This window comes from Kryptolebias marmoratus, linkage group LG11, assembly GCF_001649575.2.
Source record: "Kryptolebias marmoratus isolate JLee-2015 linkage group LG11, ASM164957v2, whole genome shotgun sequence".
NCBI lineage: Eukaryota > Metazoa > Chordata > Actinopteri > Cyprinodontiformes > Rivulidae > Kryptolebias > Kryptolebias marmoratus.
This window is the reverse complement of record NC_051440.1, coordinates 19193919-19338097: the sequence shown is the minus strand read 5'-3', so window position 1 is coordinate 19338097 and position 144179 is coordinate 19193919. Positions and strand designations below refer to the sequence as shown.

General features: G+C 34.9%; 1 protein-coding gene across 2 annotated transcripts; it reads left to right on the top strand.

The window, feature by feature from the left end:
- The first annotated feature begins 52226 nt into the window (after positions 1-52226).
- Positions 52227-106905, top strand: lrrc4ca (leucine rich repeat containing 4C, genome duplicate a). 2 transcript variants are annotated; one of them, XM_017423069.3, is made up of 4 exons: positions 52227-53849; positions 90130-90200; positions 91593-91643; positions 101522-106905. In XM_017423069.3, exon 4 carries the CDS (start codon positions 101571-101573, stop codon positions 103503-103505), a length of 1935 nt encoding a protein of 644 aa, XP_017278558.1. In that variant the 5' UTR covers positions 52227-53849; positions 90130-90200; positions 91593-91643; positions 101522-101570; the 3' UTR covers positions 103506-106905. The 2 variants fall into 2 exon arrangements, with proteins under 2 accessions (XP_017278558.1, XP_017278555.1); XM_017423066.3 differs by lacking the exon at positions 91593-91643.
- The last annotated feature ends 37274 nt before the right edge of the window (positions 106906-144179 follow it).

Here is a 144179-nt window from a genome sequence, read left to right as displayed (position 1 = left end):
ATTTGTAAGAGTGTTACCTCACTCTGATTAAAAATGTCATCTTCTGTATACATTAATCAGACATACATAGTAGTGAAGATGTTGCACAAGGCATTACAAGGTACTGTGTCATATTTTTAGTTGCTCATTTAAGACCTTAAACTACTTTCTGGCTTTTGAACTGCTGATGTTTATCAAACCTTTAGCTCTGTTTAATATAACAGTTTACTGGATTTTATTTTGGATGTTTATTTATTTATTTCTGTTTGACTGTTCCCGTTTTTCAAACTCGCACAAACGATTTGGCAGTGTTTGCCCTTCTTGATGCAATCTGGGTTCAAACCGGTAGACTCAGGATCACGAGACCTTGGCACAATTTTTTTTTTTATTTAAGATAAATATGAATAAATAAAATCAAGATTTTAAACTTTAAATCTGCTAACATGCAGAAATGTGAGTGCTCCACTTAACTTGTGTTGCAGAACTAGACAGCTCTGTGCTTTTTCTCTAGGCATAATGAGTCATTCTAGAAATACCTACAGCATTTTTCAAATGTAATAGTACAGAATTTTTGTTGCTTTTTTTTTTGTTATTTCCATCTGCTGTACTATATTTAGTCCTTCATTATATAAGACATTAGGTATTGCTAGAGGTTTATGCCCTTGTGCCATGGACATATTTGTCAGAATTCATTTGCTGGGAATTTTTACCCATTTATATTCCTTTTTTGAATTTATGAAGAAAAACAACTTGATGTCACCAATATAAAATGCAAACTAAAAGTTTGGATAAAGAAAGAAAAAAATGGAGTTATTACTTCATTTAATTGTAATTCAGTCCTGTCATTTTATGTTGCATTGTTTCTCTTTTTTAATAAAGTGAAAAAGAGAACCAAAACTACATTATACAAATAAAATAAAATGAAATAAATAAAATGCTAATTTTGGTACCCGCCTTTAAAACCCACAGTTAACAGAATAAGAAGGGTTTACAGTTTTTATATCTCTCTGTTTTTCCATATTGACCTGTGTTTGTTATAGCATTTGGTATACCAGCTTTAGTCATATTTAAAAAGTAATATTTGTTTTCTCTGCTACAATCTATGAAAAACACTTCCAGTTGTAAAAATTGGTTCATTGTGACAATAGCACAGATAGGTAAAACTGCTGAAGTTAACACAGGAATGTAAGTTACACAACAAAAATAACATTAGCCGTCATTTGCAGGCCTTTTGAAACCCATAGCAGGTTTGAAGTACCATGACCCAGAAGTGTAACCTAGTTATTCTCAATCAGACAGTGGCATGTGTTGCTTTAAAAGCTCCTCCTGGCTTAAAAATAAACAAGCTAACCTTTTAATAACACTAATTAGACAAGGTTAAACAATATATTTCAGCATCATTGTATGACATGTTACATTTGTGCTATGAAGCAGATTATTGAAAATCAGCTTTTCTTCTTATTCTAACAATCTTAGCTCTAGCACTCAACAAGTAATTCTGGTACATAAACCCAACCTAGAAAGTATGTTGAAGTGAATGAGTATTTATGATACCTATACCTAACAAAACAGAAAATTAAACTCAAATAAGAGAGAGAGAGTATGAAAATAAAATGGGAGAAAGAAAAAAAAAATAGTTGCAAACACAGTTTCAGTGTGAAATTTTACAGTGGTCAGTGCGTCAGTGCTCTGATGCCAGTCAATAGATTGTGAGTTTTTCAGAGATGCCAGGACTTTTACAGAGTGAGTGTTTTTAAGTCATGGGTCTGAGAAGAAGTTAAGTGTACTTAGCTGAGCACAAGGCCATGTTATATCTTGAGTATACTTCTTAGGGTTAGCATCAAACAGATAGCCATTACCTTCTTCATATTAACACATGACTTTTCAAATCAGAAGCAAGACATGATGCCCCCACCCTGAGAGTCCTGTCTCCTCTTATCTGATCAGCTTCACTGACTCAATCAGCCATCGCTGGTTGAAATTCAAAATTTAATAATGTGTTGAACTAAATTTATTATGGCTATGTTCCTAAATGTATACTTTAAGCCATTAAGATGTTTATAGCAATGGGTTGTTTTAAATTACTTCAAGTTTAATTTGTCAGCATGTGACAGAAATTTATTAACCTTTATTTAATCAGGCAAAGCCCATGGAGATCCCAGATCTCTTTTTCAAGGGAGGCCTGGGCCTGACATGCATGTTTTTAGACTGAGGGAGGAAACCGGAGTGCCCCGGAGAAATCCCACGCAAACTCCACTCCACTCCACTCCACAACCCAGGGTTTGAACCCAGGACCTTCTTGCTGTTAGACAACAGTGCTATCCACTAATCCATCATGCTGCAATGATTAGATACAGTAGGTGACATAAGACAGACATTACAAGTTTGCATCTGTGAAGCAGAATGATGCTCAAATGACATCACATGTGCTCTTTAGAAATGATCAAATATATTTTGAAAAAATTCAAATAAAGTAAAATTTGTGTTTTTTTAAATAAATTATTTATTTATTTATTCATTCACCAGTAGTGTCTATTTTCAGTCTATAGCTACAGCTCTCTGTTTGTTGTTTTATGACAACTGCAAGTCACTCAACTTATTATTATCATGCTGACACTGACCTTGTGGTGGTAGTGAGTTATGTTTAATTACCTATGCTTGATAAAAATGGTAATAACTATTTAAATTTTCTTAAATCTCAACTTCATAATAACACTAACAATGTTGCCCCTGTTGTCACCAAAATGATGTTATTCTGTTTATCTGCTTATAATCATAATGTTTAACTGAGTCTGGCTTGTAGTTACTTGAAAAGAAGAGCTCATTTGTGGTTACAGAATGCTATGCAGGTACACTTCTGTCAGACTAGCTTTAGGTATTTTAGCTATTTGTTATTACACTCTTTTTCTACTTATACTTGCATTTCTAGGAGAAAGCAACTGGAACATTTCTATAACATGTCAATGATATTAATCATGATAGCATGATAAATATCTGCACCAAGATGTGGAAAAGGACGTAAGATGTGATTTTCATCTGGGCATCCAGCTAAGGCAGGAAGTAATACAGCAGAGCCAATAAAGACCAAGATAACTAGGATAGGCACCTGGTGAATATGACTCAAAACTACACCAGGCCTTGTCCAAGCACAAAGCAGTCATCTGGCTTTGACAAAATAAAATACATCAAGAAAGCTCTGGGAATAGCTTTATCATTTTTGTATTGTTCTCATGACAAGAGAGACCTTCAGCAACTCTAAACCTATCCACAGAATCATCTTCCCTGGCTATTTTTCCCCAGGGAAGACTTAAGCCATTAGACAAGAAATAGAATGGGAAAAAATACAGACAGCTACGGAGAGGAGGAGGTTATAAAGTGAAAGAAGCCAGTACTTCTGATGAATATTTCCAGAGGGAAAGTGCAAGCAGAACATATTTCTCTCACAAAAACAAGCCTTAGGGGAGGTAGACGGGACATTGCTATATACACCAAACTTCATCGTAGTTTCTTTACTTTTTATGTACAGTAATAGTAAAAATTAACATTAAGTTACCTGGTGCAATAACACAAAGGAACCTGATTCAAAAGCGCATACTTTCTGGCACACAGCTAAAATTGTAAAACAGTATTTCAGGGGTTCTTTAATCAGTCAGATTTTCTAAGCAGTCAACAAACTGGTTAATCAACAAAATTTGCTCCTGAACTTTCTAAACAGCTAGCCAGCCAACTCTTTGATTAGCATTTTGTTTTTTGTTATTTATAGCTACTTTTCTTTGTTTAAAGTTTGCTGTAATAAATAGCTGTCTTTTTACATCCTTTCTATTTTTTTCCTTATTTTTTGTTAAGAAGTTTATTGTGACTTCACTGGTGTACTAAACTAGTAATTGTGAAGAAAAAAAAAGTTACATGTGAAAAAAATTCAAATAAGATTGCATCAAATAAATTTATTAAATTGAATAACAAGAGTTTTCATTTGACAACCTCTGGTGCTGGGATTTAGGTGAAACTCTCCTTGCAATGTGATGAACTTTCCTATCTTGATATCTGCTTTGAGGATATTAATTGTCCAGAGCCATATCTCATAATTGGTGGGCATATGTGCTGATGGCTCTGAGTTATTTCTTACCATTCACTTAGCTCTTCAGTACCTGCTTTACTGTTGTAAGTCTGTTTGTCAATGACTTCTGTGCAGCCTTCTTGTGGCTGTTATAATTTTGTGGGAGCTCAAAGTAGCTTTAACTGTTCTTAACATCAAGTGTGTTGCTTTTCAGGTAGTGCCTGAAATTGTGGTCTCTTTTAAGTACCACTTGACCAAATATACACTTATTCTGATTGATATTCCAGTGTGTTTATGTATTGTGATGAGGTGGATTATTGAGTCAATGTCTTTCTGTCATTCTTGGAATAAAGCTTGATGACATCTTTGTAAGAAATGTGATTGATGTGACTCCTTTTCAAAATGGGTATTTGTTACCACCCTCTTTGATGATATGGCTGAGAGGTCCAGGCCTATGCAGAACTGCACCAGAAATCTGTTTCTACCGTAGATTTAACAGCATCTCTCCATTTCAAAAGGCTTTCTTTGTTTTCAAGATGGTCATACAGTCACCCATTGAATTTGATATATTTTGCCTCTCAGTCAGCACTACCTGAGTACCAAGATATCTCGGATGACACGTGTGCATGTTCCCTCCATAGTCATTCACTTTAATAATCTATCTGTGGTATTTTCAAATGCGTAGACCTCTCCTAAGGAGGATAGTTTCTGTGTGAGAAATTGGGCCACCGTTCATCAGGCCTTACTGTGACCCTGTTGTGCTCTCTCAGCAAGATTCAGGTAGTCCACAACTTTTCTGTTTCACCATTTTCAGCTTGCATCTGTAGAACATAAACAATGCAGTATTTGTAATGAGAAATGGCAAGCAAGGAGAGAGGCGAGGGATGAGACCTCATAGACTGTAACCTCTATGCTCCCTCTCTATTTCTGTGTGCAAGTGAAAACAAGTGGACTGCCAAGGGGAGAGAGGTACCAAAAATTGCTTCTGTTGAATGCAGTTCTACGCCTTTATTGCTTCCTGTAATTGCTTCTCTGACAGGTAACTGGCCTTCTCTTGTCCGTGTTTTTCACTGTTGAAGAATTGTACCCTACAAAACATGTAGCAAACCACACCTGAGTCATAAATTCTACTTTAAAGCAAGGATCGAAAGTGCACATATTAATGATATATTAGTCTGAAGTGCATACAGAATTAGATAATTTAAAAAATATACTTTTCTGACAGGTATTTTTCCTAAACCTATTAAACCCATTACAGCTAATGTCAAAGTAGTTTTCAATGCTGGTGACTACACCCTAGCCTACTCTTATTATATTTTTTTGCTAGCATATTTTAAAAGAGTACTGCTTTGTACATCTACTTTATTACACTGGAATATTGGTAACATCTTTGAAAATGCACAAGGTCATGTACCCACTCTCATCTTGTACTCTTTCTTACTAATTTGTGTGTTTTGGATATGCATATGGTGTGTTGATGAAAATAAGCACCAATATTGTGAAGGTTATAGGTTTAATCCCTAGTGAGGGCAACAATGCTAATGGTGCATACAGTCACTGCATGATGAATGCAGTGGCTCTAAAACACAGACACTGTGCAATGGCATATGTTAAATAGTGAATTTAAGCAGAAAACAGAGGTAAGCTCCCAAGAATGGCTTCATATCTGTCTCTGTTCAGTGAAATATAAAGCACACTGATTTCCAAATATTAGACAGAATGGTCTTTACAACTAGAACAACTAGAGAGGTAGCTTTCTCAGTTCTTGCTAAGCAAAGCCACTGGCCAAAGCCCTCACAATTATTAATCCGAAAAAAAATAGACATTTCCCACTTGATTGTGACATGTGTAACTGATCTACGCCAAAAGCAAGCCAAAATCTACTATATTTGTTTAATATCATATTGAATATCTTTTAGTGACAGTTATGGCCTACTAGAGCTAGTAGTTGCAGCATCTAACCGTAGGAACAGCAGACAAGTTTTAGACACACTTCATGTCTAGGTTGAGAAATATTGGTCCTCTTACATAAACAAAATAACAAAATTAAATAAATAAAACATAACTGTACAATAGTTTTCACATGTGACCCAGTGTGGAAAATCATGGGATCACATGAACATGAACATGCTGACAATATTTGTAGCAGTTTGTTTCTCATGTCAAATTCATGTGGATTTCCTGAACACATTGTTTGGCAACCAATAATCCTGTGCTTGCTACTATTTATTAACTTTACTAAGTGGAAAAAAAATATTTTCAGTTTATCTTTAAATAATGCCTTGGCATTGTAGTGCATTGTTCTAACCTTGCAAGAACAAAACTTTGTGGGGAAAAAAAGTCCACACCTTTATGCTTTTACAATCCCCTAACAACGTCCCTTTTTGATGAAATTGTTCTGTCACAATAAACTGGAAATAAAAAAACAAACAAACCAAAAAACACTAAACCAATTAGTATTAGAAGGAGGTTATATATGCTAGTTTAAGTAGCTGACTTGCTACTTACAACAAAGATCCATGAAGCATAAATGTTAAACAGAAAGCATGACTTGACAGGCTGATTACCAACAAACTATACTGACAGGCTGGTATGATGGACAGACAAGGGCCAAGCAGGTAAAGCAGGCATGACAAGATGACAGTGGCAACTGACCTGTGAGACACAGAGAACAAGGAAAAAAACAGGTAAGTATTTCCGACCGATTGAGCACAGAGACCTCTTGAGTTTCAGAATGCAGCTTGAGTATTACCAGACTGCCGGAAACAATGGTTTTGCGATGAGTTGAGAAAAAGCTGAAGAAGACAAACTGCTTCGTGATAAGTTGATGGGACACAGCTGTGCTGGGAAACACCCCAGGATTTAGACCACCATGTCTACCAAACACACACACACACAGATTCTCAGAAACCAGGGAAGACATCTGCACTCAAAGGAAAAAAAGAGAGAGGCAAACAAAGGAGGACAAAAAGACACCCCACAGAATATTGTAGATCATAATATAACACTGCTTACAAGCGAAAACAAATCTTCAATGGATCATAAGTAAAAAAAAAAAAAAAAAATTTTAAATCATTGTTGAGGCAAAGTTCACAGAAAAGGTTTATTGAGTTTTGAGGAAAAATGTACTTTTATTTTTCAAACTGTTTCACTTGAATAGCTGGAAGTGGATCTGGAGTTTTCATCATTAAAAAAAAAAATCTGTTGTCCACATTTCCAACCGACAAATCAAACTGTGTGAAGACCTCTTCACATAGGAAGTGATGGACGCTACTCCAAAACCTATTTGTGTGTGTGTGGTGCATGACAGCAGAGCTGCACTGAGCTGAGTGGTGTGCTGAGTGCAGACTGCTGCCACGTGTGCCGCTCAGCACAACTTCAAATAATTTAAATTTGACAACAGTTTTACAGTTGACTACAGTTCAAGACTACAGTTTCTAAGTCTCAAACTCCCCAGTAGAGCTATGAAACCTATAGAATTAGAAGTGAAGGGCAATTGCCTTCTACTCTGGTTCCATTTTCAAGAAAAAAATAATATTAAAAAGAAATTGATTTAGTTTGTGGCAAATTATGAGTAGCAAAGGTGTAAATAAAAATATACATCATTGTTTTAAATACTTTTTATTTCCCAGAGCTTGTCATCTGAAAGGGCATTATCCTTTACCATGAAATTCTCATATAGTTCAGCACTTTAGTATATTGTTCATGGACATTCATTTAAAAATCCCCAGTGATGCTTCTTAGTACATCAGTGTTTCATGCATATTGTATATATAATGATTATCAGTAGATAATGTACCATAGTCTTTAGATATTTTTAGACAATTCCAAACCCCTTTAGGTGGTTTATGTCTAAAATGTCACACAGAAGTATGAGGAAATGAATTTGTTGGATATGTTCGAAATGCTAGTTTTGTGTTTAACCTGAAATGCTACAGAAGGTGTTTTCCCTTGATAATTATTAATGTAAACACAAATGACTGATTATACAAACGCGTCACTGCAGTGTGTTTATCCTGTCTCTACAACACTAATGTAATTTTCTGTTCTCATATTTATCCTTGAAAAAAAAAACTAAAAAAGAGAGAAAAGTGCAGTAAGGGCTGCTTTGGTGAAAAAGCATGAACCATAAAGTGTGAAAGCATTTTATATAATACAGGGGTACATGACTGGAAATGAATTAACAAAAGAAAAAAAACTTATATGCATGATTTACTGACATTTTAATGTGTTACTTTGTAAAAAAAAAAAAAAAAAGTCTAAAATAAATACTTTTTAAAAATAACAGTCATTATCTGGTTGAAGTAAGTGTCATTAACAAGTAATGCCACTTCATTATTCAGTGTAGGAACATACACATTTTTTCACACATAGAAGTGTTTATCACATCACTGCACACTTCAAGCCCATTTTTCACTTGATGCAGTATGTCGGCAGTTGGTATAAGGGCAGTGGGTCAGACCTCTCAGCTCTGTGTACTGATGTGCACTAAAAAAAAAAAAAAAAAAAGTTGACAAATGGCTTTTGAAGCAGTGAATGGCAGACTATATTCCCTTGTTGCTTCCTAGAGTGGCCGAAAGAGCATAGCTTTAAGTGAGATGTGTACACACTGTGAACGCTGTTGGTTGAATGCTTAATTACTAAACTTTTACAAGTGAAATTCCTTCATCCAATGTAATCAAAAAGAGTCAATCTTATTTAGATGTAAATAAAGCATTGCTCTTTTAATTTTCAACAGACAGTGGAATACACTACAACTTCCTCCAAAGGTTTGAAAGCTATAGTCCCTAGAGTTGTGCACTCTGCTGGTGAGCAAGACCAAATCTACATCTACAAAATGTGCAAGCTTGTGAAAAAAACAAAACAAACACAAAAAAAGGCCAATCCTAAAGGACATGTTTCATTGCCCTGATGCAAGTCTTCACCTCAAAGCTCCCACCAATATTTCACATTCACTAAAGATGAATCAGAAGAACACTGGAAACACTACAGTTCCTGTTGTGTTCTTAGGTTTTCACAGTGAATGCATTTATGTTCTGTTCTGTTGCTGTTATTACTTCTTGATATGAGAGGGCGATGCTGTGGCAGCATACAGCAGAAAAGACTGTTGGTAGAAAGAACAGAGTAAGACACAAAAGATACGGAACAACATTGCAATCTGTATTGGCATCTTTACAGTCATGAGTTCAATTCGTTGCCTCCCATATTCATTACAACTGCCACACCAGTTCTTTTGGATATAAGTCCCTCAACAGGTTGAGTTTTTTTCAGTAGTGTGAGGAACCAAAGTAATTACACGCTGGGTAGTGTTCACATTTTAAAATGTATTTAATTTAATTTTGTTGTGTTGTATTTTAATAAATAAAACACCAATATGAAAAAAAACAATCTATAGATTAGTTAGGTTGATGAATGCACAGAATTGTTTCATATTCATAATATCCTCATCATATTTTCACTGTTGTTCTTTTATTTGATAGAAAAACTATCAACATTAAATTTAATTCCACCAGCACTGATTCTACCACATCTTTACACAAACAGTGAAAAAGATTACAGAAAGAGAAAAAAAAAGAAAAGAGGATTTAATATTTTTTTACTTATAAAGCAGACATATTTGAGCAGGTGCTTGGAAACAAATATATCATGTGTTAGAGATAGGTTATCCCAATAATCTATGGTAGAAAAAGTTGGATATATATATTTTTAGAAATAATGTTTCCAGTTGTCTGAAAACATTCCACTCAGACAAATAGTTTTCATGATCATCTGCTTATGCTTTTCCTGAAATGTCAAAAAATTGTTTCATATTGTGTCTTAGGAATGACTTGTTCTGACAACATAAATTCATCTTACACAGACTGTGGGCGCTCAAATTTATTATTAGTGTGTGTGAGATTTCCAATTGTGGCTGAAGTAAAATGGGGAAAGTAAATCTCATTTCCATTGATACCCTTAAACTGATTCCTTTGATCAGCCGTGACACATGGGTTACAAAGAACCATAGCAGTGCCTCAAGTGATGCTTCCAAAATAAAGACAACTCAAACTTCTCATACCTGCTGTAGGATTTTCTTTTTTGAAAATCTGCTCCCTTTGATTTCATGTTTCACGCTCACTGACTTAGACATAAATGCTGATATTGTCATTATGACTGTCAGTTCTGTGCTTTTTTTCTTCTCCTACCTCACTCTGGCTTGTCATCGTAGCTCTGAGGTGATTATAGTAACAGTGATGAATGTAGGTTTAATATATCAGCAGGTTTAGATTTGCTATTGCTCAGTGCTTGTGATATGTGTCATATCAGACTCCCTCTGTGTAATCCTCTGCATGTCCCTTAATTTTTTTATGATTACAAAAGTGTAATCTTTCAATACCATCTTGTGTTAAATCAAAAAAATAGGCATACAGCAAAGAAACAAAAGAAAAGTGCACTTTTGCAGATGCAAACAAATGCAAATGCGGTTGTTCTTGTGCCTCATTCCAAAAAGCAAGACAGGAGGTTAAAAAACAAAAAACAAGAGAAACTTCAGTTTGTGACTTGCTGTCCTAACCAGTCTGTAAACTTGACAATTTAAGATCAGTAGATACTTAGTATATGGTGCTCAGCATGTAGAAAAGTGGTCTCTGCAAACACTTAGACGTTAAGTGAATCATCACCAAAACTATGACTAACACCCGTGTCCTTTAATTCTGTACACATCCTTCCCAAAGAATGTTGTCTTTTCAAGAATGTCCAGCTTGTGCATTGCACCACCAACTGAGCCCCAGGAGATTTACCAGAAGCAGATTGCACACAATACCTCAGCAAGGCATGTGCAGCATTGAGAAGCATGCAATGCAATGACTTTTATTCACATTGACGTACGGGGTTTTGTTTGCCAACCCTGCTCTGTGAATTGCGATAAGCGTACATAGCTAAAAACAGCAGGATTAGATGTGGCTTTGTTCCACACGGATGCTAGGCATCTCACCTGTTTCTGTGTTTGCTTGTTTAGGCATCTTTGTCTAGGCAACATCGCAAAGAAAAGCACAGAAAGTGAAGGACAAATGTTTTCTCTATGAAATATTTTATAAAGCACACAAAAGCTTTAAAGCATACAGCACCATGAGCAACACAATGTCTATAAAAGGTATTTGCACAGCTGTTTTTTTTAAGAGTTGGAAACTATTATTTTTTTAGATAAAAGCTCAGAAATAAAAACATTTCATCTCCCCTGACTGTAATAACTTTAATATAAAAAATACACATATGTGCTGCACTTATTTCTTTACTTGCTATAAGCTTAAGATCAGTGCACCTGCCACAGACACAGGTGTAGTGTTACTGTAGTGTAGTGCTACTGTAGGATATTTCAGTAGCTATTTATTTCTGTTAGCACGGTTTATCACAGTGTAATTATTGGTTTCCATCACATTAATTGTTCTTTTTTATAGTCCCAACACTATCTGTAACATGTAAAGTACAATAAATACTTTAAATATCTTATTATGTTTTTCTTACTTATCTTCAATCTGTCATACCAATATTATATCAATATTGTTTGCAATGTTTTAATGGTAATAAAACTTCTAAAAATTTCTATAGGAATGTGAATATAAGTGTGCAAAGCTATATCTGAGTACAGTGATTATGATTTCTATAAACCACTTATTTCCTGTTACACAGATGTAGAAAAACTCAATTTTCTTTTGAATTTGTGTCTTCATTAAATCTAGTCAAGTCTACAGTATTATTATTGATAATAATAATATTAATAATATTAATAATAATAATAATAATAATAATGATAATAATAATAATAATAATAATACACCACAAAATATATGACAGTGGAAATACTATAGTTGCTCTTAAATCAGCCATTTATTACCGTGTATTATTCTTTTTGTGCGTCAGTTACTTTATAGTTCCATTTTTTTCTCTTTCCCTCAGTTTGTAGAATTGCAAGTCACCCTTGTGCTGCCTCTATTATTTCAATTACATATTTTTCATTTCATTGCCATTTCATTCATGTTTACATATGTCGTACACTTACTGTTTGCATTTTTCCAGAAAAGGTGAACAAGATTTTGTGCTGCGTCATTAGAGAGAATATCTGAACAAACAAAAGCAGACAAACAATTGTGATTTAGCTTTAGCTTCTAATGAAAACCATTTATTTAATTTGGGTGGAATTTAAAAAAATAAATAAAAGTATGTAACTAACAATAATGAAAGGTGTACTACTTTTATGTTAAAAACAATGCTGCTTTTAAATTTTTCATTAGTCTGGTCATTTTAGTGCGACTCCCTTTACATAATCATGTGTTAGTGTGCTTATTGACTTGTCAACAAGTGTAAACGTGTGTGTGTATGTGCAAGAAGGGGAGAGAAAGACAGAGACAGATGGGTATGGAGGCTAGAGACAATAATATAATTTAATATAATTGTAAACTAAATTCAAATTGTTAATGTCAAAGCTTTCTTTACCACCCCTTTTTGTATTATTTTTATTACATGCAAAAGATCTGAGACTAGAAACAAACTTTTTAAAATCCCTTGCTCTCTGGCAGTGACAGAACTCAAGCTTTTAAATGGGACAGTCTTACACTCTGTAGATTTTGTCAGTTAGAGAGATTATCAACTCTTAAGAAGTCCTGCTGTGGGTGTGCTAACATGTCTGAAAGTAGTCTTTGGTCTTTCCTCAGCCCGCAGGCGCTTTCTTATGAGTTAGTCGCTGCTCTCCATCTGACTGTTCCTCTTTCGAGCTATAACACTTTTTGTGTTTTTTAAAGTCACTGAGATGCGGTGGCCCCTTTAAATCAGATTGACTCTAAAGGTTAATCAGTTATAAATGTAGATCCAATAATTACCTTCTGAGAGTTTTGTTAAAATTCTTTCAAGTGGTTAATGCACATATAAATACAGACAAAAACACTATCCACATTTTTCATGAGCAGTAATCTGCTTTCTGAGTCCTGCTATGATTATTCGAACCTGTAGCAGTTCACTTTTGGCTGATGATCCTGAACCCTTATGTGCGTACATACTGCACATCCTGGGTGCAATAATACCTAAAGAAAATTAGGAATATATAAACATAGAACATGCAATCAGCTACACGTAAACAGACACAGACACTGTTTTCTAAGCTTATCCAAAAGTAATCTGCAAATGACTGATGTCAGATAGATTTATATAAATCCCTATGTAAAAATGTCTTCATTTTAACGATTTGAGTTTATTTTCTCCTTTGTAAATTCTGTACCTAATTTTATCTCAATGATTTTCAGAAGTAGTTTTTATTATTTTAGTGTTGAGTGCTGGATGCCATGTTTTGAATGTTTTTTGAGGGTAAATGTCATTTGGAATTGCACTTTTGTGGAAAATATTGTTTTACATTAGTTTACCTGGTCTTTGTTAGTCCAATAGAAGGTAGAAAGGTGTTCTTTACTTGTTTTTTTGTTTGTTTGTTTGTTTGTTTGTTTATTTAACAAAATCTGATTTGAATCAAGTAATTTGTGTCATACAGAATATCTGTGTTGGTATTTATTTTATTTTTTTTTCAATTTTGCTGAAAATGTCCATCGCCCTGCACATTCATCTTTATGATTTGTGTGCAACTTCCTCCTCTCTTTCTAAATTTCACAAAACATTATAGAACCTTATAATTCTAAGGACTTAAACTGCACCAACATTTGAGCTGTACTGAATGAAGCACACTGCATGATGTTGAAATACAGTGTGTTATATAAAACTTTTCTGTTGGCAAGAGATAACATACCCTTTGTGGTTGTTTTGCCTTGGTGTTATAAACCTTTTACATAATCTGGTTTTGCAGCAACTTAAATTTTCGTTCTCAGTCCATTGGTATGCAAAGAAGCTACTTTACAAACTCTGTGACATAATAGAAGTACATGAAGTAAATTTATACAAGACGTGGACATAATATACTTTAGTTGTTATTCAAAGTAAATTATTCCTTCTTGTGTATTGCTGCCAAAATTTAATTCTAATATCTGAGTTTGGTCAGTGAGGAAACAGACACACACATGCGGACACCAACAACTTAGTAATGCCTAAATAGTGAAACACTAAGTGGCTGCATTTCAAACTTGAGTGTAGAATATGCTTTGCATCCAAGAAAACCACAGTTTTACTCATAGTTTCAAAAAGACACTCTTGTTTAAGGATCAAACACTTAATTTTATGATCCAAAAACTTTCTGCTGTGCAAAGTTAGAGTAATAACGGCACATTTAAAGAATAAGGGGTCCATCATTTTGTGTTTTATAAACCAAGTCTTTCTCTTTTGTTTAATGACAAGCTTATAGATGCAGATGAAGGTGCTCCACTTTAGTTTTTTAGCAGGGTCATCAGAAGGTTCTAGTGAAAGGTGTAGAAGAAATACTTTAAGAGGTCAAAAGGAATTTGGATTTGTTTTTTTAATTAGAAAAACCTAATGATTTGTCATATTTATCTGTACTAGATGTTCATAATGTCCGTTTTTTAATTTATTCTAAATATAACATAAATGCAAAGAGGTTTCCAAAAAAATGTGAAAAAAGTGTTTTCTTGCCTTTAAGTCAGTAGAAGTTTGAAAAGCCTTGAGGCGTCCCATCACCCTGCATACTCACAAGCTATAGAATTTATGTATAGGCATTTAATGGATGTACTTTTAGATGGATTGTGATAAGTTCTTTGGCAAGACTTCAATATTGGGCTAGATCAAGTCTAAGAATAGCATTTGACAATCTGAAACCAGTTCTTACATAAGATGCCATCTTTAAAATTTGACACATTGCCTGGCAGGACCTACATTATGTGTTTAACTGAGTTGGACTGTACTTTCTGTGAATCTACCATGCTTGCAAAAAATTATGGCAAAGTGTGATTCAGTATACATAAAAAGGTGTTGTTAAGAACTTGATGGACTAAGGGGCCTGTGCTCATTCTAGAAATATAACAGTTTTTATTTGACTGTTTCATCCTTACAAGTCTTTTAGAATAAAAATATTACAGGATGCTGATGTGCTAATGTGTGGTGCAAATCATTTGCTTGTCTGTTGTTTACAATGTAAAGATTAACAAAAAAAGAAAAAAAACTGATATCTTTGGATGTCTTTCTTTCTTTCTTTCTTTCTTTCTTTCTTTCTTTCTTTCTTTCTTTCTTTCTTTCTTTCTTTCTTTCTTTCTTTCTTTCTATTTTGTTGTTGTTATTATTATTGTTAACATACCTAAAGTCAAAAGCAAAAGCTGATCACCAAGTTATATTCACAATTGCATGTTGTTGATATGTTGAGGTTTTTTGTTTGTTTGTTTTTTGGCAAATATATCAACTCTTTCCTATTTTTGACTCCTATTCTATGATAAGTTTTATTTTTGAATTGACAGAAACTGCATTTAGTGTCTGTCTTAATCAGACTTTTCTCTCAGCGTCAGATGTTCAGGTGTTATGGTGTCCCATCGGTGTGTGGCGCTTCCAATCTCCTCTGCTCTTCCCTCTTTAATTCTTCTCATAAAAAGGATGCAATAATAATTTAATCAAAATTTAACATAGTATCAGATGATTAGGCTTGAAAATCATGATGTTAATAATTTATTAATTTATTTATTTACTTCAACAAATGTTTGAATATAGTCCTTATTACCAACTTTAGTTTATGTTTGAAAACTACTTCGTTACTAATGCCCATTATTTCTAAGCTTCTTTAAATTATTTATCTAAACCTAATAATGTTGACAAAAGTTTGCTTCTTTTAAAAACAAAGCTGTTGTTTTTTGTTTTGTTTTTATTTTTCCTTTTTCAAAATTATTCACTTGAATTTGATGTAAAATGTTTACTGCCATAATTACATTTTTATGATTTGTGCTATTCAAACTTTGAACAGGACCATTAACATCTACTTTCTATGTGACATAAGGATTTTGTCAAATACAGATTGATGATTGCCAATTGTTCAGCAATGAACTTAAATAAGATAAAATCTTGGACTCGGTTGAACCTGTCTCTCCTGCTCCTAATCTAACTTTAGAAATTGTTACACTTGAACCTGACACAGGTCCTCAGAGGTGACTTTGACAGAGATATCTCAGAGCTTGGGAAGAATAGAGGCTGCCGAGAATGAGATGCCAGCTGCAGATTTACACGCCTCCACTGGCTCACTGCACATCATTAAAGCCAGAGGCTGCTAGCAGTGGCTTCATTTCTGTCCTAGCCCACACAGGCGACATCAGGACCCTGCACATTGATTTATCTCAGCTGTCTTTCTGAACGGCTTTTCCCGCCAAGAGAGAGATGGGGGCTGACGAGATTTACGCGTGTATATGAGATGAAATTAATTTTAGGAACAGTGCATGATCCCTCTGACAGAAAAGAACATTTTTTCTCTTTTTTGCTCCTGTTGCCATTCTCTCTACCATCATCTCTTCTGCCACAGACACAACCGTCTTTTCGAGCAACAGTGATAGACATTTATATACACTGTGTCCTTTAAAATACCTTCAGGATGTCTTTTCTCTTTGCTTTTGTTCTAAGAACTAATGGGTTTCTTTAATCTTTTAAGCCTATTTTTTCTTTCTTTTTTAGGAATTCTTTGATAATGAATATAGAGAAGCAGACTGAGAGATGGAAATAGAATGCAAAGGGTCCTGGTTTGGACATGAACTTAAACCTGCTGAAACAAGAATGCCCAATGGCTATGCTTGTTAGCTTGATTAATGCAATGTTCTACTAGGTTTTGAATATTATTTGCACTAATAATTAAAGATAACATATACAGTTTGTTTTGTAACCAAAGTTTTATAAGTAAAAACATGCATTTAGAGTTACAAAAGATACTGGGAGAAATAGTGGTTCTCATACCAGTAAATCCAGACAATTGACTGTAAAAGTATCACAATTGTGAATCATTTTACAATAAGTTGATTAACTGGGGTCAAGTGAAAAGTAGCATCCACCATAAGCTTTCTTAATTGTATTCCTTTTTTGTTGACTACATAACCAAAAGGAGTAAAAGAAACAAGACCCTCATTAGTGCTGAATGGTTTAACCTATACCGAATATTACCCTAACTTGTGTTTGCTTGACTTAACAAGCCTACTGTGCAATCATTTACATGTCTGTATAAAGCTGAAGTTGATTTAGTCAATAAGGCAATAAACTGTGTCTAGTGTATTGTGGAAAATATATATGTATGTATTTTCTGTAACTTAGTAAAAACAATGAGCCCTAAAAATTCCTATAGGTTTGGCATGTTTCCTATAAACATTTGTTTCATTCAGTGAGTGAATATTCAAGAGTCACACTGGCCAACAAAATTTGTTGACACATTTGTTGACACATTTTAATATAATTGTTTCATAAGTGCATAAAGTTATGGTAACTTATCAGGCTGTCGGTTCTCCCAGACCCAGATTTATGTCTATTGCACACACTTGGACATTTCCTGTCTTGTACTTGTTCAGCAAGTTAACCACAACAGGTCTGTTTTTACATTAATTACTCTTAGAGTCTCGATAAAGCTGACAAATGACTTCTTACCTCTTCCTGCTGGTGACATTCTGTATTCATGGTGGATGATTCTACTCTCAGAGAAGTGTCCCATGCAGTCTATTCTCTCTTCCCAGCCACTTTTTCTCCAACCCTCAATTTCTCTTTATCAACTCCAAGGAAAAATTAGGCCTTAGTGCCTTGATGGTAAATTGTAATTCACCGAAGCATTTACATGACATTTAACAATGGATGCATAATACAAGAATAATAAAACATGTGTCAAATTGAATGGATATGCTCTCTGCCTTGTGCTATCTCATCATTAAGCCTATGCATACAACAGTTGGAAAATATTTTGACACACAGTGACTTTGTGCATGTGTTTGCTTATGTGTATTCCTGCGCTGTACAGGAAATGTGTAGGTGGAGTTGTGCTTGGGAAAATGTTAGTGCCTCTGTATTCTAATACATGCATATATAGAATGATTTTAAAATATGGATAGTTGACATTTGTTAAAGTTCAAGATTGCACAAAGGTTTGGAAACAGATGAGTTCACTGTAATAACTAGCATTGCTTGTTAGTTTGTATTTGTTGTGCTTGACTGTATTCTACAGCCTTGATGATAATTGCAAATTGGAAACTTTAACTAGTAATAAGTGAAAGAGAACACTTTTTTACATCTAAAAAAAACTATTTTTACATTGCTTACACTTACATTGCCAAAAAAACCTCAAAAAAACAAAAAAAAGCACAGTTCTCACCAGCAATAAGTGCAGTTTGAAACTGCTTTACAGAGATCTGTCTTTGAAGTTTTCGCATTGTCCTTGTACATGTGTCTTTTTTTAAATAGGCCCTGCTGTGGGTTTCTTTTACTGTTCAAAACATGCACGTTTGATCAAATAGTGTCTCGAAACTGATCTAAGCTGTCAGTGTGAGTGTGCATGTTTGTTGGTCTTTGTGGTAAGCTGGAAACCTGTCTGGACTGTTCTCTTTCTCTCACCTGATGACTTCTGGATAAAGCTCCTGCTCCCCTGCAACCCTGAACTGCAGACAAAAAAAACAGATTTGAAGAATATACAAAAAGATTTTGCACATATTCAGAGTAATGTCATTTTATAATGTTATAAATAACGTTATAGTGGTTTGCAATGTGTGAAGAACATCCCAAAACGGTGTGACAAGTAATGACTTCAGGTTTGATTTAAATGACCCAACAACATAACATAATTGACATCATATTTTGCACACCACAAAACATAATTGAGAAAAAAAGTTCACTGCACTGGTCAATGTTTGCATCAACGACAATGCTAAAGGAGATAAAAGACAAATTTTTCCCTGCTGCTCCCACAACAGACCAAAAACACAAGTTCTGTGACTCATCCACAACCTCATCTACAATCTAGCAGTTCCTCACGTCACTCTTGGAAAGCATTACAACAAATGAAAATACAAAAAAACAACAAAAAGAACTAAAAATGTCAGATAAATACATTAGATTACAAAAAAGAACATGTACTAAAAATAAAGTGAGTTCAAAATAATGTCTAGATTTTTTTTTTTTTAAATAACACCTGTACTACAAAAAATAGCTCTTCTTGTTTACTGACGCAGTACAGTTCTTGTGCTCTTAAAAAATGAACACATCATGGAGTCCAGCTGGAGAATACATAGTGGCCCAACACTAAAACAACTCTTTGCAGTCATATACAACACAATTTAAAATAGGATATTCAAAAATGATGGACATGTAAGACGCAAATTTATCTATTGAATTTAATAGTGCAAAACAAACAGCACAGCCAACAAAAAGACATTTTGGGTGACAGTGTTATCCTATGCTGTACTTTTGTATTATTCAGAAACACAGAGAAAGTATAAGCTCATTGTACTGTTTGCCATGTTGCTAAACATGGTGCATCTTTAACCTTACAAAAGTAGCAAGTTCCTGCAAAATGGAAATATAATTTTATGGTTCTGGTTCCGACTATCTCCCTAATATGACAATGTATGTGAAATGTGGAGAGGACAATACTGTACCACCATGTCTAACCACCAACTAGCACTGAACTGAACCACTTTCACTTCCCTTATAATCCATGCATTGATGTGAATGGTGCAGTCATCCACCTGGAACAGAGAATACTCTCTCAATTGAAACACTCTGGGAGCACTGGGAGCTTCATGTCTTTTTCAAGTTTATAAATCAGTTCAATCATCAATGCACAAGGGATGCTGGAAGAAGACGGAGTAGATCATCACATGACTGCTCGGACTATCAACCACCTCACAACAGACAGCTTTGAGACTGTATGTCTATTGTGGCTATCCCTATTCCTCTTCACCTGCTCATCAAACTGAAGGCCTGAGATGAACTACTCTTACCTCGTAAAGTCCTCTTAGGATACAACTAATATATAACATGTCTCAGCAAACTGTAATACAGGAAAGTCATAATCGACTTCTGTTTCTGCTGTATAGTGAATCACATAAACATCCGTGCCATCAAGGGATATGGTAATAGACTTCCATTGTAGGGCCATCCAGTTTAAACCAGTAACCTTCCATGGTTACACTGAGGAGCTTGAGGAGTACACATACCTGCGTGTTCATCGTGATAACAGACTAGTGGCATAGATTCTACTCCCACTCAGTGGTTTGTCCTTCTACACAGATGCCATATAAAGAGAGCCAAAGTCGCCTCCATCTGCTGAGAAAACTGAGGTGTTCTTCAGTAAGCAAGACACTGTTACAGCCCATCTGACTGTGTGGTGTTTTTTTTTTTTTTTTTTGTACAGTCTGCCGGGGCAGTGAAAAGTCTTAAAGACATAGGAAATAAATCCATGGAGAAAGTGGGTGAGTAGAGGATGTTTACAAAGCTAAAAAAATCCCTCATGGACAACACCTCTCATCCCCTTCATGACACTGTGGGGGCTCTTTCAGCAGCAGACTGCTTCACAAAAGCAGCAAACTGCTATCACAAGTTCTTCATCTCAGCTGCCATGACACTTTCAACACCAGCATGGCCTACAGCTCTTGCTGTCTTCTATTCTTTAATGTACATTGCCTACCTTGCTCTTTTTTCTCTCTCTTTTTAGCACATTGCTGCTTATGCATATGGAGATTCTCTTTCAGTATTTTCTTTGCATAGTATTTTTTTAATCTCATATCCCCTGTTTTAGCTTATAATGTATAATTTTCATTCAATAACCATCCATTTACCATATAGATTTCATCAGGCCCTAAATAGCCAGTAGTTTGTTGTGCATAATTTAATTTGTGCAATGTATAAAACATGACTTATCATTTTAAATCAAAAAAATTAATTATTTGTTACACAAAATGTATTTACTTACTCAGCTTTTCAAGTCTTTGTCCATGTCCATGTTTACCTAGCTATCTACTAGTGTGTTCACCTTTCTAAAAAAGTACAAGATTTTAAATGACAAATAAACATTTTTTTCTTAAATTCAGAATACATTTAAGACATTGGGTAGTCATTTTCTATGAAAAACAATTTACTTGTTAATGTATTTTCATCTCCGTTTCAAACAGCCATTGAAAACACTTTGGACTGAGGATTTGCATTTCAGGAGTTGATTGCACTGATCAGTGCACTGATCAAAACATTTTAGTCTTTTGGTATCAAATTTAGAAGAAAGTGTAACACAAGCATGCTCGTAATACTGCATAAAAAACTGAAAAATATTTGGGGAAAAACATGGAACAAACTTCAAAGCAATTTTGAAGTGAACTGAGTTTTTATAGTCCTTCAGAAAGTTAAAACAGATCAATGTGAGCAAGGATTTGGGATTAAAAACAGAGATTTGACATTATACTTTAATAAGGCAATTCAAAGTCAATGGAAAAGGCTCTCCAGCAGCACAGCTGTAGAACAAGCAGGTGGTTGTGTTTTTGTCAGGGTGGAGTCATACTCTATCAAACATACCCTTTGAAATTTGAGATAGTGCTACATGAAAAAAACAAAAAACATTTGATGTTAAAATAAACTGATATACACTCTTAGTGAGGCAAAGGAAGAACCTTGAAACTTGCATGTTGCATTCTAGAGATTAGATTTAGGTCCTATCGCCATTAATAATAATGCTGTGTTGAAAATGCTGAATACTGCAATCTCTAAAATCATATGCTGTCATTAGGCTGCTTTATGAATTATTTTTATTGGTGTACTTCAGGTATACATTATAGCATTTTAGTTTGGTAAGATTTTAGATGGAAATTTTTGTTTATCCTAGTTGTACATTTTATACAGTTATGAATGAGTGAAAAAGTGTCAAAACTTGAGATGTAGTCAAATTAGAAAGCACTAATTATAGTCCAGTACTGCAGCTGATATTCCACTCCAGTTTTAGTCCTTCACTCAGCATGGCTTGCCTGCATTGCCCCGCACTGAAGATGTGTTTTAATAGATGTACCCTAAACAAAGTAAAAAGCTAAATATTTGGGTATGAAAAAAAAGGTTTACATAGCAAATGACTACAAAAACACTTGATTTTAAACCACTACTCTTTCAAATGTATAGTACTTCCATTTCTTGTCTTTAGGTCTCAAGTTAGAATAGAAAAGGAAATATTTAAACAGGTCACAAAATGGCTTTAAAAAAGATTAGCACAGCTTTGAGTGGATGTCAGGTATGCAAATGGCATTTCTTTGCACATTTTACCTTGATGTTTACATGGTGGCCTCTGAACTTCACATTTAAACCATGTGTTATGCAACACAAGAACAAACCTGTTCTATACCTAGTTGAGTACAGATCATTTCATGTGCACTTTTTGGAAGTTAAAATAAGTTCAAATTGAACCCAGCTTTATGTGATGACACAACTCATCCAACTGGAGAATTTCAGGCATATTTTAACAAAAAAGGATAGAATGGGAGAACAGCTTATCTTGGCAGTGACCTGTCTTCTAAGGATAATATGAATTCTCATCCTCTTGGCTGCTGCTTGTCTCCTCGTCTTCCTCCTTCTCATTGGTAAAAGTAATGAGAGAGCTTTCCTCTGACATTGTGACAGCTACATCCTGTATCCAAGGCTACAGCAGGAAAAGCTACCATATTCCTGGCTATATTTTTGGTAGCCTAAAATCTCCTTTCGTATTCATGAGACAAGTGCAACAATCACTGCCACTATATAACAATACAAAGGCAAAGAATGTTAAAAAATAAAATACAAGTAAAATCTGATTATTCATTTTGCAAATACACAAAAGAGCAGATTATCTGGGTCCAACTCTAACACATCCCATCATTCATCAAATTTAATATAGATTTTTTAATTTTATTTTTTAGAACCAGGCTCAAGACAAGCAACTATCTTCTTTGTCCGGCTGGGGTTTGAGAGGACAGGAAAGAGACGCAGACAAATATAGAATGACTGGTCCAGATGTAGTTTCTACTCAAAGAAAGACAAAGAAAATCATGTTAATCAAATAAATAATTACAGTAAATCAAGTAAAGACAATAGAAGAGTGAGGAAATGTGGTCAATTTGTCCTCCAGCAGTCTAAGCCTATAGCAGCATAACTGAAAGTTAGCTCGGGAAACCAAAGCCAAGCCTAACTATAGAATTGATCAAAAAGGAAAGTCTTAAGCCTAGTCTTAAAATTACACAGGGCGTCAGCTTCACGGACAGAAACTGGAAGTTGGTTCCACCAGAGAGGAGCCTGAGAACTGAAAGCTCTGCCTCTCATTCTACTTTTAGAAACTCTAGGAACCATAAGTAAACCTCCAGTTTCAGAGCAAAGTGCACCATTAGGAAAATATGAAACAATAACATCTTTAATATAAGATGGAGCTTGGTTGTTGAGAGCTTTGTATGTTAGGAGTCACATACAAAGCTTGTTGTTGTTTGTTTTCTGCTGATGTGTCATGTTTCTCTTTGCAGCAGTTTGTGTCATGGTCCAACTTTTACTAAACATTTCCACGTGGGACTTTGTATCACACCTTTGTTTTTGCTAAAGCTTTATTTCTTACTCATATGTATGAGGCTCTTCTAATAAAGCCTTATTGTTGGCAACATATGCATGCAAGAGAGGATCCAGGTGTTTGGTGTGTGTGAGTAGAAGCTCTGTTCGCTGCAGCTGGCTCACTGCTGTATGCTCCTCTACACTCAGGCACTTGGACAGACCCCTTCAGCATTAATTACTGTGGCCATTAATCAGACCAGCACAGATAGCTGTGTAATCCCTCTATAATGCAGTTTTCTGGATGGGGCCACCAGTGTTAATTGGATTTGATTGGATACTGGTATGATGCGGCGCACAGAACATCTTAAGGTAATAATTAGAAGATAGATCAATTGGTCCTTTGTGACATTCATCCTATAGTATAGGCTGCACCGCAGTTCTAAGGACTGTTTAAATGAAGAGAATAATGTTGGCCTCAAGTATGTAGCACAGGCACCACAGATGTCATTATAATAAAATGTAATAAACTAATGTGCACTTGGAAGTTATATTTAATAAATAAATCACTCAGCGAGAATAAAAGTATAATATAGTGTGATGGATTTTTTTGAAATAATGGTGGACTCTAGAACTTAGACAAGCGAATTGTGTTCTGTGGTGGTTTATTATATGCTATAGCAGGTCGCAAGTTCTACAGAGTACAAAATGTTTGGAGAAGTTGTGGTGGAAGTAAAATGAAAAACAGGATTTTTATATCTACATGGGGGCTCGTGATCCTTGCATATTTGGACCAACTCACAAGCCTCCAGGAAGCACCCTTGATTTGAGCTTGCACAAAACCCAAAACCAGTCAGCTGAAGAAGGGTGTAATGACCTGTGCTTGCTCAATTCCTGAGTTCAGAAATCAAAATATTAAGAAATGATTATATTGTAGTCAAAATAAAATGTCCTTTTTTGCAGGTTGTTGTAATACCCTTTTTAAATATAAGATTTTGCAAACTGTCATAACCTGATATAATTTTGCATCCACAATAGTGAAATTACAAAAGAAAAATTCCCATAGTCATAGAGATTAAGGGTTTATTATTTTAGTCTATTTTGTTGGTTTACAGTATGTTAAAAGAAAAAAAAATAGACACTTTCAGCATGTCGTAGAATTTTTATTGTATGGCTTTTTTGTTGTTCCTTGGCATTTTTCTCCATCCTTTTTTACAGATCTAGATATGGGGGCAGACGTGAGAAGCATTCCACCCACACTAGGTATGTTGGAAAAAAAATATGTATGTCGTTCAAGTCAGACAAACCTAAAAGTATTTGCCTTCTGGAGCAGCACTAGACAGTATGTTCAGATGAATCGAGGTAAAAGTTTTTGTTTGGAAAAAAACAACATCAGAGATGCAGTGTTAATAATTTATAAAATAAAGTAGTTAATAACTGAAGTTATTATTATTTTTTGTTGTTGATATTATATAAATATAGATAAAATCAGAAAAAAATAATATTTTACCATTAGAGAACATCATAATATTATTTATCTTTACAAGGCAACTATCTGTGCAATATATCAAACACACATTATTAATCAAAAATTCATTGTTCCCAAAGCCATATAAATTCCTAAATTATTCCAGTTCTATATGATCAACAAATTTAATCTTCTAAAATACAAAATAGAGTTTGCTTTCTTGTGGGAGAACCTGCACCATTAAGTCCCCAGCAGCATCAATCAATGTGCAACATTTTCTCTAACAAACAGTGTCATTAATGTGTATAACCTAGAGTAAGTACACTGTGCACTGAAACAAACACAGCCCGACACAGAGAGCATTAACCTGGTATTTGTCTCTATCTTCCTTTATTACTTGTATTGATTACTTTTGCTGTTTTTTTTTTCAATCTTATGTTTGAAACTAATAAAACATCAGCACAACACAAAACATACACTATCATTTCAAACTTTGAGTCAATTTTCTGACATAAATGTTCTCAAATTCAAACTGAAAACTATGTATTCATAAAAGACAAGTTTATGGTCAGTAGGAACAAATACATGTCAGGCCCTAAAATCAAGCTGCTTTTATGTATAACAAACCTGAATATCACATTACTGATTCTAGTGATGTGTCAAATCAAGATCAACACAACATCAACCAGCACTAAACTAATGCTTCTTCTTTGATAGTGTTAAGTATCTGGCATCTTACAGTGCTTAAATGATGCTACTGTAAACTAGTTCGTTTTAGTAAATCAACTTATCTGCAATGACAAAAACAAACGGTGTCATTGTTTAACATCTGAGTCTTTCTTTCCACTTCTGAACACTGAACACAGTTCAACAAATTGCAAATTATTTTTTTAAAAGCATATGGTGAACTAAATTAAATTATGTTTGGTATATACCAGATTCATACAGTCTGTATTCAGCTAAGAAATTCAATTTTATCATTTTTAGGCAGATCAGTACATCATCCAGAATATATTCTCTTTAGGCATTTCAGTTTTTTCATGCAACGCAGAGAGTATGAAAAAACTGTAAGTATTACAGATTATTATCTCATCATTTACTGTACATAGTCATTAAGCATGAAGATATTTACAAAATAATATGCACATGCTGCAATTCAAGTAAACCACATTAAGACTCTGTAATAAACATCTCCAGTTACATGCAGAAGATATGATTACATGTCATGCAGAGACTGCACTCCAGTTGCACATTTATATGGAAATTCATAGAGTTTTAGATGCTTTATCGTTGCTGGGGTACAGTTGGCTTCTTTTTTTGTAGCTGTCTTTCCTAGCACTTTTTAGCATTTCCATGGCATAAAGACTGTATGGAGACTATGGTGTGTGTGTGTGTGTGTGTGTTGGTTGGGAAAGGGGGGGATCTGTAGTGAATCTTCCTAGTGTTTGAAATTCACTGCAGTGATGGGAGGACTGTTCCAGTGATGAACTGTGCAGTATTTAATCACATCTTAAGGGTGTGGGCTCCGGTTCTATCTGACTGGTGACTTTCTAAATAAAAGGCTATTTAATAAAATAAAAAAAATACTTTGAAGGTAAGCTGTCACAAGTACAGAGGCCTGAGCAAGGGACAGATTAAGGATGTCTGTAAACATGTTGATGAGCAAACCCTGAGCACCGGCCCGGCGGTGTTATCTGGCTACCTGCTTTCCATGGGTCAGTTCAACACAGAGCTGTTCACATGGCTGTAGATAACACAGACAGGGGTGCGTCAAGCCTGGCGTGAGCATGAAATTTCTTCATCTCCTTCAGATGAATAATTTGGTTAGTTTTGACCCCTTAGCTGATCAGCTGGTGACCTGTTTCCCACTTTCAACCTAAGGGGTTCCAGTACTGGTTGAAGGCTGGTGTGACAGAAAGTTTTAAACCTCCTGAGACCATAAAAAGAGAGGGAGACGAAGAGAGTTAGAGAAGCCCTTGTCACTTTGGGTCAATCTGACTCAAAAGCTACCGGAAAGTGAAGTAAGTGCTTTGAAGAACCAATAAAAAAAGATTTGATTTTGAACAGCGTGAACCTGCTTTTAATCTATTAAGCATTCTTTTTGGAAACTACAGTGAGGCCAAGGGTGAGCTGTGAGTCAGTGGTAGGGTGGTAACTTCATATTCAAAGATTACATGTTGCATTCCTAACCCTGCACTCCTTGGACAAAATGCATATCCACCTTTACTCCCAATATGCCTATGTGATTTAGAGTATTGTTCACAAATTGTTTGTAAATTTAGCCAATTAGAGTGGCAGCAGTTCTAAACATGTTTTAGCTTGAAGTTTTACAGTAGGCCTGAGACACCATTTTAAGGTTGTCAATTAAAACTTTGTACTTACTGTAGGAGCTTGAGGCTGTGGTAGTTTGGTGGTCAGTGTTGTGGTCTCATAATCCTCAGGCTGTGCAATACCTGCAAAAGAGAGTAGCTGAAAGAGAGTGGTTTGATGATTTGTCTGTAAACTGCCCATATTTTGTTTTCCAGTCTCAGTCCCTTAGACCTACTGTCCTTTGTGTTTTTGGTGTGTTTCTGCCCCAACACTCTTGATTCAAATGAACCAAATACCTCATCTGTTTAGCATGATCTCCAGCAGATACTTGTTAATGAGCCATTAAATTAAATTAGATGTGTTGCAGGGAAACACCTAAAACGGTCAGGACTACAGGTTGCAGGGACCAGGATTTTCACATAAGAAAAGTAATATGTTGTCTGATTGAGATATGGCCAACCAACAGCATTGTGGGTGACCTTCATGTTGCTGCACATCTGGTATGAAAAGTAGACTATTTTTCTCATCTAAAAACTCATAGGTTGATGGTTGCTTAGAAAAATGGTTCAGCTGCAAAGATCACAGCATTTGAGTGTGCAATCTCCTGATTGCAGATAACATTATAATGTTGTTCCAGGGTTACAACGTGAAGGCAAGCAATGGAAGAAAGCAGACAGCATGAACAAAATGGTGAAGTTCTTTGATGAATAAAAGCAATCTGTCTTTTAAAATAAACAGCTTAATAACAGTACTTTTCAATCACATATATCTCAACACCATCAGTACTTTATTGACATATAGACACCGAACCCTGTGCTTTTCCCCAAGGCTAATGTGTGGTCTAAACAGAAGATGTATGAAGCCAGAAAGCTGACATAGAAATGGTATTAGTTCTTCTATTGCCAGGGCTTACATTGATTATATGCAATATGTTATACATGAAAAACACTGTCTATTGTCTTTCAGTGGAGTTATTTTTCTTTTTTTTATATTTAAAACAAAGATGTGATATTTTTGAGCTCATATTGACAATAAGTTAAAAAAACGTTTTTGTTTTGTTTTGATTTGTGTTTCTTTGTTTTACTGTCTTAAAGCCTTTGGTCAGTTTAATTTGTATCAACTTGAACTTTTTTGATAAGAACAATAAAATAAAGTGTCTGTCCACTTATATTTTGTGGCTCCTCTACGAAGAAGGATAAAATAAAGCTTTAGGAAAACAGGTTGTACATGAAATAAAAAAATAAGCTATCAAGATACATCCAGATGACAGGCTTGTTGCGTAAATCAAAAAACTAGTAGCTTTAGCTTTCTATTTTGACTTTTTGCAGAACTATTTGAATTTCTAAAAGCTGTCTGAGAATTAGTTTTTTTTTATCTTGTTTGAACTGTATTTGCCTACACTTCTCTTACTTATTCATGTTGCTTTGAAGTGCAGTCCTATAATATATCTATTTCATATTTGTGATGAGGTTCATTACAGCAGATTAAATTTGTAGAAGTAAATAAAAGCATGCAAGAAACAGACTGCCCTGGTCCACCACCCAACAGGCTGGATAGATATTTAAGGTTTATCAGGTGAACAAATCAAACCCCAATAACCATGCCAACCCTGTAAAAGCTGTAATTTGTAAGAGATTACAATAACAGTATTTCTCCACAAAGAGAAAGCCTGGGTCGAATTTGTGCCAGGTAGATTTAGGATGTATTTAAGTTTTTTTTGATCTTTAAGAGACCAAGGTTAATTGTGTTTCTAAATCAGTCAATAATGTATTGTGTTACTGTATGTGCTTAATGGAATACTGTTGGTAAAACTGATCTCAGCTCTTAGATTAGTGGGCAGAATGGATATAGGATACAGTACACTCCTCTGGGAAAATTGCAAACTGCTACTCTAATACAATCTGTCATTATATGTATGTGTATGTAATATATGTTTGTTAAAATTATTGTCTTTCTAGTGTGATCAATTTTTTTTTTTTTTTAGTTTTATGTCAACAAACAAACACAACATCCAAACAACTGAATCATATTGTACATATGAGTCCCATATGTACAGTAATAACATAATTTTGAGTTTTTGTCAACATTTAATAAAAAAAAAATCATTTCACTATAATAAAAAACAATGAATGCAAGTTTTGGATATGTTATAAGTAGCAGTATCAAGATATTTCATGAAGTAGTTTTGATTTTTATTACAAAATATTGTAACAGGTGGTGGTGGTGGGGGGGGGGTGCTTTCCTTGCTATGCTCTATTTTCTGTCATACTATTTTAAAATTTGCAGCAATGGATATACAAAATGCAGTTATAGCTGCAGTACTGCTAGTATAAAACATTCAATTGTGCATGGTCGTATCATACTATAGTAGCGCTGCTAATAAATACTAGAGTAATGTAAAATCAGGATGTAATTTTACACAGTATAAATTGATGAAATGTTCTGCAGGTCATGCTGCAGGGTTTTCCTGTTTTTAATTCAGCCTCTGATGACGTTTATTCATAGTTGTCTAGGCTGTTTATTGATTAAGATAAATTTAGGTCTTGAAAGAAGTGAATAGTTGGCATACATCCTTATTATGTGTGACAGATTTATAGTCTTGATACAAATCAAAAGTGATCCAATAATAGAAACAGAGATCTTTAAATTCAAATCAAATTCAAATCATATATTAAATACAGACTCTATGCTGCAGTGCCCTGAACAGCAGATCAGTTGTCCAAATTTTGATCAGGGCAATCTTTTGCAACCTCAGTATTTAATGTGTGAGAGAGATATTGAAGCTATGGAGTCTTGGATGCCATTCAAATGAACTAATTTAAGGCATCTTTTAGGAGAAGGTAATGTTGTTGAAGAACCAAATCAAAAAAATAAATAAAATAAAATAAAAAACAAATGCAGTATAAACATAATTTTCCTGCTATGCAAAAAATAGAAATATGAATATTTTTTATGCAAACATTTGCACTAAAAATGTTGACATTGGGTTTCCACTTTTTGAATGCCACTGCGCTGTGATGGCATGCCAAAATAAAACTGTAAATAAATAACCATAAAATAGAAACATGCAGTAGCTTGTCAGTCAAGTTTTTAACCAATAACAAAAACCCCAGAGAGGTAGAAAAGCAATGCTTTTAAATGAATAACTATGGTCATAAAGTTGTAATGGTAAAGGGCTCAGAAGGCATACAGAAGATACAAAAGCCATACTCTACAGCTGCTCACTCAGGGAGTCATTATCCACAAACATTCTAGTTGCAGTATTTCTGGAACAGATTTATAGGAGCCACATACTTACCTGTCTGCCAAGTAGCCTATTTTGTTCTCCAATATGTGTTTTATGTAAAATATAGAGAATGAAGAAAACTGTCTGGTGGTTTGTAGAAATGTTGGAAAAGTTTCTGCCCTAATCAGCATCTCATGACTTTACAAAAAGCAACGTTGTTCTACAAAAACCAAAAGAATGCTGCAAAGGTACTGAACATACTGGTGTTTAAAACGTGTCTTTGCTGTTGTAAGTAAACCCTCTAAATGTATGACTTAGAACTTGCAAAAATGGCTGTGCAGAGTAGTAGACGCCAAGGCAAATCATCTGGATTGCACTAAAAAGCATTTTTATTTATTTACTGATTGATTGATTTAGATTTTGTTAAATCTGATTTGCAAATTGCATTGTTATATAGATTGTTATGTGGTTTCATGCTGTAAATGCTTGACTAACAAAAATTGCAACTCTAACACATTTGTTCATGATGCAGACATCATCCAGATACATGTGTTCAGACAGCAAAATTGGACAACTTTCTTGCACTTCTAGGCTGTGTGTACCTAAATTAAAATTGCCACACTTCAAATATGGTAGCTGTCAAAATACAAGAAGTGAACCAACCATGTTTGGACATGACAGTAAATAAATTATTACATCAAAGATTGTGGTCAGCAAAAGTGCCTGCTACCGCTTATGTTACCTCTTCTTATATTTTTAAAAAAGGAGTAATACTTGCACAGACTCAGCAATGCCAGGCTTAACATTTTAGATCAAGTCAAAGTGTAAATTAGCTTTTTTTCAGTGATTTTATGCAAGAAGGCAACTGTGGAACGGTCCAGTACCCTTATCGTTAAGAAAGTGTGGCCATGCTGTTAAATTATTTTATCGAAAGTAATTATTTTAGAAAATTCATGTTGTCTTAAGAAGAGAGAAAAATAAATAAATTATGAATCATGAATGCAAAGTAACAAAACTACTGCAATATAGATCAAAGCCATCTGAATGATGACCTGTATGTAGAATTTAATTATATTTATTTAAAACATTTGTTTAAAAAAGAAGAAAAAAAATGCTACAGCCAGTACTGTATCACTTAGAAATGCATTTTTAAGATATAGGTCCCTTACCCTTTTTAATTTTTTTTTTATAAATGTGAAAAAAATAAATACTCTGTTTCATTTCTGACTTTCTTAATGCATTTTCAGCTTTGAGCAATAGTCAGTTTTCTGCTAGAATAAAAGGTGTGTTATGACCTGTAGCCACATACACTTAAGCCTTTAAAAACACTGTGTAATCTGAAACGTGCAGGATTCTTTTCTGAGGTGTAAAATCAATGAAGCAAAGAGATTTAATAAAAAGGGAGGTTATATTATCACATTCTGAGTTTGCTTGGTTCTGAGAGTTTTTTGTTTGTTTGTTTGTTTTGTAAATGGATGAATGGAATAAATGGATGAATGCTCTGAAAAACCCAGGCAGGTTTAAAAAGCACTATATATTACAGCATGTAATCATCCTTTTTTCTTTTTGAAAGATCTCTTTTTTATCTCTGTGCCTTATTTAAAAATAAATAAATAAAAATTGCAAAAGTGTTGGCTACTGCTACATACTTTACAAAATTTAAATTAAAAAGAAAAGGTCATCAAAGCAGCCTGCAAAGGCTTAGATCATGGGAACGTTCACTGTGATATTTAGAGAATTCAGACATAAGCAATTTACGTTCCTTGTGGGTTCCATGCTCCCATTTTTGATGCAAAATTGATCACTACACAGATTTAAAATTTTAAATTGTTGTCCAGCAGTTGCTTAAAATAAACTAAATCACTGGTGTACGGCTTCCTTCAGGAGTGCCCTAGATACTGTATATTTTTTTAAAGCCAGAGGTAAAAGGGTTATGAATATAGACCTATATGTACTCACAAAGATAGATCTTTATACATTTTGTTCCCATAAAACAAATCTAAAAACTGATTTTTCTACTTTATTTTAAAAAGTTTGGTTTATTGAAGACCTTTCTTAAATCTACCATTTTATAAGTTAAAGCTCCAATCTACAGAGGAAACAACTCCAAATTATATTGCCATATCCATGCATCTTACTTCATAGTTGGACTATATATATATATTTGCATCCTTGTCACTTTTGTTCAATTGCTTTAATCTCAAAAATTGCTAGACATGTGACAAATATGGCAGTTAAAGTTGTGAAGTCTATATTTACCTCACTAGACCCTGATCTGCTAGGACCAACGTCTCCAACCATCTGACCTCAGATAGCCTGAGGTTTGTTGTTGTTGTGCCTTGGCTGTTGTGTAAAGAAAAAAAAAATGAGTCAAAGTCAGCTACAAGGGCTTGACAAGAGCGCTTCCCTCTAGGAGTTCCCAGGGCATAAAACTTACATCACGTTTCCAAAGAGCTGTTAGTTGTGGAGAAGACACAAGTGCAGAGATCAGTTGGTTTGGATTTCATGTGCAACTTACATGGGTTGAATTAGAACACTTTATCTTTTTACAGTACAATTTCTAAAAAGGTCTTCTTTATAAAGTAGGATATGAAAGACTATCATCAGTCAGTGAGGACTAGCAAAGGCATTGTGATACAAAGAGGATAATTATGTAGCATTTTATCTAACAAATCTTATATTGCCACATAATAATTGCAACATTTGTACTGTGATTTTGACTAAGTCTGCATGGGCATTGTGAATTCAAAGAAAAATTCACAATTTTATTTATTTTAATTGAATATTTAGGTGTCAACAATGAGCAAGTTGCTCTTTTACTTGAAATTGAAAATATTTGTTATCTTGTCATCCATCCTGTTGTTTTATTTGACCTGCTAAAACCGAAACATAATCAGCTCTGTTCAGAAATCTTCAGAGAAATAAACTGTTATCAAAAACCTATGACGTTTCAAAAATGTTTGAATTCTCACCACTGAAAAGGACTTGCTTTAATAACTACTTAAAGCTTCAGCAAACTTTGTGCATTTGTTGGCATTTGTTATTCAGGAAGCCAACTTAACTTGCTCCAAGGGATACAGGGAATGTGAAGCAGATAGTAATTGGAGCAGACAAGCGTCTTCTCATTTTGACACATCAGTCAAGGTGGATGTCAGGCCATGTAGCTGCCAGGTAGAAATAGGTAGACAAAAGGTCACTATGTTCCCCTGGAAAAGTTAAACAGCACATTCAAACACATATGGAAAAACCTTGAAGCTAGAAGCAAAGTTGTAGTTGCAAACTTCCAAACATTATTTAAATTTAAAGAAGGAAAATAAATTCCTTGTGTTGGATTAGAATTTTAAAGACCAACAAATAAACAACAACCTCTCAAATAAAAAAATAAAGACAGTTTTTTGGTTTGTTAGTTTGTTTTTGCTTATTTAGGCTGTTATGAAATTGATACTATTAATACTAATGCTAATAATAATACTAATGCTAATAATAATATTAAGAAGAAGAATAGCCTATAATAGGCCATTAAAATAATATTTTAAAAATAAAATATGAGTAGCAATGCAACAAATGGACTCTTTCCTTCCAAAATATATGTATGTATGTGAAAGGTGAGTAAAACACATTAGTGTTTACAGATAGACTGACTCTGATGTGGCACTCTCTGATATTAAGAGAGACTGTCTTTTCTTTCCCTATTACATCCTTTTATTCCTGTCTGTCACATAGCAGTCTGGACAGAAGGTCAGAGAGTTGATAGGTGCCAAAACTCTGAGGATCCCCCCCCCCCACCCCCTCCCTGTTTCTTTCATTTTTCCCTTTCATATATGCAAATACTGGACCTCCTAATGAGAGCATGTTACTCCCAGATACCATCTGTTCCACTTGCAGTGTGTATGAGAAAAAAAGAAGAAGAAAAAAAGAAAAAACACGTGACATCGTTCCAATGAGTCTAATCTATCAAAGTCATGGAGTAGTTACCCTTTGAAGAGGTGTATCACAGACTCTCTGCGATTAATTTCCTGTGGTTAGTTTAAAAAAAGTGATTTGTTTCTAAAAACTGTGCTAAAATTGTTCATAAACAGACCCAGTTTTGTCAGGCTTGAGCAGATTTCACAGAATCTGATTGCATTCAAATACAAAGACATACTGATCAATCGTACCACCTGAATTTATAAAGATACGAATTTTACAAAGCACTAATAAGTTTTTTTTTTTTTACAGTAGTAAAGATATTTATTCTTTCTGACATATTTTTGAGGAAGTCAGAATGCAGTTAGGGTTCAGCTGCTGACCATCTTTAGAACCTGGTAATACTTTGGCAGCATTACTTTAAGTTTGAGTGAAGAAGGGAAGGCTCTTCAAGAAACCTGACTAAAAGTCAGTAGAGGCTCATTTCTTTCCATGTGTTTGCTGAGAACTAAAATAGAAAACAAACATTTTTCTCTGTCACTGTCAAGATAGACATATCTGCAAGCTCGGTGCACACCAGTGTTATTCCAATCAAATCTAGTCTTGTCTGTTGCATGAGCATCTTCTTTTTACCAAATAAGAAATGACAGCATTGAGTGCTGCTCTGGTAGGCCCATCAAAGAACAGCTCCCGGATCTCTCATAGTGATTACCGGGACAATCTATGCTGGACCAGAACAAGGCCAGAAGCTTCCAAAAGAGAAAGGTAACTTATTAACACAGGAAGAGCCAGCGGTAATGAAGCCGTGTGCTCAGCGCACTCAACTGGCATGACAATTATAGTTACAGTGAAGGTTCCACGGAAACAGCTGGTAAACTGCAAAGGAAAGCTGCAGACGTCAATTTATTCAGAGATCTACAACACTGGTTAAAGAAAGATTATAATTTATCTACTCATTTAGTTAGTTAGTTTGTTTATTTTATCTACCTTTTGTAGAATCTGTTTTGGGGCAAATGCCTTAATTGAACTAAAATTTATTTTGTGAATTCAAAAAGTAAAAAAAAAAAGAAAATACATGCATTATAGGCTGAATAAAGCTATTTTACCATTATCAAAAACCTACTAGCACCTTCTAAAACTGGCAGTAACAGCTTGCAAAAAAAAAAAAAAAAAGGCACCAGTAACCATAGAGAAAATGTCACTTTGAAATTGGACTTGGATATAGTCAAAAGAGAGAGGAGAAAAAAAAAAAAAAAAAAAAAAGAATGATTAATTTTACCTGTCTGCAAGACAGGTGGCAGCTTATTTTCGGTTCTGCTGTTTTTGTTGAAATATGTAGTCCAGTAAAACATAATATTGAGAACTAAATATTTAAAATAAGGGTATGATAATTGAAAACTGTGTTCTAACACAGCCGATGGGATGCAGTGGAATCATATCCCTTTGTTCTATGAGATAGTGGTAACTCTATGTAGCCCTCAGAGCATGAAGGAAACTCACTTTTCTTTGTACCAGGAAATGATTTGACCTGCTTTTTTAAGTCTGTCTTTTGATGTAATATTGCCCGTGCTCTCATGGTCACTTTTAACATACTACTTGGGTTAAGCCAAATGTTCAGTTTTTTATGTATTTTTTATTATTATTTATATTATTTCACCTATTTTGGCTTCTTGTATTTGTAAAAGCTTAACAATGTATGTTTTACATCCATTTTTTAAAACAGAATTTAGCCAATGGCAATATTTAGATGTCTAAGTCTAAGTCTTTCACTATTCTTTATATTTTAAAACTTTAACATTACCATACATTTTTCAATTATACCACCGTATATATTTCAGATCCCCTTATGCAATTCTGATACTTGTTAGAAAGCATTTTGCAACATGTTTTGACACACCGAATTAGCATATGTTTGTTTCTATTGAACAAGTTGCTAATGAGTTGATACATGGTTCAATCATGCCTAAAATGGGAGGAAAATGCCTTCAGAATGTTTTCCTAGAGATTAATATTTGAATGTTCATATGATGAATTCTCCAATAGTAACAACAGTATGCCTCAGGCTGTCTCTTGTACAAAAAAAAAAAAAAAAAAAAAAAAATCAGGTTGTGGTCTTCACAGTGACAAAAATAACAGCTGTTGTTGCACATCTGCCTTTGTGTCATAGCACTATCATAACTTTGTATAAATGTTTATGAATGAGATGTAAGTAGACAATCAAATAAATTAAGCAGTACATCTGCAGTGGTGATTCTTTTATATAAAATGGGTTGAAAAATGTCCTAATATTCACATGTTCAGCTGCTACAACAACTTTACTGAACCCCCCTCAAAAAAATAATAATGATAGTACTGTTAGATGCCTGATCTTGTTTTTTCAGCAATCTTTATTTACATTTTTCTTTAATATGCCATAAATGTTGTTAAATTTATGACGATTGGTCACAAAAACAAATGAAGTAATAGGATTTGTCTGATTTTCTTGTCTCTGCTGTCATTTGTGTTATACCAAGAACATGATTGTCTCTGTGGCTGGAGCACCTGCAGAGTGCTACCAAACCCCCTCAGCACAGGCGTAACGCTGTTCTTTTCTTTTAGGTTAGGTTTAGACATAAGCTGCCAGTTATTATAATACGAGTTACAGCTTGCAACATTTGACTCAATGCCCCCAAATATAGGAAAACCTACACAGATGTATAGGTGTGTTAATTGTGTGTGTGTGTGTAACAGTCTTATTGTACAGTGCACACAGCAGACAGACTGGATTCTTGAGAGGAAATGCTGGTGAGATTCTTCTGCATAGAGTAGCTAAGAACTGTCCTGAGCATCTTTTAGTTTGCAGCTGCTGTTAAATCTAAAAAAAATAATGCTGTTTATTGCTGCCACCATTATAGGAGCTGACTTAAAGCGCTCCACACTCAACATCCACATACTTGACACATTCTGCCATATGTTCTCTCCAGTGACTTCTGTTCCTAATCTTTTGTCCAGAGGGCACAGTAACTCTTGCCTGTTTGATTGGCACTCAAAAGTTGTGTTTGGTCAGGGACATCTAGTACAACACATTACATAAAATATAATCATACAACTAGCCCTTTAAATCCATCAATAAAACATTCAGCAAGCATCCCTTAGTGTAAAGAAAACATAAATCACCACCAAGTTTGATCTTGTGGTAGATGCCTTTCCTATTATTTAAAATAATGAGAAAACAACTGTCAGCAAAAGTTAAAGAGTATAATGTTAATGTATTTGTTGGACACCTTTGTGTCTCATTTAAAGAGGGTCATTTACTCAAAAGTGCATGATCATAATGGCAGATGAAAATGTTATATATATATACATATACGTTTGTCCAGCTTATTCTTGGTGTACGTTTGTAGAGTGAGATATTAGCCTTTCACTTACTCTGTAGTTTCGCAACAAATCTTTTTTGGTCAAATGTTCCTTTATATTGTCAAATTCATTCAAACATTGTTTAAAAACTACAACATTTTGTGTTTGGGGGCTCTATAAAACATATGTTCTTGTTTGGTTTTGTTTGAATTGTTTTGTTGTTCTCTGATTTGTTGCTGATTCAAATGTTCAGACATAATTAGCTAAGTTTCTCATTTTGACTTGCATTGTTTAAATGTTACATTTGATCTTTCCACAAATCACAAAAAGCTGTCAAAAGCTTCCACAACAATTGCAACAACCATGTGATAGAACAAACAAGAGCAACTTGTTAAAGTTCCAAAGTATTTGGAAATATTGAAACCAGCATAAGGCTGTTGGCAGCTTTTCTCTTGTTTGTAGCCTAACAAAAAAAATGAATGTAGCTTATATTATAAACCTAGGCATAAAACTCGAACCCAAATCCCAGATGGTTATGTTTTGTGGTGGTTTGTTTTTCCTCAGTTTTTAGGTCTCAGTGACAGATTTGAATTGACTGCAAATGCAGCAATTCTCAATGGTGGGAATGTTAACAAAAGAAGGCTGTTTGAAGCCGCAGCAGCTGCGTGTACATGCAGCATAAATAGTGCAGTGGAAAAGCCGTAGTTCCAGATAAATGTGTTCTGCATCATACATATCAGAGGCATAGCAGTTTGAAAAGTTCTCTTTCCATTCCTCTTTCCATATTTGTCAAAAAACTGTTTGTAGTTTTTCATGTTTAAATAATGTGGGATATCTTGCATGTCATTTTTTTTATCGAGGGTGGCATCAAAATTTGGTTATCTTCACTGTTTTCTAGACACAATAACCCTTTGACAAAAAAAATCAACACATGACATCTTGTATTAATTCAGATTTTACATATCAGAGCATCTCCTGCTGTTTTTGCTCTCAGTTGATGGGTGTCTTCAGAGTGTATGGAAAGTGCTCTGATCATCTGAAACTTGAGATTAGACATAAAACAGAACAAATCTCTATCAGTTGTACAGATTTGTCTGCAAAAGCCCATTCATTTAAACATTAGCGTATTCCTAGTTCTAAAAATGAAAGAAAAGAATAGAAAAAAAATCTCTGAGTCTCTGTTATTATGGGGAAATTTAGATTATTAGTTTAGTCACCAACTCTAGTAGGACTTTAGAAAATAGAATATGGGGACTGGACTGGATTTGTAAATGATCAGATTCTTTCAGTTTACCACATCAGCCTAAAAAAAGCAACTGATGATGATTCAAAATTGTGTTTGTATTTATTATTCATCGATCCATACATTTTCCATTCATCCCCATGATCTGCTTTTTTCTTTGAGGGTCGTGGGACAAAGGATTAAACTGCAGTTCCAAAGGCAAGATGCAACTATTGCACATAGTTTTATTTCCTAAAACATTTTACTTTCCAAAGATAATGTTTTGATTCTTAAGCATTGACAGAAAGTGAATATATTATATTGTATATATGTTTTATGTTTTGTAAAAATAACAACAAAAATAAACTGGCTCATTCTCACCAACAGTTCTCATGTAAGATCACAGATTTGCAGTGAGTGGGAGGCAAAGAAGAGAAAGAGGCATATACAACAGAGTAGTTGCTAAGTATACCCTTTATAATATGCAGGTCAATAAAGGGCATCAAGAGGACAGATGATTAAACTTTAATGTTTTTTTGTTTGTTTTTTTTCCCCTTCAAGTGCAGCAGATAAGCAGGCAGAAAAAAACCATGGGAAAATGTATGCTTGGTTTAATACGTCCATGTGTGCTATTCAAAGAAATATACTTTTATTGGATAAAGAAGAAAATAAAGATGAAATCATATTTTCTTTCAATTTTGTTTTTATCCACTATGTGGACAAAATATTTTGTTGTGAACAAATTTCCCTTTTTTATTAATTTTTATTGTGCATTTTTTGTTTGTTCATTTGTGTGTGTGTGTGTGTGTGCACATATGCATGCACTTGTGTAAGTGTTGGTTAAAAGAAAAACAACCGTATGATGATATGTTAGTCCCTGATGGACTTTAAAATATACATATATTTATTTTTTTAATAAAAAGCAGGTGTTGAAATAGATAATTACATTTATTTGTGTTTCTGTCTATGTCTGCATTGTTTGCTGTCTTTCAAATCCTTTGTTTATATTTATTCTGGATATCCTCCAGATACCAGTCAATCCACACTTCAAGTAGCTTCCCCAGTCAATAGGAAGACAATGAATGTTGGTGAGACATGGTGAGGGTGAAAATGTTTGTTTAATGTTCATCTGTGTGAGCCAGCAGTGCTTTTTCCTTGTGTCTCTTTCTAATTATGTGAGATCTGCAACCTGTCATTTGCTGGTATTGATTTGTGCTACCAGTTACACACAAGGCTCTGGCCCCTCAGGATGATGTCTGTGGAGAGTTTGCCCACACCGTGTAGTAATTATTGGCTCGGCAACTTTGTTGTTCAGGTTATAAATAAGTGTGTACACTATAGGTAAGCCATTATCATCCATGATCTGTCTCTCATGAGGTTTTGTGTCTGAACAAAGGAGCAGTAGAGAGCAGAAGAAAGAAGAAAAGAAACATGGCAATCCCATGAGTATTTTCAAAGTGTTACGTGTTAAGACAAGATGAAAGATGCACAGACGGAGACTTCAAGATGTAATGCAGCATATAATTCAGCAATATGTTGATGCTCACCTTTGAAACAGAAGAAAAACCTGAAGACCATATGTAATATGTATCTGGATGTTAAAACACACAGGACATAAAATCACTGATGCTTTTCAAACAAATATATTTTAAATAAATTAGAAATGACAAAGTAATAATATCAACAAAGTCATAAATATCATGATTTTTTTCTGTATCATTTGTAAGTTTTAGCATTGTGATCTGTTAAATAAGGCTTAAATAAAAAAAAGTAGATTTTAGATATACAAAGACATAAATAAGTAAAAAAAAAACACCACAGGTTACTTTTCTAGGTTCAAACTTTTGACAGTTTTCAACAATTTTTCAAAACTTTATTTCAACACAAACAATCGATTCTCTTTCTAACCATCGTTCAGCTCAAAAAGCCTTTTATGTCATTGTTTACCTTTGTTTCTGATTTCTTGTAAAATAATTGTCTGCATTCATGACAATATCCAACAGCTTTGCCAAAACAGAGCAAAGTAAAATGAAGAAAGTCACTTTCTACTAAACAACAAAAACTGGCAGAGGAGGTACACAAATAGATTTTGAATACTTCTAAAAATTGTAAAGGAAAATCTAATTATTTTCAGGAGTTGGAATTGTTTTATTTATAAATTTTTCTTCATATCCCCAGTCATTTGGTGGATTAACCATAATTCCTGGATGGGTTTATTTCTGTAAATCTGTAATTAAATTTGTTGATTGATGTGTAAAGTGCAAAAAAGCATAAGTCCTTGTTAAAGGCGCTTTCATTGATCAGTAAACAAGAAACAGGATGCACGTATGGATTACATGTAAATGGCTCTGGCCTTCACCAAGTCGCTGCATGGCTGCATTCTACATGTTGGTGTGTTTTTCTGTGCTTCATTTTCCTCTGTACTCGGTTCAGTCAACAGCGCTCAAATAAATTCAACTAGATATTTCTTCTTTTTTGAGCTAAAATTCTGTGCTCTCTTGGTCTTTTTGATTTGGACAATCAAAAATATTTTATTCTTTTTTTTTTTCAGAGACTTCTCCTGCGGTTAAGGCTTCTTCAATTATGGATTTTAGATCTTGTGTAAAGTGGAAGTCCTATATTACTGAGAGTTTTTAAAGGTTTGTTAAGGTCTACATTTTGCTGTGCTAATTCTTATTGAGACATGACAAATATTCACCTGTCTTACAGCCAGTTCTGATTTAAATTAAAACTTCAAGGGTGAATTAAAGTCTAATAAGTAAAGTAGTGCTGAACTTTTGCACTTACACTATTTATTTATTTATTTTTAACAAATCCAGTTTTACAAAATGTCATGGCTTATTTGTTACATCAGTATCTACTTTTAACTGCTCATAAACATTTTTCAAATGAATGTTTATAATATACTAAATTAAAGAGGTTGATCAGTGCTTTGCATCAACTGTCACACCAGAAATACAAAATCAAGGTTTGCTTGTTTCGTCAGAAAAAAAATTGCTTTGCAGCCAAATGAACACAAAAATGCACAGTCACAAACTTCATAATAAACTAAGCAATAAAAAATGTCTGACATCAACATCAAAATGAAAATTTCATAGTGTTACTTCTTTTAAAATTTTGCTGAATAATAGCCTGCCTGAAGAAAGAGTTTGTCATCAGCTTTTGGCATTCTGAAACTCCAGCTTGACAGAAAGAGCACAAATCCACCAGGCAGATAGTTCTCAGGACAGTAATTAATGTCTTGAGTCCCAAATGTGACTCGTCTATCAAAGGTTTTGAGAAAAAAATCAGGTAACTGTAAAACAACACTTTTACTGGCAACTTTAACCATGTGTTCTAACATATTTTGTCTCCTCATGAAAGGCTACTGAACCAATTAATTAAAGCAAATGTGAGAACTGAATAAATCGTAACATTTTAAACAATGGTCAGTAATTTCCTGCATACCCCAAACTGGTTAAGCTTCTGAAGGAAGTGTAGTTCCTGCTGTGAATTTTTACAGACTTCAATATTTTCACTGGATGATAGCTTGTTGTCAGTGACAACGCCCAGGTATATAACTTTAAACATGCTTTACGTCTCCCCTCTGGTAACTGATAAAAAGCAAATATCACATCTTCCTAAAATCTAAACACGTCCTCGGTTTTGGTGATGTTTCATTTTAAAAAGGAATTCTCACATCATTCAAAAATCATCCACCAGCTGACCAGGTGTGATGCCCCTGTAGCAAACTACTATCATACCATTCGTAAATTTTAGAATCTGCCATCTTGTATGGGAGCATCTGCAGTTGTCAGAGTATAAAATACAAAGAATGAAGAGATGACACAGCCCTGTGGGGAACCATTAGAGGAAAAGAACCCATCAGACAGAGAGCCATTGATCTGAGCATGCTGTGATCTAACCACATGAAAGTCTAAAACCCAAGCAATAATATCAGTACACAAGTTAAAATTTGTCAATAATTCATGGCCTAAATATGGAGCTGAATTGTGTTAAAAACAGAACAAAAAATTACAAACACTAGGTGTTTAAAGAGAAAGTTAAGTGCTGAAATGTTAGCCACATTGGTATTCAGCACATGAAAGGAGATTAAGCCACCAATTCTTCAACAAGCGAGCAACCAGCTCCACCATCTGAAGTCCTACATTTAATATTTCACTTCCAAAAACCACAGTAATGGTGTGTTTTATTTAAAACGTTTTGGTTTTTTTTGTATGTGTGTAAATCAAATACACATAATTAAATAAAAAGGGCTAATGTGTTTTTGTACTTGCTTTGTTTTCTTAAAAACCAAACATACTAAAAACTTTCCCCACATATTTTATTAAGCCACAGCCTCTATGTTCTATCTGCTACATGAAGGGATGTTTTCCATCAAAAGTAACTGCAGGAATAGCAATCATTTAGGATACAATAATTTCTAATTGTGCATGCATTTTTTTGTTATGGATCACAGCATGGGTCAGTACTCGGCATTGACAAAATATAAAAGATGGATGCAATTTTCAATGTTTAATTTATTTTCTGACAGTTCTTGACTGTTTTTGATCCACAAAGCACTTTGCTTTTAGATTGAACAATGTGAAGTAAAATATAACAAATGTGGAATGGCTAAAAAAAAATTGCTTTTAACAAAATGATCACTATTATTTACAGTCAATTACTATCAGTAACGATGAATGTTATGGCTGATTTGTATTCAGTTGCACATATGACATTATGACATCTGTTTTAAAATAAATTGCAAGCACAAAATTTTCAGTTTGATAATTAGATTTTTTTTTAATAATTTAACAATTTTCATTTTAATTAAAATGAAAATTGTTAAAATTCTAAAACAGCTGTAACACCAATTCATTTGGTGGCTGCTTAGCTGACAATTGGCTTCCAGCAGGGTCTTTCCAACTGGGAAAAAAAATGCTAACTTGAGTTAAGGGTAGACACTCTTCTGCATGTCAGCCAGTAGTGAGTCTAGGAGGGATTATGGCAAAAGGGCAAGGCTTAAATTGCTGGCAGAGTTTGGAGAACAGCTTATCACTGGTGTCAGTGGGCTTTTGCACAATGATATTCACACAAGGTCAGACTAAGTTTCTCCACTTAGATTAAATATAGAGCAGAAATTTGCATAAGCAAAACATAAGCCATGGGGAACAATATACTTTCTTTTAATGTGGGTTTCTTTTGGGTCCGTTTAGCTCAGTCTGTGCCTGCAGTTGTCCTTTTTTTCATTTTTGTAATCCCCTTTGCAACCACAAAAGTAAAATTGATTTGCATGCCATATGATGTGCATTCACTGGCCTGTAATACAATACAGGTCCTAAACTAAATCTCACTGAAGTCAAACATAAGCTGCACGCTGTTGCTTTTGACCAATGACCCTCAAGATGTTTATTTAATACTTGTTTAATTATTAAAGAGTTACTTCCTCTTATAAGAAGTTTGTAAATGCCACAAGAATGGTAAAGTGTTAAGAGTGACATAAATCAGCCTGAAATTCCAAATTTTCCCGTCACCTTTGAAGATCTGGTACACATCCCAGATTCTTACTTTTTTTTTCTTAATTATTTGAACTTTTGTTAAGATTATGATTATTACTGCACATTAACAGAGATATAGTGTATTGCTCTCCAACTGGTTCTTTGTTTCCCCTCTGGTACTGTGAGGTCTTTCAAACTCAAGCCATTAAAGAAATACCTAAAAGCATGCGTTAGCTTTTCCATGAAGCATGTTGCAAATGTCCATCACTTTTCTGGCTGTAGTTGGGAAGTATTTCCTCCAGTGTATCATTTTGATCATCCCTCAGAAGTACCGTATACTCAAAATGAGAGACACATTCATCTGATACAGTGGGTTTTATGTGTTTTGTTTCAGTGCAGATATGTGCTATTGTTATCTTTGAATATATTAGACTGTGAAAAAGATACAGCCTAAATATTTCCCTCACACTTTGCCTTGCCTAGAAATGACAAATTGTTTGGATGACACAACAGAAACAGATTGCAGCTGCTGAACTTTACTGCTGTGTGAAAAACAAATAAATTGTACAATGATTTTGTGTGTGTGGCTGTATGTGTGCAAAAAATAGACAGAATGTTATGTCTTAACTTGTTCTCAGATAAAACAATCCAAAAAAATTCCTTTCAGTGAGTAACCCATTATATAATAATCATTAAACCATATATGGTTATACCTTACTAAAAATACAAAAACAATATGAACTGATTGTCTAGAGTTGTCATTGTTAAAAAGGTTTTAAAGTAATTATTAAATTACTAATAAAAATAAAAATAAATAAAGCAAAAGCAGAGGTGGTGAATTATTTTCTTGTCATCCACTGTTTCATGCCCCTGGATTTTCATGAAGCGTCACATCTGCCTTCATATTCTATATCTCATCCTGCTAATCTCTTTAGAATAGTGTTAGCTTGGTCATTTAGCTATGCAGTCAAGTCTTTTCAATGCCATCATTTACCAGTCACTGATTCTCATTGTCTTTTGTTAACCAGACTTCAAAATGACCTTTCTAGAAGAGAGAGTTTTTTAAGGTAATCAAGAGTGAATCCTGCACTCCTCGGTTATTTCTAAAGCTTTCAAGGTGATATTGAAAAAGCTCATCCTGGATTCTTTATTGCCTTTTATGTTGCATATTTATGATCGCTATTGCTAATTTTTAGATCCCTTAAGACCAGATACTCATTATGGCAATACAGTGATGTTAAGTGTTACACAGCTAAGGGTGTGGGTATGGTTTTAACATCTAATGGCATGTAGTTTGACATATGTGCACAGTTTTTTATGCATTGTATAGCTCTTGGCTTTTATATTGATACATGAGTAAACATGCATATTAACTATAACCAAATTGCCTCTATAAATGATACAGTACTCCTTATAAATAACCATACCATCCAGTGATGTAGCAGGAATAATTTAACAGTGCAGCTGCAAATAATCAGAAAGGTACCTCAACATTTTATAACTCAGCTGGTCAACTCATTGTGAGAAATTCCACTAAGTTTCTTTTCTTTGTACAATGTCTGAACATTTTAATTTCTTTAAATACTGGCAATAAGTATTGTGATGATTAGTGCTTAGGTAGTGCCTTAGATTTGTGAGCCATCCCTGAATCATATACCAACTTATCTATGGTTGTCCTCTTTCAGTGTTATGATTTCTGACAAATGAAAGGGTTGTTTTTTAAACAAAGCCGACTCAAACATGGACATAATAATTCAAAACCTTCCATTTTGTATTCACATCTTCTTTAGTTTATTACCTTACTTTTTTGTTGTTTGTTTGTTTCACTCTGGCATCATATTAGCAACTTTTTATATAAACCATAAGACCTTTTGAGGTCATTAAGTTAAGGGAAAAAAACTGCACCAAGTAAGACCTTGTTACCAGCTGCAATATGTCCTAACAACCATAATTATATATGTTGATGTGTGAGTACATCTATAAATCATATTGCAAGCCAAAGTAAAAACACTGGAATACAAAATATAAACTTTAGTTTATAAAAAAATCTTTAAGTCAATATGCTTCCATGGTTAGGTGAACATTTATTGTTCTTTTTTCCTGTCTGTTTATCTGTCCATAGGCAGGTAGGAAGTGAATGGATGGCCCACTTGATCCTCTATGTGTCTGAGCAGAAACACAGCAACCCGGTGGATTAGAGCAAGAGAGGATCGGCAGTAGCATCCAGATGCTGCAAATCTCCTTCCTGCCTCAAATGCGAATAGGTACGCCATTGTCTGGAGCACTGCTTGTTTTTGCATCAACAGAGACATAGCCAAGGAGATAAACAAGCTGAAACCGAGGTTACATCAAGTCTAAATCTGCTATGATAAAGGATTACAAGGTTTATGTCGTGCTTAGAGCTTTATCCTCTGATTGTCAGTCAAGATTTTCCAAGTAGCAAACTAAGTAAGCCTTTAATGGTTGTGCATTAATCAAAAATTCTGGCAGAATTATGAGGGTTGTTAAAGATGTACAGAATACTGATGATTACTTGTGAGATGCTGAACTGTGTGTAGTTGCAGGGCTGAAAGTCAGATTTCTCTGATGGCTTCGTTACAGGCATTCAAAATTAGTTTACAACATAAAATGGTTGTAAGAGCTTCACATCCAGATCTGTTTTCATTTTCCTTGGAGGTTTGTAATGCCGAGCCTAATTCTATGGGGTTCTTATCACTTGTGGAAGAAACACCTGATGTTACTTGTACAGAAAATGCTCTAGAGATAGATTAATACCAAGTTCACCTTTTGAGATAACTCTTTATCTTTAAAAGGTATTCATTAAGGGGGTGTAAAAAGTGTAATTACTGACTGAGGAAACTGCTAATGATTAGCAAATTCAAATTTAATTCCTCTATTGCCTAACTTTTCAAATAAATGTTTTGGGAGACAGTCTCTATGCATTGTTATGCCTAGAATTGAGAAGTCTCCGAGGTAAATTATACCTAACTTTCTCATCTTATGGTTTGTGGCCAAACGATTAAATTCTCTTTTTTTGTGCAGAATGATCCCTCTGTTCCTTTAAATGAATCGTCTCAGAGATACCCAGCCCTACAAAAGTCAGACTTAATGGGATGTCTTCAAATGGCTCTTGAACTTTTCTTTGTACTTACACATAACTTTTCTTTAAATGGGCATGTGATCTTAAGGGATTTGAATAAACTCGTTGGACAATGGTGCAGAAGTAAGACAAAACTTCCAAATCTGCTAGAGCAATCCATTTTCAGATACAAAATTTGTATGATCCTTAAATTGTAAGAAACCACATTTCATCATGCTCCACAGCACAAATACTATCTTTCCTTCCCTTTGGTCTACCTCTCTATCAAAGTCTACCCAGCATATTTCAACTGCCTTCATCATCTTTGCATCATCAAATTCTGATACTTAACCATGACCCCCAGAAAGGACTTGCACACAAGGCTAAAAGAAATATATAATTTCCTAATGCCCACACATTCTGCCAACCAAAACTTGCATAACTGTGCAAAAACCTGAAAGTTTATCAAACCAGCTGTAGTTTACTCAAGAGCCAAAGAAGTCCTCTAAGATATTTTTACTTAGATGGAATTTTGCCTGTAATAGGTAGTGAAAACCTTTGTCATGTTCTTTATTCATGGGTATGTAGTCAGTCAGGTTAGTAGTCATGTTTTGCTAAAAATTGTTGGCATTACTGGCCATCATTGGTATCCACATATGTGTCCAAAAACTTCTAATATATTTTACTAGTTTCTACTGATTATCTAAGATGATTCATTAAAAATGACACTTCATGATCTGATGAGCAACATATTGATTTTATAAAGATTCATGTGTGAGCCTTTTTGTCTTTCAGTACTCCTCTGAACTGTTGTCAGTATCCAGTCACTAAGCTTGCCATGCAGCCTATTCCACTAGTTAATTGTCTAATTGAATCATCTTAGAAATTGCTATTGTGGTTTTTTGATTTGAATAATTTTAATTCATGAATCAACACACCAAACAAAAAGTAGGCTTAACTGAAAATGTGTTGTTGTTGTTTTTTTGTTCTTGTTTTTTATTTTTTATTTGGATGTTTGTTTGTTTGTTTGTTTGTTTGTTTGTTTATTTATTTTAAATGTCTAATCATGCCAGAAGCTCAGGATAAGAAGTGCAGTTACAGATTAGTGTAGATCAAAGTCAAGATTAAATGGGGTAGCATTGATGTGCCTAATTATCGAGTCTGGTAAAATTATTTAATTATTTTGGATCTTAAAGATTTCATGACTGAGGTGTTATTAGAATATCCACTTATACATGTTCAACTGATTTGGTGTTTTGGTATGATTTTGTATAGCAAAATGAAGAAGTTGTGGGGAATATCAATAAGAAATATAAAAAAGGCATCAGGGAAACACAAATGATTGACAAGGGAACCATTCAAAGGCCTTTGGACAGACTTGTCTTTTTCTGTCTTACCTCTGCTTACCTCACTGCATTGTTTTAATGCCACTGAGCCCAGCAGGATATCAGTAGTGATGTCTCATAGCCTCCAAAAACATCATACATAATGAATGGGGGATCTTAAAATAAAGAACACACATTATTAATGTATTCAGAACCTCTTTTTTGAAGTGGGACAGCTGTGGGTGTCACAGCACAACCTTCTTACCTAAAATCTGAGCAGGTAGAATTGTAACAAAAGTTCTGAATTGTTCAGCTGTTTGTAGCTGATGCATGTTGCTTTGTGCCACAACAATATGGGGTGCTTTCTGCTTATGTTTTGTGTATCTTTACTTGGGTAATCAATAGGTATTTTCTTGTTTGGTTGTCTCTCACCTAAGTTTAGAAGTTTGAGTTTTACCATGCTTTGTATATTGCTTTTGACTGCCTGTAGCCCACCTATACAGCATGCTCAACACGACTGCATCCCTTCACATTTATTATGCCGGTCATGACAAGATAACACTCTCACAGAAAAGAAGAGATCTGAGTGTGTTATGCTGTCTCTGAATGGCAACTCACAGCTTTTCCGTCTTCACTGTCAAAACAAAAACTTTGAGGGGGAAAAAAAAGGGAAACAATTCATCAAAATAAAAAATATAGACATTTTAAAACATATACTACAGCTGCATCTGTAATTTACATTAGTGCCAAGCAATTGTCATTTTTAAAGCAACACCTAAAGCACAACTGATGAAATTCTAGATATTCTCCTAAGTAAGATTTTTATTTACCCTTGCTGCTCTAAGAATAACTGCCCCACGAGTCTGGTATTTGTCTTGGCCTTTCAGGGAACAAGGTCATAGTTGTAACAATGGCAGTCCAAGATTTTTCAATCACTCTCCAAGGACAGAGCAATCTTTACAGAGGTGATTCAATGGTGTTCAAGAGTTTTGCAGAAACAAGTTATACCGAAATAGAAAATAAATAATAAATAACTCGTCATTTGGAATTTTTAGCACCAAATGTTGTTTCTTCTTTAGACTTTGTGTCACAGTTTCAAAATAAAACAGTGGATAATCAATAAAGCTGAAAATCTCTTCATTATTTTAATTGGTATTTTCATGAGTTTGGGCAAAATTCTTCTAGAGATAGAAAGCAACTGAACAGAACATTAAAACAAACACATAACTTTCTATGCTTGTTTAGAAAAAAATATTTAAACTTTTTTAGTAAGGATTGTTAGGTTTTAACTGAAGACACCTTTATTTTGGAACAGGCTTTTACTGCCCTCATTCTGAGCCTCACAGCAAGGAAAATGCACCTCAGTCAGATGGACTACAGGTGACAGACTCAGACACTGAAGGGTATTACACATTCACCATAAGTACTGTTGTCTTGCTGACTGATGTAATGTTTTCCAAAGTATTTTTTTAGTTTTGTGTTTCTGCGCCAAATGTAAGCACACAGAATTCTTTTCGGTAACTCTAGTCGTTGCTTCCAGCTGTGAAATTTTTAACAAATGCCAGCGAGCCTGTTCCTTTAACACTTGTCAAACAGAACCAGCACCACATTTGACAGATGAGTTTGTATGATGTTGAACTATTCCTGACAAAACTGTGTTTCACAACTTCAGTCGTTGTTTCTTTAAGCTTCTCTTTATTTTTAACTAAAAGCTGACCTTTCTGCTTTTAAGTCTTATCAGGCATTTGCATTTCACAGTGTCTTCAGAAGTTACCGAATGCCCAAGAAGCCTTCTCTTAATTGTTGACATGGTAACATATACCCCTTCATTTTGGATGGTATTCTTGACTTGTTCTGCAGACATATAAGGTTTCTATTTAATTCAGTATGCTAACATTTTTTCTCTCTCATCCATTTCAGCAGTCTCTTAGATGATGAACAATTTGTTTCATGTGTGCACCTGCTTTTGTCTGTCTGTTCAAGTTTACAGAAAACCTTCACAACTTGCATTCACCTTTAATCTATACATGACCTCTTGAGAGTGACACACAGCTGCTTTGGAAATGTATAATGACCATTAGTAGGAATTAGCTGATTCAGCAGAATTTGTTTGTGTTGAATATAATAATTTATATTATTTTCATTGCATAGTAAATAGGCTGTAAAACCAAAAATGATATGAGTTTCTTAGTATTTATGCATTTTAAAATGCACATACACAAGATCTAAAATGCAACAAACTTATACAAACAACTGAGTATTCCAAAGTAGTGGTTCAAAAGCTACAAAACAAACAGAAATGTTATGGCTCTTATATAGCAATAAGTCCACCGATGAGCAAACACCTTGCTGGTGGAGTGATAAAAGCTTTCAATTAAGCAAGGTGGTCAAACAGCAGCTTGACACAATTTATAGAAAAAAAACTCTTAAGTGACCTCAAAGTTTACGTATGACACTTCTCCAGAGAACTTAAAAGCAAGATGAGGACATATGTTCTTGGCTTCATTCAATCACAGGATTAAAGTTTAGAAAAAAATGTAAGCTAAGAACAATAAAACAAGAAAGAAATATCTCCTCCAACTGCACAGCAAGAGGGTGGTACTCTTTACTACCATATGCCAGACGCACAGACAGGCAGGTCGACAGTTATGAAGACAGATGAATGATGCAACGCCTTCAGCACTGAGGGAAATGAGATCAGATGTTGACAGCTAGATGGACACATCCCTGGTCTGGCATTCAAATGTTTTCTCACATCTGCTATCACATGGCCTGTGAATGTGCACACTCTCTTCAAACTGGCCTATCTGCAATTTCATACTCGCTCTTATAGGCTCTACTATACATGTTGAATATTACTGAGTTTAGCATAATATTTGCAGTGCAGCAGGCCGCCTAAGATAAACGCTTCACAAGCAATAATCTTTCTGAAGACCTGAAGTCTCCAGTGTCAGCCACCATGCGAAAAATCTGCAGGCCCATTTCATAATTCATAACCCTCAGCCAGCATTTATAAATAGGGTGTAAAGTGCTGAAGCCTGGGAGAGATTATAACACATATTATTAATCTGTTTTCTGGATTGTCACACTTCTGTCTGTACTCCTGTTCCATCCATTCTGGGTTTGCATACATGCATATCCCCATGAAAATATTCAAGCTCGGGTTTCCTGTTGTGGCTCACGGTGTTTTAAAATATAAACAGAGAACTTATATAAACAAAACCTATATCCTGTCATGGGAGAGCGGCCCAATGCGACAATCAGCCTGAGGACATCACATTATCGCCCATGAGAGGGAAACCAGTAGGTGGCAGTCGTGTCCCATTTGCAAGATACACATGGGAGGAAACTCTGTCTGTCTCCCCTTTCGGAGCTTTATCTCCTTCTTTCTGTCTGTCTATTTCTCTGTCGTTTGCTTGGTGGCTTTTATTCCCTCATGCCCGCAAGTGCACATAGATAACATTAACCAAAAACGCAACCATAAATGAGTAGAAAGCCAAAAGATCAATTAGTAAATGTCAGAGCACTGAGCGAGGTGTGTGCATAGGTTACCAGCAGGGGAAAAAAAAACTGTAGCAGCTCTACAAGTTCAGAGCAGCATGAAGATTATTTCCTGCCTTCAGTGCCTCAGTCCTGCGGCTGACGGCACAGTCGATCCACCAGCAGTCACCGGCGGAACAGCCTCAGCTGGGAAGAGCAGCTTGTCAGTGGGAGGTAACCTACATGATGCCCCCTTCTGAACTTATCAATCCATTGTCTGCCCATGCTGGTGGTTTTATTTGAATATAAAATGCTGAACGCAAAGGGACATTTCGCAGAGGACCGACGGACGGAGACTGGGTGCGCGTAGTGGGAAAAAAAGGGGCGCATTTGTCATCGCATTTGAAGCAGCCAGAAACGCTCCGCAGTCCAGATTAGGAGGACCCGGACTGGACAGTCAGCACCTTGTGGATGGGAAAATGTTCTGACACTTCATGACGACGCTCGAGAAGAAATGCGTGGATGGAGCGAGGGGCGTCGGGAGTCATGAATGCATTCAGTGAACTGTGACTCCTCTCTGGTAAAATCAAGGCTGCGGAGCGGAAAACGTGTTTGAACCTGAGCTTTTTTTGTGTTCAGAGAGGGCTCATTTACTCTTGAAGCCGCCGTCTGAATCCCACCAGAAGGCACTAAATGAAGACAGCTCCTGGATTTCTATTTGATTTAGTCGATGTTTTGTCATAAATAGAAGCGTTTTTTATCTCCGACATAGAGAGCAACGCAACCTGGAGCTTTTATCAAGCCACCTCTATCACCTATTTTATTTTATAGGATAACCATTCACTCAGAATTTTGCGGACTGCTTCTCTTGACGAGGAAAAACAGAAATGAGCGTCTCTTAATTCGACTTGATGACCAGCAGCCTGATAGGGACTTGGTGAAAGTTACATTTAAAACGTGAGCAAGCAGGACGTTAAAACAACCCCACCTCTGTACTGCTCAGTGTATGGATAAAGGTCTGCCTTAGAGTCTAAATGACGAGCTTTCCAGGATGGAGCTCGTGTGCCTGGACACTGGCCACATGAAGGTTCTCCGCGCTGTGCGTGCTTTGGAAAGGTCACTTTTTAAACTCCCACTTTGAATCGGAAAGAAAATAAAAGCAAGAACACTTTTCCCATCTTCCCCATTCATTCGAAAGGGAAGAAAGAACATATAAAATCTGGGACCACACGGGGGATCGGTGCCCATCGGAAGAGTACTTTCAATAATTGCACTTGTGGGTGCCTCCGTGTTGCGTGAAAGAAGAGGAAATATGCACTGCGTTATAGGCTGTCATCACTATGAGAGTTAATACCATCCCATCTGGACTAATGTGTGGATTACATATCATCTTAAGAGTGAGGACACAGTGTGTCTGAGGAAAAGGTGACTCGAAGGATTTTGTTTTTAAAAAAATCGCCTGAAAATTCCGGATTTTTTTTGTCGATGCAGTTTTTTGGGGGAGGGAGTGGAAGAGGGACCGTTCATCTCTGTCTTAAGCAGAACCCCCCCCCCAGACTTCGCATTTTCGTGAATAAGTAAGTTACTGTTCGTCCACAGAACACACAATGTATGTCTTATACTCATCTATCCCATTTGGCATTCTTTTCATGTTCTAAAGGAGGAGGGTTTCAACCTTCTTCATTTGATCAGTGATAAGAGCCCGTGATTCCTAAGGTTTTACCCTCACTAATACTGGAGTAAAGAAAATATGTCTAATCGTGCGCTGGTTTGAAAGATACAGGAAAGATGCGCGCGATCACGTAGGTCTGCTTGCTTTCTCAGCACGCCCTTGAGTTGAGCGTGCGTGTACAAAGCTACACCAGATGTCATGAACAGTCAAAATTAGTTCTACAATGTAGCACGGGATGAATGTGTGTTTGGTGAAGTATGATTCATGTTTGGCTGAATACCCTTCCTATCCTTCACCCGCTGTTATCAATCCATCTATACCTGGATGTGCTTAACCTACATTCAGTATCTGAAAATCTGCCATATTTAGCACGTGTGTGCTACAGTAACCTCGGAGGGAAAAGAACAGATGTATGTGGTGATGAATAGGAAATATTTATCACAAGTACTGAAAAGTCAAGCATTGCACCTCGGACTCGTGGACTGGGTTATAAGACTTTTAGCGAAGTGAATAACCAGACCCCCCCCCCCCCCCACACACACACACACACACACACACACAAGCACACTCACCCCACCCTTTCGTTTTACTTCATGTGACTTATACAAAAAGGCGCTTGTTCATAGTCTCTGTGGTTGGCTGGAAGGGAGCTGTCCCTTCTCGTGGTGCTGAAATTAAAACTCTGCTGTCTTCACTGCCTTCTCCAAGAAGGACATGTATTGTAGTTTCTGGCTTGTAAATCTGATTGGAGGCTCGGGATTGTTGTATTTGAATTGTGTACCACAAAGCAACAGTTGCTACTTTTAACTTTATGTGTGTGTGTAGGTGGGGTGGGGGCCAAAGTGGCTTTGACATATCAGGCTGCAAAATATAATTTACATCCTTTCACTTGTTTGTCTGAAATGAAGATAATTATTTTAATAAGGTAGAAAACCTTTTTTTATTTTGTTTGTTTGTTTGTTTGTTTTTGATTTTACAACCAGGTGTCAATCCCTTAAGCTATGATTTCTACATTTAGGTTTAAGCATTGTGCATGTTAATCAGTCCTGTTGCTCAAAGCCTAAAAAAAGAGGTGGCTGTGGGTCTTCAGATAAAAAAAAATATGAATTGCATCTCTCACCTGTGAAAGTGAGAAACATGACAGACATCATTCAGCCACTGAAAGAAAAGCCTCCATATGATGGAGTGACATCACCTTGAGGAGACAAATTAGACTGCTGATTTTATGTTTTTGCCCTGTCAGAGGCTTTAGTATGATAAATCCTCCTCACATATTCCCAAGATTGCAGTTGTTTATTGGCAACTGGTGCAGAGTGATTCATGGTAATAGGCAGAGAGATGATTCCTCCTCCCCAAACCTTTTCATCCCCATGGACATTTTCTTTAAGATGGATGTGGGCTGTGGTTTTGAGATGCCACATTGTTTTAAATGGTTATGGATTTGTAAAACAAATCTAGCTATTATCAAAAGCATGATGATTTTAAGGGTGAATGATATTGGTTAACTTTTGCATTACAGTTTGTTTATTCCACAATGTTAAACTGATAATAGTTGTCCCTTGTGTTCCCTGTTAGTCCTTCTAAACAGTGGTGATAGCCTTAGAGCAGGTGCAGCGGAGGGATCAAGTGGGACTTCCCACTGATCACACAAAGCCTGTCTTCAGCTAATAATGTTGCTTCTATAGACATCTGTTTTATGTCTAATTTCTTCAGCTATTGTTGTTTGACTTATCTATTGAAAATCATTCTGGGCAGCCATGTCAGAAAATTAATGAACTTGTCAGCTGGAAAAGGGCACTACTGCAATGAGGTGCCAGGATCTTGCAAAGCGACAAGCTGTATACCCATGTTCCCTTCCCACAATCCCTTTGTAATTTTTTTCTCCTCCTCTGCCTGTGATTCACTTCAGATCAAGGCCAGCACTGTGAGTCTTATAATAAAATGTTCATTTCTCAAATCGGATTAATCTTTGTAAAGCCCAGCTTAGGACACCATTAGCATTCATTTCTTTCACTGCCGGAGACTTGTATCAATAATGGAGCTACCCCGACATTTTTCATCTTCGCTGGGTATAAAATCTCTTGGGGGTTTCATTTAGTGAGAAAGGAAATAGTTACAGTGATCTGTTATCGTCTCCTTTGCCTTTTATAATAAAGGCTAGTATTGTGATGTTGGAGGTTTAAAGGCGATAGAAGCTCAAAGTCCTAATGCTGGAGCTGAAAGGACTCTTTATATAAAGATGCTATTTCTAAAAACTGTGTAATTAATTAAATTAATACTTAACCTTAAAATAACACTATGGGAATAATATAACTAGGTTATTCAGTAACTCAGCTGTAAAGTTTTGGTGTTTTGCATCAAATATTCCACTAGAGTTTAGAAAATATAGTTCTCTTGCCATTACCAATGGCTAAAGAGCACAGGAGTATGTGTTTATTACCAGGGTATTTGTTCCACCATGTGGGTCTGTTTTGCAGTGCCATGAGGATTTAGCTCCATGCCAAATCAAATCTAGTTAACTGTACCTTTTTTATTTTTCCTAATATAATTTTACAAATGAGTTCTTGTGATATCTGAGATGAGAATGTTTGAGAATCCCTGAGTGACAAGATCAAGACTAAAGGTGTAATAATTCAGGTTGAAGCTGTAAAGTCAATCAAATTCAGTGACTGCTGATTTTATAGATGGGAGAATTAAATGTTAATTATGCATGGGTATCTGCAAGAAGAGGGCACATCAAATGAGCCAATGATTGCTTTTGTAAGACAACAAGTGAGGTTTTTGAAACAGATTACGTAGTTACTGACATCATGTTGCAAAATTGCATCATATGCCTTTTTTCACCATGTAAAACAAAACTCACCAAATTCCTAAAACTACACCCCTGAAGACAGTATGGGATTATTTTTGTAGAATAATGTGTTAAATGTGGCATGGTTTTTACATTTTGTGTAAATATTGCTTCTTTCATAATTCTTAATCAAAATAAAAGGAAAAATAATAGTAGATGGCTTCACTTTGAGTGACCAGTTGAGAAAGAGGCTTATACTTTTAAAGCAAAATCTATTCTCCCTATCACACACAAGCAAATATATATATATATAGACAGTACACACATGAACAGACAGACAAGCATGACATCCTGCAGCAGGCTTACTCATTAGTCATCTTTTCCTGCATGTCTGAATATTCTGTCTGAGAAACTAACAGCTGAGCCGGGGAACGACCACAGTGCATTCAACCAGTCGATGGATTAATCAATTGGTGTTCCAGCTCAGCCCATCCATCTCAGGGAATAATCTGGGAGACATCATAAAAGTGCCATTCTATCTTTCCAGAGGCCAGGGAGCATTCCCCCTGTCTCTTATGACTGGAACAGAAGTGCATTTATTGAAATGTGGTGTTTTGTGTGGCAGCCCTGAGAGCTATTTGATTGTGCTTATGTTGTTTTAAATATACAGCTCTTTACAGCTCAAAATATTTTGCTGTGACTCAGATGTTCAAAGAATTTTTTTTCCCAAATTCATCACTATCTCCCTGTTTCCTTGCTTCCTGCGTTAGAAGCAGCTAAGAGCACTGACCTGAATTCAGGATGCATCATTACTCACCACTTGCTTTCCATCATCCACCTTGCCTCAGCGATGGTGTCTTTTCAACTTAGTTATCTTCACGTTTTTCTCTTGTGTCAGTATCTCTTTTCTCTACCTCACTGGAATGTTGCATGCTACTAAAATAAGAGTGGCAGCAGCTGAGAAAGAACTGATGTAATGGCTCAGCTTACTTAAGAACAAGACAAATACACACTTATTCTCTCTACATCTTGATACTGTGTGTGCAAATATGCATGCACACACATACGCATGTACATTTACAACAGCACATGTGCACTGAAGCGTCATTCTTTCTGCCTCACAGGCAACTGGGCACTGTCTGTTTGAAGTGATACTGGCCCCAGCTAACACGTTAATTCATGCTGCTAAATTAAAAGGTTAAATGAGGTGGGAAAGGGCGGAGGGCTATCTCTGACTGCCTCATTTTATTTATTTTTTCCAGAATGTGCCTCATGAAGGTGCAAATACTTAAGTAATCCTTGGGAAAGAAAGCAGATGATAAAACAGAAATCAAATTGAAGGGGGAGTGAGAAAGGAGAAGTTCCTCAGAAGCACGGCCTTCTCAATCTTATGCTGTTGACAATGGCATTTGAAGGGAGCTGTGAGTGCTCGGTGGTCTGTGCTCTAAACACTCCAAGTTAAAAACATTTGAACTGGAGAGACACCCTCCAAACATGTTTTTTAGTGGTCGCATAGCAACAGAGCCATGACTGGCGCATCCCTAGGCAGCTTATGAGCTGCTAGCTAAAATAGAAGTTGTCGATGGACAGAAGGCTTCAGTGGCAAAAAAAAAAAAACATTTCTCTGGGCCATTTTAAATAACACATCAAAGTGCTGTGAGAATAAGTGCTGATTGTCTAAACCCTGAACCCTATCAACTAACATACATTGATTGATCAATCTTAAAAAAATAAAATCTAAAATACATAGGGCCATGTACAACTACATAAGTGCAAAAACCGCATATCTATTAAACAGCTGTATTGTCTGATTTTTTTTTTTTTTACTTTGTTTTTTGCTTTTAAAAAAGAAGCGGTGCAGCTGTATTGGCTATTTGACCTGTAAGAGAGGCTGGGTTTTCCCTGTGGACAAAGTTGTTCTTTCATTCTGTGTTTTGTCCATAACAAATTGCACACTTTATCTGCAGGGGTTGTTGCAAATATCTTGTGTCTCTTGCTTTCCAACAAAGCAAGTAAAACGTTTCTTTTTTTTTTCCTAAGATTCACTTAATTTACAAGAAAGCTTCATCTGGTAAAAGCATGTGCAAAACCTGGGAGCAGATTTGCATGAATTTCATTAGGAAATCTTGAGGTACCATTTTAAATACTTTATAATTTTGGGGGGGAAAAATCAGTGCATTTCAGTAGCCTTCATCAGTCACAACAGGGAATCTTTTCATGCTGACCTTAAGAGGCTACTTATTCTCTCATGAGGGAAAAAATGTATGCTTACAGTGACAGTATTTTTTTAAATATTCACTTTAAACATCTATAAATAATTAGCTTTGATAAGAGTAGTGTATTTGCACACATTCACAGTATTCAGACTATTTTATGGCAGGTTTGACCTCAATTGTTATACTGTTTAAGTGAATGAATTTTGACTGTCAAACATATTTTTGAAAACATACCTAAACCTGCCCCATAATTAGATGTGTTAGGAGAGTCAGGAGCACAAGCATGCAATTTTCAAAAACACAGTGCTACAATATTGTGCACAATGACTATAAAAGCTCATGTGTTTGCCCTCCTATACTGGTGTGTTCTGCAGACCCAGGGGGATTGGGGGGGTTGCAGAATGACTGTATGCGATTTGGACATGTGGGTTGAGCTTTTGCCGTCTGTCTCCCAGATCTGCTCTTCTTTTTAACTCCTGAGCCCAGTTGCACTAGCAATCAGATGGTCACGCAACTTCGCTTCGCAGCAGGAGTGTGGTCATAAGTCAAAGCCCCACAATGCTCGGCAGCATGTTCAAACTGCATCTAGCAGACATATAGCAGCGTGTTGAGCTGTACAACCAAAGCATCTTTGATCATTCTGGGCAAAAGCACCCCTTGTGTCCATAACCACAGAGTCATGCAATTTTAAAGACATGCCTCCTTGCCCTTATATACTATATATCTTACATCAAAACCAAACATTTGGACTTTATCATTCTGTGCATCTGTGTGAGTGTATCTTTCTGTAGTTTTCTCACCACTCGCTCTTTATGTTTGTCTCTGACCCTAATGTGTCACTCATTCGGGCACCTGCATGTAAGCACTGTGCCCTACTATGATATTTTTGATCTGACAAGGATTGTCTTACACTTCATTTAATCTATGTTGTCCCTATATAGTCTGGTGAGGTACCAGTCTGTTTCACTGCTCAGGTCACGGCCTCATGACAGGAATTGTCAGTCAATTCCTGCCTTGCATGTGAGAGGAAGAAAATACTGCAAAAAGCACAGCAAAATTTGAGAGATATGCATACGTCTGGCTAATAGTTAAACCAAACAATGCTTAATTCTAACAAGATGTCATCTAATCAAATGAAAGCCTTTTCAAACAAGCAGCTTGTCAGGAAATAATAATAATAAAAGAAACTTTCATATTGGCAGCATTTGTTTCAAAAGCTCAAAATGCACAGTTCTCGGTTCTTAGATCTTACTTAGCCAGCAATAAAATTCACAAAAAAAATTAACACACACACAGTTTTACACTACCAGCAACTGTTTGTGATCAATGATAAGCTTTAATCTATCTGTCATAATGCAAAATTTCTCACTGTCATAATGCAACATTTCTTACTGATGAAAATACTAAATTTAATTGACAAATTTAGGCTGTCTGGAAATGCTGTAGAGAGGTAGCTAATCATTCTTGATAGAAAGTGTGTCTATGTGCATGTGTCTGCATATAGCCCAATAGCCTCCTGCAGCCTGTGCCAGACTCCTCAGCATTTGGCACCATACTGCCTGTCACTGATGTGGAAAAAAAAGCACAACATTCAAGACCTTGTCATATTTCATTTCACTTTAGAGAGTAAATTAACAGAATTTAAACCTTTTGCATTCAAGTCACAATGAAAACTAAGTAGGCATCCTATGTCAGACACGTGCAAAGACCATTCAAGATAGTATCTCAGTAAAGTAAAATTGAAAATTCAGTTAGACTTTTGATGTATATAAGACAATTTTCAAATGATAGCAACAGATAATATCTGACTAAAATCATTTGGATTCACCTTTTTATGCCTTGAACCTTTCCAACTGTTCTTAGAAAGGGGTTGGTTATTAAGATGCTTTTGGAAATCGTTTAATACATAAAGTATCTTTCTCAACCTGTGGTTTTGAATGTTTTGCACTTCTTTAAAACACTTTTTTAACAAAGACCAGTTCTTTTTTTCAGACATCTCTTGTTATCTGGCATATTTTCACTATAGCATCAAGAAGAAAAGAAAAGAAAATGCATGAACTGATGAATTAAACAGAGGCATACTAGCAGATTCTCCCTGCGCAAGTAAGAAAGATAATGGTTTAACGGCACTGATACTGAACAATCTGATATCGGTCCATTATGCAACATCTTTTAATATTGTTTTTTATTAGTAGCAGGAATGTTTGTGCTGTGTCGAATTCAGATGTGACATTTCAAACTGTTGTTTTTGTATGAACATCATCAACCAGCTGTGACCTCCTCATCTAGTTTGGATCTGCCAGAAGTCCTTGGTCTTCCTTGGATGTGACTGTGTGGTTTGATTCCTCCCTGCTCTGGAGTCTGTCGCAGTGATCTAGTGATTATGTATAGTAACGGGAACGTTCCAGGCTCTATGTTGACTGCTAATTGGGCTCCAGAGTAACAACTGTGTCATATTAATGACCCAGATCCAGCTCATTGTTATATTCATGAGGTGTGTAGATTGCCTATTCTCTCTGGGGCTGCATGGAGCGGTGGTTTATGATTGTGAATGTGAACGACAGAGGCTCTATGTTGATTTGAATGCATTGGCAGGTGTTGGGAACAAAGTTTGATCTCTGTATAGAGCCCATCATCTGCTTACCCTTTTGTGTTCCTGTAATGCTGACTGTCTTTTTTTTTACATGGATTTCTTCTTTTTCTGTTAACATTGGCATTAAAACTTGATTGTCAATCTAAATGTTAAACTGATCTTCACTCAAAGGTTGTAGCCTAATTGCCTCTCTTTGTGTGATATATTGTTGACAAAGAGGCATGTTAAATGTGGAACCAGGTGGTCTATCTTAAATCATATGTTGCCTCACTTTGTTTCAGACCTCTGGGAGATGTCATTTTTTAGAGCAGTATGGACAGGTTACAAGGTTTCTTTTTTGGTGCTTGAAACAGGTGGGACTCATACAGCAGCCACAGAGATGCAGTCCTCTGTCTCCCTACACTCCAGTGCTGTCTGCATTTGCATAACATTAATCAGAACATAAAAGAGAGTCAGGTTCTTTCTGTTTTCATTAGCCTCGTGTCTGGGTCTGTTTTTATTTTATAAAGGTCCTATCATGTCCAAGCCATCATACTGCATTATTTATTTCTTTTTGCTTAGAGGCATAGTCCTGCTGTGTTATTTCCTTTTTATAATGCCTCAATTGGAATGTCGTGTTTTGTAGTTAGAAGAGGTCAAATGAATGTGAGGTGTTCCTTACGGCTAAACTGGTTAAAACCACTTCACTAAGGTGGCAGAACAGAACAAAGCACCTCCTTTTGCAATCTGGACAAGACAAAGGACATGCCTAGCTGACTGATTAGACAGGACAAGGTCTTTTGAAGGAAAGATAAGTGTCACACTCTGATTGTTGGAATTATAAGTCGTGAACCACTGCTTCACTATTACTTTATCACTCCACATTCTGAGGAAAATCAAACACAAACTTCCATGCAGTGCCTTTTCAATGTGACTGTCCTCTAATTGGAACTTTAGTCACTTCATGTTAGTGTTCACTTTTGAATGATGAACCTTAATGGCAAGCTGTATTTCCTTGTCCACACTAAAATGATGCTTGAAAACAAGGGGTGTTCTGTTGGCTTCTGTCTTGCTAAGACAAATTAGATTTTAATGAAGAGCAAAAGTGCCTCAGTGGAGTCTCTGGCATAAGATTGAGCACTGAAACTTTGGTGCAGTGATAAAGCATTCATTATGGACTGTTAAGAATGGCAGCTATCAATTTGCAAATGAGTTGTATATGTCACATAAATTTTACGGAAAGGGTTGGGAGCACAACCATAAATGTCAAAAATGCAAATGATCTTAACTAGAAAGCTGTACAGGCAAAAAAAAAAGTATGGAGGATTCATTTCTTTAATCACACAAAGCAAGGATGGAAACCTTTTCATTTACCGTGACAGGGGAAGATTTTGTATTTGTTAAGAAAACATGCTTTGATGACATAAGGGAGATACAGTTTCCACAATGGTGAAATAGAAGAAGAAGTCTTATTTTACTGATTTCTGTACTCATTGTACTCAACTACTGTAAAGTGGACCTTAATCCAAAATAATGGCACAATGGTGGATCGTGCATACAAAACTCAATGGTTTTGTATGCTAAAATCTAGTTTAGCATCATTTTTGAGTTAAAAACTTAATTATTATGTAATTTTTATTTTATCTTTTCATGTCTCCCAGAAGGTGTAAGTATGTTATTTTTTATTTGTTTGTTTGTTTTACTTGATAAAAATCTAAATAATTAATGAACCCTGTGGGCACATTAATTTATTTGCTGGACCATGACAACTTTGCCTTTGGATAAATAATAATAATAATAATAATAAAATGCACAGGTCAAAATATCAAAACAAAACCTCAACAGTTGAAACATTAGGTTTAATGTATTTTCTAACCTGAACTCATTCAAATACTATGAAAAATGTTTCTGAATTCCTGAAAAAAAAAACAGAAAATTAGGCCACAGACCTGAAACAACCCTTAAAAATGTAACTATCTGTGATTATAACATCTTCAAACTCAACAATCCACTTAGCTTGCAAACTATTGACCTGCTGTGTTTTTGGAGGTGCACTTGATTAGGACTTGTAGAGATAAAAGTAAGAACAAACAGATCATTTTAGGGAGTCTTAAAGGGATTTTTTCATGTTTCCTTTGAAAGTTGATGAAAAACCTAATTAATAAAATAAAACAAAACATCATACTTGATAATTTATTTAATGAGAAAAATGATTTAAAATAACATCTAAGAGTCTCTATGATCAGCAATCAAAACTGGAGTCAGATGTTTTCTGTCAATGGGATTACAAGTATGTGTGAGTGTCATGTTTAATTAAAAAAATCAGAGATGTATCAAAGTGTGATCTTCACAGCACTTTGACAATCTCAAAAAAAAGAGAAAAGTTACTGATATTCATCAGACTGAACAAGGATTAAGCACTCAGTTCTGAAAAGACTGCAGTCAAGTTTACTAATACAAAAAATAAACACACAAATAAATAAATGTTTCCTACATTTGTTCTGATAGTATTTAGTGAATGTAGTAAGTTTTTAAACTACCAAGTTTAAAGATTATTTTTACAATTTTTAAAATTCGAACTTTCTGTAATTTTGTATGGTTAATTTATCTGGTTAAATCATAACATCAAAAAAAGACTTTTTTTGACTTTTGATAATTTGCATTTTTTTCTATGCATTAAAAAAAAGAAAATGAAACAAAACATGTTTAACAAATGAAAAATATTAGACAATAATTACAGGAAACAAAATTATTTTTTCTCTACATTCTTTCCACAGATGACCTCTTGAGATTCAGCTGTTTTGCTTTTTGGTTTGTTTGTTTGTTTTTGTCAGTGTGCAACTTTATGAGATAAGATAGCTCGAGGCAAAACTTCCAATCTTCAGTCTTATCACCTTGCTCATTGTAGAGGTGAGATGTGTTTAAGATCATCATCCTGTTCTTGAAGCCAGCTTTTTGCCTTCTTTATCAGTGCCACAGATGGTATGATAAACTCTTCACTACATCAGTGAAACATTCTCCATGCATCAAGCTGCAACAGATGCTAAAACACATTTGATTCACCTTTATTTTATATTGATTCCAAAAATATTTTTTTGTTACAGGTTCCAGTTTAAATTTAACTTTGATTATTCTATTTTTTTCCCAAAGATGTGTAATACCTGTGTAGATCACAAGACATTATGAATAATAACAAGAAAAAATGTAAAACATAAATAAATGAAGGCCTGTTCATGTTATTCACAGATGCAGTAAGTATTTTTCACCTTTGTGTAATGTGGTTGCATATTGCATTTTGGAATTTAAAAGCTGCATAAAACATGTTGCTGGCAAATCATTATGCATTAGGCATGTTGTTTAATATCTCCCTAAGCTCAAAAATGGGTAATAGTCCAGTAAGATGATGTTTTTTCATGTATCCTGTAATCTCAATGTGGTTCACTGCAGCATTTGATGTGTCAATTGCTTCTGGAGTCAGAGGGTGACTTAATCTTTACTTGCCAGATGCTTACTAACCTGGTGAGTGTAACATTGCAGTCCCACTTTCCTTGCTGTGTCTTTGGCTGTCGTTCAACCTATCCAATTTCTCTGTCCAATCATGGGGGTGTCTAACATAAGGATGCTCTTGCTTTTAGACAGTGAGCTAGTATTTTGAAGAACAGTTTGCTTACTGCTGCTACAGAGCTATAAAGAAACTTTAAAGCAGTCCTGACCCACACACACCACCTTTATCAAAGTCCTTGAGTACCCTAAGAGAACAGGAATTGAAAGATAAAGATCAGCAAAAAAAAAAGAAAACCAGTGAAAGTGTATTAAGATCAAGGATTGGAATTTGACATTATGTGGAGAAAACCCTAGATTTGTCAATGCAGCTGACATTCACAGTATTTTGCCATGCTTTAAACGCAGTGCACTGAGGCTATAGCAAGATGTTAAACCTTGTGAAATGTGCAAGATCACATATGCATACAAATGTGAAAATTGTGCAAGATGTAGAAAAAGAGAAATATCATAGCATGCTACACAAACAGCAGGGTAATGTCAATACCAGCATTTTAATTCATTAGAAAGATTGTGATATGGCAAGGAGGAAATAATTGACATGTGTAATTAATTATCCGTTAAAGGTAAAAAACTATATTTTGTATCTAAAATAATCACCAGATAGGCTACTGTATTAATAGAACATTCTTATTATAAATGGGAACTTTCTACTGCAGCCTTTTAACAGCATGTTTTGTTTTGTTTTGTTTTCTTCAACCATGGCAGATTTATACTTTTCTAACTGACCACAAAATACAAATGTTTGCTCTTGCATTGTGTAAGTCAAAGCTTTGTGATTCTTTTAAGAGTATTTATGTCTATGGCAATTCTATGCTGACTTGCATCATTCTGGAAGGTTTAGCCCTTAAAATTATTATTTTCTTTAACTTTTTCAAACTCTCTTATCTTCTTATGACTGGTAAACTCTAAATACTGCAGGGTATTCCTCTATTTTCTCCTGAACAAATTTTATGCAACGCAGTTTGTTTAGAGCACGGTTTATCCTCACCTTTTACATTCCCTGGTTTATGTGAATAAGAACTGGTAACCTATGTGCCTTCAATCACATACTGTAGCTATTCCAGGGAAGCAACAATACCCCAGCTGATTTCAGCTCTGCTGTTCCCTCTGTAATAGGAAAGCTAAAGGCGGCTGGATGCTGGGCCATCGCACAAACAAGGCAGGCTCAGGGCAAGCAAAGCTCCTTCAGAAAGCAAGAACATCAGCGCTATTGTTAGCACATAGCAGGAGATTAGCACTGATGGCTGTATGTGAGCTAGCAGGCTTGGCTGGTGTTCTGTGTCAGATGATAACCAAGCCCACCCCTGCTGTCACTGCCACCATGTCAAAAATAGTCAGAATGGCTGCAGACAAACTTCTTACCATGACAGCAAGGCAGTCAGTTCATCTACAGTATCACAGCTTTGGATCTTCATCAGTACAATTAATAGTGCACTCATTTAAACCAAGTACTTTCCCCCGTATCAGTTGATTTTTTAAATCCATTTATTGATGCTTTGATTTCTGAAGGTGGCAAGCTCTTAGCAGAACAAGCGATTCAACATGTGGGTTCTGACACATACAAATACACAACACAGAACAATGTGAAATATATATGTATATTTTTTCACAGCTGTAGGGAAACAACCATATACTAGCTTAAACGTTGCTAGATTGCATTAAAATTATAGCCACAGACAAGAGCATCAACGCTGCAAATTATATGCTGTCTGCGCTATTCAATCTGAGTGTAACTATTTCCAAACCACAGACAATGTACACACATCTCTACAAATACACACAGACACATCATTTCCCAGTGCCTCTAACTGATTGTAGTCCATGATTAATTAGCAGACAGATTGCTAAACGGTGGCGAACATGGTTTGATGTGTAGAGGTAAAGAGTATACTCTCCATGGAATTCAATAATGTCCTCTTTGCCCTGTTCCCACTCTCAGTCTTTCCTTTTCATTCTTTTCTTCTATCTATTTCTTCCTTCCTTTTCTATATTAAGCTCTTCTGGGTTAATCATTCCTAGAGGACGACAGCTCCACAGTGCTGCAAAAACTGCCACGCAGCTGTGTGGAGACGAGGTCTTGTGCAACCACTTTCAGTGATTACAGACCCTTTAGGGGATAACCACATGTCTTACTGCCACACTGTCCTCAGGACTATACACTTCAGAATAGGTGATGAGTTTTTAAACCCTATCTTGGCTTTGTCTCAACCCTGCAGAACCAATTCACTTGACCTTATCCCTCATTTATCCTTATATTTGCTTGTCCTTTCACTTTGGTGCCACAAGAGGGTTTCCTAATCTTGATCTTATTATATGGCATTCCTTCACCTCTCTTAACATCCAATTTTTTATTTTTTTTAGGCTCACAAATCTAGTGGGAGGCGAGTGTTTTAATTCATTTGTTTGCATATGGGGGATATGTCCAACTCTGATAGATGGCTTTGGCTCTCATAGTCCCTAAGTAGCTCAAGGTTTTTACGGTGGAATCTGCTTTGAAACTCTCCAAGGGCCGCATCCTCAAATAGAGAGAAATAAATAAAACCCACACACCCAGCCTGTACAGTAAAGTATATGCAACATTCAATTCCCCGAATACAACTACACAAAAACATGCATTCATACACAGTCAAAATAATTGATTCAACATCAAAATAATCAGTCGTGTGCATAAAACATACATTAACTAGTCAATGCAGATGCAAGACATAAATTAAATAATCTAAACAGTAAGGAGGGTAGGGAAGGCAAAAGTCTCATTGAGTGTATGGAAAAGCACAGGTGAAATAAGCTGATATCCTCACATGAAATAAGTAGTTGCCAGTAATCGTTTAGTCTGCTCCATGTCCAAATTAGTCTGCATGGTAACTCTCTTAATCAATGTGGCTGCAAACTGTGATGTGATGTGACTGCTAACATTGAGTCTCTCTGTCTTGCTCTTTTTTTTCTGCACATAGACACACACGAACACTTCCAGTCTCCAGCTAAAGTTAAATGTCTGCCAGCTGAGAGTGTCTCTCAGTTGGGCTTTTGTTCACCTCCAGCTGAAGCCCTGTAATTTGTCCGCCAGTAATTTGTCAGGACTGAGGATTTAGAGGTGCCAAATTTGTCGAAAACATCTATTAAAAGGACAAACATATAATATTAGGATCACATTACATTTGGCCATTTCAAAAAGTGAATATGAGAAAACTTTGAGTCAGGCTTGACTGTGAAGACAACTAAAGGCTTTCAATTTTCTTTATTATTTATACTGCAGTTACACTGTGTACTGAATGGATGTGTTTTAGCGCATATTTGGTGTCCACAAATTACATTTAACAATTACTAAATAACAAAGACTTTTACTCATTTGGAATTTTACAGAGGCTTTAGTGTTGCTGTGGATTTCTTGTTTTTGATGGCAGTTTTTACTTCAGGTCAAATATTTTCAAAACAGTAAATCTTGGGGATCTTTGATAAATAATAATAAATAAATAAAAATAATAAATTACTAGTCATAAACGTTTTAACTAATTTAATTTTCTTCCCTCTCTTATTGTTAAAGCACAAAGCTGACAACATCTAAAATTTTAGGTTGTGAGCTGTTCAGTTTGTGGACTAGGTGGCTAATCAACCGGATATTGCGGTGATAGATAAGTTACAGAAGAAAGCAGTGGTGGTAGATGTAGCAGTCCCTCGTGACTGTAACATCAGGAAGAAGGAGCACAGAAAGCTCAAGAAATACCAAGGGCTGAAAGAGGAAATAGAGAAGTTGTGAAATGTCAAGGCCTCAGTGGTGCCAGTGGTCATTGGAGGATTTGCTGCTGTGACCCCCAAACTGGAAGAGTGGCTCTAACAGATCTATGGAACAACCTCAGAGGTCTCTGTCCAGAAGAGTGCAGTCCTAGGAGCAGCCAAGATACTGAACAGAACCCTCAAGCTCCCAGGCCTCTGGTAGAGGACCTGAATTTGAAGTGAAAGTGGAACTGCCCATGTGGAACAAATATATATATATATATATATATATATATATATATATATATATATATATATATATATATATATATATGTGTGTGTGTATAATAACATATATTATTTTTTAAGTCTCTGCAAGTAAATCCAGCATCATTAAACAGTCTAGCAAATATACTTTGAACATATCATTGGTATGTGTGTTCTTGTTTTAAGTATCATTTTTATGTATTTTGTTTTGTGTATTCACTGTTGCAAATTGGTGTCCTTAATTGTGATTTCTAGGAAAGACAATGTGCATGTGTTTGAGTCTGTTTTGTCTTTTTGCACAAGCAGGATTTTTTTTCTGGCTGAAATCGCCCTGTCTGATAATGCTTTGGTGCCGACACGGTGATGGTGCTGTGTATAGCTTGTTGTACTGGGGGCTGAGGCATCAGCTGTTATGGAATATGTGTTCCAGTGTGTCCTGTCTTGCAAGCAAATCTAAAACAAAGCTGTGTCATTTTCTTGTTTTGATCCATGCTTTTTTTGATGCCAAATTAAATTAAGCCCTCAAGTTCATCTGCAAAATCAGCGTCTGAAGCTCCCAAATATCTGTGGAGCATGTGGCAGGGACAGTGTACTTATTTGGTTTATTTCTTTGCATGTTCCTTTCCTTTTGTTTCTTCCTCCTTCTGTACTTCCATATCTCTGACTGACTCATTTCTAAAATAGAACCACAAACCCCTGTACTTATTGTTGGACAGAACAGCAGTAGTGCTGTGAGAGAGCATTTATCCATTTGTTTTAGTACTAAATCCTGGTTATGTAAACCAGAAAACACCAGTAACACAGAATGATTCATCATAACTCAATATTGTAACAGACATTTTTCAGGAAGGAACTCAGAGATGATGCATGTGTGTGAAAACATGTTCAGTGTAAACTGCAGTATTTTATTTTATTTTTTCAGTATTTATAGACATATGTTGTTAGCTGTAAACTTTAGTCATACACTGAATTTTTTCCAAGGTGATCTAAGTGTCTGCAAGTGGTTCACGATTGATTGATCTATGTGTATTTTAACAACAGTTGAAATTATCACTTCAAAGCCAATATCTGTGACTGTTGTTAGGGAACAGAATAAAACCCACAAATACTGTATTATCTTAGAAAATGACAATCTGAGTTCATGAGATTTAACCAACCTTCTGTGAGACTGTGAGGTCTCAACAGGTAATAGTACAGGCTCCTGGCATTACTGAATTACTTGGCTGACTTCCTCACATTTTTATTTTATTTTATTTTTTCAACTAGCACTTTGGGATATATCAAATTAGCCTTAAACCTTGGTTAAAAAATGACCATGGGTTAAAAAATGTGTTTGGATTTTAAACAGTGTTGTTGGTTTGTCTATTATTTATTTATTTTTTTTACTGTATGCAATTTTTTAATTGTTTCTTTCAGGCTGCAATACAGCAAAAAAAAGTGCAAATGCATACTCAAAGAGGAAGAAAAAGACATTTCGAGAATATTATTTCTATATTGGTGATGTTTTGGTCACAGTCAAACAAAAAGGATCCTTTTCAAACTCCAAAATGTTCAGATTTTTTTAGCATTTATGGAATGGCTTAAAAATAATTTCATAAAGTATGAATAAAAAAAAAAAACTGGGTTCAAATTATATTTTAAATGTGTTTAAGTGGAGTTCTAAATCTTTTATCATTTGATTTAGCCTACACGCTCTGGTAGTTTAAATCCAGAGTGACAGCCTTACTAAAAGTGGAATAAATGCTGCAACTAACAGAGGTATAGGAAGGACAATGTCTGGAACAACAGTGCACCAACCACATGTTCCAAAATGAAATAAATGGTCTTTCTTTGAAGAAATAAATGGTCCACTTTGGAGGGAGGCTGCTGTGCAGAAAAACAGCTGAAAAGAATTTACTGTTATAATCACCGGACACCAGCATTTCTTCAGTGTTACTGATTGCTGTGACGTTACCATGGCAATCTTTATAGATACGATGTTGAAATTTTGACACACAAATTTTAATTGATGATGTAAAACAATAATATTCCAAAGGGTCTTTCTTGGAGATCTCAATGTGGAAATTAATCTGACTTAACGACAGTCAAGTATGACTACATTTTACATCATTATCAAGAGGAACTAATAAGTGAATGAACACTTTTTAAACATGCAATATCTGTAAGGAAAAAAAAAGATGCATGCAAATTAAACATGCAAAACTACACATACTTAGCAAAGATAGTAAAAACCATAAAAGAGTAACATTTACACTCATAAGCTGAACACAGATAAGCAACACATAAAGCTTACCTGTAATGGCTTCACACTTAATTTTAAAAGAATTTTTAATAATCAAATTCATTTGTGTTCTGGCTGTATGTCTCCACCAACATCTGCTTCATCATTAATTAAACCTGAAGATTGCTAGGCTTTTCATTCTATTATCCCGAGCAGTGTGCCTCTGCATGCTGAGTGACAAAAGGAAATAACAGATGAGGCCCTTTAAATCATCCACCCATCCATTTTTTATCCATTTTTCGACCATTTGTTTCTGCTTATTCAAGGTTCTAAATGTTTTGCAAAATGTTGCTTACGTTGTTCATAAAGAAAGTTTGTAAAAGGTGAAAAAATAAATTGCTTCAGTTCTCACATAGCCTGCAGGGTATTTATGCATATTTGCTGATTGGCATCCAATGACTTAAATTGAATTCTTGATGTTTTAAGCTCTCTGATTAGATGAGTTCCAGGTAAATAAAAATATATATATATATATATATATATATATATATATATATATATATATATATATATATATATATATATATATATGGAAAATTATTTGCATAAACATGTAAAATATTAAGAGAAGGAAGCACAGAAAAAATCTGAAAAAACCCACTCAGTTAGGATGCAAGGTTCTTTTTTGTTTTGTTTGTTCTATAACTTATGGTCCACTTCCTAAAACATTTTCACATGCAATCCTAGGATTTCTTAAATATGGTACAGATCTGAAAAATGTGATTAAACAGTTCACAGTTGACATCATATTCTTGAGCAGCAGCATATAAATACATTACAGTTTGTGCTGACTTGTTTGTTGTGGCAAAATATTTGTAACAGGTTTTGATAAAAAAAAAACAATGAAATTTAAAAAAAATAGATAAAGTTAAACTAAATAAAGTAAAATAAAAAAGAAATTGAGGTGCCTCATCTGACATTATAAGCATGCTATTAGCCAAACAAATCATTTTCATGCCACGCTAATTGCATTGTGTCCTGCCTCCTATTTGATCTAAACAGGTACTCCATCGTGTCTTCTCCCTTGCATTCCTCGCTGTGAGAGCACATCTCCAGTCTCCTGCTGTGAAGTGCCTGTGTGAGAACAGCAACTGCAGTAAAAAGTCCAAATCATCTTCACTTTTACTGTCACCATATCTAGTGTTTATATGTGAAGACAGGTGAACCTTTAAGGCACAGAGGAAAAAAAAAAAAAACAAGGGCACAACCTTGCAAATCTTTTTGATCTCATAAGTTTTTAGTTTGTTCCTTTGAAAGTCTTGAGGAAGGCTTTAGCTCAGATTCACATCTCTGTTTGTGTATTCAATTTCAAAAACTTGTGATGATTCACATTTTCAACATCAGCAACTTTGTAATAACTTTAAACAATTCATAATTAAATGGTTTATGTGCTAAGACAAATTTGTTACAGTAAGAATAAATGTCTTAGAAGTTGCAACATACTGTGAAGAAAACAATCTGAAACAGGCATTTACCTTTAAAATGTATACATGATTTATTATCATAAACGAAGTAATATATATTTTATTTTAAGTGTTTGAGAAATGAGGCGGCACAGTGGAGCAGTGGTTAGAGCTGTCGCCTCCCAGCCTGAATGGTTGTTTGTCTCATTTGTCTCTATGTGTCCCTGTGATGGACTTGCGACCTGTCCAGAGTGAACCCTGCCTCTCGCACAGTGACTGCTGGAGATAGGCACCAGCTGCCTGCTACCCGGAAAGGAGAAGCGGGTAAATAAGATGGATAGAAGGATGTTTGGCAAATGTCCCAGTTTTAACTTTGTGGATTGCAGTCAGTATTTACCACATGCGTGCACACACGCACACAATTACACACACACACACAATTACGCACATATATATAAATATATAAGGAAAGCGTGACCAGTATTTAAAAAAAAAGCTAAATTTTGCCACAGCGAGTCATCCAACTCTGTCCTCACTCCAACTACGTCCATGTCCTCTCTACAGCATCCATATATCTCCTCTTTGTCTTCTTCCTGGCAGCTGTGTCTCTAACATCCTTCTACCAATATACCCACTGTCCCTCCTCTGCACAAGTCTGGCCTCTCTAACTTTATCTCCCAGTCCTTCAACCTGTGCTGGACCTCTGATGACCTCATTCCTAATCCTGTCCATCCTCGTCCCTCCCAAGGAGAACCTCAACATCTTCAGCTCTGCCACTTCCTGTTCTGTATCCTGTCTTTTTGTCTCCAAACCAAACAACATTGCTGCTCTCACCACTGTCTTGGAAATCTTTCCTTTGACCTTTGCTGCCACCCTTTTGTCACAAATCACTCCTGAAACATTTCTCCATCCACTCCATCCTGCCTGGACTCTCTTTTTCACCTCTTTACCACATTCCCTGTTTTCCTGGACAGTCGACCCGAAGTCCTCGAAGTCCTGCACCTTTGTAACCTCTGCTTCTTGTAGCCTCACTGTTCCACCTGCCTCTCTCTCATTCACACACATGTACTCTGTCTTGCTACGGCTGAATTTCATCCCTTGTCTTTCAAGTGCATAAGTCCACCTCTCCAAGTTCTCTTCCACCTGTTCCCTGTTCTCACCACAGATCACGATGCCATCTGCAAACATCATAGCCCACGGGGATTCCTGGGTCCCCCATCAACATCCTCAAAGCAAAGATGGTATTATTGTTATATGTGTGTATTGACTTGCACAACTTTGACCCACTACTTATCAATTGTGAATTGATGTTTTCATTTTACTTTTAAATGACATTCATTCTGTTAACATTGATGTCTCTTTTCTACACATAAATGTCATTCAGCCAATCCCAACTGAACAGAAACTTATTTTGTTTCATTTATGTTTTATCACAATTTTATGTGTTGGTTTGTTTATGTAAAAACAAATTTTATCTATAAGCATTTTTGTATACACTCTTATTAAATATGTTAAAAGCCCTGCCTACCAGTAATGGAGTTTCAGGGAAAAAAAAAAAAAAAAGAAAAGATCACCTGTTTGTAAAAGCAGAATCAAAGCAAGGAAGCTTATCTGCTGATTTGTAACACTGATGACCAGTTTTATCTTCTTTCTTATTTCAATCCAGCCCAGGTTTCTTGTTTTTTTTTTGTTTGTTTCTTTTTGCTTGATGTCCTTGATATCCCCATGCGCTTCATTTTGTCACAAAATGTCTTTGATTATACAGTATCTGAAAAATAATCTAGAATCACACTTCATTACAGGCACCTGGACATTCAGCCAACAGTGGTAATTTTTGGGGGGATTGTATGAAACAACATGGCATCCCTTGCAATAATAATATCAATAACAATATTAATTATAACTCAAACAAACAAACACAAAAAAGAAATGTATATTTTTTCTAAAGAAATTGGGAACATTACTTGTTTTACCTTGTTAGTATACAAATTTATTATTGTATTTTTGAACTGTTTATTTAATATTTACTATAGGAAAGAACACTACATGAAAAGCTAATCCTGAGATTCCAGCTAGATCTTTATTAATTTCCAGTATGTCTGATTTAAAAGAAAAAAAGAAAAAAAAAAGTAATATCACAAGCCGTGCACTGCCATGCCATCTGACCTGGCAGCCATCCCAGAAAGGAAACTGAAGGGAATCAGCTGTTTTCTCATGGTTTCTCCCTCCTCTCCGTGTCCTGATTGTTCTCTAACACACGTTACCCCATCAATGAGAGAGGCACAGGCTCAGTTATCATGTTTAATTTGTTTCCCACTGCGTCTCCCAGGGGCCTTTGCTGGATTATCAAACTTCTTTGATCTCTGTTGTTACATATGCTAACCAAGTTAAAAAGACAAGCATAAGATGAGGAATGCAATAATAATACAAGGACAAACATGTGTAACCTTCTCAGAGTTATTTATATTTAACATGTGTAGTATAGTATAGTTCTACATTAGCATTTTATAAATTCCGTTTAAAGATTTCCAATTTATATATGAACTCTTTTTGCAAAAGCAGAGTTTCACACATGCTAAAACATGCTTTTTTGATTCATAACTTACAAAAAGGGTTAATATTTGACCTTTCAAATGTAATTAGTGATGTCTAAAAATACTATTTATAAGCTGAAAAATGCTGCATCAGGGTCAGCAATACATTATGATTTTTTTATGTATTTATTACTGGGAAAATACAGTTTTACTATGTTGAAGATTGTCCAGTTTTGTGTTACGTTTTGTTGTGTTTGTTCTTTCATATTGTGCTCTGCTCTCCACATGTGGTTCTGATCAGTTAACTGTTACATTTGCATTCATGTAGTAACTGATTTCCTCAGTTTATGGACAGAGTTTGCTCTTGGGCCCTACATTAGCTTGAACTAGGCACGTTGCACTGACATGTGTGATCTCTAATCCAGAAATCTAACCTGCTCTGGAGCAGGTTAGGTTCTCGAAGTAAGTTGTTGCAGTAGCATCCATACATTCATCTTTTTTACCAGCTTCTACTTTGCAGTTTGCGTGAATCTAGTGCCTATCTTCAGCAGCCACTGTGTGAGAGGCGGAACAGGGCTGTCACAGTAACAGACCCAGCTAAAGTGAACCTGCTTTGTGACACTGAAAATCACAAATTGAACTTTACGTTAAACCGTCAAACCACTAATCCTGCTTTTTAGTACAAGTTGTGTCAGCTCTCTTTTATTTCATTTGCTTTCAGTGAAATTACTAGATATCTTCAACAGCAAGCATATATGGGTCCTTCATTTCCTCTATCCTAGAGATGGAAATTTTATCTCTCTCCTGCTCCCAAATGGCTCTTCATTTAGTTGAACTAGTGATGCCTCATTTGCAAATAAACCTGCTCTACATTCAGGCTCATGTAAGTGAGCAATGAGAGCCAGCTCCCATCTTCAAGCCCTCCTTTTTTCTTCCTAATTAATGCAAGGCTTGTCATTGGTCAAAGATGTGTTGATGTCTTACTGCATGCAACCAGTTAAACGAGATAGGGTACAAGGTTATAAAATGTGGTTGAGTGGTACAGTTTGTTGGTAGTCAGTCTGCACCCCCTTTTATAACCTAATTGTTACAGTAGGATTCAGTAAACATATAATGTATTTTGTGAAAATCACTTTATTTAATTTATTCATTTTATCCATATAGTGTACTATATAGTAAATTAAATTTTAATTGAATTGAATACAGTTAATTTTATTATTTAGCCAACCATCCATAAAGCCATCTATTCTGAAGAACAACTTTGTCCCATTTGGAGCACATGGTAGTGGGGGTGGGTGTAGGTAGTGGCTACTGAGTGGGGTGCAAGCTGGTCAGCTAACCGGTCCATTACTGGTACAGTCTAATTCAGTGTAACTGTAAACTAATTTATTCCAATTGGATACATTTCAATACAGTCCAACTGATTTAGTTTATATTTATTACATACTATAAACATCAACCTATACAAAGGTTTTGCTTAAAATCACTGCTTGATTTTGAGCAAACACAAAACAGACTTCAGTGGTGAAGAAGAACTCCCCATTGGGGAGAAATTATATTCAGAAGAACCAGATCAACATTTGAACAATGAAAGGATGAAAATAGTGACCCCATATATGTGCACTGTTAGAACATACAGTGAACTGCAGCATCGTGCGCAGTGACCCATGCTGCCTCAATAATTAAAGTTCACTGCTTTTCCATTTCGCTTTTTTATAGCTTAATTTAATTTGGCATGAGGTACAAAAATAAATAAATAAAGCGCACTTTAGAGTCTAATTGATGTTGGTTTCTTCTTAGTCTTGCATCCTCAGCAGTCTTCCTCTCCAACCAATGAAGTTAACTAGGTGGGGGCTGGAACGTAAAGTAGCATAAAGGTTAAGGAGAAAGGCAAGGGGTGCAATAGACAAGAAAGAGTGGGTAAGTAAGGGGTTTATTGTAAAGGGGCTGGTGCAAATTTGATTTATTTTTCATCCATTGTTAGTTTGTGGCTTTAAAGGGCAGTAAAAGCAAAGTCCATTTTCACTTTGCTGCTGTGAGGGAGATTAGCAAAGCCTCAGCTTGTTTCTATTTGAGGTATAATGAAGAGTGTATCTCACTACAAGCCCCTCTCTACTTTTATAGCAGCTCCCGATATTACTTCTCTCTTTTTCCTTCCTTCCATAGAAATGTGAAAGTGGTTGCTCTGCATTCCTCTTTATTTCTTGATCAGATTAGAGAATTCTAAAAAGAAAATAAGAGAGTTCTATTACCTCATAGTTGTCAGAAAAAACAAATTGGAAAATGGCAAACTCCTGCGGTCCCTCACTGTTGCCAGATGAGATTTCTTACAGAGAAACTGTGTTGCTAAAGAGTTCTCTATTGTAGCAACAACGTCATCTTAAATATGTACTTGCTCAAAACCTGCAATGCTAGAGGCCTTGTAACCTTCCCTGGATGATAAAATTGGGAAAAGGATTGCCTTAGATTGGTCTGAAAACATGAGCTCCCTTGCATACTGTCCACAGCACTCTTATTTTTAGTATCCTTATCCTTTGAAGCTATGGGGAACCTCCCAAATGACCCTAATGTAAGAATGCATTTGACACCTTAGTTCATTAAGCGAAACAGAACAGTAAGGCAGCCTTTCATTGGCTCCCATGACAACACCAGAATGCCTAGAACAGGCCATGGAGAGGTAGTTTTATGAAGCTTATGTAGCCCCACTTCTCTGGCACCCAATAATTCACTCTGGTCCTGATGGAGAAAATGTGCCAGCCAAGACATTCACACCTTAAGTTCATCGGAACAAAGAAATGGAATGATGAAAGGAAAACACTAGAGGGGACAGTGGAAGACAAGTGGCTCTTTTAATGACTCTGGGGTGTAATGGGAATGCTGTTAATGAGGAGGGTTGGGATAAAAACGCTGCTTCCCACGTAGAAACAGACAATACTGGGAGGAGCCTGAACTACCTCTCAGCACAGCTTGAGTGGCGCATTTAAAGCTGAGCAAAGCCAACCAGAGCTCTGCGGACCACAGGAGTGTGGGATGAATGAAGTTTGACTGTGAAGCAGGCAAATAATGTATTGAGAATGAGCAGCCCCTCTCTTTTTTCTTTTTTTTTTCCTTTCTCCCAGAGAAACAGTGGCAGCTCTCTTGCAAAGATCAGAAATGTGGAAGATGGAAAGTGAGCGGGAGTGGTAAAAAGGAGAAGAGAGAGACAGTAGCCCCCAGGAGGATACATCTCCAGTCAGTAATTCTACTGGGGCTCTCCTTACTGCTCTTCAGTTTCCATCTCTAGATGAAAAATAAATAACCCCTTCAGATGGCTTCCCCCTACTGTGAGAAAATAGAGAGAGCTTTCTTAAGAGCAGTATTAACTTTTCACATAGTTATCTCTCTGCTTCCTTTCTTTAACTACCGCATGTGCTTTAGGTTTATACATGTTCAATGTTCATATAAACATGGATAAACATGTAATCAATGTGTGTATATTTTCAGACTTCATTACATGCACATACAGCACAATTTAGTCTTGTGTTAAGCAACTGAATATCATAGTTAGAAAGCATGTGAATAGATACAACATGCTGTCATTGTCACAGGCTCAAAAAAAAGTCACATACTGTTATATCTTAATTCAATTCAGTTTATTTATATAGTGCCAAGTCACAACAAAAGTCATCTCAGGGCACTGTACAAAAGCATTCACATACATTTTAAAAGCCAATTAGTAAAAGTTATCTATCTAAGGAAGCCAGCAGATTGCAATCACTCGTCACTTTGTTACAGTCTCCCATCTTGAGCAACACTGGCAACAGTAGAAAAGAAAAGCTCCCTTTCAACAAGAAGAAACCGACCAGCTGGGGTTTGAGAGGACAGGAAGGAGACGCAGACAAACACAAAATGACTGGTCCAGTTGTAGTTTCTATGGGAAGAAAGACAAAGAAAAACACATGTTAATCATAGAAATAATTTCAAATACAAACATGAAAAGTAAAGCAAGTAAAGACAGCAGCAGAGTGAGGAATTATGTTGAAGGGTCTAAACTATGCTGATCAATCCTTGTGTAAAAATAAGTTATGTTGTCATCCATTGTGAGAAGGTTACTTAAACTAGCAAGACCTCCTGAGTTTTATAACCTCATCAAGCACAACATATTTTGATACCATTAGATAGATCGTTTAAAGACTAATCCAACACAGTTTGAAATTTTAAAAAAGGTCTACTGGTTACCAATTTATTGTCAAAAAATGATCATCAGAGTTGGTCTAAATTCTGTTCAACTTCCTGGAACATCACACCAGGCTGAAGCTGAGGAATTCCTCTGATTGGCTGTAAATTAGCATATAATTCCTTCATGGATAACCCTAACATCTGCTGTAAATCCTCACAATGCTGGCATTCGTAAAAAAAATTGTTGATCTTTTAGAATTTTAATCATTCTTAATTTTTACGCATAGATAACAATATTGATATCAAAATAGAGCTTATTTGATGCAGATTTTTTTAAATGTAGGTTATAAATTGTTTTATTTGTTCTGAGTTGACAAATTAATGAATGAATTAGCTTGATCATTGCCTGACCCAATTAGCTAGAGCGGTACCATTTATTGTTTATTGAAAAAATTAAGAACACATAGAGGATAAATGGGTTGTGAGTGTACAGGTGGCCTTACTATTTAAACAAAAATTTCAAATGTATATGTAAGCAATCATCACATAATTAAATAAAATAGAACCCATTTTCTGCTGTCATACTTACTGTAAAACATAATAATAATAATAATAATAATAATAATAATAATAATAATAATAATAATAATAATAATAATAATAATTTATTTTTAAACTGGGACACTTTACTTTGTCTAAGTGGTGCTTTGTTTTCCTGGACAGTGTAGTTTTCTTCACTAAGCAGTGCAGTACCAATTTGATTTTAAAACTTTATGCATTAATAAATAGTAAGTTTTTGTTTTGAATAAAAAGTGATAAATAAATTTGAAAAGTCTATTACATGCACAATCTTTGTATTAATTTCTCTTTACATTAAACACATTTCTTTTCATGAATACTTGCACCTTTTTGTATTGAATACTTTGTTCTACCTATGTCCTCTGAGGGCTCCTTCTATGTTATTAGTGTCAAGCTACATAGTATGATACTGCTTATCCTGTCTGCAATAGAGCATTTGCTCCTTGTGTGAGTGGCTGGCAGAGCATAGCAGCTGGAGCTGCCAGGCAATGAAACTATAAGGTCTGGTGCAAGATTGTTCTGGAAGGCGCTGTGAGGCTGATAGCATTTTCAAGAGAGAGCCTCAAGGGCAATTGTACATGACAAGTCTCCCTGTTTTCTGATGTATGAAACTTGACAGATGAAAACAAGTCTGATATGTGTAAGTTTTTGTGCCTGTGAGAGTTTGATTGCCTTTCTTTTTTTTAACAATATTTTTATCATAGTTACTAACAGAAAAAAAGTTTATGTCTTGGTTTGGGTGATTTAAGTGATAAATTTATGAGTTATAACAGAAGTACTACTGTTTAGCTCTGGTAAGTCTCAAATTAACACATATTTAAATCTTCATGATCATTTCTTCTCTTCCTCCTTGAATCTTTCCCTCTTTCCTCGTGGCTCTATTTAACACGATAACATTCAGCATTATAATCCAGTCTTCATATTACATCCTTTTTCAGATAACATGTGAACATTTTTTCCCTTATCAATGTCAACTCCTGATACCTGTAATCATCCCTTTGCTTAATGCTGACATTGGACTGTAAATCCGCTTAGCGTTCTTAACATTCAGCCTAAGAGGCCATTGGATAGCTATACTCTTTTGCTTGGTTCATAGCTGTTGTTAAAAAAAAAAAAAAAACTGTCAACTTTTTTTTTGCACATTATAGGGAAATGTATCCATGCAGATTTTCAGTGAGAAATTATGTGTGAAAACAGACTCATCTACTCAAAAGTTGCTAAACTGTTGTGAACTGTGTTATTCTGTGTGAGATTCTGTGTGAGATGTGAAGTAAAAGGAAACTTTAGAATATTCAAAGCAACATTCTGGCATTTACTGCAGAAATATCCATGCTGCATTGGTTATTTACACATCCATAAAGACATTTAAAAACTGATAAGTCTTTAACTATGCAGTACATGTGACAATAAGTACACCTCACTCTTTCAAAGTGTTGAATGGAAAAAAGTGTAAAGTTGGTTTTAAGAGTAGAGTGGCAAAATGTTCTAAGTTCATTTTGTAATAATTTCACACAATATAATTTAGTTTCCTTCCTGCACTACAGCATTTCTTTATTGTTAGCATTGCATAAAGTAGTACTAATAAAAAAGTCACGTATTTAATAAAAAATACCTTTGATAATCAGTCAATTAATTGTTCTTAACACAGTATAGATGAGAGGTTCATTGTATGAAATATGTGCACTGTAAATCTGTATATTAAACTGGTAAATTTCTGTCCAGCAGACTTTGCAAAATGTTAACAATTTACATTTGCATTGCCCCTGGTCTAAAAATCACTGATATAATCAAGTTACCATCATGTCTAATAAAATCCATTATAACTGATTAATTTTTCATATATATATATATATATATATATATATATATATTCCTGTCTATATGTTATTTTACTAGTTCTGGGCTGTTGTTTTGTGTAGCGTTCACCTTGTTGAAAATGAGAGTGCAATCAGAAGACGGTTCCTGAAGTTGCGGATGAGTCAAATCTAAAAAGATGTTAGTTGCAGGTTAGAAAGGGAATGGCTTTGAGTGAGGAGTCATGTGCACGTGTACACATTAAACTGCATTAAAGGATGTGTTGCAGCGGCAGTAAATATGCCACTGCGCAAGCTGACATAGAGAAACCAAGGTAAGACTATAAACAGTGATGCTGTCTGATGGTTAAAACATTGTTGATACAGTTCTTAATCAATATAACTGAATACAAATCACTTACTGTGATATTGTTTATTTCAACAGACAGAATAGTTTTGTAAAAAGTGAAAACTACAGCAGTTTGACACTGACAAAGTAGAATTGAATAAAAAAAAACATTTTGCTGAAACTGCCATGATCAAATACTCAACATACTAATAAATAAGATCTTAGTAAAACATTATTAGAAAACTTCATAATGCAAAACAGTTTTCAAAAGTACGTAGATTTAATGTTTTCAGCATTTAAATTATTGCAGTTGCTAAATTTTTGCTGCTATACCTTATCCTGCACCTTATAAATACAATTTATAAATGTAATTCCATTTGTATTTTTGAAGCTACAACCATTCACACCGCTCATTAATGGGAAAATTATTAAAGCCCCCCCCTCACACACACACACAAAAAGATGTAAAATATTATTATTTTGTCTGACAGCCTTTAGCTTTATTTATGGTATTATTCCAAATAATTCAAAGTATAAAATATCAAAACTCTTACTTTTGACTAAGGTTGTATTCCTTTTTTTTCCACCAAAAGTTTATATTAAAGACAAGTGAGTTTTACTGCTGAGCACTGTGGTGGGTTGGCGGTTTGAATCTCAGCTATGGAGACCTTTGTGCTGAGTTTTATGTTTTCCTAATGCCTGCTTGCTTTTTTTATTCTTTTGTTTGGTTTTGTATTTTTTTGTTTTGTTTTTGTTTGTTTTTGCTTATCACATTCCAAAAGCTGACAGAAAAAAAAAGTTCATGTAAAATGAGTTTTTTTTTTTATTTGAGAAATGAACATTAGCTGCACTCCCACTGTATCAGTCAAGGATGGATAACACTTTTCTAATAGAAACTTGTAACCCTCTTCTACTTGTTTATTTTTTTATTTTTTCATTTACCCAGGGAAGTTACAGTACTTCTATTATAGGTGACTCAGAACTCATGTAAGAACTCATAAGACAAATCAAAAGATCCCATTTTTGCATTGTGTGGAAAAATGCTCTCTAAGAACATGTTACAGAAAAAATATATATATTACAAGTAATTGCACAATACTTTAGTTTCAGCTATGTGTGTTGTTTGTGCAGTGGGGTATTGTCAAAATTTAAAGAGTGTATTTACATTAAAATGTTACAATACTCACAAACTATATGCAGGTCAGTGTTTATTTCCACACATATTATGCTTGTTTAAATTACTTATGAGCTTTGTAATGATGCTTGTCACATATGTAATCACATTGTAAGGACAAAAAACTCCTTTAAGTATTGTATGTATTAAATTATTCAAACATTTTTACACCATAGTGTTGTGGCTGAGTAAAATGACTCCCAAGTTTCCCATCTCATACTGCAAATCAAAACAAACAGAACTCACTTTTTCCAAAGATACTGATTGCAAACATAGGGGGTTTAGGAATTACAACAAATTACTGCACATAATAAAGCAAAAAGCTAAAATTACATTCAACTTTATGAATACAGCAAAACCTTTTTTTCACAGCAATGGCCTAAAACTGGTTGGTCAGAAGATGTATCGGCCTACCTCCCAAACAATGACATCAGTGGATATGAATACAATTCAAGTACAACAAATATACCATTTTGTCACTGTGATAATATAGATTCCATTTCTTTTCTCCAACATTCAGTTTAATTTGATTCAATTAGGTTCAGTTAAGCTTTATTTCTATATCACTTTTCAGTCATGAAAAAAATTCAAAGTGCTGCACAAAGACACACGTAGGATAAAAAGATGCAATCAAATTGGAGTCCAAGCAAATTTAAAAATATTATGTACACACGTATTAACACATGTGTTTATGCATATATGTATATATTGTTCACAGGTGAAAATAGAATGGAGCGGGAGAGGGATTGACTTATTAGGGCCTCATCCATACTAACGAAGGCATTGCTTTGATCTGTAGTAGTGAACATTCTCGATTTACTGATCTGTTTATGTTCCAAACCTCACCTATTTTCATGAGGTATGGCTCATGAAAGAAAGAATGAGATTCCGGATACAAGTGGCTAAAATGAGCTTTCTTCATAGGGTGGCGAGGCTCAGCTTCAAAGATGAGGTGAGGGGCGCTGTCATCCAGGATGAGCTCGGATTAGAGCCGTTGTTCCTCCAAATTGAAAGGAGTCAAATGAGGGGGTTCGGGCATCTGATCCCAAATCCTCCTGGAAGTTTTAAGACACCAGGGTAGATCCAGAACTCTATGGAGGGATTATATACCCTCTCTGGCCTGGGGATGCCTTGGAATCCTCCAGGAGGAGCTAGAGAGTGTTGTGGTGAAAAGGATGTCAAGGTTTCCCTCCTGTACCTGTTGCCCCTGTGACCTGACTACAGACAAGCAGAAGAAGATGTATGTACGTGTGTGTGTGTGTGTGTAATGCAGATTAAAAGTTCACAGTCAGTTTTTTTTATATTTAAAAGCTAATAGAATAATTCTTCAATCATAGTAAGTGAAAAAAGAAAATCTATTTTACTGGAAAAAGTATGTTACAGCAAGTATTGCTAGCTGCAATACCAACTGCTAAAAAGAACTTTGATCTAAAGAAAGTGAAATCATGTTGAAAATAGAGTCTCACACTGTATGAGTGTACTGACAAGTCAGTTCTAGCACCAAACAGAACACCATTTGAAGCCTGCTGTTTAATTTCTGAAGAAAAATCCAAATGAGTACAATGTGAAGAAAGAACAGAAGGGGGAAATTAATCTAATTTGTCAGTTTGCCACTTCAACTACTGCACTCATCTGTTTCTGGAAAAAAGACACACCCAGCGACTCAACATAATGTCCATCACACCAGGAAACAAAATGAAAAATGACAATATAGATTAAAAAATACCTTCTCCTTCTCTCTTTTTCCCCTCTGTGTCTCTCACTTTTTTCACTCACATATCACACTCATTTGCCCAAATGTTTCTAGATACCACTTTGCCTTGTCCTCTTAATTTGTATTCACTCACTCCAAGGTTTTATTTTTCAGCTGTTTCATTTTATTATTTGCCTATTCCCTTTACCTTGATCCTTTTCTTGTATTAGTTTTAAGATAAATTATGGCCTTGTTTTCTTCTACATTTTAATATTAATTAACTAGGACTGTAAAGTGCTGGTTATGGTTTTAAACCAAATAAATTGATTTGCATGATTTGCAATTACTAGGTTTACACAATGTGCTATGTGGTCTATATAACTTGAACATGTCGTATACTGTAATTTCTATCTATCTATCTATCTATCTATCTATCTATCTATCTATCTATCTATCTATCTATCTATCTATCTATCTATCTATCTATCTATCTATCTATCTATCTATCTATCTATCTATCTATCTATCTATCTATCTATCTATCTATCTATCTATCTATCTATCTATCTATAGATTTGTAATCAAAGATTGGCTTGAGTAAAACAAAAAGCCAAAGGACTGCATCTTCTATCCTTTCCACTCCCCATGTTGTTTTTGTTACTCTCTCTCTTTTTTCTCTCTCTGGTCCAATCTGTCAGCCTTTCATCCTTTAGAACATATCTCATCTCTCCCCTCCCTCTAGAAATCTCCTTGGACTCCAAAGGCTGATTCATTCAGGCACTTAATCAGACATATTAATTCCATATCTCCCCTGATTGCACTAATTTCACTCTGCAGTGATTTTTTTTTTCCTGCACCATCCTTTTGGAGCTGCAAAATTTTATGTTGCATTTCCTATCAAGGTCTCTGAAACCTTTTTTTTTAGCAAATTAAAATGTGTTGACTGCAATTGTACTGCAGGGGTAACATTCTGGGCTCAAAGCTGCAAGCTGCAGTCTGCACTGTATTGTGTTATGCTATTTCCTTCACCAATACAGTCATTTCAGTTCTACTGGACTTGTAGTTATGCATGTTTTGTATCATTCATAATGAATAGTGAAAATATATGTATTTTTTAAGTTAGTCTTGTTGTTAGTGACATTATTTATGAGCTGTATAAACATGAACACAGGCACTTGTGCATATACTGAAACAAAGAAAGTATGTTAGAAAGGCGTGTGAGCTCTCATACGGTCTATAACTAAAAACGACATAGCTGAGACACACAATAATTCAAATCTTACAGAAGTACCAATGTAGCTGCATTCTAATTCCTACAAAACCCATATCATGTAATTGAAAGAATTACAAAATTGCTGTCTTTGTTCCAGATAATTGTGTTCCATCTTAATGCCTACTTTACAGTCTGCTAATTTGTTTTTATCTCATCCCCATAATCTTACTTTTTTTCTTTTGCAAACTGAAGTACAGCTTGGAATTCATGTGTGTAATTAGCATTATGTCAAAGTAAAACCTTTTTGGAATTTTATTTCATTAAACAAAACAAACTAATTTTGTTATGTTCGAGACATTTCAGTTTTAAATATATAAAATAAATGTTTATATTAAATAATAGATACAAATCTATCTATCTATCTATCTATCTATCTATCTATCTATCTATCTATCTATCTATCTATCTATCTAGCTAGATAGCTAGATAGATAGATAGATAGATAGATAGATAGATAGATAGATAGATAGATAGATAGATAGATAGATAGAGGGTGTAGTTTTTCACCCTCGCTCAGTGGTTTGGTGAGAGCCTTCTACCAGACACACATAGATTTGCCATTAGATAATGACAAATGGCAGGCACAGCTAAGCTGATTTCAGCACTTACTGCTCCTTTGGGAGCCTGTACTCACCACACTGCAAACCACGCTGGGCAGCCTGACCAAAGATTCTAATTGAACGGGTGGCTGTTCACCCTATTGATTCAGCCTGACATGCATTTCTGGTCAGTTCCACAGGATGATGTAGTGTGACCAGCAGGTCAAAATATGCTGAGATCTGGAGCAGAAGACACTGACATTAGTCTTGATTTGTTGGACCAATACTCATTGTGAGAGGGACTTTTTCTGCATGAGTTCATGGAGGAAAAAGAGAAAAGAAAAACGTTTGAGAAGGTCATACCTTAAAGGCACAATTTAAGGTTTATCAGACTGAAACATGTGGCATATTGAATGTTTTCCTAAATAATTTACAGCATTTAATACAACATATAAGATGGCAATAAAATTGAAATAACTCCAACAGAAATAGTTTAAAGCCTTAATTTTTTTTTTTTTTTTCTAATTTTAACCACTTCAAGTGTATGTTTATAGTTATAGAGTCCACTAGGATTTTCAGACCTAAAGACTGTTTCTAATTATGGAATAGTTGAATTTGTTGGATCACCAACAACATTTATTCATTTGTTTTTTGTGACAATCCCAACATTTCCTGAAATTTTCATCAAAATATGTTCATTATTTTTTAATAAATCTTGCTAAAAGACAGACTTATGGATGGATGGACACCGCTGAAAACATTAAACTTTTGGTGGAGGTAAAAATAGTTAATTCATCGTGGTAGCAAACATGTCAAACTGCAACTCTTTCATGATACAAGTTAATAATATGTTCAGTCCAGGTTACTTTTCTGATGGAAAAGCACATCACTTTTCTTACAAAGTATAAATATTTGGGAAAAATAATATCAGGCCCTTTGAAAGCAGCACAAAAAAATCAATGCATGGTTGTAAATCCAATGGAATTGCACTTTATTTTAAATAATTTCTTAACTTAAACCTTTTGATCAGCAGGGGGCACTACTGAGCAATGAAAGGCTTAAAAAATATTATTTTTCACAGAAACTTGTGCACTTTAAAAACATCATTTGGCCATCACTACCTGTCTTTCCTAAATGTGACTGAAACTTGTACTCAACTGTTGTGTAAATTGATATTTTTTGTTGTGGTATTTGTTTGTTTTTAGGTGAATTGTGTTTAGACAAACTATTTTAAAAAAATAACAGATTTGGGTTTTTTTTTTAATGTTTGGGTAGGATTTTTTTCGAAATTAGAAGTAACATAGATCTTTCCGAGCCGTTCTAAAACACAGACTTGAGATGTACATTGAAAAAATGCAACAATGTATTGTTTCGGAGGAAGATCAGAGAGCTAAGAGGATGCTTTGTTTGTGCCTGCATGTTAGTGTGTGTGTGTGTTTGGAGGGGAGGGAGAAGAGCGTTACAATATTGATGGTGTTGATAATAACAGCAATGATAATGATTACAACAACAAAGTCTATATCCATCATTTCTATCATCTACTTTGTAGTGATAATTTGTCATTCTAGGGGAGTTTCAAACCAGACAGCTGTGAAGTGTTCTTCCTCAACGTACTGCACTGCATGTTGTTTTACAAAATAATAAAATTAAGAATAATCAATATTTAAATAAAACAAACAAACAAACAAAATAACCTCTTGATTTCATGGGTGCATTAGCCATCCTGTCTCAGCTTATAGCTTTACCTCAACACTTTTTATTTGTTGGTGACAGACTGAACCAAAAGCTGACAAATCTGGTTTATAGGATACTGTGATTTTTTAAATGTGATACAAAAAATATATAATTGAAATTTTTAAAAAAATTGAACATTTTTTTCTCAATCCTCTACATCAGCAGACAATCTTGAATAATTCAGTTTTCGAGTTCTTGGTTCACCCATAGATCTAGGTAACATTTTGTAAATTCAGTATCCTGTGACTGCCTTTAATTACTTCAGATTTGGTAAACAAACAAAAAAAAAAACAACACAAAAAAAGATTTCTCAAAGCCAGAATTTAGCCAAAACACATAATTCCGAAACTTGAAAATTAACTCACATTTTCAAGCAATAAAATTAAAAATGTCAGTATAAGGGGTCAAATGTCAAACCTGCTCGGAGGGGGATAAGAGCTGTCAGTTTTTGTGGCAGATGCTGAAATCTTCCAGGCAATAATCTGTCTCCATATGTCACACTTCTTCATTGTCATTCAGAGATTATTGAAAACACAGCAGTGAGTAACTCTCTTGCGCAGAGTGACATTTCCCCTCATTTGGATGAACTCAAGTCCTCTTGTATATTTTGAGTCAATCCCACCTACACCATTCTGCTGCTAGAAATACTCAGCAGACTAGTAATTTTGTGTCTGAAAAACAGTTCCCAAGAAATGCATTTTCCATTTCTGTTTGAATAACATTTTCCCAGTAACCTTTGAAAGTTTTGAATATGTTTTGGCTCAAGATCATTACATTTAAACCTTGGCTCTTGTGCTTTATTCTGTTCTTTTTTTTATCATCAGATGCATATAAGGTAGATCTCTGCAGTGTTTACAGCCATTTGTTTAGAGTCGTTAAGTTTTAATGCAACACTATGTGAAAACAATACTTAATAGTAATGCTTCACAAATAAAATAAATCCTTAAAAAGAGGTTAGGGGAATGACAGGTCCACACATTTATATATTACAATCGATCAAACACACACTTCTTTATACTCAAAATTGCTGCACTGCACTAATGGATGCCATGCAAGATGGGAACCTTTATCTCCATTTGCTCTTGTTCTCCATAATTTATTCAGCATGGTTTTTCCTCTGTGACTGTGTCTGTGTATTCAGGTTATGTGTTTGCATGTCTGTGTGTGTGTGTTTGTGAGGTTTTATGGATTTGACTGTCGCCTTGTCCCTGAGGAATGAGCTCTTCTGAAATACGGAAGCTTACGGTATACTCTCACTTCTTTGATGGAAATTTTAAAACGCAGCATAATATCAGCATCTGTAAGGGAAGTAATTTAAAACAAAATGTACAAGATGGCTCACAGATTAATTAGAGAAAGAAAGGAACTTTGAATTTGATGTACAATACTGTAGAAGTTCAAAATATTGCAATCTTGATGGTTGTACAGATGTGTTGTGATTTTTCTCAAACTGTTTATAATATGTGGCGTATTTCATGTAACCAATAATAGGAAGTATCGACCTACTGTAAAAATGTAATAAGTTTTACAATTTCCTTCTTGTATTTGCAGGACCAGCATATTGGATTGGAAGTTACCATGAGATTGACCAGAACTCGTTGGAACTGTAATTGAACTGGCAGGTAAGAAAAGGGATGATATAAAACTGACCTGTCCACTTTAATCTTTATTTCATTTTTACTTTCTTTCTGTCCTTTTTTATTTTATTTATTTTTTTGATAAGCAGGTTTAATCTTAAAGAAGATTAAAGGAAACAAACAGATGAGCAAGTTCATGCAACTTGGCGTTAACTTTGTAATTTTAGACGTTTTAGGAAGTTGTATTCTCCAAATAATCTATTTTTCATTGTTCAGTGTGGATGATCTTCAAACATGACAAAAAGGTTTTTCTGTTAAAATTAATAACTGAATCATACCTATCATCACCACAGCTAAGTACTGCTGCTGGTCCAACTCCTAAACTGTTGGATTCAGCACACTCCACAGGTGACTAATTCATCTTTTCCGTGTGCTGGGATTACCATCCACATACTGTGATCATGAAAATGATTTTGTGAGGGAAGTGTAAGAAGAGCTGAATTAATCAACAAGCAAAACAACCTCATTTACCTTTTATTATTATTTTTTTATATATTATTGCATGACCTAGTCACCGAATAGTCATTACTAAGATGTTATTTACTTTACTATGGCAATAAAGGCTAAACCAAACAACAGCACATATTTTAGTAAAAGAGAAGGCAGGCCAATTAAATTAGCTTTTGAAAAATAAATTATATACTTTAACTTCATAAGTAAAACACTACATTTCCATAGGAGAAAAATATTTGCTTTCTTTGTAGATACTTTACAAGCATTGTTCATTTCTTTTTATTAGTTTAATCTATAAAGTCTGGATAATTAGTGGAGCTATTTAGAGCACTCTTGAATTTATTTGACAGGCTGTTTGGAGCAATAATTATCTATGAATTTTAGGGTTATTATAATGGAACATGGTGCACTGGGTCTTTTAAAATAACCTCACTTTCTGAGCCTGCTTTACGATCATCTGAGCTATCATTGAACTTAATGACTCCCACAAGATAGCTAACCATACTATTGCACATCCATTACCATGATTACCAGGTTACAATTGTTTTTGTGGGTCAGCAGTCTTTTAGCTTAAGGAGCAACAAATATTCATCTACTTTATATATAAAGTTGATTTAGACTTGTTGTATTGCAGTGGTGTAAATTAACCTTTTTATAAAATTATTATCAACATGACTGGATCTGTTTTAAAGAAAAAATTTTTATGCAAAATTGTGTCCAGTACATTTTTAGAAAGTCAGGTTCTTATTTATGGTAGAAATCAGTAAGTGTAGTTTTTACTGCATTTGTAGAGCCAGAGAGAAATCCTGACAGACAAGACAGCTTGTTTGCTTTTATTTATCCCAGGCAAAAATAAATATATAATAAAAAAAATAATAAAAAAAGGCTTGCAAAATCATAGATATTTGTGCAAATGTTTTACAGCCACTTCACCTGAAATAGCATCTGACTGCAAAAAACGATCCATCTATATCAGTAAGTACTTCTTTTGCTGGGAGCATATATTCAGTGCACCTCTTTTTCTCACCTTGAGCTCCACAGCAAGTGTACGTATGTCTTTTGACCACTGTAATGTGGAATCTACCTGCTCAAAAAGTATAAATTATTTGTGAAGCTCCCAGAAGATCGCAGGTTCACCACTTGTGTGAGGCCTGTCTGGGTCATGTTTGCATGTTCTCCTCGTGCATAGATGGGTTTTGTCCAGGCACTCCTATTTCAATACACAAACCAACAACATGCATATCAGATCGATTGGTACCTCTAAATTGTCACTATGTGTGAGTGCAGTCCAGGGTGCACCCCGCCTCTCAACCAATGGCCGCTGGACATAGGCACCATCTCCCTATGAGGAAAAGCAGGTAAATAAAATTAATGGATAGATGGATATTAAGGAACTTCTAATGTCATCACTTTAAAGAAGCTTTCAATTTAGGTTAATGATTCTAATCATTGAGCTCCAGCATAGGCTATTAAACTCTTGCAGATGCAGCAGATTGGTTACTTTTATTATGAAGCAGACAAAATTTATTAAGCCCACCAGATTTGGCTTTAAAAAGTCAACATAAAGTAGCATTTTTTGTTTGTTTCTAAACTGTTGCATCTATTGTCACTGCCAAAGTAAATTGCGGTAAAGTTTTTAGCAGCCAGTGAAGTTGCAGATCAAGTATCGGGCGTTTGGCCCCTTTGAAACTCTGTTGGTTCCTATGTGATTCTTTAAAAGTTCAAACACAAAAGTTATGTCTGTCAGACCTTTTTTAAAGCTAAATGGCATTCAGCTTATTTGATATGACTTGCATAAATAGTTGCTTTTGTGATTCACTTACTTCAAAGCTTCTTTCATGTGGTATTTTGTTGAATTTTCTCCACCCTTTCTATTCATCCCATTGGGACTGGAGATAGAATGCCTTAATGGAATGATATTGAAATAGTGCTTTGGACTCAGTTGGCATGTTTTCATCTTCTTTTAAATGTTTTTCCTCTTTTAAAAGACAGCTTGTAACTTAGGTTGTAACAGCTTGTAACTTAGTAGTTCATATATGTGTGTATCAATGTGTGTGTTATTGAATGTAAAGTGTTTTAATTATGGAGCAAATGCAGATTTACCACATGCGTCCTCACAGCACCACTAAGAATCTGACTGGTGTCATTTAATTACAAAACAACATGATAAAATAAAACAAACAGAAGAAAAGTGTACAGATCTTATGACTAAGCTAACATTTGCCTCTTTTGTTTCTATATAAACTAATACTGTTTTCACAGTTTTATGTTTTCATTATCAGATTTTAAGTCTGAGTTTGAATGGTGATTTTAGTCACTGACAAATTTACTATGGTGTGTGTATAAACAGATTCAGGAAAATACCATCTCTTTTTTTGAATTGAGAAAGCTCCTCGAATGACAAGCAAAACATCTTAAGAGGTCCCTGTACTCTTACTGCTCATAATAAAATATGCTTTATTCACATTTTATTTGTCCTCATAAACATTTTTGTCCTTTTCTTTTTTTTTTATTATTTGGATGTTAATACCACCCTTCTCATACAAACATTATAACAAATTGTTTCCAAAATACATATAAATGCAAGCCAAACTGAGAATATAATGTATAAATAAGTCAGTAAAACATCTTATAATTGTGCAGTTAAAGCTATGAAAAATGAAAAGGTCATTAAAAGAATGTCATATTTTACTGAGAATACAAATAGAGGCACAATGTTTGTCTACACTGTTTTCTGCTCTTTTAACACATATACTCACTTCTGTTAGGCTGTATTATTTGGTTTGGTTTTACCAATTGTCCAGAATCTGTTATTAGATTGTATAATAAAAATGCAAAGGAATAATATGTGAAAAAAAATATTTTTAAGACCTTTCAATTTATTAACACAGTTTGTACTTAATATAATATATTATAGCACAGTGGCTTGTTTGTTTATTATTTTAAATTACTGAGTTTCTTGTCTCCCTCTTATCTATTTTTTTTTCTCAAGCAATGCTCAATACTCTCATGGAGACCACGCTGTCTGGCTTTCTGAGTTCACAGCCTCCAATTGACCTCAGCAGGCTCAGAAAGCCTTAAAGTGATGCATGCTAACCTTGACCCCAAGTAGACACTGGAGTGACAGCAGTTCTACAAAGAGGCTCCTTACCCTGACATCCTGGAAGAGTAGTTAGCAGCCATTATCTGCTCACAACCTTCTAAGATGTTCACAGGGTGAAGACTGATTTTATCAGTAGCTCTTGTCAGCCACTAGCCTTCGCTGCCAACATGCTGTTTACTGTGAAACAAGGCAAATGTCATGTACACAGCTTAGGAGAATTTGTGCATGCCAAAAGCACACACTTTAGACACACATATAGAACTGCAACAGAAAAAAAACAGACACTTTTGTTAATTTTTGCTTTTACCTTGACATTTTCAACACATTGTCTAAAAAACTAAAATTGTCTAAAATGTCATTTTATTCATAAATGGAAATTTACACATACATCGTGCACACTTTGGATACTGACAAGGTCCTGTTATCTATGTCAAAAGTTCCAGATTTGTTTGTCTGATTTGTTTGCAAAAAAATTTTATTTTTACTTGAATATTTAAGTTCCTGTATGTTCTAATACAGATATCTGATTTCCTTGCAGTTAATCAAAGCCAAAAACTTAAAATCAACTCACTGTTTGGCCCTGTGGACCAAAAGGGCCAAGTGAAATTCTTATTTTTGAGAAAACCGTGTCACTCCAGGGGTCCTTCTTTGATTGAGGGGATTTCCAGTTGCTGTACTCCTGTGTCAAATTGTTTTAAAGCTGCATGGCAAGCATAATGCCCTGAAGTAATGATACATTATCCTTGTTATACTTTAGTGACACACCACTCTCTTTGGCAGATATCATATTGACTCACTAAAGCATCATCACCACTAATGGCCTCCTTCAAAAATAGGAAAAAGATGCGTCACAGTAAACAGTGAGAAATTGTATGTTTGCGTAAAAAAAATGACTAAACAAACATGTAGCAATGACACTAAACCTCCAAGAAGGAATGGCTGCACTGTAGCTTGCTTTTGTCATATTTGGTTGTGTTGGGCTGCATAATACTGTAGGACAACACAGCCAAGCTGGCTTCCTGTGAGTTAGATGGAAAGTAAATGCAAATCAAATCAAAATATAGCAAATGTAAAACAAAATGTATAGTAAGGGTGTAAAAGTGGCAAAAGCTTTATCAGTGAAGGAAAAGAATAGCAAATCATAATAATTTAAATTTAGCATCAAATTTCATTTTATGAATTAATATTAATATGTAAAAATTTTATTTTAATGGTCATCAACACTTATTGTTTTCATAAACATTGTTAGAGGGCACTCTTTAAATAAATTAGTGTCTCATTCGGCGTTAACCAAAAGGCTTCTCAAAACTTCTCATTAATTTGTGATTCTTTGTATGTGGCTTGTACATTCAACCCCACTTTACAGTCACTTGTGTTCAGTCTGCCCCTACACGCCTCACTGGTTTTCGCTGGCTGCAGATGATGAGGGCAGCAGCTTTCAAGGCATGTGTCTGACAAGACAAGAAGAAGAACAAACAAATCTGTTCAGGGAAGCAAGTTAACTTAAGTGTAAAGATCATAACAGGGTTGTTATAGTGTCTGAAATTCAAGTGCTATTTTAGGAACCCAGGCCTATGACAAAGAGTATTTGCTGGTACGTATACAGCTCATTACAGAAGATTATTGTATATGTTTGTGTATTTAAAATGATTATTTTTCTTGTTTTATTTATTGCAAATTACTTTTTAAAATTAAAAGTGTCTGTTAGTCTTAAAAAGCAAACAAAACGCTTTCAACTTTGCCATACAAAATTCCAGATCCAGATTGACTGTTTGAGGCAATTAACACAAACTGGTAAAACAACCCCTGAAGCACAGAATCCTGGATGTGTGCTTTGGATTTGATTTTAAGTCAAGTTAGTGCGTTAGTATAAATCAGAACAAGAGTAAAACACACATGTAATTCAGATGAGGCTAGAATCATTGATTTTAGTTGGGAAGGAAAAAGAAAAAGAGGAAAAATACAAGTGGTACTTTTAATGTAGGACTTTTGTTTTCATTAATGTTAAGGTTCTTGTGGCTGGAATGGATAGGGGTAGAAACGTGAACTCCAATGTGAGACAGGAGAGGTTAGAGGCATACCAGTGAACGTTGAACAAGATTCTGATAATAAAACAGAAGGTGCTGAACAAACAGGATGATCTCTATACTGTAACAAAAGCACAGCATGACAAAAATTGGATAGAAACTTTACAAACTCAGAACTTATGGACAAAGGTAATCAACCAACAGAAATGTTTATAGGAGTCAGTACTACAAAACACAACTTGAAGCAATTTACACTGGATAAAAAAAACAAAAACTTTTTTTTTTCCACACAACTTACAACAGACACATAGCAATGCCTAATACCGACTCAAAGATGTTACATCATGTTTTTGTACCTTCTAAAAAAGCTGAGTAATGTTAGTGTTGATAAAACTACTGCTCAAAATAACAATCCATCCATATAATTGCTACAATTCACTGTCCTAATTTAATTATTTAAAGTGTACATTTTATCTTCACTCTGTTCAGTAAGGCTGCAAAGATGGAAAAGAGAAGGTCAGTGATGGATGTGGTGGGTATTCCTCCCACCCTGGAATCCTGAAAGGTTTCTGGTTTATATTTGGAGCTGTTGCAAGATTGCTGGCATTATCCAGACGTGACCTGATTTGATTTATATCTCATTAATCTCCCGCTCTCTCTTTCTTTCCTTCTCTCTGCCAAACTTGTCGACCTTCCTCTGTCACAAATGTCTCATGCTTCACAATCTCTCGCCATCCTTTTCCAGAATGCACTGTGAGAGATGAAGCTTCTGCCACTCACTCCTTACTGAAAAGTTCATAATCAGCAAGCACTCATGCATTAATTCAGTCAACACAGAGTCAAGTGAGTCCACTCCAACTTTGGCCACCTTTTGAATGAAAATCTGAATTTGTTTGTGCAAACAGAAGGCTGAGAACGCTTGTTCACCATAGGGAAGAGAAAAAAAAATCCCTCGTGTTTTATGTCAACCAGTGGTTTCACCTGATGATTTTTAAGTTCTTGAGGACACAATCTCTTTACTGCTGCTAAATAATTTACCAATTTCTGACTGATTTATATTGCAAAAATAGGATACAGACTCCAGAATTAAAGCTTTCAGAAGGACTGAGACTACAGAATGAGCTAGAAGAAACTGCTGTGCGCTACAAGAACTCAAAATAGAACTGAACACCATTAGTCAGAGAGATGTTGCATTTGTGTATACGTATTGATTTGTTGTGTCATTTAAAAGATGAATCTTGAGTGACTTTGGCCTTCCTGTTGGTTACATTATAGTTGTGGTGTCAGCTTCCTAGGAAGAGTTTCTTCAGGATAAACTAAAAACGGGTAGACTAACGTAACATCACACTTAGCAAAGTTAACATGGTAGCACTATACACTTTATAGCATTTTACAAAGGTGAAAGAAAACAAGTACGTAAACAAAGATTTTTTATTACATCATGTTATTTTGCTTCTCTAATTTGTCTTTTAAAAAGTGTATACATAAATCATCAATGTTTTTGGTAAATTAAGCCGTTATGTTTGATTATGTGACTGTTCAAGCAAATTTTATTTAAATTTTTTAATTAGTCATTTAAATTGAATGATTTATTTTTTTGTTTAAGTATGTTTAGCAAATAGGAATATAATAGTTTGAGTCCTTATCCTGGTTTTTGTTTTGTTCTGTATTGATCTTTGTTTAGATTTATTGTGTTTTGACAGTTTTGGTTGTTTTGGCTGTTCAGTTGAGTTATATTCTCTTCTTATGGTTGTACCACTGGACGTCCTTCATAGTCCTTGTTTCCAACTACTTTCATACTGCTTGTATTTCATTAGTAATCAGCACAGTTTTGTCAGTCAGTAATCCCTGTTTCCAATTCATACACCCTTTTTTACAGCTTGTAGGATCATCTGATGACCTGCATGCCTCTTGGTGTTTGTTCTTGAAAGAACTGCTGAGTTCTTGAAAACTACCTCCTTTATTTCGGTCCTGCTAGAACTTACCATCAACTTCATGTGACGCAAAATGCTTTTTTTAAACTCTTTAGAGAAATTGTTTTTTTGACAAGGCTACAGACCTCTGAAATGAATGTTTATTGTGTGATTATAACCAGACTGAAGACCTGAGAGGTGTAAATTAAAGCTGTCCGTAGCATTAGGGCATTACAGTATTCAAGTGAAGAACAATAATAGCGTGGTGGATGATTGCTTAACTTTTGATCAGTTAATCAGTGGTTTGATCTTGTGAGTGCTGAAGTGCTCAATTAAAGCGTGTATCATTGAAGTCTTTGTGAACAACTTCTAAGGGCTACCTATTGCCCTCTATACTTGTTGGTGTGCAATTGTAAAGAAATGGTGCTGCAGAAATAAACTGTTCTATAAGAAGTTGTGTGAGTGGGTAAAAAATTACAATATAAAACCCTTTTAAAAGTTTGAAAAAATTATATGTACGTGTGGACCCTTCACCACTCCACAAAGATTGAATGATCTAACAATACTGGGTCAATTGGTTTATCATTTAAACCATAATATTGGTAGTAATGGTCGCTGTGGTTTTATTAATTGTTTAATTCATTTACTGGCTTTCACTTAACATGTAAATCCAGATTTATTCTGTATGTTTAGCTCTAGTGTTGAAGTTTTCCCTTTAATAAAGCTGGAAAATAATTCACCAATGTTGCAGATCTTGCTCTTTCATTGTCTGCCCCTTCTGTTCATCTGAGCCATTCTTTAGTTCTTCTCCACAGACAAAGAGACAGCTAGCAGTTTTTAATCTTTTACAAAAGTTGGACAAAATGCATTATTTTCCCTAATCTCATTCTTTGATCTTTTTTCATCTAATTCCATCCCTGCACAGTGTAAATCCAGTTTGGCTGCTTCCGTTGTCAGTGTGCTGACATATTGTTTTGTTTTGTAAATCAACTTCGTATTTTCTTCTGCCGTAATTTGGATGCAGTTCTGCTGATTCACTGTTTATTCCTTGTTTGAAGTTTGATCTATTGAAAAGAGGGATGTGTAAATAAAAAAATGAGATACAGAAGTTGAGAGAGAGTTCTTTACAAACACGAACTGCAGTATTTTTAGTCGGTCATTTTATTGCTCATATTTCATCTTGAAAGAGTATGTGTACCATAAATATTCACTTTTTGACATTTTGTACGTAGTTGTGACATGAGAAATTCAAAAAAGCAAAGTAAATCATAGTCACTTGGTAAGTGTGATTTCTAAAAAAAATAATAAACTTATACTGGAACGCGATTCTCAGCTTAGTGTGTGATCTCTGTCACATTTTACTTGCTACTATGTAAAAACACATTTTTTCTTTACCCAGAGATTTGGCTGCTTTGAGTTTTGCAATTGAAGAATTAATGGAGTTAGCAATCAACCAATTAATCAGCAGTTACAGTAATAGCCTGTTCTTTCACAAGTGAACAAAACTTTCTGTTGCATTTTTTACTGACTATTAAACACTCTGTACAGAAGCAGCAGAATCTCTGCTACTGGAATGTAATTTGAATGATAGTCTTCGCTATCATTTTTTGTTTAGAATGTCATACACTATTAAGTAATTGTTAAGTCTGTAACTTATACATGTCAGTGATAGTTGGCCAACAGAACACAAAAATGCTTGTTTGCAAAAACCTTAATTAAATGAGTGTATTGCTTTATTTCCTTTCCTAACACTACAGTAGGTCAAAATCTATCACCAACATTTCACTGGATGTTGTAACTCCACCTCTGTGGTTTGTAGTATGATCCCCCCCCCACACACACACACACACCCTCATGGTCATGCTGATTTTTTAAAATTTGCTCTAGTTTTCTCCCACACTCAAAATCATTCAAGTCATGTACCTTAGACACACTTTAAATGTTTATCTATTCTGTTTAACACCTATTTAACCGTGTTAGCTTCTGACCCTTTTTAGTGTTGTCCTGTCTTTTACAAGTTTATAGAAAAACATAAAATTTTGGTTGAAGTTAACATAGACATAGATTTGATCTGCCTGAGTCCAGAAAGCAGAGATTTTCATAAAAACAGGCCCCAATGGAAAAAAAGAATATCTCTCTTGTCACAAACTGTGACAAGGGAACAGTTACCAGGGTGAGGTCTATGTATCTCAATGGTTAGTATAGTCTAAACACCATGTCAATAACTCAAGGCCATTTAAAGCCTTAAAGGTGATAAAAATATTTTAAATCAATACAGATTCTAACTGGAGATCTAGTGTAAAGAGGCACAATTGGAGAAAAATAAATAGCTTTAGTCACAGTAATGAGTCCCTCTGCAATGTTTAAAGGGCAAAACAAGCATAAAATAAGAAATCTGAAAATTTGAAAAACAAAAGAAATGGACTTCTATTCTGTAGAGACATTTTATCAATTAAAAACTGAAGAGTTTGGGTATTGAAGCTAAAATATGAGAAAAATACCATATATCACGCACATGCTTTTTTAAAAAAAAACTATTGATTTCACAAATCTGTTTTGTGGCCATCCTACTGGACCAGAATATGCCCCATTCATTTATCTTCGTAATTAAATATAGTAGATTCAGAAACAAATAACTGTAAAATGTACATATTTTAAGATATTAAGATTCTCATATAGGACCAAATACAATATTAAAAGAGATGTATAAATTTTAATGAAAGACAGTGAGGAATTACCATTCATTTACCACTCATGTTTAAAAAAAAAAGCTATGCATTTTTAACTTTTTTCACTGAGCTAATATAAGAGAATAAATACTTAAGTAACGGAGGACTACAGCACAAAGCATGAATTCTTAATCCAGTAGATTCAGAAGATAATATGTCTGATTGTAGAAAGAGTATTTAAACTTTAATTATCTGATTTGCAACCCTCTTAACATGGAGTTTAAAGGTGAGACTATAATCAAAAATCCCTCGTCTTGTTTGTCACCAAAAGCAGTTGAGTTAAGTAGCTGCTTTTTTAACCAGCATTTACAAATAAACAATAACAATGGTGAGCATTAAAAAAGAAGATACTATATAATGAATAAGTTTAATTTATGAATCATTTAAACATGCATAAACATTACACCTAATAAGTAAATATGTTAAACATCTATGTTTCTAACACACTTTTTCAACTTCTGTCTCTCTTACACAGTGAGCCCTAATTATATAATTTTAGTTTGTTACTATTGTGTAGTCTATATATTATAAACAGTTGTTTTTTTTTTAAATCCCACATTGAATTTCGAGTTTGCTATCCCAGTCACATAGCCATTTTTGAAGAACTACAGTGCTGTATGTGTTGTAATCAGACATTTCTAGAAATTTCGACTTGATTAAGAGACTACTGAATGGCAAGGTGCCTCATAATTTATGTCCCAATCTTCTCAAATATAAATCACAGCACAGTAGTTGTAGCTGCTTGTCCTCTCTTCTTTCCTTTTCCTACAGAGATGCAACACAGATATCAGTATCTTTCTTGTGAAATTGTTTATATGACTAGGATTGAGATTGCAGGGACAGTACAACCAGAGGAAAAAAATATTAAAAGCAGTCCTTCATTGCTTTAATATTGTGTGAGGATGTATGTGTGTTATAAACATTTGCAAAAAGAGAGATTTGGTGATCTTTGAGAAACTTTTATTTATAATTTTGTCCTAACTACTATAAATAGTTATAGTAATCTCAAACATGCATTAGACTTGGACACTCAATAACTGTATTTAAGGAAGTTTTTCTCTTTTCTCTCATTTCTTTTCAGTGGGCCCAAAACCTCTTTGAAGAGTGGAAGACAAGTCAATGAATTATGAATGTTCAACAAGATGACCTCCTCTCAGCAGCAGCAGATGATGCGAGGTCCTAGGTGGAACCGGGCCTTGTCCGACCCCTTATTTGTACTGCTCCTTGCCTTGCAGCTGCTAGTGGTGGCAGGACTGGTGCGTGCTCAGACGTGTCCGTCTGTTTGTTCCTGTAGCAACCAGTTCAGTAAAGTCATCTGCACCCGCAGGGGCTTGCGAGAAGTACCTGATGGCATCTCTACCAACACGCGCTACCTGAATCTGCAAGAAAATCTCATTCAGGTTATTAAGGTGGACAGCTTCAAGCACCTAAGACATTTGGAAATTCTACAACTGAGCAAAAACCACATTCGCAAAATTGAGCTAGGAGCCTTCAATGGACTGGCCAGTCTCAATACCTTGGAGCTTTTTGATAATCGACTCACCACCATCCCAAACGGTGCATTTGAATACCTTTCCAAACTAAAAGAACTTTGGCTTAGGAATAACCCAATAGAGAGCATTCCATCTTATGCTTTCAACAGAGTTCCCTCATTACGAAGACTCGACCTTGGGGAGCTTAAACGACTCTCCTACATTTCAGAGGGAGCCTTTGAAGGACTCAGCAATCTACGCTACTTAAATTTGGGAATGTGCAATCTGAAGGAAATTCCCAATCTTACTCCTCTGGTAAAGCTTGATGAACTTGAGATGTCTGGAAACCAGTTATCTATTATTCGGCCTGGTTCATTTAAAGGGCTTATCCACTTGCAAAAATTATGGATGATGCATGCTCAGATCCAGACCATTGAAAGGAACTCATTTGATGACCTGCAGTCCCTCGTGGAGCTCAATTTAGCCCACAACAACCTTACCCTTTTGCCCCATGATCTTTTCACTCCTTTACATCACCTGGAGAGGGTGCACTTGCACCACAATCCATGGGATTGCAACTGTGACATCCTCTGGCTCAGCTGGTGGCTAAAGGAGATGGTACCAGCAAACACCAGCTGCTGTGCTCGCTGCAGTTCACCTTCAAACTTTAAAGGACGATACATTGGTGAGCTGGACCAGAATTACTTTCATTGTTATGCTCCTGTTATTGTGGAGCCTCCTGCAGACCTAAATGTGACAGAGGGAAGTGCTGCAGAGTTGAAATGCAGAGCCAGCTCTTTGACCTCAGTAAGCTGGATTACACCTAATGGTTCCATTATGACACATGGCGCATACAAGGTCAGAATTTCAGTCCTAAACGATGGTACATTAAATTTCACCAATGTTACCATGCAGGACACAGGCACATATACATGCATGGTCAGTAATTCTGCAGGTAATACAACAGCATCTGCCACACTTAATGTGTCTTCAACAGAGAACAGCAGTTTCAGCTACTTTACCACAGTGACAGTAGAGACAATAGAAACACCTCATAATGAAGGCTTCACCACCACTGTTCAACAAAAGGTTGGCCCCACACCCTCTGCTGGTACATGGGAGACTCTTTCACCCACCTTTACCACAACCACTACATTTCGAACCCCAATCTCCACCCGAGCAACAGAGAAGACCTACACAATCTCTGTGACAGAGGGCTCACTTAATGGCTTGGATGAGGTAATGAAGACAACCAAGATCATCATTGGCTGCTTTGTTGCAATCACACTTATGGCAGCTGTCATGCTGATAATCTTCTACAAGATGCGTAAGCAACACCACCAGCAGAACCACCACGCACCCACACGCACTATTGAGATTATTAATGTGGATGAGGACTGCGTCACTGGAGGCCCAGGAATGGAGGGTCACCTGACTCTGCCACCTCTTGAGCATGAGCACCTCAACCACTATAACACCTACAAGACTGCTTACAACCATGCCTCTACTATCAATTCCATACACAGCTCAGCGCACGAACCTTTGTTAATTCGGGCAACCTCAAAAGACAATGTGCAAGAGACCCAAATCTAACATTTTTGTGAGACATCAAAAAACTGTTGGCATTACATAGTGGCATTACTGAGAGGACAGTACTGACAAATACTCATGAGAACTGTAGCTCAAACAAGGAGGAAAAGACTTGAGATTTGCAAATCACTGGCTAGTGATGTTAACTCAAAAACTTTGGAAATTAGAATATGTCTACTGTTTCAAAAAGTGTCTTTACAAAACAGAAGTTATTTATTTAAGAAAAAAATATTGTGGTTTGATCAAGAAAAAAAATCTGCAATTATTTTTTATCAATCAATTCATCTTTTGTTTTCTTTTTCTCATGTCACAAGATTGGTTTACAAATATGGTTTCAAGTTCTTATAGAAGACTTCTGGTGAAGAAAAAGCAAATTATCTTTTTTTCTGAGGTTGTTCTTTCAGTATAACTGCAAAACTTGAATCAGAGAAAGTAAACTAATTTTCCCCCATGTAACATAAAAATTTAGAGCACATTAGGGATTTTCCCAGCTGTGGATGAAGTGATTGAAATCTTTTGTGACCATCTGGAACAAAGCTGAATTAAACACTTGACAGTATGAAAGTGTCAGTGATGAAATCTGATCATATTTCACTGTTTAATTATAACTGCCACATACATTAGGCACTCACTTTGCCATCAATTATCTGGGGATCTTGAAAAAAGGAAATAGGTTCTACTTTTGACTGCTGACGAAATGGACTATCCTCATTCCAAAAATTTTTTTTTAACTAAAATAAATTTCATTGACCTGTATGTTTTTCTATCACTATTGCATATGCTAAATATAATTTAATTTTGAATCTCAAGATTGTCTTGACTATAGGCCTTTATTTCTCAGAAGGATCCTCTTATTGTTATAACAAACATATTGACAATCCCACTAAGTATAATTGAAGTTCTGAAAGTCAAAACAGCATTATTAAATACTTTAGAAGCATCATTGTAATTGAACTAGGCAGGAGTTATGTCCGTGTTGATGAAAATCATTTTAAATCCTGGCAAATGTTCACTACCTTAAATTTGTTCCAAAGTATCCTGAACTCACATTTACTGTACCTTGTGGTGCTGTGTAATGTTGCATATTAAGATTATTGCTTAGACGCCAACTTTTTCATGCTGGGACCAGTTACCTCTTTCACAGTACTGCAGGATTGCTGTCAGAATCAGAGTGATGAACTGAAAAAAGCTTAAACCCTTTATACAGCTGTCTGAGCACATTACTTGTCATTTGTGTGCCACTTTTGCACATGGGGATGTTTGGCAGCCCCAGATTCACACCCTGCCCCTGCAAGCCATAGGACTTGGCCCTGAGTGGCAAGGCTTATGCTACAAGAGGTTTTACAGTCAGACAGAATGTGAGGGATCAGACATCAACCAGATGTTTGAGTTGCACCTGTCTCTCTCCCTCTCTCTTAGCAACAACACAATTTACATTTTAATTGATATGCCCATGGGCTTTGGATGGACTAAGTTCTGCAGGTGCCCATATCCTAGAAACCATTTTAGAGTCCCCACTGTGAAAAATGGTGCCAGACATCATAAATGTAGTGGTTAGGCAGACATTTGGCAGATGGTCTTAGGTTTTCTTTTAGCAAGTGAGTACTGTTTCTGCTCAACAGTAAAATATCTATTACAGTCATGCCACTGCCATGCTTCTTTGAAATTACACCAGAGTATCATAACTGCAGATTTGCAGCATATTCCATGAACATGAAATATGTTATCTTACATTCAAACACATTTGAGATTGAGAGTTTGAGACAGTATTCCTCTTAAAGTAATAAAGATGACTGAAAAAGAAACAAATTATTTCTTTCATTTCAGAGTATTGCTAATTACTGATAATTTAATTGGTACCATTTTTGTTTTTTTTTAAACAAAGTTATCCACAAATTTATAAAATAAAAAAGAAATGGAAAGGAACGATCAAGTTAAGTTCAGTAAGTCTATGTGCATGCCTTGTTTCAGTCACATATTTTGCTGAAAATGCAAAATCATTTAGTTTGTTTCTCTCCTAAAACTGTTAAATTTAAAAGCTGTAATATCTGCAGGTCTATGCAAAAATTCCTATGATCTAGTTTTGTCAAAACTCTAAATTGTGCATTTACTTTACAAATAAAATATCCATAAGTAAACATTAAGTTAGCATAAATTCAATCTCACTAACTGAAGAATAAAAACACATTAATATCATGTCCACCTGAGCACATGTAATATGTTCAATGGTACATTTAAAACTGATTTAAAACAGGTGGAATCACATAATTGTATCATCAATTAAGGAAGCAGAATATAATATCAGAACCTACACTGGCATTTTTTTGTTTACAAAATTAAACAGGGTACATAAAATCAAAAATGCAATTTGCTAAGACCTAGCAATAACTGGTGTACTTTGTGTGGCAAAACAAACATTTATTCAGATTAACCTGAGACTAGTCAGTGACTATGACATCTTGTGTACATGCATATCAGATAAAATATCCTCATACTCTTCTCTCTAAACAGGACAATAATAAAGATTCCTTTTAAAGATGCTCTGCCAGATACAAAAGTCTGAGAATTTGAGTCGAATCTATGAATAGGAGTTCTAATACCATTTCAGACAGAAAAGCAGGTGGCTGTTTTATGTTCATCATGGAGACCAACAATGTGGTGTGTTTCTGCTATGTAAATCAGTGAAACAAAGGACTTCAGTCATTTAGTTTGAATATTCAGCACATAACACATGTGGGGATTACTGCTTTAAATAAGGTTCAACATGATCCCAGACTGACTAAAACAATGGATAAATAATGGATTACCTCAAATCAAACATACTTTTTCCACCACTTGGACTTCTGTCATTTCTGTTACTTCTGTGGGGTGTGACACATTTGTAAACCATAGGTTGGCCTGTGTGTGAGTCATTTTTCCAGATTTAAGTCCTTGTTGTGCAACATGGTTCAAGGTTTTACTCAGTTTTACATTAAAGACTGTAACCATCTTCTCTTTTTAAATTTAAATAGACAAAAAGAATATAAAATTTTCATTGTTAAATTTGTTGCATTTTAATTAAGCTGTCTCATGTGTGTAAGATATTTAAATATTTTCTAGCCAGTATTCTTTTTTTTCCATATAATTTTTTTTTTCTGAGAGGGAATGCTGTTCTAGTGGTAGTTTACTATAAAATACATTTTGAAAATAAAATGAAAAACAAATACTTTTTTTAATTTTTGATTTTCCATGTGCCAACAACCTGTTCAAAAAGTGAAAATAGAGAAACATACTGTAACAGAATAAGAGATTGATTTTCATGTAAGCATTCTTTCATGACCTTTAAAAAATATGAAGATTGATTATAGAGACAAGAATTTGTAGTTCATACACAAAATATGGTAAATAAACTATTGTTGTTTTTTTTCTATTGTCTGATTTTTGTCTCAACCTTTACAACACAGTCTTACAGAAAAGAAAGCTTTAATACAGCACTGGTTTTATTCTCAGTTCACTTATTTTCCAATTCTTTTTTATCTGCAGTAACAATATTGGCAGGGATTTGTTGGAGGGATTTATTAAAAGGCATAAACACAAAGATCTCTCAGGCCAAAATAACTCCATGCAAAAACTACATGTACCAACATATAATCCACAATATGTTCACAACTGTATTTGTTTTATTTTTTTTTTATTTACAAACAAATGTGTCCACATGCATTCTAATCATGGACCTCATACAAATAATTTCACATTGTTTCTTTGTTGAGCATGTGCATTCATTTAATCCTTTTTTAAGAAACAGCAGGGACAGACTTTAACGTTTTGACACACTGTTTAATCAGTAAAACAATAACATTTTCATGTTTAAGTCAGATCAACAATACTAAAGAGTAGTATCTGATGTCTTTGGATAATCACTGAGTATATATAATAACATTTCTTTACCTTACACTAGTGATGCCATTTTCAGACTCCACATAAGGAAGGAGCTTATGTTGCAGTAAACTAGGAATTACACTCTTAACAAGCTAATAGAGAAAATGAAACTACATCATTGTTCTGCGTGGCACTGCTTTGACATGTGCCTGGAGTGGCAAACATTTACAATGTCTGCCACTGGTAGTCATGGGATTGGGATTAAAAAGGGAGGTTACCATCACAAATAAAGGCTGATAAATTATTTGTCAGATTTGTTATAAAGACTGCACTAGATAACTAACTATTATGGGGTAATAGCAAGATCTCTTCACCTTTATTGCCCTTTTGTGCAAGCTAACACTAATTTAGCTTAAGTCCACAGCCTGCTTCTTATGGACTCAACATAAAGGCATGTCTCATCTTGATATATGTTACAGGTTGGTTTTTAAAATGGCTGCTTGTTAAAATACAGCTGTCTTTGACTGCTTAGTCAATAATGAGTTTTAGGAATATGAAAAACAAGATGCCAAGGACAACAAGCTGGCTTTTTTGGACTGTTTGGTGAACATGGAGAAAGTTGGAGGCCTTAGTATTAAAGTTTACAGAACACCAGCTCAAACAGTTATTGACTCTCTCCACCCACTAAAACACAAACTTTTCATTATTAAAATTTTACAAGTTTGAGCAGAGCACATCCCCACCATCAACATGTAAGGAAACACAAGACTGAAAGTCTCTGTCTTCTCTCATTGTTGGAAATTAAAACCAACAGGACCCAGTTTCTGGGAGTTGCCACTCTGTCATTTTGGGACCAGGATCTTCTCACTCAGAATGTAGGACTTGAAGTCACACTACTCCCTGCACACAATCATGGCGAAACTTCTGGGGTTCTATATGGTGTCCAGTATTTCCTTACATGTTGCTGGGCCTCACTAAGGCAGAAGAGAAGGATAAAAAACACAAACACATTTAAAAAAAAAAACTCTTCAAACCAGAAGATATCCTAACTGGGCATCTGTCAAGTCAGACAGGAAATATTAAGCACACTCCACAGAACTGAACAGGGAGAAAAAGAAGAACAAGTGCAAAAAACATAGTAATTCCATTTTTTGTTGAAGTATCTGAGAAACTCAGAAGGATTTTCTCCAAACACAATATCTCAGTGCCTTTCAAGCCAAACAGGACCCTAAGACAGAAGCTGATTCAATTAAGGACAGACAAACACACAAACACAAATTGAGCAGTGCGGGGTGTGCGGGCCAGTGCAACAAGGAGTGTTCACACCTCAACACAGGTGAAAAGAAAACAACCTTTCCACAGATGCATGGTACAACACAGGAGAGACAGCTCTGCAGGTTAAGACTCAACAGTCCACCTACATCTTATTTGTTATTCCTTGTTTTGTAACTTTGAGGAGTTCATGTTAGTTCAGATTTCCATTTCATATAAAGTTAATGCTCATCCTGTTTATTGTATTAGATACGTGTGTAATTAATGAAGCTGGATGCCTTAGTTGAAGAATTTTACAAAATAACAAATCAGATGCCTCAGTATTCTTCACAGTTTTATGCCAGTCAAGACTGATTGTCTTTTGGGTTTGAAAAAAAAGATTTTATTCTAAAATTAGTACAGAGGTTGAACTGCTGAACTCTTTTCAAAAAAGCAAATGCATATATTAGCATTATGATTAAGCTGTTTTTAATGAAATTCAAAAATAATACAACTTCTGAAAACTCTTTAATATATCTAAATTGCAAAAAACTTCACGACACAGCAAAATATGAAAAAAAATGATATTTTCAGTCTTTTGGGAAATCCTTATATACATACTTTAACCCAAATATGTGTGGTAAAAAGCTTATGAATATGCATGAGTTGTCTCAGATTTTGAGAAATTGTGAGTCACACTTTTTGAAAACTAGTTTTATTTTACTTCCTTTGATATTGCTAGAAACTGAAAGTTGTGAGAAAATATGCAAGGAAGTTGTTACATTCATTACGACTAATGTAGGTATTATTTTTTATAATAGTAACATTACAAAAAAAAGATCCTGTGAACTTAACTCTGTCTGGTGAACTTATAAAATCATAACCAGTTCATGTCTCATGAAAAGAGAAGAAGTCACAGAACATAATAGATTAAGTTTAGAACATTTGTAGTCAAGTTTAAAATCAATGCTGATAAGATACTTAAGAATATTGACGTTATGTCATCATACTGTAAATTATATGCATGTTTGCCATGTTCAACTGCTGCATTGAAAACTGATGCAGAATAAATTCACTGAATATGATAAAGCAGGATAAATTAATTCCCACAGTAGTAACATAATCCCAACTCAATTATACTCCAAACAGGTAAACATATCTAGTTTATTCATGTATTTTTCTTTACTCTGACTTCTTAGCCAATGTTCCTTTTGTTCCTGCTTTTATCTTTAATAGTTGTCTTATTTCCACCATCTAGTGTTATCAAAGTATATGAAAAATAATCTGCCAAGATGACTCTCCAACTGGGAGCAAACAGGTTTCAGGGCCAGCAGCAACACACACTGTCTGAAAGTTGGTGTCAAGTTCTAACTTTTTGAAGAAAACAAATGACTGACCATTTGTACCATAATATCTTATTTGCAAATATTCATTTTGAATTTACTTAATAAACAATTCATTCAACCATTCAGTATAGAATAGATTTTCTATATCTTTTTAATTGCTTGAATTTTGGAAAAAGTTGCTTTAAAATATCTAATTACTCATAATTACTCATTTGAAAATGAAAATAAAAAGTAGCCAACACAAATTGTCCCTAAACACCTTATTAAAATGAAATATCCTTTTCCCTGCGTTTCTATTGGAAGTCATTTATTACATAAGAAAAACAGTGGAATACCAAGCAATGCACTGGCATTAAGCACCCATTAATTTAACTGAGCCTCAGGAGCAGAATAAATAAGAAAATGAGGAGTTTAATGGTGCATTAGTGAGGAGGCAGTCGAAGAGACCCTGAGCTGTGTTTTAAACAGGAAACCATTACAAAAACCAACCTGTGACACACATCAAAGAGGAGACATGACTCTGTGTTAAGTTCTTTAAAAAGTAGGCTACGAACTTTAGCTAGGTTGCGGTTAGTTCAGATGTGTGTTACCAGTGCAGTCAGATGCAGGGCATAACACAGGATAACCAGCTCTTCAGGCCAATACACAGCAATTTATCTACATCGTAAGGATAAATCACACTGTTTTGTGGACAATATTTATCATATTTTGGAAAGAAACAATAAATAGTTTGCTTGCTTGATGTCTTAGAGAGACAAAGTGTTTTCTATGGCTGCCCTTTTCTTTCAGATACTGTGCCATGACATCAAACAACCTGAGAATAAAAATTAAAAAAATAATACAGTCAGCATCTTAAAGAACAAGATATCTAACCAGCATACTTTGTTAATGTTATACATTGCATACCTGATCAGATAGATAGATAGATAGATAGATAGATAGATAGATAGATAGATAGATAGATAGATAGATAGATAGATAGATAGATAGATAGATAGATAGATAGATAGACTTTTCAAATATCACTGTTCTCTTTTTTATTTTTTCAGAAACTCAAAAAGGTACAACACATAAAATGTAAAAACAAAACATTATCATTTTTCCAGTTTTGTTTGAAAATACAAATATGTGGAGTGAAATGCACATTACAAACTTGGGAAAAGGCTGAATCATTCGACATAATGCAAACAAAGGACTTTCTGTTGCTATTACTCTAAAACATCACTTGATACAACACATAGGAATTTGAGCTTTTGTCTCAGTTCAGTTTGTTACTAAGTGGCCTTCATCGACTTACTTTTAAAACATGGCTTTTTTTTATATAGTCACATACTGTTGTGTAAAATTGTGCTTGTTTCAACTGGCAAGTGCACATTTGAAGGTCAGGTCTTAAGAGGGAAAAATCCTTCTAACTGTGCCAATTCATTAATCTAAGGCTCAATGCAAGAACAAAATCTATTTGGATGATGAATGTCCAGATCAAAGGCTTTTGCACCCCCAAAGGCATGAAATTAAACCAAATTAAAGCTCTAGTTTTTTCACAAATTTAATGTCCAAATTGGATGCAGGTGTTATTTTTTTTTCTAAATGTCATGGATGTAAAGAATGCTTCTGGAACGTAATTCTCTGGAGGACACAAAAGCCAAGATGTCCTGAAATGATTCCTTGAGGGAGGCTGCAACATAACACAGGCAAAGAATGAGGAATAAATATTAGTGAACTTTAATATAGGCCATTTAAAAACTAACAGCAAAAGTGATATATATATATATATATATATATATATATATATATATATATATATATATATATATATATATATATATATCAGAACATCATAAAGCAATTGCATTTCACATTACTACTTGCATTTTACACTAGCAAACAGAAAAACACATTGCATGCGTCTGTGCTTAGTTAACTTCCATCACACTTCAACATTTCTATTCTAGCAAGGAAATGTTGTCTAATTCTTAACTGCAAAGAAGTTGATTTTGGCTAATGTAATGGGGTCGCGGTTTCTGGATTAAAAAAAGATGCAGCAAGCCTTAAGGAAAGTAAAATTTTGTTTGTGTAAACCCATTAATGCAATGTCTACAACGACATAAACTTGAAATAAGCACATATTACATAGATAAGCTTCCTGTTTTAATTACATTAAGAATAGCTTTAGCAAAGTAAAGCATTAGGTTTTATTTGTTTTAAGAAATTGCATAGGATAATAAAAAGATAATAAAAGCAAAACCTAACTGACTATACTACAAATTTCTTACAGAAATAGCTTCTAAAGTTCTGTAGGAAATCTGTCAGTCACCCAGTTTTGTAAAACCTTTTGTAAACAACACTTTCTGGCTGTCTTAAGTGATTTACAAGTGAACAAATAAAGGCATCTTTACAGACATATCAATGAACTGTATTGTAAAAAGGAATATTAGTTTAACTGGAGAAGAAGCTGTCTGGTCAGACTATGTTTCAAAGTAGGTTGTACCACTTCAGACAGGACACTTTTCTTTTTACAGGTCAGTCTCATCAAACACTCCTCCCGTAGAGTAGTCAGGCCTAAAGAGGCAAAACAAACCACTGATGTCGAGTTAGGAAAGCATCTCACAGTCCATGTATGGTTTCACTCCACCTCCAGCACCCTGAGATTATACACAAAGTGGATGACTGGAGGTTTGGAACTGGCAAGCACCTGAGTCACTGTTCAGGATGAAATAATAAAAATACATGATTACATCTGGAAGCTGGCCCCAGCAACAAATTGCTAAGTGAAGCAAGAGTCCAGCACATAACAGCAAGGTGAAAGATGCAGACAGGTGTAGTGGATGTAGAACACAAAAAAATTACTGTTAGAATTTACAGCAACAGCTGTGTGGAGTATGAGTTTCAAATCCAAAAGTCAATTTAAGATATACCACCACAGGTGTTAAATATCACATTACTACTTATATACGTGTATATATATATGAAACGTTTTGTGTTCCTTTTTCTTGATTTTGCTGCCATTTGGGAAGGCCTCTAGTAGCCTGTTTTGTAGTTTGTTGAGGGTGATATATAAAATGCCAAAATGTGGTATGCACATGAAACAATGATCCCTTGTTTCTATTACCCACATCATGAGATTGTTGCACCAGCAAGTTTCAGGAGCTACAGTGGAGATCTCTCTCAGATTTTTTTTCCTTAAGAAAAAAACTGTTAAAATACAAAACTTCTCAGCTTGCCAGGTCCCTGGTAGAGAATCTGAGCTTAAAAGGCAACCATCCATGTTGAAGGAGAGTGTAGAGATTTTTTGAATCATCCTCAGAATAACAAGCCTGCAAGGCATTCAGGTGCACATCAGCTGCGAAAGAGCAGTTAGAACCTTTTTTTGTGCTTCAGGTATAGTCTATATAACTTCAGGCTGCAACATGGTCAACACAAGACTGCTTAGGGCAAAATGACTTGGTTTGCTATTATCTTTCAAAAGAATTACACAAAAAGCCTCATAGCCCAAGGTAAAAAAGAATGAAACTGATGCTGAGGGCTTTGTTGTTACTATCTGGATATAGAGGTCATGTTTTCTGAATCAGATACTTGATCTTTTATATACAAAGTTGACTTTCAATTTTGAAACTATGAACTGCAGTAATGAATAAAACTAAAAAAAAACTATTTTTTGTTCTCCATATCACTTATTATAATGCTGATAAATCAAATATTATGTTTAACAATTGATACTATATTTTATGTCTTGACCTACTACAGCACAGCATACAGCCAAATAATTCACCACAAAACTTTAGGTGTGCGTACCAACATAGTAAATAACAACAACAAAAAAAACAAACTAAAGATCAGTCACGTTTTATTAATGCAAAAGTGGTAATGTACATTTGCCTCTACATCAAAGCATTTTATATTTTAACTTAAGACTGAGTATTTGTAATTATTGGAATATTACAGCTTTAAGTTGAATTTTAATAACACATTTTAAATGTGCCCTAAGGTTTTGATTATGAAAAAATACTTTTCAATTGTGGGCATACTAGTTTATTAGGTACTTCAGTTTTTTGATTTTTAAAAAATAAACACATTTTTAAACATCCTTTTATGCAGGAAAGCTGCAATAAATTATGAATTTAAAATATTTTTTAAAGTTTCTTGTTTGTTTGTTTCTTGAAATAACAATTTCTCAATCCAATCTGCTGCCAGTCCTATCTTAATAAGTTTGTGAACTACTCAGACACAAAAGTGCATTGATAGTACTTTTCATAAGGAAATGATCATCTGAATAGTATCTTTAAGAAAAAGAATATTTCTATAGGCCAAAACTGACTTCTACTGGTTTATAAAACAACAAATTGAGTTTTCTCTATCTCTCAAGTCTGCCTTTGCTGCATTTACATTTACAGGCCAAGTAGTCTGAGGGGATTACATTTTACTGTGTACACACTGATATTTACCATTTTTGTGTAATTGATTTTGCGATGTTAATGACAGTGGAAATAAGGTGGAGTTTTGCCAGCAACAGTGACACAGCAGTCATAAATAATCACGAGTCAGGCCAGGTGCTGAAGTAATGCTGAAATACAATTCTGTACAATTCATCCAACAGTGAAATATAGTGGAGAGAATTTCTAATACATTTGTTGTATCTCAAATTGAATACAATTGCCAGGAGTAGATCATAGGATTATTTTTCTTGTTTGAAAATAAAATATCTTGTTGTGGTAGTTTACAGAAGAGCATTGTCCAAAGAAAACTAATTAACTGATGCACTCCATTTCATCAGAGTCTGAGGAATCATTGATTATACTCAGGGTGACAAACAAAAAAGTACTCATGTAAATTAAAGTCTTGAAAAGCCCCTGGCTCAGTCTTTTTTTTTAATCAATTATGATTTTTTTTTGTTCACAACTCTTTATTTGATAAAGTGGTACCTTTAAAGACAGTAACATTACATTTATTTACAATAAGGTTTATAGATTCGGTGTTGAGCTTAAAATAGCTGCCATAACCACAAAATTCGTTATGGTTGTGATGTTTTGCCCAATAAAAAAAAAAATATATTTTTTATGTGTGTTCTGTTCTAATAGTTAAAGAGTATTTGGCCAGTTTTTACCATATTTCTCTGTATAAATAGTTGTTGTATTTCCTATATATATATTTCCTGTACCATATTTGTGTACTGTACACTGACTGATGAGTTGTATACCCAAAAAAGACAAAAGAAAAAGAAAAAAGAATGAAACTAAACTATATTAAAGAATACAAATATCAGATTGACCAAACACAAAATTGTTTGTATTGTTGTACATAAATATTTTAGCCAACCTGTACATATTAACAGACCTAAAAAAAACACACTTGGATTGGAAAAAAACATAATCCAAGTTCAAGTTCAATCCACCAAAAGACTTGAACATTATGTTCCCATATCTATAACAGCAAGGCACTATGGTGGCATCATAAATGCAGAATTTCACTGCCTCAAGACCAGTAGCCTTTATTACAACACTTTTCACAGATCTGTGCATTTAAAGGATTTTGTTTGAGGCAATTATTACTCCAAGAGTCAAATGCTAGAAAGAGAGATGAGGCGGAACAGAAACTTGAGACAACATTGCCCAGAGCAAGAAAGGGAATTTGACTGCAAATTAAAAAAGAGAGAGCAAATTTTTGGCTGAAACTTATAGTCAATATAAATCACTGTCATTTGGTTTTAGGGAGGAATTCCAAAGATTATGAAGCTCTTTAATGACAATAGCCATATGGGAGTACAAGACAAGCTTTGTGACTGTCTCATTTTAGGTTTACTTCTAGACTATCCATCATCTAATGCCAGCAACCAGAGGTTCTCCTGATCGTTTAGTGCAGTGCTGGAATTATTCACGACAAACTGTCATCAGGTTATCACAGGTGATGTGCCTCTTTTAGTTTATTTTGTAAGGCAATGAAAACTACGACAGATTGGTTTGTTAAGAAACAGCTATTGTTTTGGGTTTTTTTTTTGTCATACTGTAGTCATCTTAAGGCTTCATGAGGTTGTTCTAAATCCATGTTCTTTGTGTACCTCTTTAAAGCCGTTTGGCTGTGTGCATGATGGATTTGTATCCATTTCTATTAATTTTACACCTATTAAACACTTCCCACTTTGGTTTTCAGTTGTTTGATTCATTGAAATTCTACATCCATGCTCAGAATTTGCAAATCAGTTGGTATGTGTATTTGTGGTAAAATGTGTCATATATTGTTAGCACATCATTGTTACATTAGTGAGGTTAGAAACCCAAATTACAAGCTGTTCTCTGTGGCATTGATACAATATTGATTAAACATCTGAATAAATTTTACAGTCAAGAATAGTGCACAGTGGAAGCTGAGCTTTATTTGAGCTACTATCCATGGTCTAAATGTTTACCAGGAATGTTTTGCCAATTTCAAAGTGTTAATTTTCTTGCCAATGTCAACTCAACATCAAATTAATATGAATAAATAAATCCCAGCACCTTTCTGTTAATCTATAAGTGTTATACTTAAGATGTGTCAGCTCTGCTTGGCCTATTATCTCATTGTGTGTGATGGTAAAATATGTCTATATATGTTTGCACACATTTGTTATAAAGACTTCCCATTTTTGAGTTTTAGATTTCTTTCCTCTTTTACTCCAAAAGGAAAATATGTTATTAAAAGAACATCATATGTAATGAATAAGACAAATATGCACATAAACACATCTTTCTCTTTCCATTCTAGGTATTTATATAAAAAACCTATACTTTTTAACATAAAATTAAGCACAAATTGTTTAACACAAACAGAAGCATTTTTCCACCTCTAAAGCCAATGATATGAACTTTCCTGTATGTCTTGAAATAAGATCCGTTTGTTTGGATTTTGAAGGTGTATAGCAGTAAACGTGAGCTAGGTTGCAGCCACTTGACTTCTCATGGTTTAGAATAATGAACAATCACAAGTATTTGTTTTTAAAGACACTTTAATTTGCTTTAAGTTCAAATCAAATTTTAAACTAACATTGTTTATTTAATTTTCATTGTTTGAGAAGAGGCTGTTTTCTTTCAAATTAAGACTACAACATAGAATGTTGAAATAACTTGTAAAAGTGGAGAACTTGACTTTTTGTCAGTGCCTAGCAACCAAGTCAAAGAACCATAATCATTCAACTTGTGCAGCTTGTGTGTAGATCTTAAAAGTACTTCAAAACACTCTGAAGTGTGGCCCTTACTAACTACTACTAGCTGCTGCCAAATGGACATAGCATTAAATGCAGGTCCATCAATAAAGCTAAGTGAAGTATATATAGGATTGACTCTTACAGACTACAGCCCACGCTCTGCTGTCCAACTCGTTGCTCTGCCATCAATAAAACAGTTGAATCACAGATGGTCACACAACAGCTTTGGGAGGCTTTAGATAGACTACAGATTTAATCTTCCTGTCATCTGTCAGTCACTTTAAATTTTCCAATGCAGATTTGCAGGAGTTTACTGGCAACAGGTCGATCAACAATTCAATATCTTCTGTTTCTTGTTGTGGTTTAAATTTCCAACATGTTACTAAATGAATTACTGTGGGTTTTCAACACATTACTAGTAGCAGTTTTGTTAGTTATTTACTGTGGGCTGGAATCCAAACCCTGTGACTCCATTTGGTTAGCCTGTTTTAAGGCTTCAACATGGTCTCTGTGTCCAAATTCACTCTTTAGTGATAATATATGTTAATGCCTATTCAAAAAAGAAAGAGGTTAAGTGATTTCTCTGCATGACTTCAAAACGTCATACAGTACATGGGACTCAGGAATCAAGTATGGCCATTTAATCATGTTTAATCAGTATTTAAGATTCACTGTGCCAATGTATCTAAGCCTGGTGGTGTGAGCTTGACTTTATCATTCCATTTAAAATGCCATTTTGAAAAGTACAATATGAATTGCTCCAGAAAAATAAATCAGATCAAGTAAGAATTGTTTTTAAACTATCCTAATTATGTTTATAACTGAACTTCAAACTGCCCCAATTTGTTGTGGTCAGCATTCTTCCTTTGTCTTTTTTCCTCTCAAACCTACAATTTTTCCAGTTACCCAAATTATTTGACTCACTGAGGGTTTTTTCTTTGTTCTTTGCCTCCCTTTGTTGTCTGCAACACCAAAAGTCTCAATGTGTTTGACAACTTTATCTGGAAATAAACTGTGATTTTATTGACTTATCCTTGTCTAGGTCTTCACTATTGTCTGAATTATTGCCACCATTATTGCTGTTTACTGGCTTAAAATGTTTTGACCCCAGGCGTTCTGGATTGACTGTAAGCAATTTACTTTCCAATAGAAAATCATCCAGATGGTTGACATGTTATGACTAATCACTTGAGGCTATGTTGGTGTTTGGATGATAATATTTTTATTAGCCTCATTATTGTAACTGTAAGACATAGAGGAAAAATAACTGAACTCCCTAAGTTTGAAAATTCATTTTAACTGACTCAGAATAACCATGAATCCCTACTCATGCATTTCTGTACCTTTGTTTTAAATAACTGCTTCTAAGGTGTAAACGTTTCTGAACTGTCTGATGTCTCTTCATCTCAGCTTATATCCATCTATCTTGATATCTATCTGGATTTAAAGTTTAGAATTGCAAAAAAAATTAAAAAGTCACCATTAGCTTTTTCCAACAGTGTTTTAGAGATTGGAAATTAAAGTCTGATGAGCAGAAAATGTTTTCCTAATTCACCATGCTAAAATTTGAGGAATTATGGAGATTCAAAATGGGTGTCCTGTATATGCTTCTGTTGGCTTCTTTACGTCAGACCTTCATGTCAACAAAAGTTGGTTGGTTTAATTATTTCTTCTTGTTAGCAACTTTTTTTTCCCCACTCATACTTGTTAAAAGCTTTTTTTCTTTTATTTTTTTAATTACTTATTATTTAACATTAAAAGCGACAAGGATGTGGTTTACATTACGTGACAACTGCAAAGGCACATTTATACAAGAGTCAGTTTTAATGACTTTTTCTGAGAATAGTTGAGTTCTAAAAAGTCACTTCAGAGTGAAAACTATTAAATGTTTCTGCAAAACACATCCATAAAATCTCAGTGTCTCTGATTTCTTAGTATCTGTAACATGAGGCATTGTTCTTGGCAACTTTTGGACCACATAACAACTGCTCCAACAGCATGCCTAATTGTGTGCTGGACGAGGGAGCAACAAAACATCTGTCTGCAGACTGTAAAGCCAATGCACATAGAACCTCAATCCAGCAAGAAATTGTCAGCAAGATGTCAGATCTTATAGAGAAATTAGAGACAAGCAGACACAAACTTGGATTTCAGTATCAATTAAAGTCCCCTAAAAGTGGCTACATCAATATGAGCTATAATCACTTACATAAATTGTTCTGTTGTCACGTAAAAGACAGATTATACAGATCAGAAGTATTTTTTAAAATGTGCCAGTTTTTCTAAACACATCCAGAAGTATTTTATTTCACCAGATCAAGACAAATTCTCTGGTCTTTCAATGTCAGAGATAGAAGCATATACATTTTATGACTCATTGTTACAAAAATAGCTCACCTGGTTCAGCTGCCAGTTAGATATGATTGTAAAATTCAGCCGCTTTTTAGGCATGTTTTCTGATTCAAGTTGCAAGTAGATTTAACTTGACACAAGCATGACCTGGAGTGGGTGTAAGCTGAAAATCTGCAAGCTGCAAATACTGTTGACAAAATGTAGCATAGGATAAAAAATATCCATACGTCGTATAAATTGTAAAACTTTCATCAAGAAGACTTGAAACAGACATAATAGTTCCATTTTTACGTTGACCATTTTTTAAAGTTACTAGCCATTTTGTGTTTTTTAAACTGACTGGAGAAGTCATCCATCTAATGAACACCTGTCACTGCATGTTGCACAAGACGCACAACTGTAACATGGGGACGGTCTCATATTTCATGTTATTGACAGTCTTTCATTTGTCTCATCACTGTTATGAACCTGTGGCTTGAGTGCCACCCACTCAGTATGGCTGACTCTGAGTGATTAACCTATTTATTTTCTCAGTGTTCATTGATTTTGTTCAGACACAGCTAAAATCCTCTCATCTTGTTATTCTGCCTACTAAAATCCCCTCTTCTCCTATGTCAGATTTTAAGTGGATAAAAGCCATATTAGCAACAGTTGTCTTTTTGCTACATACTTTCACAGATGCCTCCTTTTTGATTAAAAACCCCAGAAACACAATTTTAGGATGATTTCTAACAACTATATTTGTAGAAACACTGTATTCAATGTAAGTGGAGAGGATGAGTTGTGCACAGAAAGAATTGCATTTATGATGATCTCAGAAAATGCAAGCGTATTTCATAATTCTTTATTTTTATTTCCCTTAAAATAGTGTTTAAGCCTTAACTTGCCATGTGTTTGCATGTTCTTTCCATCCTTGCAATGGTTTTCTCTGGCTTCGTCCCACATTTCAAAAAAACAAAAAACAAAAACATCCATGTTAGTCTAATTGACTATTCTAAATGAACACTAGGACTGATTGTGAGGATGCATGGTTATTTGTCTTGTGTGTGTCTGTGTTGGCCTTCTGGCTGGCGATCTGTCCTGGCTGTACCCTGCCTCTCGCCTGTTGACAACTGGGATAGACTCCAGCATATTTTTAGCCATTCAGTGAACTGTTTGACTGTCTTTTTTTCTGAAAAGGAAAACGAAAAAACATAAAAACATTTCAGCATGACATCCAGACCAAACAGATTAACAAAACAAAAGTTTTTTTTAGTTTATTTATTTATATTTTAAAATTTTGGTGGGGTTGTAGCTCATAATAGTAGCATTATTTCCAAGCCAGCTAAAAGAAATAAATCCTGTTTGTGTCTAACTTGGCTTATGATGTCTTCTTTCTGAAAATGATGTATTTCAGATGATGCAACTTCGAAACAGGATGATTGACAGCTGTTTTAATAACAATGAATGCTTATTGAATGCTTATTTCAGAACCCTTCACTAATGACATCCTGTTTTTAATTATTCATACTGTACGGAAGACTTACTAGAAGGCAACATATTGCACAGAAGGTGGTTGCAGGAGACTGGAAGCTGCCAGCAGGGGGTCCATGTTTGTGGGACCAGTGATATTAATACTACAATGTTTCAACAACACAAACACAGCAAAATGATTCATTTATAATTAATGGGGTTAAATATTTTTGTACTGTAAATTCAGATTATATTGAGCACATGTACAGATATTAAGATTTTAAAATAAAGGAAATAATTACAATATGTAAAAAACAAACAAAAAAATAAAAAAACAGGCATATGATTTCAAGTTATGTGATTTTTATTTTTTCATTTGTGTTGTCTGATGCAATGCAACATTGTTTTTGTGTTTTGAAAAGTGACAAAACTCATTAAATTTGACAGATGTTGCAGGCTAGGGCCTAAAAGCTAAAAAAGTTTCAAAGTTTTAATTTTCTTAGAATAGACAACTTTAATTTTAAATATTTAAAAAAAAAGTTTTGTTGCTTACAATGTTTTTTTCATCAGAATAGCATTTTTTTTTTTTTTTTTTTTTTTTGACGGTTTTTAGTCACTTCCTTGAGTTTGAAATCTTTGTATAGTTCAGTGTAGTTTACCTCATACAAACTGAACTTCTCTCTAGCACAACATTATCTCAACTTGGGTTCAATAAATTGACAGCATAATGGGGGGGTCACAATGGACTTCCACTTTACAGCAGGGATCCTGGTTCCGGAATTTAATTGGTATCAATATTCATATATAATAATACACTCTGTTTTAGTCCATCTCATCAATGTAAATTAATTATTTAAGTGGGGCTTTTGTGTTTATTTGTAATATTTCAGCACACCAATGTTATCAATTATTTATTAGAATTGTTTGAAACTGTATTTTTTTAAAACATTTTTCAACACAATTTGACATCTTTTCATAATGCTTTCTTTATAGGAGTGAAAGCAGAAAAAAAAACATAAAACAAATTAGGTCTAAGTCATATATACATATATCCAACTGAGGTCTCTTCATAGAATGTCTTGTTCCAGTAGCCCATTTCTCATCAGAATGTCCTGGTTCCCCAACATCTGATGCGGACCTTAATCCTGGCGACGTCCGAGCCGGCATGGCATAATTTTTATGTTTCTTGCTCATTACACAACAGAGGTTGTTCAGAGGTTGGTGGGTCTTTTCTTATTCTTCCTACTATAGTCATGTTTTCAAATTCAGATTAATGAAATTCTTTAGCATTGTTTTGCTATGAAGACCTATTTTATATGTCTTGCCCTGACAAAACTCTCTTGTGTATGGTTAGATTTTTGATTTGTCTCTTTTTAATTCTTTAGTATTGTTTTGCTATGAAGACCTATTTTATATGTCTTGCCCTGACAAAACTCTCTTGTGTGTGGTTAGATTTTTGATTTGTCTCTTTTGGTAAACTTTGGTGGGCCATTACTTCATGCTAAGATAATGTTTATTTCTTTGCTGTCAATTATATTATATAATACTAAGCATCTACCTGGTTGAATAACTTGTTAATTCACAGCCTACACATAAAATAGTATGTGCGCTTATGCATGTCACATTCTTTTCAAGTTACTTTACTTCATCTCTGTTTGTCTTTAGGCTTTGCAGAATAAGAAGCAGAAAAAGGTGAACATGTGAAATAAATGGAAAACCACTTTCTCCACTGCACTATGAAGATTTTAGCTTTACGGAAAATAAACCAGACTCAGCAGACTTAGGTGGCTTAAGTAAAAGTGTCTGATAAGGTCATGCAGACAATTTATATGCAAGTGGGGCTCATTTTAAAGTAGAAGAAACCTTGCAATAATAGACAACAGTTCTATGCAATATCTTGCACCAAATAAGTAAATTAAAATAAAACATAACAAAAATAAAAGATATATATTAAAAATGTGGAAATAAAAATTGATTAATAGTGTGTTATCTTTTAGCTCTTTACTTTTGTGCTGACCTTAGAAATAAACATTTGTTTGTAGATATTATCCTTTGATTTTTAATAAATTTAACAATCCTGAGAAAAATACTCTCTAAGATTGTTTATAGCTGTTGAAACAGATCAAGCTCATAGAAAAAAATAAATCAAACTGCATGACCTGAAGTTACCACCTTCATGTGAGGTTACTAAAAGAAAGAAGAGGCATCCCCTTGTGTCTCATAGTGACAACAACCATTTCCCATGACTGTCTGTGACATTTAGGTCTCAAGTTCCCTTTGGTAGATCATTTCCAGCCAGCCTGAGGTCAGCCTCAGGGCACATGTGTCTCGCTTCACTGGTCACTTAGTTCTACAAGCATTGGATTTTTGAACAAAGAAATGACTTACAGTAGATGTGTCAGACTCTCTTAGAGTACGTCTTCATTAGACATATTTTACATTTTACATTTTGAATCTTTTAACAGTTGCTGTTAAATGAGTAGTTGCATTTTGCTGTCATGATGGTTGAGGTACATTTTACCTTAGATGTGGATCATTCTTTAACCCAAAAGGCATGGCATTCAAGCTTCTTTTCGTGTGTAGCAAAACTTTCAGTATTTCAACCTTGGCAGACAATTCAGTTACATTTATTGTCAGATAATGGTGGGTTTTTTTTTAAGAACCACCAATCAGGTAATATGTGTGTGTGTGTACTTGTGTTTCTGAGCTGAATGCTTTATTTTGTTGTTGTTGACTGATGCAGCAGCTGATCTAGTTTTTAAACACTGTTCTGGCAGTCCTGCTGGCAATGTAAGTGTAAAATATTGTTTTTTCAAGTATTGAATTGCTTGTGCCAACATCACTTTTTTACCTGGTTCTACAAGTAATTTAGATGATAAACTTTTTGATTAAGTTTATATGTACAACACATTGCAAATCACACAGCTTACAGTAAAAAATAAGATGATAATAACAATAATTAGTAAAATTGGAGATTTAAAAATATGAAGGACTTACTGAGAATTCGCCAGCCTGATTGCCTTTTAAGTTATCACACATTCTACTTGAAGTCACACTGCAACTACCATAGACAGACATGCAGCTGATCAAGTAGTACTTCAATAGAGAGAGGTGAGAATGGAAGAGGTAAGCCTTAGTCAATCCAGCCTTCAAAATGCATCTTCTTTTGAGCTTTCTAAGTCAGGTGTGTGGTGACCTTCAAGCTAGATACTTAAAACCTGAGTATGCCCCTCTCTCTTAACAGGACAACCAAATAATATCCTGCTGAAAAAAAAAACAGCAATTATCTACACTTTGGCCTGTTACATTGTCTGTTAAATAGAACACTAGGGGGTAATGGGTGGTTGACTTCTTTGTCTTTATTAATTAATGTAGCATCTGCTCAGTGGGACTGTTTAGCCTGGGGACACTGATGACATTTTTTTTTCTTTCTTTTTGTACATAACCGTTTTATGTTTGAACTTGTTTCAGTATACAGAACTCTAACAGTAAGAAGTGTGATACTGACCAGCTGATTTATTGGTCTAGATTATAATGTAGTGGTTTGCACTGAAACAGGATATGGTTGTCTTAACCAAAGTATATACATTTTTTTGCATCAGTGTAATGAGGTGCCCTGTGCTGTACAATTTTAAATACTTACTGTATGAACTACCTAATACTATTGATACTAAAGTGAGCATACAAAAAAAATCCAAACACTTGCTGGTATGTTTTTCAGCTTTATATTGCTAACTTTCTATACAGCTGTAAAAGCAGTGTTGCACTATAAAACACAAATCTGCTAAGTGATAATTGGAGACAAAAAAAAAAAAAAAACAAGACAAAACACTGATTTCAACTACTATTATTGTCTTTTTCCCCCCTCTTTTTAAACAAGGACATAAAATATCTTGTTACACAATGATTCCAGAGCTACAAGTTTTTTATTAAGCCAATATTATCTTGGGCTTGTCTGGCTCCTGCTTCAGTGCTTCCCTCCTCAGGGGAATTTCACACTGGCTGGAGCCCTGACTGTAATGAGGTAGTAGCAGTATCTGCAGAAGAGAAATACCATAGACCTGCACGGTTTAGACTAATAAACACGCTAAAGAGATGTTGACCTGAGTAAACAAGAGCAAATTGTTTACCTGTATGTTGTCATGACATATTTTGAAGGTTACATGCCACGACAATTCTTAAACACAATACATGACATACCAAGTTTGCATTATCTACTAAAATAACACTAACATTTTTTTTTTCATGTTCACAAGAAAATAAATTTATTGTAAGTGGATTAATTTGTACAACAGAACCATAATACATACACATTATTCTCTAAGACATGATCCAGTTAAAAGATTGAAGCAATAAATCTCTTGTTTTTGTGCATCTTTATTTGTCTTTATGCAATGGTGGACAAGGTAAGTGTATGGAACAAAACACAGAAGGGTGGAAGTAACCTTCTTGTCAAGAAGTTGAAGGGGACTCAAAACTGCCCCCATCATCGTTTCCAAGATGAAAGTAAACTGCTCTGCTCAGCCTGTAGCTCCTGCATTGTGTTGACAAGGGAGGGAAGCTGCTGTTCATGTTGATGGAGACATTGTCTCTCATCCTGCTGGGCTGACTAAACTGTCTTTGATTCAGCAGAGTCAATCATGGCCAGATTGTATCATAATGGTGGGTCAGGTAAAGATTCAAGTGCATGGATCAGAGCAGACTTGAAGGAAAAAATTCAACAATCAAGTGGATTGGCAGGGCAGGGGTCTAAAAAGTAAGACATAGTCGGTGTGGCAAACTTTAGCAAAGGACTTTAGCAAAAGGAGAGTCTGGGTTCAGAGGCAATTGAGGATTTTAAAGGCCAGACTAAAAAATAAAATATAAAAATAAGAAAATCAACAAGTTACAGTAAAAAATCAAAATCCTTTAAGTGTTGTGACTTAAATCGTAAACCTCTAATGGTCTCTATTTCAGCAGTAAATCAAACACGCAAGGCTGAAAAAAAAATGTTTAACTTGTTTGTGCATAAAAAATTGTTAGTAACTTCTAAGTTTTCTCAAAAAAATAAAGATGGGGGGAGGGGGTGATAGGAAATTTGTAGGGCCAATCGCCTCTGTTGGCACCACTGCTTGGCATGTCTTTTAATGTTGTCCTATAAGGTGGAAATAGAAAACAAACATCTTGTGAGAAGAAAAATAATGTATATTCTGTCATTTGCATGGTTTTATTCTCAAGACAACATAACTTGGGCTAAACTGAGGTTAATTGGCTCTCTTCTCTTTTATTGACAGTTCCTCAGAGTTTTTGTGGTTTTGTAAGGGTACATTCACCATACCTTCAGGGTACAAACTATCGGCTATCATTTCTGCTAAATGCACATTTTAGAAAAAGGAATATACTAGTATATAGTCCACTGTTGAGAAAGCAAATGTATGCTGTCAATGGATTATAGAAGGCTTGATGAGGAGAATATGTGCTTTACAACAAAGTTTGCATCACTGTGATCATAATGAAACCTTCAAGTGGCTGTTTATATATTTCTTTGGGACTAAAGTTGTTCTTCTTTTCCACTTAAAATCTGATGGAACTGTGTCTTGAACATCCATCAATTCCACAGAGTAATTCTGCTCCTTAAGGCGGACCAAGGGCAGCGATGAAAGTAAAGGCATAAAATGCTTATTTCATTTGCATCTTTCTTTCTTCTTTTGGATTGAGTTTTTTTAAACTGAACAAAGCTCTGAAATGAGACTACAAAAAGTAGAGCACACAGCACAGCACTCTATGTATTACAGGAAAAAAGACTTACACTAAAGCCATATTTATGAGTCTCAGAGAAAGTCAAAGGCCATATTCTTGAGACTTTGTGCAAAAGTGCCTTCTCTGAAGTAATGAATACTGCTGTACTTACACTTACTTTTGACACCAGAATTGCTTGTGCCTCAAGGCAGACAATGAGTCTGCTCAGCTTTCTCTCTTTCAGGGTTGGCAAGTGATTTATCTAGCAAGTAAAAAGCCAAGTAAGGTGACCTGTTAAAATGTGGGACTTTGATTCCAATTAGTCTTTCATGTTCTTAAAGTGAGCATTGAATTTTTTTTTTCAGGCTTTTCTGAACAGGAATCATTCTTTCGTCTATTTTAGTACTTAATTATAGTGTTATGATCTTTCACACTCAAAAGATGTGACTTAAATTCATTCTTTGAAAGGGTTAAATGTCATTTACTTTCTGCTACTTTGGTCATGAGTGAATCCTTAAACCATGACTCACATCTCTTAGTTAGATATTGTCCTTTGACATACATACAAATGAAGGAGTTTTGTTCTAGAGAAGTTTGAAATGGTTACCTACTGTATGTTTTCTAAGATAGACTAAATTCATTTCATACCAATATTGTAATTCTCTGTTGCTGTATGAGTAAATATTTTATAAATAATATTTTATTCATTTATTATATGTCATTTATATTTATTTCCAACTTATAATATTCACTAGATAAAGTGTTTTCAAAATTATTTTTTTAACATAATAAAAATGTTTCACACAACCCAACATGCTGGGAAGATGTTTTTATTATAAATTAAAGTGTTACACTCTGAAAACATTTGCAATGAAATGTATTGTTTTTAAAACATGTTTATTTGAAAACTAAATGTATTGCCAAATAGAAGTCAATAGTTCTGATGCAATTCACTGACTGATATTATGACAGAACTAATAGAAACAACAGGTATGGTTTATAATAACAATTTTCAAAAGGCCTATAATAGCAAGACTACAGTAAAAACAGTAAAATATATAAATACATACTTTTGGAAGAAGATGCTCTAGGTTATAGAGATTTGAAAATTAAAGCCAAGTCATTTTTACATAACTCCAAAGCAACTGGGTGATGAAGGAGTATATGGTTTAGAAATCACAGTGATGCTAATGGAACCTGATACCACTGGCTCTGCAGAGAAAACCAGCACATCCATGCTCTCTAGTGACTCATGTCAGAAAACAAATTTTATCTGAAAGAAGTGTGTTTCCATGTCCACACTGCTGCCTGTCATAACAGCAGCTATTTAAGGTTGCATTTTATTGTGAAAAGTTAGGGTTAGGGTTAGGGTTCTTGTGAAAAGATTAAAAGTGAGAAAGTGTTTCAGTAATTTAAAGCTTTTTTTTTTTTTTTAAATCAAACTGGCCATAATGTAATGCTTTGGTAGGATCAAATATATTTGTAAAAAATAAAATCTACAGTTTACAAAAGTAAACCAAAATTTTAAGGAAAAAAAGGTTTCAAAATAAAATCTAAGAGGACATGGCTGGAGTTTCATTTTGGTGACAAAGATTTAATTCTTTTAAAGTTTGTTTCTTCACCTATTGTGAGTTTGTGTCAGGACTGAAAATCAAGGGCATTTTTTGAGACTTTAAACATTGGAAGTTTAGATAAGTCCCCAATTTTTAGAGTAAAATTAATACAGTGTGATGTGTTTACCGCTAACTTAAATATGCTGGGCTTTAAAAGCATTACAATAAAATAAAATGTGTTCAGTGGAATTTCTCATCCACCTTTATCATTTTAATAGTAAGCAGCAGGAATAAAACAGACCAAATTACAGCTGTGACCCACTGACAATAACATCCTGTGTAAAATTCCACAATGCTTTTAGTGTGTAACATTTCCTTTAATTTACCAACTCATCTCTCCATGTTCTTGCTTTTATTGTGTGAAAAGAACATATTTTAAGCAGTGATAAATTGTTAACTTTATGTCTTTTATTTCTGATGGCTATCTAGCTCCGGCAATATTCACTCTGTGTTAAACTCTTTATGTCCTCTGCTCTTTCTGTTCCTTCACTAGTTTTTACTTGTGCTTATAAAAAAATGCAACAAGAATCTGATCCTTATTCCTACTTTTTGGTTTGGTTATAAAGCCAAATCCTATTATCAAGTTGTTTAACGTACACATACATACATTTAGATAGAAACCAGGCCAGTGGGGGAAGCAGTCTTTTGTAGATACTAGATTAATGTGGCTTCTGCCTGCATGTCTTTGTACTGTCACAGACTGTTTTTATTTTATTGTTTAAAAAAAGATTAATGGAAATGGTTATAACTGGTTTCCAAAAATCATATCAGACAGCTCACCCTTTTAGTCATGTCTCTGCAACTGTTGAAGATTCCCTCTCTTCCTCAGATATTGCAGGTGTTTTGCATCAGCTAGTAACAAGCCACACATGCTCCACATATGAGGCCAGTGCTGACTCCACAATTCATCCACTTTTTTCAGTTAGATGCTGCTTTCATGAAGACAATGGAAATGTTTTAAAAGATCAGCTAAAAATGTTATGAAGGTTTTGTGCAACAGTAAATTATATTCAAAGAAAATATAAAAAGGAATTAAGCCTTTTCAGCTTATATAAAAAAAATCAGGATAAAAAACGAGTAGTACTTTAAAAATCAAAACAGGCCTTAATGTCATTTTACGAAAAATAAACCGATTCCTATGATTTATTATCTGCTTCACATTTATTTGATGATTTCTTTGGTTTGATGTTTGGCATGACAGCATTTTTAGTTTTCACGGTACAGTGAAAACAGATTGCAGGAGATAATGCAGATTCTTCATTTCAAGAACAAAGCCATATTGTTAAGAATAAAGTAGATGCCAAGGATAAACTCTTCTGGTTTATCAAAAACAAGTTTGGGAGGGACTGCGAGCTGGCTGCCAACTTTTGTAAAGTCAGGAAGTATATTACTGTGACAAAGGCTTCCATTATCAATAAAACTCATTGGTGGCAATACAAACTGTAAGAATCTATTTGTCAAATTTCATTGTGACCTGTGCACCTGACTGAGCTCCACACTTTAAGGATCAAACTACTAGATCAACTTTTCATCAACAACTTGTAACTCAATTGTCTGATGGCTGTCCACAAATACTTTTGCATCTTTTAATGAAACTTGCAGAAATTTGATCATAAAAAAACCTTTTTGCGATCTTTCTCATTCTGAGTGTGCAGTTTTAAGCAGAAACTGGTTAAAGCAATTATCACTGTGTGTATGTGCTTCTTCCTGATGTTTTTCTGAAGCACAGAGTAACCAGATCAAGGCATATTTTGCAAATTTAGTCAATGCTTAAATGTTAGTTTGACCTAATCTTCATGATTTGACTTTAATTTTGAAATGTTGTTTTTTTCTTTGATCTAAATAAAATACTGTTTAAATTTTAGTTTTCAAACCAAAACTATTGGTTTTGACCACAAGGTCTGTCTGACTGTATTTTTGACATGTGAGCTTTATTATTAAAATGGAAAAGTGTAACTGCTTTAACAACAACCCCACTCCCTGACAAACAGACATGCACACTTTCTTCAGTCACCTGATTGCTCTTTTACCCTTTTGTTCTTCCAGTTTTAAATATAAGCTTACAAAGTGTGGATATTTAAGCACACTAGGGGTGATTGTATTGTGGGGCTTTTTTCCTCATTTATAGTGGATTAAAACGGAAATCCTGTCTTCTAAGGTATATAAGCTGCTGCCTATTGTTGGTTTTCAGCTCATTCTGCTAATCCCTGTTTGACAGCTTCTACTTTGCAAAGACATTGTACAGGGCTCTCTTCCTTACTCTCTATCTCTGTCTCTCTCTCATCTGCTGCCTTTTACTTGTACAAAATCAAGCAATTTAATACTTTTTCTCACAAGTTGCTGCAGATATATTTGAGGAAAAAAATCTGGACTTTTAAAAGAAGGGATGAACAATACACTTATTCAGAAAAAAAACAAAACATATACATAAATTTACCATTTTCAGTCATAAATCCTACTTTGTTGTGACATACATTACTTCACTTAGTGAAGTAGACTCAAGAATCACATTTGGAAAAAAAAAAACAAGTTAGAACTGAGGTTAAAGCGTCTCACTTTCGCTGACTAATTATTGCAGGAATGGCATGCCTTACTCCTTTCCCTTTCTGTCTCATGAAAAATGGATGAAACCAAGGTCATATTAGGGGAGGGAGCTCACAGTCTACATTACGGTGAGATTTCCAGGAAGAAGGAAAGGGGGAGTTTGCTGTGATTTAAACCACATTTGATAGAAGACATTAACCTTGACCCAAGTTTCACTTCATCTAATCATGCCTGACTGGTCTCTCAGACTGACTTACACATCAGTTCCTCAAAACGAAGTAAAAAAGAAAAAAAAACACATGGGCAAACACACATATGATCAATGACTGGTGACAGTAATAAGATGCAAATGTGCATAAATCACAAAGTGCATTAAGATAAATTCTTGTTGGTAAGGTACTAATAAAGTTCCTGTCCTAATTACGGAATGTTTGTCATGAAATAAATACAAGTGATCAAAAAGAATATTGTGTTCTTAGACATGCAAAGTAAAACTGGTCAACCTTGAATTGTTTTTTTTTTTCTTGAGGTATTGTACACAATTTTAAACCCTCCAAGTGAAACCATACAGTTTAATTTGAAACAAAGCAAAAAATAAAACTAAGCTTTGCTCACATTTGCAGCCTTAAGCTCAGCACCCTGGTTGAAAACTAAAATGTGCCCCCAGGTGCTGTGCTACCTTCATTGTTAGTTGCATTTAAACAATAGTTGTGACAACTGCAAAGTCAAATGACTACAGACTTTAACATTAAACCTAAAAGACAGATGTTGTGAGCTGTTTTTTTTAAATGTATTTAGTTAGCTTTTTATTATGTAATAATTAGTAAAGAAGAAAAGGAAATATAGGTTGTAATACGGAACAGAACTAACACTGAACAGGACCTCAGCTTCATCTCAAGTCAAAACAAAAACATTAATAGAGAAATCCAAAGAACAATGTGTTAAAACTGAACCTACACACTATGACATGAGTATGTAATTTATTTTAAAGATTTGACCATTTTGGTTGTTTAGTTATTACAGTAATTATTTTTAACAGTTAATAAAATAATTATGACTTGCATTCACATCAATGTTGGTTGGTTAGGATGTGAATGGAAAGAAGCATTTGGAGCATTTGGAGATGGACCTACATGAATCAAGCAAAAGTTTATTTCAAAGAAATGAAATAATATATTTTGAAATGTTTTGTGTAATTTAGTTTTTAAGGTTGTTGGCTTTTTTGTAATAGACTCTGCCAAGTAGTAATACATAAAAAAGTATCATTTTGGTTTGCTGCCATCTTTGCTCCTCTCAAAGAAGATGCAAAGTCTAAGAGGTATTTAGAATTAGATTGTCTTAAATACTTGATTATTGATTCACTCATCCTCTCCATTAGCTATTAAATTAAAAGGATTCGTAGAGTATGTATAGTAGCTTTAATTGAAGAAGACAACGTGGGAGTGAAGCTATGGTTGACTGCACAAAATGAAGATAAATTATTTTACCTTGTTAGACTACACAGTTTTTAACCAAAACACAACCTACACTATATAAATGTTTTTTTTGTAAAGACAAGAAGTTGTGGTAGGATTCAATAATTTCATTGTGTGTCTATATCTTATGCTAACAACTGTTTGCTTCAATAGTTGCAAAAAGTCAAGATGCATAACTTACTTTGAGCACCAAACTATATATTTTGGGACCCTAAAGGTGATTAACAGTGGTCTCTGCAGATACATAAATAAATAAGTCCTAAATTCCTCTTAAAGCATGTAAATATGCACTGGGTATTTTTTTTAGAACACACACAACCTCACTATTCTACCAGTGTTTATTTCCATTTTGTTTTCTTTGCTTTTTTAGTTATTTAGCATTTCATGCATTTGGCTCTAGAAGTTTAACACCTCCAATAAGCCTTAAGAAAAATGAGAACATCATAACAAACAAGGTATGAAAGTCCTGGAGTTTCACAAGTAGACCTTGGATGAAGTTCTTAAATACAAAAATATATATATACATGTAATTTTATTAAACTAAAAGTGACTCGTACAGTCAGTTAAAGCAAAGGCTTCATATTTTTAAATGTCACTGATGTAAAATGAAGCCATGTGAAGGACTGAACAAAACCGTGTAACAGCTGGATGCAGTGAAATACAAGCTGTGTCCTGTTGAGGTAAGAGGTAAATTATCCAAGGAAATATTTTACTGTTTCTTCCACAAAACTTGCTAAAGGTGTTGTTAGGAGATTGTCAAGGATTTGAAATGTCAAGGATTTCAGTGTCTTGGAATATCTTATCCTTTAGCATAATCTGTGTTTGCCTTATTTAGATGACTCCTGGATAACCCTGTTGTGAGGATTTGGATTTTTGTGTTTTCTGTTTTGTTTTCTTTATTCTTCTTGTTGTTGTTTTCAGTTTGTTTTTTTCCTGTTTGTACTGTGCCCTGTAATCACTCCTCCTCCGTCTCTCTTTTGTCCTCCTTGCCATGCCCATCTCCACCTGTCTATCATCATCTCCACTCACCTGTTTCCACTTCCCTCGTTACCCTCAGTATTCAAAAGCCGGTCATTTGTCACAAGTTGTCGGTTCATTGTTTGCCGTTTGTCGCTGTTCTCTCTGCCTTGGTTCCTTGTTGTCTTACCCTGCCGTGTTCTTGGATTTTTTTGTTCTCTTTGAATTGCTGCCACATCAGCTTTTGTTTTGTTTATTTTTCTTATTTAATAAATTAAGTTTTCATTTTGAAGATGAGTCTGCGCTCAGGGTTCTTCTCCACAACCTCCGATCCTGACACCTGTCCAGATTACTATTCTGTTCAACTTTGTGTCATAATTTTTAAAAAAGTTAAAAAATAGTTGTTTTAAAACTGTATTTAGATAAAATTGACTTGTTCATTTTCTGAGCTCTGTTTATTTATGTATTTGTTATAATTTATTTTAAAATGAAAATTGCATATTCTATTACGCATGACACTAAAGATACAGCATACCAGAGATAATTTGGCAAAACAAATGGATCTGGGTTCATAACATTTATCATAATTACCTGAGTGACAAAATAGTACACAGAATTAAAACCAGTCATGAGCATCAGAAAAAGTCTTCTTGCCAATATTCTGCTTGTCCTTTATGCTTTTGATGCTTATATGTGATTCAATCTATTGGCTCATTAACTTTCCGAAAATATTGGTGTGGCTCAGGTCATTTAAACTATTCTCTGGTGTGGTTTTTTACAGCATTCAATTTGGTCCTTACGATACGCAATTTACAATTTGTGTCACCATTGGCTTCCTTCATGTTCATAAGGTTTAAAGTCAGCATGTGTCTGCTGTTTTTTTTAGTAAAGGCTGATAGTGATGAAAAAACGTAGGCAACTACAGAACAATCAGTTCTGTTTCCTGATCTGCGCAGACCTTTTATGCGTGGACTTTCAAAGAAACCCATGAAGTAAAAGACCCCACAATGCTTTGCAGGCCTCCTGAATGATTTGTTTTTAGTTAATGCATGGCAGTGTATTGAGTTGGTAAATGAACCAGATGTAATCCAACAATGAATAAATATATAAAAACAACAAAAATGTAAGTATGAATATTATGAATATGGATTGTATGTCTTTAGGAAGCTGTGTTCTCCTAAAAAAAAATAAAGCTTTTGATGCTTAAGCTGGCTCTTGAATGCTCACAAAAATACATTTATTTCTTGTCTTCTCCAAACCATTCTGCCAATTCTATGTGAAATCATGTTATGGTAAAACAATGAAATACTTTTAAAATTATTCGTATGCACTACATTAGTGATATGTTATTTCAATGTTAAATCTGTTTTCTCATAAAAGCATAAGCCATTCTTTTGGTTTGTACATTTTTCCTAATCAGGGTTGGTGGGAGCTGGTTGCTTATCTCTATAGTCATCAAGAAAAAAGGTGGGTTACACCCTGGTCAGGACACCAGTCCATCACCAAGCCACATAAAGACAAACGAGGCAGAAAGCCATCCACACTTCCACTCTTACCTAGGGACAATTTAGGTTTACGGACTAAGCTTATGTGCATGTTTTTGGGCTGTGGGAAGAAACCTGGGTACCTGGAGAAAGCCCACGCATTCATGAGGAGAACATGCAAACACCAAGTACAAAGGTCCAAGTCAGAGTCAAACCCAAGACCTTTTTGCTGCAAGGCAATGGTGCTAATAAGCTTTCCACAATTGCTAGATACCCTGGGTTTTCTAGATACGATTGTGCCCGAAGAGATACACCTGCTGTTATTAAAAGGAATATTGGCTAGGTGCTAATTATGTCTGTCTAAATGTCTGTTTAAAAAAAAACCAACTAATTAGATCACACTTGGAGATGAAACACTGTAAATAGCCACAAACCCCGAGCTGCACGTGTATAATTAACTGCCAAAAACATCTTAAGTTTATATTAATTATGTTACATCCATCCATCTTTTTTACCCTTTTTCCATGCTGGGTCTCAAGGGAGCTGATGCCTGTCTCCTGCAATGACTGTGCGAGAGACGGGGTACACCCAGGACAGGTTGAAGTCTATCACAGTGCCACATAGAAACAAAGAAGACAGACAACTATTCACACTTTCACTCACACTTAGTGGCAATTTAGAGTTGTCATTTAACCTAACATGGATGTTTTTGGTTTGTGGGAGAAAACCCATCCATGCACAGAAAGAATATACAAACTCCATTCAGAAAGGCCACAGGTGGAAGCAAACCTGTAGCCTTCTTGCTGTGAGGAGACAGATCTAAACAGCTGTGCCATTGTCATAAGAATACCCTCCATCACAATTGCTAGGTGCCCTGAGTTTTTTAGATATGCTTGTGCTGAAGATTTATTGCTACTGTTTTAGAAAGAATAATTGCTAAGTGCTAATTGTTAATGTCTGTTTAGAAAGTAAAAAACAGTTAAATTACAGATAGATGAAAAGCTGCAAATGACCACAAACACTAAGCAGCATGTGAATAATTATTTGCCAAAAACATGTCAACTTCATAGTGAGTTTGTTAGCTGTGCGCAATAATTACAAATCTGCACAATTTAAGATTTATTCGAACAAAAGACATAAAGATGTTTCATCTTAAATAGCAATTTCATTTATGTAATTTTGACTAAAAGAGAAGAGTTTTTATTTTTTGAGGTTATTTAGGTGTGCAAGCCTTTTCTTGATTTGTAGAGATGTTTTGAACAATTAAGATGGAAATATGTAACCTCACTTTTATTGTTCATTTTTGTTGCTTTCTTTCTTTATTTTCGTTTTTAATTCTGTCTAAAAATGTTTACTGTATTTGTTATTTTTGGGTTGATTGATATAAGTTTTAGTTTTTATAATCCTAAGTTGCATTACATTTTTTTACAACTACATGTATTCTAATAATAAAATCAGACTTACTAACAATGAAATGTTGATGACCCAGTATTATAAATGTGTATACTGATTAAAATGATTTTGATAGAACTTCATCCAATGTGTTTAAGTGACTAGATTCACTGTCTAATTTTCAGACAGGGAGCATAAATGTATTTATGTGCTGTGAATGGAAAAACGCCCACAGAATGTGTCTATTCTAAAGGTATATCTGTTTTCCATAAATTATATTTCAAGACTTAAATATTCTAAAACATGACTAGAGCTCATGGCTGAGGAGCCGGTAATAAAATGAGCCATCAATGTCCAGTGAGTGTGGCTGATTCTCACTCACATTATTGTTCAAGGTTTTAGAAAGTGGCATATTTCCAATTCAGTATAAAACTTACTTGTGAATGCATTTACATACAAAATTATATGTATAAATGATTATATGTATAAATGACATGTCATGTGATTTGTTATTTCAGTTGTCTTTATATGCAGGAAGATCTCTTGTTTGTTCAAACTATTTATTTTGTGCCATCGAAATAAGTTTACTAATTAGCTTGAGAAGTACAGAATATATAGTGATTAAAACAAGCATACCTTATATGCATACTATATATTGTATGCGGTTTCTGTGTAAAACAGGCTTACAAAAGCATCTATCCTTCTGGAAGCTTTCACAGAACATACACATGTCAAAAAATAACAAATAAAAAGATCATTTGTCACCATCAAGTGATTGTAACCAACAAGGCAACACATCTGGAGAGATGTGTTATGTGTAGAGCATTTTACTATAATCAGATTTGTTGACAATCAGCGTACTGCCCACTGATCTGTAGGAAGCGTGTCTCTCAGCATGACATGACGTACCGAACACGGGCTGATACAGACTGTGTATGACATGTATGTTATCACTCAGCAGCAACAACATTTAGCCTAATTAAATGTGCATCAATTAAAATATATTTAGATTCCATTCAATTGGATTTGACAGCATAGCAGCTTTTTATTAATAATTTACTTTCAACTTTTTTATTTTTTATAAAACACGGACTGACAGCTTAAAACAGACATAAAAACAAACACCCCCGCTTCTTTCCGTTGACTGTTGGGATAGGCACCAGCTTCCTTGCAGCCCTAAGTAGAATTAAGCAGATATAGAAAAAGAGTTAAAAAGAAAAAGACTAAATAAACATATAAGCAGATATTTTTTAATGGACATTTGTTTCATAAATTACAAAAATTTCAGTTGACTGACATTTATTTTTCCAGCATCTTACAAAAGTAAAATGATAAAATAGCAGTAATAATTACATCAAGGTAAGCATTAATTTGGGGGAGATTATAAGAAGTAAGGGTTTATTTATTTTCATTTGTACAATGTGATATACAATGATTGTTTTTGTAGCTGCCCAGTTCTCAGTCGTCACTTTTAGTCAACTGATTCATTTTGATGACACAATAATGGTAAGGCGCTCACATCAACAGCAAAAGACAGCAAAATGCTGAAAACTATAATCACAGTCAGCTGTCAGTACTCACCCAACTTTTAAAGTTCATTATCTTACGGAGGAAAAAAACAAGCACTTTGACCCTTAGGAAGTGTGACACAATTTTCTTTGAGTAACTGAAGCAATGTAGAACAAAGGGCAGTTTTACTGAATTTCTAAAATGATGGACATGTCAACCAAATGACAATGACAAATGAACATTTTGAGAGTCTATGATTTTGAAATTGTTTCATTTTTCTTAATTCTTTCTTTTTATTTCTACTAAAGTGAAGCATTCATATCCTGTATCAAAAATCTGAAAAAAATAAAATAAAATAAAACCTAATTCTAGAGAAAGTATTTGACATACTGTAACTAAATAATTAACAAAATGTAAAAGGGGTTGGTTAAAAAAATGAACAAATTTAAGTCTTATTATTATAATTTTTTTTTTATCAAGTATAATGTTTATCATATAGTTCTTATATAGTATGAACAATATTGGTATACCAACTTTGGCAGACAGAAAACTAAAAAGGCACACAATGAATGATACATAGTCATGTCTAAAATCTTAATTTACACAAGGGCAAGTATTTTCAGGGAAATGTTTTTGCCTTTGAGTGTCCCCTGCTCTTGAATGCTATATTTATCTTTTCATGAGAAGCAATAGTATGCTTTCCCCAGCACAATTACCAAACCATGACAGCCCATCTCAGCTTTGTCAGACCACTCACTTACCATTTCAAATATATCCATTACCATGCAGATTGGTCTATTATCTTGTGCAGTAGGACATTTTTTCCAAGTGAGACCTTGTGATCAATGTGGGTTGGTTTAAAACTCTTGGTCAAGTATCTCTTTACTGCCTCTTACCAATGAATCTCATTTTTTTGTTTCAATCAATAACCAATACTATTCCCTGATTTGTTTCTTGAAATGTCACAGCATTTTTGCTTTTAAATTAAAAAGATACTCAACCACAAGTCTTCAATAAAGTTATCACTTTGACAACTTTCAACATTTGTAGACTGTGGTCTTTTTGCCACAGTTAATATCACTGTTCTATTTTCACTCTTGTACCAAATTCCAGCTGTGGTGTCTCCCCTCTAGGCCTGGTCTCCTGATCCCAGTCCTGACAAAAACCTGCCAAACCACAGTTACATTGGATCCCCCAGGCTGACAAGCAGATCCATCTTCACCTGCAGAGTAACTTTATTCTGTTTGTCAGCATCTGTCCTCTATCAAGGAGAACTGAAAATAGATATGCTAAAACATTCACTGAATTCTCTATGATCATGACTTTCAGAACCATCCTCTTATTTCATGACTTTAATAATTCTGAAGTTGATTTGTTTTAAAATACAGAAAGTGCTCTAAACTACAGAACAGCAACAAACTTAAAGTATTAATCAGACCCTGTTCTGTTTTCCTTATTGCAAAGAGGCCATATCAATGCAATATCTGCAATAATTTAATTCTATACAGTATATTTAGAGGGCAAACACTTAGGGCCTCAATGTTCACACACTACCACAGAGCCAATAAGCAGTGTCAGGTTTGCAGCACTAACAGGATTAAGCACCAAGACTTTATGTCTTTTACAGCCGTTGCCAGCCACAGGCCTGGAAATAATGGGATCAGTTTGGAAGCAGTTCATCATGGAGGAAACCACCTCTTCCCACATTAGCTCAGTGTGAAGCATCCCTATCACATACACAGGAACACTAAAATAAATTGTAAACAAAACATTACAATATAGACAAGTGTATGTGAAAACCAGCATAAACAAAAGAAATATAAAGTCTATATGTGATAATTAGGGTTACTAAAATCTTGTTAGGGTTACTGAAATCTTAACTGCTAAAAGAAGAAATTCTTGTAAAACAGGTGTCAATCATTGAATAGTATGTACAGTTAATGAGACCATTTACTGACTACAGTTAACAGTATGGAAGAGTTGCTGTTTCAGATGGCCTGCTGAGTCTTGCACCACATTTGCTGGTTTGAATTATTTTTTTTTATTTTTGTAAAACAACAAAAGAAAAATGCAAACTAATACCACATGCAGAATAAAATTACCAGACTGATACTGTAGAAATGGGTAATATTCACATAAAAAATGCTAATTCACAAAGTTACTAAATTTGCAATTATATTTATGAAAATGTGTAAGCAAAAACTCAAAACATTTAGAACATTTTCACAAAGCTTAGCTATTAGTATTAAAGGGTCATTAGAAGTTGATAATACATTTACAAACAATAACAAACTTTTCGAAAGTATCCAATATGATGCCCTTCTGAGAATTTTACCAAGGACAATGGACAATGCTGTTTCTTTTAACTTTCAAACATCCCACTCTTTTAAAATAGATGCTAGAATAAAATATTAAAATGTTTTTTTGCATGTAAAATAAAAATCTGAAATAAAATATCACAATAAATAAATTCCACTTTGCAAAAGATAAGTGATACATGTACACCATGCATTCTGTTTATATTGCAAAATCCTTTATTACACCTCATGTTATGTGTTTAACTGGGATTAGTTAAGTTATTGCTGTAGGATTAAAACAGTTCTTAAATCTGTTTGTCCTTGTTTTAATTGTTCTGTACCTAAGGCACACCCAAGAGTCAAACCCTCTTTCAATTAATGTATTACTCATCATCTTGCTGAAGTTTTGAGCTTCTTGTGAGCAACAGGACAGCATTTAAGCAGAAATTTAATTTAAAAATACATATAATGTGAAAGCATGTCTCAGATAAATTATGTTGATCTCAACATAAAATTGAAACAGGAAAAAGGCAGTTTTGAGTGGAAAAGAAAGCAAATGCGATCTTAAGACATAAAATACAAATATTGCAGAGAAAAGAAAAGTTCTCCATGTAGCCCTTTTAACAGTAAGTTAGGGAAGGCTAAGACAACAGCCTGCCATTGTTGACAGTAGTTTATTTCACACATGGGACAATATTGAAGAGATCTCACCAGGAAAGCAGTTCCTATTTGAGCAGTTATTACTATTTTGAAGCTCAATGCCATCCCTTGGCAGGTGGCACCTTCATCAGTTGATATCTATTTATCATCTTTACTACCCTTGGCATGAAACAATGCACAGTAGATTGTATTAAGAAAACAGTTGTTTAACAGGCAAGCCAAGAAAAGTGAAACAGTGCTTTTAAAACTTATAAAAATAGATAAACCATTGACACAGTTTAATGTATTCCCCCTTGTAATCACGGTTTTATCCTCTTTATCGCTCTGTAGGTCTGTGATATTTTGCACCTTTTATGTAAACATGGAAAATTAATTCCAGAGAGAATAAATTACTAATTAGTCCTGAGAAATGGTAATGAAATACAATACCTGGTTGAGAGAGTGCCAACTTCATCTTGCAAATATAAAATAAAAAAGGCTTGTGGGCTCCCTAAGAGTCCTTTATCAAAATACAAATCATTGCATTACATCTCTCTCATGACTGATCCTTTTCACAGCTCAACAATTGGTGTTTATTTTGCACCACATTTGCAAATAAAAAGCAATTTTAGACCAGGACTGAGGGAGATACATTTTAGTTTCTTTGGTGCATATTTCTTCATGCAAAACGGCTTGGAAAAAAATCATTATCAAAGAAATGTGTGTCCTATCAAGAAAAGTATGTCTGTTGGCTAGTTGGTTTTAGGGTTAACTAAAATAAAACCATGAACAGTTTTAGATCAATTAACTTGAACATTTTTCAAGAACTCTGAGCATTATTTTGTGTTTTGTACAGCTTCCTAAATGCTTGAGGTGATTCCTTAAGACGCACAGATTGAGTACTTTATAAGAGGAGGAAAGAAAACCAGGAAGGCCCACCATCTGTTGACTTTTTAGAGATGATAAGGCGAGCTCAGCTGGATAACAGATCACCAACAGGCAGTGCAAGTCTAAAGCAATTCGTTACGAGAGGAAGTGACTGTGTAATGATGTTTTCTGTCGTGGTTCCAAGCACTGTTTTGGCAGTTGATGTGGGTATGTTGTCAATGTAATAATGAAGGTCTTTTGGTGCTTCCACATGAAACAATAGTGTTCCATTATTTGTGTTGTGTTTGGCAAAATCATTAAGCTTTCTTGATAAGAAGTCTAGGTAAAATTAAAAAATGTAAATTTTCTCAAATACAAAGTCAAGTTCACACAAAAAAATTCTATTATTGTAACAGCTTCATTTTTTTTTCAATTTTCAGACTGTTACTGTATACCATATGGTGCACATCCAGCTTAGTGAGAGGTAACTGAGCAAAAGCAGACTTGAAGACGACAGTAGGTCAAGAGGTAAAGAGAGCCAAGAGAGGCTCTTTCAGTACAATACTGTGAACCTGTGCCGAATCAACCTCTCCTTAACTGTGGGTGGAAGGGAATTGGTACTTGGAGAAGAACCAAAAAACTGAATGGGTGTGCTCATGGCATGCTTGTAATACCAAAGTAGTGAGCACGTTTCACATTTGACATCTATTCTAGCTTTTATGTGCCATATCACCTCAGAAAATTAATTGTGTTATGTGAAAAATGACTAAGATTCAACCAAACCCCTAGTTTAGTGAAACAATGAATACATCTCTTAACACACAAAACAATTCAGTAAAATTAAACTGCCTATTGGTGGTTTAAAAACTTTGAAAAATTAATGAAAATGGTGTCAGAAATCACAATGTAAACATTTAATGTTTGTACATCTTACATTGAAAATCTGCCCTTCCACTGTAACCAGCATAGGTGTCGGGACAAGGGGTCTGGTCCCACCAGACATTCATGCGGGACAGTTCTTACATTCAACAAAAACAAACAGTGATATTTCTTTTAAAGAAACAAAACAGAACAACATTTTTATTCATATCTGCTGCTAACCATTCAATTACTATTGAATCACAATTTCTCTGTTGTTAAATATACCACAACTAAAAAAGCTTGCAGTTTACATGGTCTTCCAACCTTGTAGTTTAAACTACATGCACAACTTTATACCTTATTAAGCACAAACATTTATGATGTCCAAGCACCAGCTCTTGGGACCCTGGCAGCCTCATGTGGTCAGCATATAGTTTTTGGTGTGTTCAGGTAGGATAAAAGCTCTGTCATGTTCACAGAAGGGGCAAGTTTACAAGGTTACATTGTAATGAGTCTCTTTGCCTGGCCAATCTCTCATCTGATATGTTCCTGTTGCCGCTGTTAGAAGCCCAAACCATTCTATCATTGTGTATACAGGGCTAGCCAGGTCCATCATTAATACTGTTCTTATCATCATGTCTGTCGTGATTTCCATCCAAGCCTTTGTTATCAGTGAGACCCATATCAAATCGTGTCTGTCTTGTTGGGACATACAGCAGAAGATTTGCTACGAGGCACACTGTCTGTTAGTTGTTGGCTCCCGGGCAACAGAAGACGCCACAACCTTGACATTAATGATTCAATGAGCACAGTAATTGAGTGCCTTTCTCATTTCCTGGCAGCTACAATACAAAGCTGGTGGTGGGGTGACACAAGAGATACAGAAGGAGGAGGATAAGGGGTGGCAGAGAAAGGCTTATGAAGAAAAAAACTGAAGGTAGCAAGAGATAGGATTGAGTAGCAAGGATAAGGCATGGAGGAAAGGAAATAAGGAAGGCAAGTAAAATGTAGGGTATGATGAGTAGAGGATCAGAGGCAGAGGACAGTGAGGAGAGAGATTGCTTTAGCTCATCATCCCAGTGGGCCTGGATCTGCTCTAAGGTTGACAGTCCTGAGAGGTCCTGTCCTTCAGCCTTCCTATGTGCCTGTAGCATTATCTGGTACTTACTATAGAAGGCCAAGCTACCAGCTAAAAAATCATTCTTTCTTTAAAAATAATATGGATAGTTTGCCTTAATTCTTGCCATGAGCTTGCCGAAAGTTTGATATCTCAATTTCTCATTTGCGATTCTACAAAAGCTGTATCTCAACAGTGGTAATATGTGATATATTGCATTTTTAATTTCTTCTGCTTATGTTCACTCAATGCTGTTATCTTTTTTACTTTTTTTTATATTAACAAGGGACCTAGTCTTCATGGGTTTGAAGGACAAAACCAAGAGCGTTATACAAATGAAAAACTTATTGAAAATATTTTGTTTTGTTTTAAATGTAAAGAAGATTTTCAATAATAGGACAATATAAAGAAAAAAATATTTAAAAAAATCATTGCTAAACCCCTAAAGACAAAAAAAAGCTGTTTGTAAAATTCACCTTTAGTAAAAATGACACAAGAAAGTGGAAAACATTTTCTTGCATCATGCTGCCATTTCTATAATTCTAAAAAAGAGCCTGGTGCCGCTTCCAACTCATCACATTGTGACCTTTTGTGAGGACCATGAAGGGTTCTGACAGGCTGAAATTTACACCAAGCTGTGATCTTTTTGTAACATTTAAAAAGTACTTCCAGTTCCTAAATCTAATTTATTGTTAACCAAACATGTCCTCAAAAGGCTCAAGTAGTGTGGCCAAGACTAAAAAATATTCCATCATCCAACAGGAATGGGAC

What these genes read in the sequence shown, in the direction of transcription:
- lrrc4ca (XM_017423066.3), top strand. Translation starts at nt 101,571, where the DNA reads ATGTTCAACAAGATGACCTCCTCTCAGCAGCAGCAGATGATGCGAGGT.